At 44.3% G+C, this 115,482-nt stretch overlaps 3 protein-coding genes and 1 long non-coding RNA gene across 15 annotated transcripts; 1 reads left to right on the top strand and 3 right to left on the bottom strand.

Annotated features, from left to right (window-relative positions):
- Positions 1-1,918: 1,918 nt before the first annotated feature.
- Positions 1,919-32,962, bottom strand: RAB11FIP1 (RAB11 family interacting protein 1). 6 transcript variants are annotated; one of them, XM_025429180.3, is made up of 7 exons: positions 22,580-22,838; positions 22,323-22,397; positions 17,139-17,581; positions 15,171-15,972; positions 12,276-14,147; positions 11,398-11,506; positions 1,919-5,097 (listed from the first exon to the last, which is right to left on the bottom strand). In XM_025429180.3, the coding sequence occupies exons 3-7, from the start codon at positions 17,506-17,508 to the stop codon at positions 4,879-4,881; spliced, it is 3,372 nt and encodes a 1,123-aa protein (XP_025284965.1). In that variant the 5' UTR covers positions 17,509-17,581; positions 22,323-22,397; positions 22,580-22,838; the 3' UTR covers positions 1,919-4,878. The 6 variants fall into 6 exon arrangements, with proteins under 6 accessions (XP_025284965.1, XP_025284807.1, XP_048950686.1 ...); XM_025429092.3 differs by lacking the exons at positions 22,323-22,397; positions 22,580-22,838 and adding exons at positions 12,137-12,194; positions 32,513-32,962 and having other exon boundaries at positions 4,960-5,097; XM_025429022.3 differs by lacking the exons at positions 22,323-22,397; positions 22,580-22,838 and adding an exon at positions 32,513-32,962.
- Positions 32,963-33,065: 103 nt separating this feature from the next.
- On the top strand, positions 33,066-45,613 carry LOC112648117 (uncharacterized). Its single transcript, XR_003128798.3, has 3 exons — positions 33,066-33,341; positions 37,778-37,935; positions 43,993-45,613. It is a non-coding gene; the product is annotated as an uncharacterized LOC112648117 (long non-coding RNA).
- GOT1L1 (glutamic-oxaloacetic transaminase 1 like 1) lies at positions 40,958-81,515 on the bottom strand. Of its 7 annotated transcripts, XR_007402593.1 has the most exons (12): positions 73,192-73,434; positions 72,312-72,493; positions 71,606-71,717; positions 71,252-71,361; positions 70,944-71,036; positions 70,701-70,851; positions 69,413-69,578; positions 68,766-68,908; positions 53,128-53,221; positions 52,252-52,366; positions 42,575-42,781; positions 40,973-41,178 (listed from the first exon to the last, which is right to left on the bottom strand). XR_007402593.1 is itself a non-coding variant. In XM_025429398.3 (9 exons), the coding sequence occupies exons 1-9, from the start codon at positions 73,304-73,306 to the stop codon at positions 68,378-68,380; spliced, it is 1,221 nt and encodes a 406-aa protein (XP_025285183.1). In that variant the 5' UTR covers positions 73,307-73,433; the 3' UTR covers positions 68,320-68,377. The 7 variants fall into 7 exon arrangements, 4 of the variants coding, with proteins under 4 accessions (XP_025285183.1, XP_025285248.1, XP_035555819.2 ...); XR_007402592.1 differs by having other exon boundaries at positions 40,958-42,781; XR_003128754.3 differs by having other exon boundaries at positions 40,958-42,781; positions 52,252-52,356.
- A 5,887-nt stretch (positions 81,516-87,402) lies between these two features.
- On the bottom strand, positions 87,403-90,425 carry ADRB3 (adrenoceptor beta 3). Its single transcript, XM_035699927.2, has 2 exons — positions 88,809-90,425; positions 87,403-88,105 (listed from the first exon to the last, which is right to left on the bottom strand). The coding sequence occupies exons 1-2, from the start codon at positions 90,002-90,004 to the stop codon at positions 88,084-88,086; spliced, it is 1,218 nt and encodes a 405-aa protein (XP_035555820.1). The 5' UTR covers positions 90,005-90,425; the 3' UTR covers positions 87,403-88,083.
- Between the last annotated feature and the right edge of the window lie 25,057 nt (positions 90,426-115,482).

The following is a 115,482-nucleotide window of genomic DNA, read 5'->3' as shown; positions in this document are numbered from 1 at the left end:
GAAATGTTCAAAGCAACCCATACTGTATGGTATATTGCCTGTTCCCATCTGCATTTAAAAGCGTATCTAAATAAGACACAGGGATGCGACATACAGCACAGGGAGTATAGTGAACACCCTACGAGCTGTGTGTGGTGATAGGCGGGAGCTAGATTGGTCGTGATCACTTGCTAATGTATAAAAATGTCGAATCACTATCTTGTACACCTGAGACGGATATAGTATTGTATGTCGACTACACCTCAATTAAAAAAAAAAAACATCTAAATTAAAATTCTTTTTAAAAAAATTAAGTGTAGGGATGCCTGGGTGATTCCTCTGCCTTTGGCTCAGGGCATGATCCCAGAGTCCCGGGATTGAGTCCCACATTGGGCTCCCTGCATGGAGCCTGCTTCTCCCTCTGCCTGTGTCTCTGCCTCTGTGTGTGTGTGTGTCTCTCATGAATAAATAAATAAAATATTTTTTAAAAATTAAGTGTATCTATTTGTGAGGGGGCAAAATGCCAGGCAAAGAATCAAAATAACAGTGGTTAGTTACCTCTTGGGAGTGGGGAATTTAAGAATTCTTCTTTTCCGAGAAAAAAATCTATAGACCAAGTGAGTGGACAAGGGAGTGGAGGGGGCAGGAGTGGACACTACTCCTTCAGAGGCAGACCAGGAGAGGCCTTTCCACCAACTAAGAGGCCAAGACAAGAGCCTGAAGCCTCCTGGCAGATGCCCACCAAGCTCCCAAGGTTCAGGGGCTTGACTTCCTTTAGCTCAGAACCCTGGATTTGGTTAAGTCCACTCTTTATGCTGTCCATATGTCCTATGATCATTCACTTTATTTTCGTGTGTGTGTGTGTGTGTGTGTGTGTGTGTGTGTGTATGTGGTGTTTTCATTTTCTGTTACTAGCAGCTGGCCTGAGACTTCAAAGACAGGAGGGAGTTTGTTTCTTTTTGGGCTGGAGTTTGAAAGACATAGTAGCCTGCCCCTGAGGGACCAGACGGGGTGGGTAATCTCAGAGGGAAAAGTTAGGGTCATTTGCATAATGAAACTTTCCTTCCCCAGGGCTTTTTTTTTTTTTTTTTTCTTTTCTTTTTCTTGAATGGAACCTGGAGGGCTGTGTTTAAGAGAAGCTGCTCTCCTATCACTTTACGTGGTGGTCCCATCTTTGACAACCAGTTAGGGTAACCAGGGAGGCTTCAGGGGCGCTCCCTTCTCCCACCTGGGGGAGCTTCACAGGCACTGGCTGCCTATCCCTCTACAATGTGACTTTTATCACTGAGCAAGAAAAAGCATCTCCTCCCTTTCAAGAGGTCAGGGCCCTTGGAGCAAGAACTATGGGTGGGAGGCAGGCAGACCTCTCACCTCACCAGGAAAGGTTCAGAGTTCTGGGAAAGCTGAACTCAGGAGAAGATTCTCTGTGCTTCCCCAATACCTGCTACTCAGAAATGAATAAATTAAATTGACTGCACCAGGGATTTGGCTTCTAGATCTGGAGCAGTCTGAAGCCAATCTGAATTTAAATCATGTCCCCACAGTGAAGCTTTTACTCTCTAGGAAATTGGGGAGGGGGGAGGGGGTGTTGGGGTGGAGGGATTGGGGAAGGGACTTAATCAAATGCTCAGCCAAAATTGCTCAGGCCCTAGGAAAAGGTGGCAGCTCTTAGCAGTGGGGTCAGAGAATTCAAAGGATGTTCTCGTAAATGCCATGGTCTCTGCAGGCCAAGATAAAAGATGTGTCATAGGGAAGGTATCACAGATGTCCTATCCTCTGCAGGAGAAAGGACATTGGGACCTCTGGGCACCAGGCAAGGTGGCAGCCACAGGAATCCAGGTGAGAGATACTCATGGGGTGAGAAACACTGGTCACTCCCCAAGAGAGGTTTTCCAGAAGACATTTTTACTGCACCCACACCAAAGTACACACACAAATCTTTGAAAGGTAGTACCATTTTATTTAGTGTTGTAGAAATTTTAGGTTACTTCTTAAAAACAAAACCAAAGAGATTAAAAATTCCCAAAGTAACAAGGCAGGAAATAATTTTATAATTCAAAAATGCTGGGTGATGGGTGAAAGAGGTCAAGTTAGTAGCTCACATAATAGATATTGAGAAATGCAGAGTTGAGGTTGGTATGACTACTAGGAGGCTAAATTCTCCACCTAGGGCAATTAATCCGTCAGCCTTGAGGCATCATTAATTCGTAGTTCTCAAAAAGGAAATACAAAGGTCAGTTGGGAAGGAGGGAAGATCCTGCCTAATTTAACATTAAATTGCCTCTGGCCTTCAATATGGTATGTGACTGAGTGTCATGGGTCCTCCCTCCTCTCTGCCCTTTTGAGCTCCTGCTGTTAACAAAGCTGGAAACCACACACACACACACACACACACACACACGCACACACATGTAACCCATCCGTGTGCACACATACCTCCCACTCAAGGTCAACAGCTCTTCAGCATGCCAAAGGTCAGACTTTCTTGTTCCTCCATTCTGCCCCCTCCCCCATGAGAGCACACAGGAATAAAATAGAGGGCAGGAAATGTGTCAAAGTTCAAGGAATGAGATGATAGAAAATAGGCAAAGGACTGACATTTTCCTCAGGAGGCTGACCTCCCAACTGAAGTTCTGTATTTAATCTGATGCTTTCCTAAAGTACAAACTGCTCTTTCTGGAGGCAGCCAGGCAAGGCCAGGAAGAGAGATGCTCCTGCTTCTTTCTCCAGAACACAGCTTTCTCCCAGAGTCCTTCAATCAGGTTAGCATTTATAGTAGCTCAAGGCAAGTCCCAACTCTCCTCGTGTGGGTGGGTGAACGCCCTCAGACACATGCCAGTTGTAGGAGCTCCATTGCTCTGATTCACCAACCCTTGCTAAAGGTTCAGAGCAGACTTTGCCTAGATAAATCCTCCCCCAAAGTAGAGTCCTTGAGGACAGCCATTACCTAATGCCCTCCCAGGCTATCTACTTTGAGAGGTACAGGAATGCTATAAATTAGATTTTTTTTCCCAGCAGTGGTTGATGCCAGACACCCTTGAAGTAAATTGTCCTTCATTCTCCAGAGTTCCTAAGTGCATTTCAGAGCACAGGAATCCATTCCCCTACCCAGATGTCCCTCTCAAACACTGACCGAGTTACATACCTGAGGTCCTAGCAGCAGATAATATCTCCAGACCAAGCACCTCTTGTGAGCAATGCAGGTCCCCACACCAGCTCTTCTAAGGAGAAATCATTCAGAGCACACCTGACCCCAGTGCCCTTGGGTTATCACAGTCAAAATATGCTTTTAAGTAAAAAATATACTGCAGAATGAATATATACATGTACATTTTCAGAGCTGAGGTGAATATCTGGTTCTCTTTATAGGTATGTAAATAACTTTCATAGCACTACAAAAATACAAGTCCTCTGAGAAGTTTACAGTGGTCCCCACTTCTGTAAGAGAGTATTAAATAAAACAGCTATAGGTAATCAAAAGCTGATTAATCAAGTTATAGTATCATCCTTCGGATTAAAGTGCTCCGATACAACTAACATTGCAGCAAACGTGCTCCTGAAAGGGGTTCTGCTGACAACCGTCTTGCCTCCTCCGGTACATAGAACAAGAACAAGAACGTACAGAAGAGACCCCCAGCCTTATAACCATTGTTGCCTCGAGCCCTGCCCACCATGCTGGCCTGTGATCTCCTCTCCCCCACTCCATCCCCAAGGGAGCTCAAGGCTCTGAGATGATTCTGTGACAGCCACAAGCAACACAGAAACATTCTAATTCCAGTATTAGGTTCCGAACAATGAAACTACCTGAGGGACCCGAACCAGGGCTATTAGTTCAGAAGTGTCCTAGCTTTAAAAAAAAAAAGAAAAGAAAAAAAAAAGGTGTGTCTGTCTAGATTTAAAAATACCACCAACCAAAACTAAGTGTTATCTTCTTGCTCTTCATAATTTTATAACAAGGATGGTGGAGGAGTGCCAGGAAGTGTTGCTGAGGAAATCAGGGAGCCAAGCAAAGGCACTGAGGGAACAGGCCACAGGAGTCCTACTGAAATCATTCCATACCTGGTGGAACTGAGTTAATAAATGCTTGGGTCACCCAATCCCTTCTCAAGGCGCTGATGGGGCCACACCAGCCAGCAGGAACCTGGCCACCATGAGACTTTGATCAACCCTTATTAAGTGAGTGCAAAGTGACACATGCCCTCTTCTACTTCTCATGTCTCCACAGACAGGCCCTGTGGATCGATAAGGAACACGTTGTAAGGCTAAAGAGTAGTGGTAGCTGGTGTTTAGAAAAGGAAGCTTGTTCAGAATCTACAAGGCACACTCAAAGGCTTTCTTTAAACTCCCCTGCTTCGGGCAAATCAAGACCAAGCCCAAGAAGCCCAGAAGGTTTGCACAGGATCAAAATTTAGCACCTGCAGCCAAAAGCCACCCTAAGCTACTAAAAAACCAAGCAAGTAAGTGTAACGCAACACCAACTGCCCAGTCCTTCTCATTTCACCCCCTAATTTACTGACTGGGTGGGTTGGGGGTGGGAGTATGTATTTTTAAACATCAATATCGAAGAAAGAAAACCCCAATGTTAAATACCCGAATAACCCTGCACCATCTGAATCTCTGGACAGATCTTATGACCACATCTCTGGTCAGAGAATAAAGTACTTACAATATCGTTAAAGGCACAGTGGCATTTAAAAACAAACCCCTGGGAATGTACAGCAAGAGATTCATTGTAATAATTAACCTGGCTTTGGCTGGTGGAGCTGACTCTTGCCAGATAACACACAGGGAGGCAGATGGTGACTTGGAGCCTGAAGGCTGGTTATCAGGCATACGGAGTCCCTGACCTCAGGAGCAGGTAGAAACAAACTCACAGAACAGTCTCAGTGTCACATCGGTTCACATCTTTCCTGCCTTTTTGCCGACCTGAGCCGGAACTCGGAGGATGTTGGGGGTTTCTTCCATGACCCTGACTAGCAGATTGTCAATGTAGTCTTCCAGCTCTCGAACCTGAAACTCCTTCTTGCTTATTGTCTCCTTCTGTTTGAGAACCAACTGGATCAGCTCATCATGGGTTAGCTGTGCATAAGCAAAGGCAGGGTCCGAGGGGTTGTATTTCTTTAGAAGGGGGAGAAAGGGAAGAAAAAGCGTAAAGTCAGCAAAAAAGGCAAATATCTAAAAGAAATATAAAAGAGGAAAACGTTATTAGTGATCGGGGTCTCCTGGGAACGTATTTTCAATTCAGGTGGAAAACTGGTTAGGGACAAAGGACCGGAGAGTAAATATTTAAGGTTTTGCAGGCTACATATGGCCTTTGTTGCCTGTTCTTTGTTGTTTTATTTGTTTCTGTTTTATGACTTTTTAAAAACATAAAAACCATATTTGGCTCATAGGCTACAAACCCCTGGATTAGACTCTGGATTTGAGATTTTAGGAAATGGGATTTTGAGATTTGGAAGTCTGTGAACACTAGGAGCTGGCACAGTGAAATATCAATGCAAAGCTGAGAGCCCCAAGCTAAGGTGGCCAATGAAGAAACCCTAGTGACAGAAGATACGGGAGATGATGCTCACCTGCCATCACCCCAGGTAGTCACTCATCCCAGACTACCTGCTGCTTCCTCCACTACACTCAGCAGGACTCCATGGTTAGGTTGATGCACTGGCTACTCAGAGACCCCACTTTAAGTCATTTCACACTCAAGAAATATGCTAAGTGCCACCACAATGCATCACCTAGTTATCACCCTCAGACGTCATGGTGTACCCTCTGGGCACACTGCGGCCAGAGCCAGGGCTGAGCTGTACCAATCTTGGCAAGAGCAGGAGCCCTAAGGAGTTACTCCATCAGCGTTTATAATCTGGGATGACTGGAACCCAACTGCAAAGTGACCAGGCCCAAACCATGAGGAAACACAAGATAAGGACTGAATAAAAGGTACCATGTTGTATCAAGTCTCCACTTGGAGAAACTAAGTCAAGAGCAGAATCATCATTCACTCTTTTGACAACATAATCAAAGGCCCTGCTCAGTCCAGTGACGTAAGCTGCCTACCCACTAGCTAAAAATCAGAGGGAAATCCCATCCCTCTTATCCTGGCTCAGAAGGAAAGCAGAGTGCCTGTATTACTGGCTTAGAAGCACACCCTGACAGGGCACCCAGGTGGCTCAGTGGTTGAACATCTGCCTTTGGCTCAGGGCATGATCCCAGGGTCCTGGGGAGCTCCCAGTGGGGAGCCTGCCTCTCCCTCTACCTATGTCTCTGCCTTTCTGTGTGTCTCTCATGAATAAATAAATAAAATCTTAAGAAAAAAAAAAGAAGAAGAAGAAGTACACACTGACATTTCTATGCACAGAGCAGGTTTTCACCTAACACAGGCTGCCCAGAAATAGGTGAGATGTTGGACTACTTTTTTGAAAAACCACTTCTCCCTTAATCCTTTTGTTTTTCAACTTGTTGAAGGCACACATTCCTCTGGACCTCAATCATCCTATTTGTAATGCTAAAACAATCTTCAACCAAAAAGTTGAGTGTCTGGAAAAGAATTCTGGAGACTGGGTGTACAATGTGAATGTACTTAACACTACTTATCTGTACACTTAAAAATGCTTAAGATCTCTCATGCACTGTTGGTGGGAATGCAAGCTGGTGCAGCCACTGGGGAACAGTATGGAGGTTTCTTAAAAAATTAAAACTAGAATCGATCCAGTAATTCCACTTGTAGGTATTTATCCAAAGAATATAAAAACACTAATTGGAGAATATACATATGCATTCCTATGTTGGGTGCAGCATTATTTACAACAGCCAAACTATGGAAGCAGTCCAAGTGTCCCTCCACTGATGAATAAGGAAGATGTCACCTGGAGGCAGGAGCAGGCAGGTGCTCCTTGAGAGTAGAGACCAGGTCCCTACAGTGCCTTACACGGGGGCACAGGGGTTTGGGTTCCAGAGAGCTGGGCAACCAAGAGCCCACAGCTACATAGGAGACTGGGACAAACTTCAAAGATGGGGAGTGATATGTCAACTACACTTTGGAAATGAATTAAAATTAATTTCCCCAGGGGAACCTGGTTGGCACAGTTAGCTAACTGCCTTCGGCTCATGTCATGATCCCAGGGTCCTGGGATCTCAAGTAAATAAATAAAATCTTTTTTAAAAATTAATTTCCCCCCAAAATAACAGAATTCTGTTTTTCACTATAAAGGGAATGTTTTCTCATAATGGAAAATCTCAAAGACAGAAGAGAGAAAAAATTATCATGTAACTTCAACACGTAACAGTTGGGTTTCTTATTTCTTCCTTGGTTTCTTTATGGTATGTTTTACAACTTTAAGCATCATGCAGAATATGGCTTTCAAGTGTTTTAAAATTATTTTATGAGGGGATCCCTGGGTGGCTCAGCGGTTTCGCGCCTGCCTTTGGCCCAGGGCGCGATCCTGGAGTCCCGGGATCGAGTCCCACGTCGGGCTCCCGGCATGGAGCCTGCTTCTCCCTCTCCTCTGCCTGTGTCTCTGCCTCTCTCTTTCTCTACGTCTATCATAAATAAATAAAAATAAATTTAAAAAAATAATAATACTAAAATTATTTTATGAGCATTTTCCTATCATTAAATTTTAGCAAAGTCATTTCTAATGGATACTTAAAAACTTTTTAAAAAGATTTTATTTATTTATTTGACAGAGAAAGCAAGAACACAAGCAGGGGGAGGGGCAGAGGGAGAGGAAGAGACAGACTCCCCACTGAGGGAGCCTGATGAGGGGCTCAATCCCAGGACCCCAGGATCAGGACCTGAGCTATAGGTAAACACTTAACCCACTGAGCCACCCAGGCGCCCCAGGAGGCTTAAAATTTCATTATATTTTACTCATCTCTCTATTGCTAGATATTTAGGTTGGTTTTTTTGGGAGGGTTGTTTTTATTAAAATGCATGAGCATAAATCTTTGATCATATCTCTAAAATATTTCCTTATGATAAATGCATGGGGTTGAAAAGGCATGTACATTTCATGCCTTACAAACTATGAAACAGCTATGTAATCTGGATATCATAATCCAAAGGAAAAAGTACATAAGTCTTTGAAATCATTAGGCAATCCTAGATATGTGATGATTTAAAAAATTATAAAACAGTCCAGCATTCCAGAAAGTGAGCAACAGCCATGGCGAGGAAGAAGTACAAAGAAAATACCCATTAATTCAAGAAAAAACAGTGCCCATTGTCACAGATTTCCTTCCAGGATTTTCACATTGGATGTTCCCTCCTGTAGGTGTAATAATAATGACGTATATTCAAATTTGTATCCAACTTTTTCCATTATTAACAGGATAGATGATTTTTGGATCTAGTTGGCTCTATTATTTTTAAATGGAAGTGTTAAAGACACCTGGGTAAATAAATAACACTCCTAAGTTATAAATCATCTATAAGGGGTGGAGGCCCTAAAACAGTAACCAAAAGAAAAAAACAAAACAAAAAAACCACTATAGTAATGATTGGGCTAGCTTTTCATAACTTTAGCTATGCAATTTCTTTCCCTAACCTCTCTTTTACTTTGCGACATTCCAAGGAGTAGTTACTTTTATAAATATTATTTATGGCTTAGTACAAAGCATCTATTATATGGAGGGCCACGAGGAGTCTCTAGGAAACTTTCCATATATACTCAAAATATTAAAAAAAAAAAAAAAAGAATATTTACTAGGTATGGTCCAGAACTAAGCCCTTTGTTGCAGGCAGTCAGAGGGGCAGCGGTTGGGCTTACAAATCATGAGCAAAATAAGCAGCAGTTGCCTTTGTTTTAAGGCAAGTTATTCTCTCAGTCAGGGCCAGGAGATAAGCCCGTGACTAAATGAGCTTTGAAGAATAAATAAAATGGGAGCCAAGGGTCTTGGTCACTTCCCGAGAGCTAGGTGTTTGTTTCTCTTTGGAGCCCAGCTGCATTCCACAGTAAAAGGAAGAGGGGATGGGAGGCTGCTCCATGACCCTGGTTTTCATTACTGTCCCTTTTATGCTGTTCTTTTGCCTGGTTTCCTGATAAATATCATTAGCTCCAGGAAAGTACACGCAGCCTCTTCTCCACACCCACAGACACCAGCCAAGTTGAGCCGGGCGAGTCATGGTGCATTTTTAGGCTGGGGCTAAAACACAGCAGGTACACCATGCTGGCTACGGCAGATACGTCTGAGAATGAGGCTCACTTACCACCAGCCCCGGCAGCATGTGGCACAAGGGAAGAGAAGGCAAGGTGGCTGGAAGATGCTAACGTGTTCGCATTGACCATCTCTTACCACTACTCAGCCTCTTTACCTGAACCTCAGATCTCCAGCTTTCAGTGAGCCTTTCACTAGCTCCTGGTGGCAGACAGGCGATGGAGCCAGAGATAGTAACAACTAACTGGCACTTTAAAAATGCTTGCAGGAGTAAAGGAGACACAAGCAAGAAGTTTCTGTTCTAATAACTCAAAAACTACTTGGTATCTTACAGTACAGAGGACTGTAAAACCCCTGATTGAATGAAGCGTTTAGATGCCATGGACTAAAACAGAAATAAAGTTTATTTCTACTGATGGTGGTCCCCAGTAGTCAGGAAATTCCTCTCCACATATTTGAAATGCAACACATCCTTGCCCACCAGTCCCTCAGTAAATCATTCTCCTCCAGCCCACGTGACCAATGAGTCAAAGCCCTGAGGTTTGCAACAAGACAGTGCTCTAAATCCTTCTGATTTTAGAACCAGAAAGGGCAGGATAGAGACACTGCAAAGCAGAGACCATTCAGGTGTTGGTTTGGTTTGGTTGGTGGGCAGGAGTTCTTTTTTTAAAGTTAACCCAAGCTTTTTTTTTTTTTTTTTTTTGGGGGGGGGCGGGGGGAGTTTAAATTGGAGTTTGATATAAGCCCAAGCTTTTGAAAGAGAAGAGATCCTCTAGTCAAGCGATATTCTTCCTGGAAATTAAGCTTAAGGGGACAAGTTCTATGCAAGAAATTGTTGACTATAGTGTTATTCATACTGAAAAACAGAAAACCACCCAAATATCCAATAACAAGGGAACAGTTAAGTAAATATTGCTATAACCATTTTAAAGAAAAATTAAGTAGTAACATGCAAAAACGCTTATGATCTACTACTGAATGAAAAAGAACAGTGTTTCAAACACTACCATATTCACCAATGCATATGAAAGCCTGGGAACAAAAGGTCGGTAAGGAACAAGACACTTACATCATCTGAAATTAGTTCCCCAAGAATTTCATATTGATTGTAAATGGGGGAAAATAACAACTTTCCACTAGAGAACCTCACAGACACCTCCTAAAGTTGGTCATCAGAGTTAACATTCCTACTACCGCGACAGGCGGACATAATGTGCCTCCTTTTATGATGCACCGAGAGGGACCCGCGATTTTCGAGGTTAATTCCTGCCAGGATTGTGTGACCTCAACCAAACCATGAGGAGACAGCAGACAAATCCAAACCAAGGAAAATTCTACAAAACAACTGATAGAAAGCCTTAGAGAACGTCAAGATCTTGAGAGACTTTAAGAAGGTGGGGGAGCTATTCCAGGATAAAGGAGCCTAGAGAGAGAGACAGCAACGAAACAGCGAGAGATCCTGGATTGGATCCTGGACTGGAAAGAAAAAACAGGAAAACTAAGGAGCACACTTATGAGACAACAGGTGAAGTGCATGTATGGGCTACAGATGAGAAAAGAGGATGACACCAATTTTAAACACCTTGACCTTGATTCAATGTCCTTATTCTTAGGAATTCCACACTTCAGTATTTAGGGGTAAAAGGGGCATGAGGTAGGCAACTTACCCTCCAAGGGTTCAGACAAAAGAAAAAAAAAGATGTATATATAAAGAGAGAACAGACAGGGAGGGGGAGAGAGAGGGTGAAAATGATAAAGCAAATGTGGTAAAATGTCAACAACTGATGAATTGGGAAGAAGGTTTATAGGGGTTCTTTGTACTATTCTTTGCAACTTTTTTTAAGTTTGAAATGACTGCAGAATAAAGTTTCAAAAAAGTATATCTAGGCAATGATTAACAACCACAAGAATTTTACATTCTTGCCAAAAGATAAGAAAGGATATGTGGGAAAATGAAAAATCCCTGATTGGAACAGACCAGATGGTGGGTCATATCTTCTTCTTGCTAGAAAGAAGCACCCATATCAGTCACGTTGCTTGAGACACAAGCAATTCAACAATAATTAAGTAAATATGAGGAGAACAATAATAATCCCCTGGGAAGTGTAGGGACTTCCAAAGATTATCCAAAGACCCAGACATAGGGTCAAGTGGCTCCTGGTGTTACCTGCTGCCTTAAGGAGGTATATATAATGGTGACTCTAGAAACTTTTTTTTTTTTAAATTGGTCCTGAGTAGCACACCTACTTCTTGGAGAAGACATACCTTCATCATGGTTTCGTTGATCAAGTTCTCACTGATGATGGTGGCAGTGCCCAAGCTGGAGTTCGCAATCTTGGTGGCTGTTGTGTTCATTGGCTTCACGGGATGAAGTCTAAAGAGAAGAGGATAGGATCCTTAGACCTTTCTGCAATGGCCAAACCAAGAAACTATCCATCTCACGGATGGCAGCCAGTGAGACAGACAGGAGGGCAGAGTGGTGATACGTTCTGTGCACACCTGCAGTCTCACACACACCAGTGTTCCTGTGGTAACGAGGGCAGTCAGCACTAGGCCACCGCAAACAAACCAACCAAGCACACTCAACCAGGTGTCCCAATGTTCTCACAGACCCTTGTCTCATTATCAATGTCAGAAGAACACGAGACACAGCCTCTTATTTTTGAGGCAGCTACAGCCTAGGACTGTCCTGTGTGAGTCCCTACAGAGCCTTCTGTTCCTCCACAATAAAGAGTTGGGAACAAACAGGCCAGCTTTACCTTGGGCGGAGCTTAAAGCAAGCTTCCAACACAGCTACGTTCTATCACTCCATCTCAGTTGGTTTTTGATACTAGGAAGGTACTGGTCACAAGACATCTCTGTGATCTGAGAGCCCCAAATCTGACTGTCCAGCGTAATTCCTAAACTATCTCTAAAGACTAATATTGTATCCTCCCTGCAAATGCAGGAGTGTCTTGAGAAGGTGTTCCCACCACTGGACAGACCCTTTAAAAATGAGCCTTACCAGCAAAATGTGCAGGAGGTACCACCTGGATATCCATGCAGCTAGAAAGCCCTTATCTCTGCAGGCAAAAGGCAAAAAGGGCTGTGGGAAGGTGGGGGGGATCGCTCACATTGACAAAACAATCTTCCCCGACTCTCACCTGTGCTTGGCTGACCCCGTTCCAGCGCTTGGCTGAGCTGAGACTGGCTGTGTCTCTGAGGGTGAGACCCAGGCCTGAAGAAGCGGCTTCCTCTTGCCAGAATTTTCCACTTTATCAGCGGAGCCCTCTGCTGTTGCTTTTTTTTGAGATTCTGCTGTACTGGTGTGGTGAGTGTCAGCATGTGGGTGGCTGGGGAAAGAGTGTGTAATAGGAAAGGTCTCAGAAAAGGAGGGGCTGGGTACAGGGGAGTCGAGGGCTGTATCAGGAGGCTGGCTGGGCCTCCCATTTCCCATCAGCTTTTCCTTCTTGCCACAGCCAGGACCTGGCAGCTGTTTATCCAAGCGTGAGCTCTTGCCAAGCTCTGGTTTATGAATTCCTGAAGCTGTAGTTGGCTCTGAAGAGGCCATAACAGATACTTCGGGTGCTTTTGACCCGAGGTCAGGCAGGCTCTCTACAGGTGCCGCCCACCCATCTGCCTCGCCCCTCGGCCCCTTCTCCATCTCAGGATGGGCATGTGACATGCTCACGGAGGAAGGTCCTACTTGCAGGGCTGCCACCTGGGCTGTCTCTCTGTCATCTTCACCCTGATCCACCCTTTCATCATCTGACGCCACTTCAGGAATTGCAGGAAGGGTTAAGCCCAGATCAGCCATGACTGGAGAGTTAATACCTGGGATAGAGTGAAGGCCACTCAGGGGATCAGACAATAAACCTTCGTGATCACTGGCTTTGCTCTGATTTTGAGCCATAGGCGTATCGTCTCGCTCAATCTTTAAGAGTGGGATGTCTTTCCCTGAGCTTGCCTCACTCACAGGGCCTTCTGAGACACACTCCTTGGAAGAGGGGAAGTGAAGGGGGTCTGCCATGGAAGCTGGCACACCATGCTTCACTGGCCCGGGTGCAGACACAGCTTCCGTCTCTGTGACCTCTGCGTGGAAACACCCAGCAGGCTCTCCGTCTGACAGGTTTCCAGAGGTGGCTCCTTTGTGTGTCACCTCCTGGGGATTATCTCTGTGCTCTTCCACCAACCCAGTGGACTCCTCTAGCTCCTCTTCCATAAAGATCTCCTCTGAAAATGATACACGCTTCTTGATTTTCTTTTGGCTTTCGTCAACATTCTCTTTGTGTCTCTGCATCACAGAGCCAAGAGTGGGAGCTGATTCTCCAGACTGAAGAGGGGGTGCCGCTTCTTTAATTGCAGAAGTCATGCTGCCCCCCTTAACTCTGTTCTCCCCAAAAGACCCAAATGGATGCTCTGAGCCTGTGTGTTCCCCCATCAGAGGCCTCCATGCCGGGCTCTCGATCTGGCCACTTCTGAATGAAGGAGCAAGTGTTACTTCTTGGGTCTCTTGAGACGAAGGGGCATAGTCTTGTTCTGAGTGGGGAGCCCTCTGAACTTCTTCCCTTTCAGGTTGCTTTAGGAGAGACCTTTCTGAGTCATGACCGACGGTGCTCTCCAGGCCTATCTCACTGGTCTTCCCCATTGGATAATCTTCCATTCCCTTCCACGCTGGAGTGGGGAGCTGTTGGAAACGTGACCCCGAGGCACAAGAAACAGTCTTTGGATCCTGTGTTAAACTCTCTCTTAGCAATTCTGCCTTATGGAGCAAAGATGGTTCTTCAGGACTGGCCTGGCCCTGGTCTGTGGGGGGCCAGTTTTCAACTGGCGTGGATGTGGAAATGGGAGCCACAATGGGAGATGAGAAAGAGAAGACAGAAGGAGATTCAGAGGATGGTGTCTCTGCACAATGCCCCAATTTAGAAGGGACAGGTGTCTGGCCAGAACTGGACAGAAGAGCAGAAAAAAAGAGAGTAGAGTCAGGGGAAGAAGGAAGCCTGGCTGTGGCTGGAGCCTCTGGAGACACGTCCAGTCTGCAAAAAGGACAAAATAAAATCTGCAGGTCAGTTGCAGATTCATCGTGAGAGGCGATAAACACTTAAAAGATAAAGGTGTTCCAAAGGGGAGAGCACTTTAATATTTGGGGCAGTATTTTAAGAAGTTAGAGAAGGAACATTAATAACATATGAAAGGAACACTTTTATCACCAAGCACATCTGCCATGCGAAGGGCTGCTGCAACACAGAAAGCTCCAGGTAAAGCAACAGCCTACGGTCTCTTTTGGTGATAAACAAAATACATCGAAAAATTTCAAAGCAATAAAGGATGCACTCAGGGTAACAGGCACCAGTTTTAAGAGGAACAGTCTGCATGCATGTGTGTGTGTGTGTGTGTGTGTATGTGTGTGTGTGCATGTGTGTGAAATCAAAGTAAAGCAGAATCTCAAAAAAAGTCTCTACCACCCCAGACCACAGAAACATTGTCAGTGTGAATGTGAGTCATGCTGAAAGCAGAAGCCCCCCGACGCTCACTCAGGCTTTTGCAACAAGATGCACAACTGAACACTCAGAGAACCATCCCAGGCATCCTCGAGAGTGGACCAAAGGCCTCCCGTGCCAGCAAAGCAATGCCACGTTGCAAGGAGGAAAGATACTATCCTCCTGAAAGGGCAATATGTGATAAGAACTTTAAACAAAAAAAGAACTTTAAATAAAAACACATGTTCTGCTCATACCACAGCCAAAACCTGGCATTCCCATTTGCAATACTCATAGTCAGCTGCAAAGCATGGTTTTCCACGGGGTCTGATTATCTTACTGAGATGGACAGACCGCGCCTGCTGGCAGGGGCTTTGGGCTGGGATGCACCACTGCAGCCCGGGCAGGGTGGGCCAGGCAGGCAGTATAGGCTGATAAAAATAACTCAGATGATGAAATGCTTGCCATACACAGCTACGACCACGGACCAGCAAGCAAGATCTGCTCGGCCAGTAGACCTTGCTGACTACCCTGGACAGTGAGGTGTGGGCCCCCTGCCCGAGGAGGGCTAGGACTCACCGTGGCTTGACAGCTTTCGTTTGCGGTGCCCTCGTAGAGCCGACGGGGGGTGTGGGTTCAAACGTGAGCTGTCGGTCAGGTTCAGGTTCTGTGACCTGCACTTCTTCAAACGGGTTCAGGGAGCGGCCCTGTCCAAAGACAACGGCCACAGTATCCTTCTCAGATCGTTTCCCTAGGTCTTCGTCAGGCCCTGGCTGGTCCTCCCTCGGTTTGACTTCCATCGATGTGCCTTCTGTCTCCTTCCCTGGGGTGGCAGAAGGGCTTCCGCCTTCGCTGCCCTTGGCTGTGTCCTTCTTTCCCGTCACCAGGGACAGCAAAGAGGACTTCTTATTCTCCTGCTTCTTGCTCTCTTTGGTTTCCTTTGCAGCCTCCAAGCTCGCTGGTGCTGCGTTCTCCCGAATATCCCCACTGACCTGTGGCTGGTAGGACGGCAGAGACATGGATTTGAGAGAGTCCTTTGTGGAAGACTCAGACCACCGCCTGTCGGAAGACACTGCCCCTCCATCCCCAGGCTCCTTCCAAGACCGAGTCGCCAGGTTTTCGGTGGAAGAGAACAGATGCTTCTTCCGGAAGCCCTGGGGAGACGGGGAAGAGGAGGGAGTGCTCTCCTTCGTCTCGCCCTTGGTTTCCGGCGGCTCCAAGTAAACATGGTTCCCATTGATACAGACGTTAGAGCGAGAAAGGACATCATTCTTAGACCGAAGGCCACCAAAAAAGGAGGGTCCTTCCCTCTTGGGCAGGCTGAAATTGCTCTGGTTCAGTTGCTTAGGATCTGCACTCTCTGTTCTCTTGTGAGACATGACTGCAGGGAAGAAAAACAAAAACCAAAAAGTTAAACGACTGGTTCACAACTGGAAAGGGGTGACATCTCTCCGTGCCTGAATACGTTTTTGTTTACTGGCATGACGGTGTGTTACAGCATCTAACAGGTAGAAGCCAGGGATGCGGCTAAAGATCCTACAATGCATGGGGCAGCCCCTACAACAAGGAGTTATCTGGCCCAACCTGCCAAGAGTGCTGAGGTCCGGAAACCCTGCATTAAACCAATGAGAAGGGCCAAATCTGGCCAAAAGTAAGAATTTAGGCATTGAAATTGAAGTTCAAATTCACAGTTAAAGGAACTAGATTCCTCAACCTTAATTAAGGATAATTCCCATGAAGGTTAAACACATTAATAGGATCTCAATAAATACCTGATGAACCAATGAAATGTCAGAATTACTCTAAGGTTCCATGATTTTACCCTTAATTTAAAAAAAGAAAAACCTGGATGCATGCATTCTGTTAATTCCAAAAGCTTATTTTATATATACAGATTTTATTTATTTGAGATAGAGCACAAACAGGGGGAGAGCCAGAGGGAGAAGCAGGCTCCCTGCTGAGCAGGAAGACTAAGGTGGGGCTCGATCCCAGGATCCTGGGATCAGTGATCTGAGCCAAAGGCAAATGCTTAACTGACTGAGCCACCCAGGCGCCCCCTCAAAGCCTTTTTTAATGGACATCAGCAACAGAGCCAGACATTTTAGAAAAAGGAATTTATACGTTCTTAGAAACCAGAGCACTTAGAAATAGAGAAGACTTTGTAACCAAGATTATCCACCATAATGACCATCGTCACCATCATCATGGCCATCATCACCAGCTCCCTCATGACCATCATTTCAGTAACCAAGGAACCGAATCAAAATCTTTAAGATTTGTTTCTTCTCTCTCTCTCTTTTAAAAGATTTTATTTATTTATTCATGAGAGACACAGAATGGGGGGACAGAGACAGGCAGAGGGAGAAGGAGGCTCCATGCAGGGAGCCCGACATGGGACTCAATCCCGGGTCTCCAGGATCACACCCTGGGCTGAAGGCGGCGCTAAACTGCTGAGCCACCAGGGCTGCCCTGTTTCTTCTCTCTTAAAGCAAAGCAGGCTGAGAGAGAGAGAAAGAGCGCTCAAGCAAGGAGGAGGAGAAAACTCACCATCCGAGGCAGAAGACGACTCATCCTCATTGTCATCATCCTCCCACCGGGATTGAAAGTCTCCAGGACGAAGCAAGACCTTGTCTGACTTTGACGTAGGCAGGACAGACATGGACTGGGAAAGTGGTGTTTTCTGCAAATTAGACTTGGAAAACAAAGTCTTGATCTTCGATTTCTTTTTCTTGTCTTTTAAAGGAGACTCATCGTCACTATCAGCTGAGGGCGTCACGCTGGGAACGATGGCGGAGGCAGTGTCTGATGCATTGTCCTTAGGTTTCCCCTTGATCTTGTCCTTCAGCTTCCCAAATGGATTCCGAGACTTGTCTTTCATGGAGAGGTCAAACATGCTAGCAGTCATGTTGTTTCTCATAAACTGGATGTCAACCTCAATTTCTCCTCGCTCTTTATCCTTCTTTCCTGGTTTGGATTTCAAGGTGTACCACCTACAAGGAGAAAGGCTGAGAGGTTACATTGGGATCAAAAAGCCTAAAACAATGTTCACAGTCCCCATTGACTGGCCTCTCTTCTCTGCTACCACCAGCCTCTTATATAAACATATTCTTGGACTCTCTTCTTGGGAGTAGAGGGTGGGACAGGGACTCAGGTCAGGACTGGTAATTTTATTTTTGAGAAGACACCCACTAGGCAAAGCTATGATTGGATCTTATACTTCATGTATAGTCACTTAGAATCTTGATTCAATAGCTATTTCTGAAAATAAAATAAATAAAATATCCCATCAAATCATTTCCTATGACTGGTATTTTTCTTCAATAGAGTAAAAATGCAAAGATCTCCTACAAACAGTTAAGAAGACAAAATGCAGGGATCCCTGGGTGGCGCAGCGGTTTGGCGCCTGCCTTTGGCCCAGGGCGTGATCCTGGAGACCCGGGATCGAATCCCACATCGGGCTTCCGGTGCATGGAGCCTGCTTCTCCCTCTGCCTGTGTCTCTGCCTCTCTCTCTCTGTGACTATCATAAATAAATAAAAATTAAAAAAAAAAAAGAAGACAAAATGCAAATTTACATAAAAATCTCAGAAAAAAAAGCGAGTTTATAGGATGGTTCCTGGCAGGGAATAATAGAAAATATAAGACAGAGTAAATGCTTATGTGTTGTTCGTTTGTTTCAAAAAGAGTGAAACAAAACCCAGTCACAGAATGACAAATATTGTATGACTCTACATATATGAGGCACCCAGAGCAGTCTAATTCATAGAGTAGAATGGCTGTTGCCAGGGGCTGAGGGCAGAAGTGAATGAACAACTAGTATTTAATGGGTACAGTTTCAGTTGGGGAAATAAAAAAGTTCTGGACAGGGATGGTGGTGATGGTTGTACCAAAATGTGAATGTACTTAATGCCACAGAACTATACACTAAAAAATGGCTACAATGGCATATTTTGCTATATATATTTTAATAAACTAAAAAAAAAAGGAAATTGAAAGGAGGCATCGTTTCCTAGTTTAATAATCAGAAGAGGGGTATTCAAACATTATCCAAGTATTTCAACTGGTCATTTGCAAACGATTTTACGATGTGGCAAATATTCTTTTTTTTAAATATTTTATTTATTTATTCATGAGAGACACAGAGGGAGGCAGAGGCAGAGGCAGAGGGAGAAGCAGGTTCCCTGAGGGGAGCCTGATGTGGGATTCGATTCCAGGACCCGGGGATCATGCCCTGAGCCAAAGGCAGATGCTCAACCAGCGTCCTGATATGGCGAATATTCTATCTGCCCAACTCTACTGAAAGACAGACTTCAGAAAAAGGGAATCCCTCTGCATTTTCCATCGGTGAACTGCAAGAATGTGAGCCTGATTAGCAGCATGACTGCTACAGAGCACGGAAGTCTGAATACATGGTCCACTAACAGCCATCCCTGGGGTTTCCAGCACAGACTGAGAAACCACATGTGGATGTTCTTTGCAGTGACCTACTTAAGAGCTGAGGGCCATGGACGTTAAGGAAATGATAGGTTTGCTCAAATGAGCACAATTTCCTTTCTCACCCTCAGCAGGTCTTGCTCACAGGGCACATCACTGCCCCACTACCTTAGCTTACTATACACTGAAAAGAAAGGGGCACAGAGAAGCAGACACCTAACACTTATACAATGCCTATGGTATACCTGGTATACCTGGCACTGTGCACACTTAGGGACGTCCTCATCTAAGTCTCGCAAGAATGACACAGAGTGTACATTATACCCATTTTATGAAGACAGTGAGGCTCACAACTGAGGTCATTCATACAAGGTATTGTGACTGGTAAAGGGTATAAGCAGAATTCTGATTCAGTTCTGCATTTCTGCAAAGCTCCTAATTCTTTCTCTTACACCAAGATTCCTGCTTCGCACTGTCTCCGAACTCACCACCTTCCATTGGCCATCTTCGCAACACACGAGAGGAGGGCTCAGATTCAAATTCTTTCCGATGCAAGTTTAAGATGCTCACTTAAAAGTCCTCACATAAGAAAATACTAAGGAAAAAAAAAGTGTTCTCGGAAGAAAGGGGGAAAACCCACCATAGCCAGCCACCCATCATAAATCATAAGATTGTGTAAAAGTTCAGTATGCAAAGTCATCAAGAAGAATTTAAACTAGATTTAAAAAAATATAGCCAACATCGGAGAAAGTGATGTGAGCTATGATTCTGGACCTTTAGGGGGAAATCTTTTATGGTTTTTAAAACCACAGGCCACAGCTGGAGGCTGGGGGGAGATGGAAGGTGTTTATACACAACCTCACCCCGGCCAGACTGGTGTCTTTCCAATATATTTTCCAAGACCGAGCCTGGAATAGTTTGCATGTTTGTCATTTAGACGTCCAGAGGATTATTTGTATTTTTCTCTTCAGACAGTCATGTGGCTAAATGGTAGCCCTGGTGATGAAGGGTGGTTAGCTTTTGTAAATATCCATTGCAGGCACCTGGAAAGGAGAAGTTGCTGAAAGCTGACTGTGGAGCTCAGATGACCACAGAGGCCACAAGCAGTTTCATCTTTCCACCCTGGGGAGGTGAGTCAGTCAGGTCAGGTCGCCTCCCCAAGCTCGCCTCTCCCCTTGTCTTGCAGGGGATGCAGAGGTGACCTGCAGAGCTTGCTGTGGACAGTTTCTGGGACTAGCCCACCCTTCCAAAAGTATCAGCGCCAGTCTGTTTGTTTGGAGTGAAGCTACAACCAACTCTAGAGTCCTCCCTGGGGGACCTATTATTATCTGATGCACAGGTTCGGTCTCCGGGTACTAAAGTGGGATTTGTTTAGGGAACTTCTAAAACCACTAGGAGGTGTGAATAGATGCTTCAGCAACTGTTCCTATCATTTATTTTCATGGTCAAACCTAAAACCAAACACCAGGCAGCCAAGAAAGTCACAGGGCTATTTAAGGATGTGAAAAGCAGACTGAATCACAGGTAAGCAACCCCCATGCAAATGTTCAGAATTTTTAAAAATCTGTGCTTGGCTTTATTAAAGCTGGAAAGAAGACAGGAATTGTTTCTTTTAACAATATTACCCTCATTATTAAATTCAAACCATTTAAGCAAGGGTTCTTTTGGCACAAGCATAATTCAATAATAAATGAAAGCCATGATTCATAAATGTCTCACCCTAAAGAACCCAAACCAGACACGTTTGTGGGTTTCAACATTCAAGCATCAATTCGATTTTAAGTGTTTTTTTTTTTTTTAAGATTTTATTTATTTATTTGACACACAGAGAGAGCTCATCCACATGCAGGGGGAGTGGAAGGCAGAGGGAGAGGGAGAAGCAGGCTCCCCGCCAAGGGTGCTGGGGCTCCATCTCAGGACCCTGAGATCATGACCTCAGCCAAATGCAGACGCTTAACTGACTGAGCCACCTAGGTGCCCCAATTTTAAGTTTTCTACCCATCTGGTTTTTTTAGCTAACTTAATTCCATCACCTCACGGAAATAGTTTATAAATAATAAAGTCCCAGCATGGCCACACAGCCTGTGATGGCAGTATGGCTGTGTTCCAGCATTACCTTTCATGTAGGCCCAGAAAGCTTGAATTATCTCAGAAATCAGGGCTGGGTTCATTTTCCTAGTCCAAAGGGCAGAGTACAGAAAGAAAGCCATAATCCCAAGGTAGTGAGTTTGTTTTTAAGCCCATAATCTGGAAAAAATCCTGCAAACTATCAAGAAAATTAAGTGATCTCTTCTATAATCAAATAAATATTTTAAATTATTATTAAAAACTCAGTTCTTCAAAAATTAAAAGGATCTCTGAATACATAGAAAATGACGAAAACTTATATAAACTATATTTTAAAGGAATAACAGGTATGAGGTAAAAATTCAAATCATACTAAACGGTACAAAATGAAAACTTCAATCTTCGTACCCCTCCACACCCCTCAGCCAAGTGATGGTCCTGGGCATATATAAACAAAAATGCCTATTATCCAAATAGGCTGTCCTGCTTTTCAGAGGTTTTTGAGTTTGGGGTTTTGGGTTTTTTGGTCAAACCGAAAAAGGCAACACCTAAAAATATAGAAAAATTCATTTATGTCTTCTATTGCCCGAGTTCACACTGTCAAATCTCCTGGGCTTTTAAATAATCACTTTGAGAAGAGCTAAAATTATCCGACCTTGCCCAATTCTCAGGGCCGGTATGCTTCAGAGCACCTCTGTTTCTCACTACGTGGCTCAAATACATGGAAAGCTGATCACAGGGGCCCTTCCATCGGAATGTGGCAGGGTGAGGGCAGTGTGGTTCCTGCTCTGGGGAAATGAAAAGTCTCACAGCAATGCAGACTTTCGGGATTATACTTGTAAAGGACTGGCTGGTACGCCTCAAAAATAATCTTTCTGCAGCTGAAACAAACATGTTTTTCCTTTAAAACATTCTAAGGGCAGTCACGTACAGAGAAATGATGGCTTCAAAGATGCGATTCAAACATTTTTACATAGTAGGTACTGAAAATACCAAATGAAAAGGCCAGATTCTGCCCTAAAAAGCATACTCTCTGGGGATGCCTGGGTGGCTCAAAGGTTGAGCACCTGCCTTGGGCTCAGGGTGTGATCATGGGTCCAGGAATCCAGTCCCACATTGGGCTCCCTGCAAGGAGTCTGCTTCTCCCTCTATGTCTCTGCTTCTCTCTCTCTCATGAATAAATAAATAAATAAATAAATAAATCATTAAAAAAAAAAAAAAAAAGGCATACCTTCCAGTGGGAGAAAGAGGCCAGGCTCACCAAACATCAGAGTGTTACCTTAGGACCATTGCTGCCTTTTTCTTTCTGATTTTGAAGCATGAGAAAATAATTAGACATGGGAAGAAATGTCTGCTAAAGTACACAATTTCATCCCAAATAAGGACTCTCACACACAAACAAGGTCAGTCCTCAGCAAAATTGAATCCCAAGGAGCTATGCAAACCACCTACTTATGGGCTCCAGCAAAATAAATTAATACTGCATACTTGTATTAGACACAGGAGGCTCCAGGAAAGGGAGGGGAAGAAAGATTCCCAGCTCTACAGTTACTTCAGCACACTCATGTGTGTTAACTTCAAGGGATCCTTGTCTGTGGGTCCAGGTGGGACCCCAGGGGCAGTGGTAGACAGCCTATTTCTCTCCTCCTGAAAAATCTCCACTGTGACTTGTAGCATGAGTCACCTCCACGGTAACCAAGCATCATGACCCAGGGGATTATGGCCTCAGGTGAGGGAAGAAGCAGGAAGAACAGAACAGCACCTAATGGAGTGTGTGACACAGAGGGCACTCTCCATCTTCCTTAGATGAAGAAGTTTTTAATAGCAATTCATTAGCTGGCTTACTAATAGAAATAAGGCAAAAAATCACATGGGGTTGGCAGTCGAGAGCATCTAAAAGGTGTTCTGAAGAGGGGTGAGTCTATCTAGGTGAAATGTCTACACCCCTCACTTGGTAGCCTAGAAGCAATGCCATAGCAAGCAGGGACAGAGACATTTATGACCCATAAAATGTTTGTGGTGTGTACCCTACAGAGGCTAACTAGTTTAACAAGTTTGATTATTGCCCTCGGTAGTTGGTCATCATTACCTAACTCTGAATGCAGAAGGACCAATCGGCCAACCTCCCCTTCTTAGGTCGCCCTTCCTTTCTGCCCACAGTCAACAATTTAGAAGAATTTGTGGTAAGCCATGAGAGAAACAAATGGCTCACTTTTTTTTACCCCAGCCCCTAAGACAGCCACTCTAGCAGCACTGAAAGGCTACCTGTAGCCACCATACTCATTCCTAAAAGCTGGCAAGTGACACACTAAAGGAAAGAGAACAGAAAAGCAGGCTGAAAAATGCTTTGGGTCTTTTCCATATTATGTGCTCTATGGAAATTCTCTTAGAAAGTGAGCACAACAGGCTACAGAAAATTTTTTGTTAGTATTGCCCGGGTGGCTCAGTTGGTTAAGCACCTGACTCTTGATCTCAGCTCAGGTTTTGATCTCAGGGTTGTAAGTTCAAGCCCTGTGTCGAACTGGGCATGGAGGGAGGAAAGAAAGAGGAAGGAAGGAAGAAGGAAGGGAGGAAGGAAGGAGAAAGAGAAAAAAAAAAAGAAAAAAGAGAGAAAAAGAGATTTTAGTAATTTTTTTACATTGAGCTCACTTGCATGCTAATCTGACCATTATTATCTTTTTATGTATCTTCTCGAGGTTTTTTTCTTGTACATTTTAGCAGTCAAGAGCTGAGAGACTTTAGGTAAGTTACTTAACCTCTCTGTGGCTCAGACTTCTCCTCGGAAACAGGGCTAAAAAGCACCTACTTCATCAGGATGTTATGAAAATAAAATGACCTAATATCAAGTGCTTAGAACAGTGCCTGGCACTTAGCATTCGGTAAGTATTAGCTATAATCCTTACTCAGGTGTAACCAGAGCATACATGCAATTTTATTTATAGTGTGTTGTACATTATTGCCCCACAGACTTCATACCTGCCATTTCCAATGGCTGCATGACCTTCCGTGAAGTGCATGTATACCACGGTTTACCCATTCAGACAGTTCTCGGAAGGGAACATAAGATATCAACATATCTGACGGGCTATACTCTTAGTCACCCAACCTTGTCCATCAAATCCAAATAACAATGGTTTGCACGTGAAGGGAGGAGGAAAAGACTCAGTTACAAAATCAGTTTGTATTAACAATTTCCAAAATTAAAAAGGACAAAAGAGTTTTTAAAATACATTGATTGGTGTATATTTCCTGTAACTTACTGATTTAATGACCCTCAGATAAAACTCTTTAAGTGTTTCTCCAGAGCAGGAGCAAGAAGCAGAGGGCTTCCAAACCCTTGCGGAGACACACAACTGACTGCAATAGCAGGATCAAGACCTATGTTCTAAGTGGAAAGCAATTACTCCGTGCTAAACTCCTTGTAGGTGAGGACTGAAAGTGATAGCAAGCATCGGTTTTAAGATTCTCTAAAAATCAGAAAAATGGGGGCACGAGGGTGGCTTAGTTGGTTGAGCGCCTGCCTTGGGCTCAGGTCATGATCCCAGGGTCCCTGCTCGGTGAGGAGGCCGCTTCTCCCTTTCCCTCTGCCCCTCCCCGCCTTGTACTCGCAATCTCTCAAATAAATAAAATTAAAAAAAAAAATTTAACAATAGAGCAGCCCCGGTGGCTCAGAGGTTTAGCACCACCTTCAGCCCAGGGCCTGATCCTGGAGACCCGGGATGGAGTCCCATGTCAGGCTCCCTGCATGGAGCCTGCTTCTCCCTCTGCCTGTGTCTCTGCCTTTCTCTCTCTCTCAGTCTCGAATGAATGAATGAATAAAATTAAAAATAAAAATTAGAAAAATCAATGCATTCTTAAACATGGAAGACTACCTCTCCTATAATCGTTTACTTACTGACTTCTTTTTTACTTGATCGTATCTCAAAAAGCCACAAACATTAATATTCTACCATCAGATTGGGTCTCTCACCTCTTGCCCAGTTGGCCTGTCAAAGAACAACCTCATCGCCATCACAGAGTTTTCTATCACTCACGCCAAGAGACTTTAAGAATGGGACAAAAATGCAGCGGCCTGGTTCCCCATCTCTTGACCAGGACAAAAGAAAACACACAGTCCCCGCAGAAAGGGACCTAACAGCCCTCTCCCCACCACCCCCAGACAGATTTGCACTCTTTCAAGGAGAGTTCCCGGCAAGGAAGTAAAGTATCTATGATTTTTATCTCGCAATCAAGATAAGTCCCAAGAAGGAGAGGGGAAAAAAACCCCACATTTTAAAATCCTGATTTAACAACTGATGATTAGCAAAAATGAGAAGTGCCATTAGGTACAAGGAAAACCCCACCAGACCTGTGCTGGAGGAAGCAACACCCCCAAAGTCACATCCCAGGACCCAGTCGCCCTGGGGCCCTCCGCACAGGACACCCATTCTTCAAGATTACAAGGGGCCTTTTCAGACCAGGCTTTTTGGAAGCCTTAATTGTTCCACCTAGTTTAGCCACGTCCTTTCTCATAAAAGAGTATTTTAAAAGTGAAGTGTGCAGCAGCCGCGCCCCTAGAAACATTTTTCTGGGATTTCTTATAAATGCCTCCCCTCTCCTGCATTCAAAGGCCAGCATTCAGGAAAGGACACTTAATTACCACTGCCTTTTTTCTCTCCACAGGCACATTCCTCAATGTGTCCCTCGGGGACACCCTGGAGACTAAAATCCTTGCTTTTTTTCTAACAGATTATCTACAGACTTCTCCCTGCAGGAAAGGAATTTCTCATCTCATTAGGAGCTGAGAGCAGCTCTTTTGCCAAAGGCATCCCTAGCAGAAGGTAACCTGCTTCTTCGGTGTTAAGGCACTGGAAAACATGCCACGGCCCAAACTGAGAAATCTGAAAGAAGCAGAGCTCTGACTTCATACCCCAGACCCCCTTGTCTTTAATCTACCAGGCTGAATGTAAGATTAAATGCTTTTCCGCATCCACACTGGCAAACAACTGCCTGTCCTGTGCCCACGGGGACCTCAGCCATTCGTTCACTCACACATGTTATGAGGTGCTGCATCAGGTCACATAGCAAAAAACAAGACCAAAGTGGTCCCTGGCCAAGGGAGAGGCAGGCGAAGCTAGGCCTGGTCCCCTGAGCCAGCTGGGGCACCAGATCTGACTCAGGACACCTTAAGAGGAGTGGTTCTCAAACAAATGATCTTGGCGGTGAACTGATTTTCTTCAAAAGACCAATACAGGGTTGGCTGGGGTGTTGATTTTGTTGGAATTCAAAGGCCCCCCGAGGCTTAGAGATCTGCACAAGACTCAGAATCAAAGACCACCCAAGGGATGGCTCAGGGATGAAGATAAGGCCTCTTATCACTTTCTCCGTTAGGCTAGGGCTTCTTAATCCTTCTGGAACTAAGCCACAGTGAGTGAGTGTAGAGCACAGAGCATGGTTTTCTAGGATGTATGGCAACTAAAATAATAGTATTTTAATGGATATCTAAGATTACTGTTAAGGGGGAAAAGAATAAGTTTAGCAAATCGATTCTGGAGCGGACATTTTAATAGCACGTGTATTGCTTTTAACATAATTATAACATTTTTTAGTTAATCACTACAATTAAAATGACACATCAGATACGATTTACAAAAACTTCCCTCTGACGGTAGTTAGGTAGTTACAGAAACACAATAGAGGTCTTTGTAACCAAAAGGAAGTTTAAGCAAAATGAAAAAGGCACAAGACTCCTTTGTACACTTACCTTCCCTAATGTGAAAAACACGTAAAGGGTTGACTTACTTGCCTCCAGAGTTTTATATTTCACTTATGGGTTTATTTTTCCTAATGTTATATATGATTTTTCTTCCTTTTTTAAGTCCTGTACTCCTTGAAGCAGTGACTCCATCAGCTGTGTTAGAGCCACCATTTAGATTTCATCAGCTACATAAACGATTACAAAACAAAGACTTGGCCTGTATTAAAACTGTAAATACTTGGGGAGACACACACACACACACACACACACACACACACACACCCTGATTTCAGTAACGTTTCCTACTAATTCATTCCAATAGAAGATTTGACTCACAGGTGTCACTGCCCAAAGCTGTCTTTGTAATGGTGACCTCACTCTCGTATCACAGTGGCTGCTAGGGGAAAGAAAAGTGCCACCACTTCCTGGTTCATTTTCAACAGCAAGCTCTCCTTATTTTATTAGTTCATTTTCATCACTTCCTCTCTCTCACCCCCACCCACCAATCCATCAACAAACCAGGCCAACTGAACCTCCAAAATAATTCTGAAACCTACCACCTCTGTCTACCACCATGGCCATCACCCTAGTGCAAGCCGCCACCATCAGTAGCCTAGATTAGTGCAACGGCCTCTCATTTTGTCGGATTCCAGGCTAGGGCTGCTTCAAATCCATTCTCTACCCAACAGCCACAGTGATTTTTGACTATTCCAGATCACAACACCCCTCTGCTTTTAATACTCAGTGACTTCCCATTGCTCTTAAATGAAGCCCTGCCTTCCTCTTCAGCCACAATCTACACAGTCTCTGCAGCTTCCCAGGTATTCCCACCTCAGGGTCTTTGCACAGGCTTCTCCCTCTACCTCAAGTTCCCTTCCTCTACTTTTCACCAGAAAAATCTGTTCGTGCTTCAGGTTCCTGCCTCCAAGAAGTTATGTGCCATCTCCTTCTTCAAGTCATATCCTTCCAGATCTATCCTCTATGACACCTGTTCTCTTCCTCTACTTATCACAATATATGATTATTTATTTATGGGTTCATCCATTTAAGGTCTATCTTCCCTACAGGGCTCTGAGCTTCCTGAAAGCAAGGATCAAGTCTGTTTTGGTCACTATTGTTTACACCTTAGTGCTGGGCACATAGTAGGTATTAAAAAATATTTACTAAAAATATAAGAAGGAGAGCTTACCATTTGCAACAGCATGGGATGGGCCTAGTAGAGGCTAAGTCTAGTAAGACAGAGCAAGACAAATACCATACAATTTCACTTATATGTGGAACCTAAAGACCAAAACAAATAGCAGAAATGGATTCATCAAGACAGAGAACCAAGAGGACGGTTGTCAGGGAGAAGGAAGTGGAGGGATGGGCAAAATGGGCAAAAGGGAGTGGGAGGCTCAGGCTTCTAGTTATGGAATGAGTAAGACGCGGGGATGAAAGGCACAGCATAGGGAACAGTCAGTGGTACTGTAATAGCATTGTACGGTGACAGATGGCAGTTACACTGATGGTGAGCACAACATGACGTACAGCACCGTCATATCACTATGTTGTACACCTGAAACCAATGCGATATTGCGTGTCAACTATACTTCAATTTTTAAAACGTACTATATATATACTTTTAAAGACAAAAGAAAAGGCAGTTGAAACTTTCCCCAAGCTAACTGAATGTCCTACAGATGAAATCATAATCAAATAAGACCATGAGGGAACATCTTTCACATCACCGGAACAGTGACTCTAAAGCACCCTCCTTCGAAGTCACTGCATCCCGTGGCTATACACAGGTTAGGGTTACTTCTCCCAGAGCTGACCGAGAACTCAGGCTCCCAGCCTAAGCTATCATTTTCCTACACAGGAGTGGGAGGGGCCCCGGGAGAGGCAGGAGGATTTCTCCCCAGTGAGGCCCAATTTAATTTTAAGGAGAATCCCAAGAAAGGGAAAACCTAAGCGGTAACATTGTGCCAATTTTCCAATTTGTTACAAAAAAAAACAAAAAACAAAAACAACAACAACAAAAAAACCTAAATGCACTTCAGAAACTTGACAGTAGAAGCACCAAAACTGACTGCTTATTTATCTCTCGGCTCATCTAAATCGTTTCTCTGCATCCGACTCTTCCAGAAAAACAACTATTGAGTCCTTATTTCTTTTTTTTTTATTTCTTTTTAATAACCCAGATTTCCTTTTACAATTTAACTACAGCATCTTACTAACACAATTCTTCAAAATCTCTAACTTTATTAATAACCAGATCCTTTTATATGCAACCAAATTCCCTCTTGCATCTTTAAGAGATGTAAGAAAATGACTCTCCATCACTCACTCTCTCATCATGGCTGGAAGACTATTACAGCATTAAGTTTCATGATGTTAGTTACACAGTGGCCTTAGGGTCATCAGACTGAATGGATGTTTATTTTAATCAGTCCTGAACAGATGATTTCCCTATATTTTGTTGCTCTTCATATCCCAGAAAGTTTTTTTCCCCTTATGTCTAGGATCCCAAACTACATGAGACTAGAGAGCTGAGCAGAGAATCCTACATGGTTGGTCACCTTATGATTATAAGACTTTAACTGGTTCTCATTTAACCAAGACCCAACTATGACCTCAGATCTTTAAGAAGCAAGAATATGTGCAAAATTAATGCATTTCCATTTCCTCTTAATGATAAGGGTCATGTACTCTTCTCTATTTTTTAAAAAGATTTTATTTATTTATTCATGAGAGACACAGAGAGAGAGAGAGAGAGAGAGAGAGAGAGAGGCAGAGGCACAGGCAGAGGGAGAAGCAGACTCCATGCAGGGAGTCCGACGTGGGACTCGATTCCGGGACTCCAGGATCATGCCCTGGGCCGAAGGCAGGCACTAAACCACTGAGCCATTCAGGGATCCCCGTACTCTTCTCTATTAAAAGTATCCTACCTATATGTCAGCCTCTATTTGGTGTTTTGTTTTGTTTTGTTAAGATTTTTAATTTATTTATTCATGAGAAACAGAGAGACAGAGACAGAGACACAGGCAGAGAGAGAAGCAGGCTCCATGCAGGGAGCCCAACGCGGAACTTGATTCCGGGACTCCAGAATCATGCCCTAGGCTGAAGGCAGGTGCTAAACCACTGAGCCACCCAGGGATCCCGTTTGGTGTTTTAAAGATGTGTCATCACACTAAATTTGAGGTCTGCAAAATTTGAGTCACGAAAAGCATAGTTCTCTTGCCTTCAAATGTATGATAGATGAGGGCTTATCAAGAGAACAAAGGGAAATTCTAGCAGTTAGCTGTTAACGTCTTGAGTTTCTAGACTCTTCTTTGCTCAAGATTAACACACATGCATGCGTACACACAAATAAACCTAGAGACCAAAATTCAAGCTTTTGTTTGTTGCTGGTGTTTAATATCTAACATGGAGTCAAACCATTAATAACTAGTTCAAATGACTTTCCTAGCCTAACTAGTTTCTTTCTGGTAAACTTCTGCCTCTCAGTATATATCTCACTCTCCAAATCTCAGCTATCTTGAGCACCCAAGTGATGTACCAGGGCAGCAGAGAGGCTTGGTTTAACTAGGTTCCCTGGCACCTTGGAAAGTCCCAGGAAGCAGCAGATGGAAAGCTTGCAATTCCACGGGCTGCTAAGGGGGCCAAAGGAGACTTCCTTTGCAGTTATGGAAACACACATACCAACTAAGCATCACTTTCCTACAGGTTGATACTGTGACTAAGTAGTAATCAGCTCATACAATAGAGACGGGAGTAACAATGTAGGTTTAGGATTACATTGGAGAGGAAGACAAATGAAGATGCTGGAACCCTTCCTGAAATAGAGATCTTAAGGAGGCTGTCATTTCTCACAAAGCAGTAAAAGAACCTTTTGAGCTGTACACAGGCCCCAGTAATCCAGGAACCAGAAACATCTTATAAATATCAATTAAGCCTGGCAACAAGCTCCATGCATAAATAGGGAAATTTGGGTGTTTAGAGACCGAGCAGCCCGAAGCCTAACAATGAGTCAGGACCAGAGTGGGCACCAGAACCAGGAATCTGGAATCCTCATCTCTGGCTGGTACAGGAGATCTATCTTTCAAGGGAATAAAATGTTCACATGAGAAACAGCAGAAACAGATGATAATATCCGTGCATCTTGGGATGGAACAAGACAAAGGATGGCCAAATGGCACCCAGTTGAACTTGGAAAGGAAGCCAAGCCAAGGCCCCAAATGTTATTTAATCAAATGGAAAATTAGCATTGTTTCAGCGCCTCCTTAGCAAAGACTCTGCTCACCTTATGGCTTGTAAGTTAATGCCAAGAGATACCCTATCCATCCTCACCTCAAGGCGCTCTATTTTATCTGATTTGAATTCAGAAATGCCTATTCATCTTTGGCCAGATAAGTGAATCAGGTATTGCATTTGCAAGCATGCAAGCTGAAATTGGACCCACGATGCAGACAAGGGAGTCTGGTAACTTCCAACCCTCTGGCTTTTCCCATCCGCTTCACAAAGGAAGGTTAAAACCCCATTTATATCTAAAGCACCCAATGTGAATCCATGTGCTTCGCAAACAGTAGGAGATGTGGTAATATGACTGACTTGCATGTTTAAGGTCCAGCAAAGTAACCAATTAAGCTAAGGAGGCCAGCTTTTGGTACAGTACTCGAGCATAATCAAATGTTACATAATCAAACGTTCCATGGCAAACACCTGCACAAGAGAACAAATAAATGAGTAACACCTTGAAGTGAACTGGGTGAGGCCCAGCTTTCCCTGTGGGAGTGAGATACCCTAGCACACAACTCTAGACTGAGAAGCTACATGTGAGCAGCCATCCATTCAGAGCACGACCAGAGAGAACCTGACAAACTCCCAAAAAGAAACAATGCCTACATGGCATGGCTCAGATGCCTCCCACTTTTGCTCAGCCAAGGACTGACCCCGACTCCAACCAGCACTGGGAAGTCCCTACTGACTTGGGGCTCAAGGCAAACATGCCTAATAGTTTTCAGACTGGAAGTTAGGACCAAACCGTTCTAGCATCCTTTGGGGGGCGGGGATGGGGGTGGGAGGAGAAAAGGGGAAGAGAAAGAAGCAAATTCTCTTCACTAGCCATCTCTGGGCGGCCGGCACTCCCTAGTCCTCAGCCTCCACCCCGCAACGTCCGTGAGTGAGCCTCTAGGGCCAGAGTGTCTGCGGGTTCACCCTCCACCGGATCTTCTTCCCTGAGCCCGGGCCCACACGTTCGCAGCTCCAGGTCCAGGACAGTGAAATACCCAGGAAATGCCCAGGAGATCCGTATCCGACAACCACACCACCCACACTAGTAAGAAGAATTCGTCAGCCCACAAGTATCTTCCATTCATCAAAAATTCATTAAGTGCTTACTAAGTTCCGGGCGCTGAGCGACGTCGCGCAGATGCAAAGACACCCCAGGTGCTGGTGCTCCCCACCCCCGCCCCTCACGCGGGCCTCAAGGGAGCGCGCACCCGGGCAGGGCGGCGCGGGACGGCCTGGAGAAGCTGAAGCTAAGTGAGAAGGCCGCCGTCGCCCGGGAGAGCCCTGTCCCAAGGCCTCTCTCGGCCCGTGCCCCCGGGACACGGCGGCACGGTGACCGCCACGCCCGCTCTAGAAGGCTCTCGGCGCCCAGCCGCACGGCCCCCCGCCCCCCGCCCCCGGCGCGCGCTCACTGGGTCTTCCTGCGGCCCTGGTCCCGGTGCAGCTCCCGCAGATCCACCTCGGCCCGGCCCAGGAACTTGTCGAGGCCGAGCAGCGCGCGGTGCAGCACGGTGAGCTGCAAGGTGGCGGCGGCGGCGGGCGCGGCCCCGGCGGACAGCAGCGGCGGCAGCTCGAAGGTGGCCTCCTCTCGCCACACCGGCGCGCCCAGGCTGCGCTCCGACACCGAGGTGGCGTACTTCTCCTTGCCCACCTGGATCACCGCGTACGCGTCGCTCGTGCCCCCGGGGCCCTTGGCCCGCAGGCCCCGCGCCTGCAGCACCGTCACCTGCACGTGCGTCGGGGACCACACGGCCCCCGGGCCCCGGCCCGCCGAGGCCGCCAGAGACATGGTGACGGCGCCGCTGGGGATCGGAGAGGCCGGGAAGGTGGCGGCGCCCGGCCGGCTCTGCGGCCCGCCCCGCCGCCGCGGCCCCTTTAAGGCTTCCGGCCCCGCCCCCGCCCCGCCCCGCCCCGCCCTCCGGGCCCGGGCCGCCCCGCCCCGCCCCGCCCCCGCCGCCCCGCCTCACCTGCCGCTCCCCACCCGGCCTCTGCGGCTCAGGCCCGAGAGTCCCGGGCGGGGGCCGGGAGCGGGGGCTCGGGGGATGCTGGAGCGAGAGGTGCTGGTACGGGACCAGGTCGCACGAGCCCGACCTCACTTCCAGGCTGGCCCCGCCAACGGGCGGGCGTGTGACTCGGCATGCATTGCTTCTCATCTTTTGGTCTCAGTGTCCTCACCCATAAAGTGAGATAACCATCACCTCGTGCAACTGCTTTAAAAATGATAACGTAGCCCGGCACATGGTGAGTTCTGGATCAGGAGGTGCCATGAAGGTGACAGTGAGCGCGATCCCACAGTCGCTGCTCTTTTGATCTGGGCCAGCCCGTGGTTTGCTCCGGGGGACTGCGGGAGCTGGGAGGGTGCCGATGGGTGGCGGAAGGAGGAGGATCCTTTGAGGGCCTGAAAAGGGGAAGGTGAGAGGGAAGGGGGCCGGTGATGAGGTGCTGTGGGAGTGTCCTACTTTGCTCTGCTCTCACCAAATAAGGTGAGGCTGAAAGGGTAAATTAGGGAAGAGGAATAAAGGAGGAACTGAAGATAGGGTTGCCAAACCCGGACATCTGGAGACCAGAGGGCCACCCTTGCTCCAGTAGCCCAGAGTCTCTTCCCTGCCCTTTATCCCTGGGGGCTTCCAGTCATTCACTTCCTTCTTCCAGATGTCCCTTGGATGGGCAGTTTCCCTTCATTCCCAGGTCCTGCTGACTGCAGGACTTCACTCACATTTCCCCCCATGGTTTTGCTTCCAGGGGGACCAGGTGGTGACTTGGTTAAGGTGTCTCTTCCATAGCCCCCCGGCAGAAACCTGGGTACATGCACCCCAAGTGCTCAGGAAGTGCTGTGGAAGTGAAGAGAGAGTGTGCAGTTTATTCTGGCCAACCAGGAGCACACAGTGTTTCCTTTTACCCTGGAGGACATTACAAGATGCATTATGCCTCAGGTTTGCAACTGAGGGTGGCTACCATGCGGGAAAGACCTATTCCATACATTGTAAATATGCAATGGTGATAAAAAGGAGACACCAGACAGGTAAGTGATGGAAAAGCCTAGCAGAGCTCTGTTATTTTGTTGCCATTTCCGTATCTTGACCATCTGTTGATGTCATTCAACCTCATGGCCCCATTCATTACCATAAAAATATATTGAGAACTTACTTGGTACCCAGTATGTGCTAGGAGCTACAGAGGGCACAAAGCCCTAAAACAAGATCCAGTTCTGAGGCACATCATGACAAATGCTATAACGGAAATCCTACACTAACAAAATGCTTTGGGGGTTTTGAGGTTGGAGTGATTTCTCTAAGCAGGTGGATTTTTATGAAGACATTGAGCTGAGCCCTAAAGTAAAGCATATACCAGATTTGACAGGCAGAGAGGGGGTGGTGTGGGGGAAGAGCATTTCAAGGGAGAGAGAACAGAACAGTCTAAGCAGATATAGGAGCCGGAGAGTTCCCAGCATGTTCAGGGGTTAGGAGCACCCCATTGGGGGCCAGAATGTGGGATATCTTTGGAGGGCACTGTGGGTGGATGGTAGGGATAAGACAGCCAAGGTAGGTAGGCCTAGATCACGTAGCTCATGAACACCAGGCTAAGGGGTTTATGCCACAGCGTTAGGCCAGGGTGAGCCAGCCCTCAGAGGATTTTGAGCAGTGGTGTGATGAGGCTGTGCTTCATGCTGTAAGGCAGGTGTGAGCAAAAGTAGCCCAGCAGCCAGCATTGGGGTGGGGGGTCAGAGCTAGATGCCTTCATTTTCACCTGGGGACTATCTGCCTCTGGCCCCACTCTACCACTTATCCATCCTTGGAGTCTGTTCCAAGTTGGAACTGTAGTCAATAAGGCACTTATTCCCCTCCTGGTTTTCCTACCTGTGCACTGCTCCACTACCTCCCTGCTGGACAGAGTCCAAGATTTGGGGTCAAGACTGATCCCCTGTGAGTGAAGTTTTTCAGCTCTCATCTCCTGTCCTCCCCCACACTCACATTGTTCATGCTGCCCCACAGTGAAGATAGCAAGGATTGAAAGCCAGCTGGTCAGCCTCATAGGCTGAGTATGACCCAAAGCATCCCTTCCATTCATGGAAAGGATGAGAGGACAAAGGAAGGGAACAAGGGGGAAGGAAAAACTATAATACCTTGTGACCTCATGTGTTTGGGTTTCTGTCAAACACATATAGGCTCTAAGGTTAAAGCAGAGGTTGTAGATTGGGGGAGGGAAAGGCTGTTCCACCACCCACAGGAAATCAAGATCCTTCCAGACACTGGACACTTGCAGAGGTTAACTCAGAGGAGTGGGGCTCATGAGAGGCAGGAATTGGAAATACGTCAGGGTAGAGAGAAGCCAGGAGCTAGAGCACAGGATGTACTTGATGCTAAATGGCTTGGTGGCTGTTTTCTCCCTTCCTCCAGCCAGAGCTCTTTGTCCCTCAAAACTCATTTGCTGACCCCCCGGGAGTAAGTCTGTTGTCTTCCAATTTTATAGCCCTACAGTCCAGGATGGGAGGTGTGCAGGTGCAATGACAAGGACCACGAGAGGGCTGGTGCTCCACTGTGCCCTGTTCCCCACCTGCCCTCAGCAGAATCCACCTGGGCATCCCTTCCACCCTCTCCCACAGGCCAGGCCGTCCTGGGGCAGCTGACCCCTCGCAGGTTCACTGCATTCCAGGAGTGTTTATAAACACCTCCTACAGCCAGGGTGTGGTAAGTTGACTTCTCATTCCTCTCACTGGCCCGCCTCTAGCCCTGACTGAAAGAGGAGAAGAGTTTCTGTTGGCCCTGAGCACGTGGGCAAGGTGCCTGGCAGGTTGGACTGGACAGATTAGCCACCTCGCCTCCTCCCAAAGCAGTAGAGTGTGCCTGGACTCCCAGACACCAGCTGTGCAGTTAGATGACCAGTGCAGATTTGCTGTTAGGAGCAACCAAGAAGTCTCCCAGGAAAAGACATAGTATAGAGCCGTGCTGGGAGTGGGGAGGAAGGGCAAGCAGAATGAGAGATGTTTGCCACCCTACCACTGCCAATCACTCCTGCCCGCTGCTCCTCAGTACACCCCCAACTGCAAGAGATCTAACCAACAGACACCCCCACCCCGGGCAGAGGGGACACGTGGGTGGCTCATTCAGTTAAGCCTCTGACTCTTGGTTTCAGCTCAGGTCATGATCTCAGAGTCATGAGATCAAGCCCTGCATGAGGCTCCACACTCAGTGTGAGTCTGCTTATCCTTCTCCCCCTGCTCGTTCGTGCTCTCTCTCTCTCTCTCACTCTCTCTAAAAAAAAATCACCTCTGGGGACTCGGAATGGACTAGTGTGCTGTCCTAAGGGAGGAGAAGAAAGAGGCTGGTAATGGTTGCTTGTCTTTCTCCTTTGCCTTGCACTCTGGGGTGTGGTGACAAACGTCCACACACATGACTCATTCACTGGAGCCCTTGGTAAACAGCCTTCTGGCTTCCCCAGGTCCAGCTGCCTCAGACTCTCACCCACTTGGCTGACCAAGGAGACTACTTTCCAGATGTCGGCTCTGGGTGCTAGGGGGCTTCTGCCTCAGGGATCACGAGCCAGGGGAGCAAGCCCCCAACACCAGGCTCTCTTTCCATTGCCCCAGGGGGTGTGGCAATATGGAAGTTAAAACTATAGCCACACTGGGGTGTCTGGGTAGCTCAGTTGGTTAAGCATCCAATTCCTGGTTTCTGCTCAAGTCCTGATCTCATGGATTGGGGGATCAAGCCTGGTGATGGGCTCCACGATCAGTGGGGAGTCTGCTGCAGATTCTTTTCCCCTGCACCTCCTCCACCACACGTGCACATTCTCTCTCAGACTTTCAAATAAATCTAAAAACAAAAAACTAAACAAAACGAAACAACTATAGCCACACAGGACAAAGGATGGTCTCAAAAGCAAATGGCTACGTTTCCCCCTTTGCCCCTATTACTTTGTTTAACAAAATTTGCATCGTAGATAATACAAAATTTGCCAAGTTTCTTCACGGAAAGCCCTTGAGTCTTACAACTACAGTCTTATAGACTGTAGAGAGAGATTGTGGGTCCCTTACCTCCCCTTTCTTTACTAAGCCTTCCCCTGTGCCTCTCCCATTTAGAATTGCTTCTGATTTCTTTTTTTTTTTTTAAGATTTTATTTATTTGAGAGAGAGCAAGCACAGAGGGAGAGGGAGAAACAGCCCCCCCTCCCCCCACCAAGCAGGGAGCCTGATGTGGGGTTCAGTCCCAGGACCCTGAGATCATGACCTGAGCTGAAGGCAGGCGCCTAACGGAGCCACCCAGTTGCCCTGCTTTGAGTTTCCTAGCTTATTTCTTATACTCAGATTCAGCACTGGTTTTATTGGCCTGTAAGCATCCCAAAGGCAGGAAATGTGGTCCTCACTATTTCTGGCTCTCCCAAAGTCTTGCCAACAGAAGGCAGGTCAGATTAAGTAGAGAGGCATAGATGACTTTGAACCCTTCAGTCTCCCTCCAGTCACGGCCACTTTTAGCACTACCCGATATAACCATCTTTCAAAAATACAGATTTATTGTTTCTGATTATAAAAGAAATATGTGTTCATCATAGATGCAAGCCTTCACCTTTCCAGAATCGGTTTCATGACATACAAGAAGAAAGCAGAAGTTCTGAGGCATTTATTCCTTCTTGAATCGTCCCATTGGAGCTACCCCCTCAGGGTCTTGTTCTCCTTCCAGCCTCTTCCATGTAAGCCATGAGCCTCCACTGTCTCAACTGCTGGGGCCCCCGGACACAGACCTGCAGAGGCAGAGCTGGCCAAGAGGTATTTCAAGCAGCTCCACCACCCCCCTTCTCTTCCTTTTGGACGCCACAGCACATGGTACAAGGCTGATGGGTATGTTGACTTTTGAGCCTAAGGAATTATAATATAGCCCTGGAAGTCTCAAGGCAAGCCCAGTGTTTGACAATTCACCAATTCCAAGGCTGGGGTGCGGGTGGACTGACCACAGCCAGAATAAGACTCCTTACCTAGGGGTCCCCTCAAGGAGGCAACCCAGGTTCAAACTAGGCTCTACCTTTAAGTATCCTCTTCTTACCCACCCTTATCATCCCTCTGACGAATTACTGCCCGTCTTCAGGAAGTGCTATTTCTTACCTCTCCTAGGATCTATAACACTCTTCCTAATCCTAAGTCCTTTTCCTAAGTCTAATCATTCACCTCGGAGTAACACTTGCCATCCCAACCACCTGTACTCCCAAGTTTGGGAGACGCCTCAGCCAGGAAAGCTATTGATGCTAAGGGCTTATAGAGCAGTTTGGGAATGAATTACAAAACAGTACATTCTGTAGCACCACTGGGTCCCCCAATTTAAGTTTTTGTCAAAACTCATTAGACTAAAAGAATATATATGTGTCCCCAAAACAGACATTCCTGAGAGATGGTAGCACCTAACCCATAATGAGAAAGAAAATGTTGTTAATGATCATTCATAGTTTTTAATAAACACAGGTATTGAAATCTAATATGTACAGAAAATAGAAGAAAATGTGTGAAGAAGGTGAAGAGGAAAATTTCCTATAAACATTATCTGCAAAAAGGCACACGGAAGTGTTTGGTGTGGTGAGTCTTCACCACCCAGATCAGGAAATAGAGCAGTATTGGCACATGCAGAAACCATGCTTGCATCTCTCCTGGTCACTGGGCCCCCGTCTTTCCATAGGATAGCAACCACCATCCCAGCTTCTATCCTCTAGATTAGTCTTGCTGGTTTTTTAAAAAAGATTTTATCCATTTACTTAAGAGAGAGAGAGGGAGCAAGAGAGCAAGGATGAGCTGGGATGGGAGGAAGGGCAGAGGGAGAAGCAGACTCCCCCTTGGGCAGGGGGTCCAATGACGTGGAGGGCTTAATCTCAGGACCCTGGATACATGACGGAGCCAAAGGCAGATGCTTAATCAACTGACCCACCCAGGTGCCCCTAGTCTTGCTATTTTTGAGCATTATATGACTGAATATTACATCAGATATTTATCTGGGGTCTGGCTCCTTTCACTCAGTATTATAAGAATCACCAATGGTGTTTGTGTAGCAGTAATGTGTTCATCTTGATTGTTTCATAGTAATCTATCACTATTTTCATTCTACAGTTTATAGACATTTAGGTTGTTTCTAGTTTGAGGCTTGTAAAGGGCTGCATGATGCCCCCCACTCCCCCAAAATATATGCACATCCTAATCCCTGGAACCTGTGAATGCTACTTGTTTAGAAATCAAGTGTTTGCAGGGGGGCCTGGGTGACTCAGTCGATTAAGTGTCTGACTCTTGATTTTGGCTCACATTATGATCTCTGGGGCTGTGAGACTGAACCCCATACTGGGGCTCTGTGCTCAGCGAGAAGTCTGCTTGAAGATTCTTTCCCCTCTCTGTTCCTTCCGCCTTCTCTCAAATAAATAGATGTTTAAGAAAGAAAGAAAGAAAGAAAGAAAGAAAGAAAGAAAGAAGAAGAAGAAAGAAAGAAAGAAAGAAAGTGAGTTTTTGCAAATGTAACTAAGGATCTTGAGATGAGGAGAGCATCCTGGATCGTTCAAGTAGCCCTAGATCCAATCACAGGCATCCTTAAAGGAATGAGTCAGAGGGATTACACAGAAGAGGACAGGGCCATGAGAAGGAGGCAAGGGTTGAAGTAATGGATTCACAAACCACGAGAAGCTGGAAGAGACAAGGAGCAGAATCTCCCCTATAGCCTCTGCAAGGAGTGCAGCCCCAACGCCGTGATTTCAGACTTCTGACCTCCAGAACTGACACTGAAAGAACTAATTACTGTTTTAAGCCACTGAGTTTGTGGTTGACCAAAAACAAACAAAAAAAAAAAAAACCCACAGAGCTATTTTAAAAATTGCTGTACATTCTCATGTCTTTTTGTGCATATACATATACACAAACCTACGCACACACACCTAAGAATGAAATTGCTGGATCATAGGGTTGGGCATATGTTTAGCACTAAGAGATATTACCAAATAATTTTTCAAAGCAGTTATACCAATTTATACTCCCACCAGGTGTGTTGGAGAGATCCAGTTTCTCCACATTTTTGTCAACATTGGCATTGTCAATCTTTTGTATTTTGCCCTTCTGGTAGATGTGCAGTGGTTTTAATTTGTATTTCCCTGATGACTAATGAGGTTGGGCACTTGTTTATTGGCCATTTGGATATGGTCTTTTGTAATGTGTTATTCGGGTCTTTTGTACATTTTTATTTTCTGTTGTCTAGCTTCTTACTGATTTGTAATACTTATATATTTGTATTATATATGATATAGTTTGTATAATATATATAATTTCTATATATATATTAAATAGCTTTGTCCAAAAAATGCATTGCAAATATCTTCTCCCACTCTGTGGCTTGCCTTTTCATTCTCAGTGGCATTCCTGGGTGAAAAGTACTTAGTTTTTTTAAGATTTTATTTATTTATTCATGAGAGACATAGGGAGAGAGAGAGAGAGAGGCAGACACACAGGCAGAGGGAGAAGCAGGCTCCACGCAGGGAGCCCGACCTGGGACTCGATTCCCGGTCTCCAGGATCAGGCCCCGGGCTGAAGGCAGCGCTAAACCGCTGGGCCACCCAGGCTGCCCAAAAAGTACTGTTTAAATGAAATTTGAGTTATTCATCTTTTCTTTTATGAGTAGTGCTTTTGTGTCCTATTTAAGAAATCTTTGCTGCCCCAAAGTAATGAATATATTCTCCTTTATAATCTTCTGGGAGCTTGATTGTTTTACCTTTCACATTTAGGTTAGCAATCCATCTGAAATTAATTTGTACGTATTATTGAAAGATAATTCATTTAAAAGATAAAATCACGACTCTCATACAGATATAAAAATGAACACATGTTAAAATTTTATTTCACTTATTAGGAAGTAAAACTGGCAAGGTGATTCAACCTGTTCAAAAGGAAGTCCAGGGCAGCCCGGGTGGCTCAGAGGTTTAGCGCCACCTTCGGGCCGGGGCGTGATCCTGGAGACCAGGGATCGAGTCCCACGTCGGGCTCCCTGCGTGGAGCCTGCTTCTCCCTCTGCCTGTGTCTCTGCCTCTCTCTCTCTCTATCTCTGTCTCTCATGAATAAATAAACAATCTTAAAAAAAGAGTCCAAAGAACAGACACTATTTATAATTCAAGAATATTGAAATGAATATGCAATTTAAGGCAGAATAAGTTTTTCACAGGAGTGGAGGGGATGTTGTCCCTCAACCAGACAGAATTTATTTTCATGAATTTTTCTGTGCTATCTACAACTTATAGAGTTATAAAATAGTGGCCATAAAATCACCATCAGATAACCCAGAGGCTCTGCTACAAAAATGCAGTTTTCCATGGAAGCATAAATTTTTCCAACCATATAGTATCAGATAGGAATCAAGATTCTTTTGGTGTTTCACAAATATATCCCATAGACCCAGCGCCATTTATTGAAAAAAACTTAGCTTTCCCCCACCAGCTCTCTATTGCCACGGTTATTTGTGGGTTTGTTTCTGACCTCTATTCTGGCCCTTTGGTCAACTGGTCTGTTTTTGAGCCAAAGCCACACTGTCTTAATTATTATAGCTTTCTAATACTTCTCGATATCTTCTAATGTAAAGCTTTCAGCTTTGTCCTTCATCCACTGAGATTTCTTGGTTATTCTCAGTCCTTTGCATTTTCATATTCATTTTAGAATCAACTTGTTCATTTCTAAAACACAACAAGACACAACAAAGCAACAACAAAAACTTGCTCAAATTTTGATTGAGATTGCATTGAATTCACAGGTCAATTTGGGGAAATTTCACATCTTTACACTATTGAATATTCCAGAGAGTGAGCAAGATAGATCCTTTTTAAATGTAATTTCTCTCAGTGTTTGTAGTTTTCTACGCAGGTCTTGTACATCTTTTGTCAGATTTATTCCTAGGTATTTGGTATTCTTGATGCTACTATAAACAGGTTCACTTTACATTTTCATTTTTTAAATAGCCATTCATAATTTGTAAAACCTCTCTGATCCTGAGGTGCCTGGCTGGCTCAGTCAGCAGAGCATGTGACTCTTTATCTCAGGGTTGTAAATTCAAGCCCCACTTTGGGTGTAGAGATTACTTAAAAATAAAATCTTAAAGACACAGAGCCATGACTGGTCCTTCTAGTTCATTCTCCCTCTCTTCTTCTCTGACATCCACACCAGCCAGTGAGGTCCCTGAGGCCCTAGAAAAAGAGGGCTCCCTTGAGAATGCAAAGAGATGACCCTTTGAAAATGGACTCTTAAATTCTTAACCTAAATCTTTCAGTTTTACTTTTTTAAATACCAAGCTTTTGTTTGTTTGTTTGTTTATTTGAGATATTATTCACATAACCAAAAATTCACCATCTTAAAGTGTGTAGTGCAGTGGTTTTTAGGATCTCCACCATGTTGTGCAACCATCACCATCATTTAATTCCAAAACATTTCCATCACCCAAGAATGAAGCTCCATGCCTGTGAGGAATCAGTGCCCGTACCTCCTGCCCAGCCTCTGGCCATCACGAATCTGCTTTCTGCCTTTACAGATTTGCCTTTTCTGGAGATTTCATATAAATGGAATCATACTATCTGTGGCCTCTTGTGTCTGGCTTCTTTCACTCAGGTTCAGGTTTTTCAAGGTTCAACCAAGTTATAGTATGTGTCAATACTGGATTTGTTTTTTATGGCATTGCCTCTGTTTCCACCTAGGAAAGAAGCAAGGATTGGTTCCTGGGAAATCCAGAAAACAAAGACAAGTAGAAAAAAAAAAAAACACTTATCTTCTACCTTGGAAAAATAATGACAGGAAAACATGTTTTTTCTATGCACGCTTGTCTTTACATGCAGTTGAGATTAGACTGTATACACACTTCTATTATGCTATTTTTCCCCACTGTTTCTTATTTTATTGGAAAATTTCATATACTTAATTTCCAAAGGTTATCTAATTTCATGTCAGTGTCCACTAGTTTTTTAATGATCTCCCTATTATTAAATATGATGCTATAAATAATACTTCCATAAAAATCCTTGTGCATAAAGCACTGCCCATATTTAGATTTATTTCCTCAACACATTTCCTGATGATATATTCTGAGAAGTAAGTCAAAAGCTGTGAACACTTGTAATATTTGTTATACATAATGACATCACTCCCCCCGGCAATGTATTGGAAAAGTGATTTCCCCTATACTTCTCTAATAGTGTGTACTATGTACTTTTTATTTCTGTTAATTTGATAGAATAAAACAGTGATTTTTGCATTTATGCAATTGCAAAACGTGTAATTTGCATTTCTTTGATTTCTGGTAAGGTTGAATATTTTTTCATGTGTCAATCATATTTTACACATGAAATGTCTGTTCTTATCTTTGTCCAATTTCTTCACTGGGGTCTTGGCACTAGTTTACTAATTTATAAACCTCCTGATGTACTATAAACATTGACCCTTTGTATAGTTTCTGATAATCTATTGTTTCTCCACTTTGTTGTTTACCTTTTAATTTGGTCATTTTTCATTTTTATGTGGTCAAACATTTTCCTTTGAGGAGGTAAGAACAATGTTTTCCTTTGCCCTTAAGCTGAGAATGTCTTCCTCCCCCTGGATATGAGGTATATATTCACTTAGGTTTTCATATAGCCTTTTTTGGCTTGAGTTTTTACCATTTTGCATGTTTATCTTTCTGAAACTTATACTGGTATGTGACATGGTTCAAAGATAAATTTTACTTTTTCTCACAAGCCGCTAATTAAGTATTAAAAAATAAGTTGTTGAATAAACTGACCCTTCCCTAATTGGATTTATAATGCTTCCTTATCATATATAAGTTCCTATATTTACAGGATCTGTTGGAGACATCTGGTGTGTCTGAGTGATTCTAACCATCTTAAGACCCTATCAACTTACTGATTTCAGGAACTTTCAAGAAAAGAAAAGATATACATTGGAGAAGATAACCTGGATAAGCCCTTCTTCGTTTGATTTTATTAAATCCTGATATCACAGGCAAAGGCAATATCTTCTAAAAGTCCATACCCTGTCTCCAGGGCTTTCATGAACTAAAGAGGACCTCACTGAGAGGATAACATCCCAAGATATTTTTATCAAACACTAGTAATCTTCTGAGGATTTGTATCTGATAGAAAAAAAAAAGAATACAGGTACATATATTTAATGGTGCTTTGCAAAAACACATGAAGAACGAAATGACTTATATTTTAATGGTCCTTGACTAGATCCTTGACTTCACATAGGAAGACAGACAAAAACTTCTTACAAGTTGTGGAAAGTTTCATACAGAAAATAATTATACAAACAAATGTAAAAATTGAACAATGACAAGTGCTATGGAGCTATCTCTTTTCAGTATTTTTCAAGTTATTTTGACTATGACTTTTCTGCCAAATACATTTGACATCATGACCTACACGAACTAGTTCTCTAAGCTCTGAGAGTGACATCAGGAGGATGAGCAGAAATTAAGTGGATGAAGAGGAGAAGAATGGAGAAGAATGGTCCCAGTAGAGAAAGCAATAAGTGCAAAGACCCTGTGGCTAGACAGAGCAAGTGATGATAGGCACTGTAAAAAAAAAAAAAAAAAAAAAAAAAAGGCTGAATGTCTAAGAGGCCAGTCTGGCTGGATCTAAAAAGCCAAGATGATCATGATATGAGATGAGGCTATAAGAGCCATAGATACATACCACGTATGACCTCAGAGGCCACAGCAAGAGCGCCTGTCTCAGATTCAGATTTGTTTTTGAAAAGATCACTGGCTACACTGGAAGATATATAGAAATAAAGCTGAGCATGAAAGCAGAGAGGTTAGTCAAGAGGCTATTGCTATAGTGCCAATGAGAGGTTATGGCAGCCTGGACTGAACAGTAATGGTGGAGATGGGGGAAAACGAATGCAATCCAGAGATTGCAAACAGTAATTCCACAGGACATAATCAGTACTCAGTGTGTGCCATGGACTGTTCTAGGTCATGAAGACACAGCAGAAAACAAGACAGGCCGGATCCCTGCCCTTAGGGAGATTATGTTCTCGCTCCAGGTTTCTGGCTTTCATACCTAAGTGGACAATGATGCCATTCACTGAGATAGGGAATCCTGGAAGAAGAATCAGGTGTTATTTTGGACATGTGGAGCTTTGGGTACTTTTGAGACACCCAACAGGATGAACAGAGTGTTGGAAATATAAGTTGGGAGCTCAGAGGAGAGGTCTGGCCTGGAAATATAAGTGTATTTTCTTTATTGGACTTAGAGGCAAAGCAAGAGATAAGAGACACACCATGAAGTATCATTGTGCACATAAAGCCAAACAGAACTTGTACAGGAATTCACCCCAAATGACAGCATCATTGCTTACTGGATACTTACAATACACTGAAAAAATGACACATATGTGAATAGACAGTTGCTTCATATCTGCACACATGTAATTTGCTTGTACTTATAAGTTTCCTTGTTTGTGTTACTAGTTTTTTCATCTATAGTGATCCTTAGCTCCTTATTAAATTGTGACAGTGATGATCAAAGTCGGCTTTATATTAAAATTATTTGAGCCTATGTCTATCCTTCATGAACCTCTAGAGAGTAAGACCTTGCCTAAATTCCATCATTTGCCCTAGAGTTCTGCATTCAATGGATAAAATTAAATTTTTTCCCTCAGACTCATTCATTCATTCATTCATTAGGTGTCCAGATTTACATCTGTGCATACCTTAAGACACTCCTCACAAACAGCTAAAATTGTCCACATAGCATAATCATGCCTCTATTACTTTAATTCCTTTTTTAAAAAGATTTTATTTATTCATGAGAGGCACACAAAGACAGACATAGGCAGAGGGAGAAGCAGGCTCCCCAGTGGGAGCCTGATGCGGGACTCTATCCTAGGACCCCAGGATCACAACCTGAGCTGAAGGCAGACTCTCAATCACTGAGCCACCCAGGTACCCCTAATTCCTAAATCTATTACTTGCATGTGTCTATGTGTGAATGTATTTGCATCTATGTATATCTACTTCTGTAAAGAAAGTCCCCGTCACAATTACATTTCTACATAGATGTGCAGAGGCCAATCTGGGTAGCGCAGTGAGAAAAAGAGTGGTCTGGGTATCAATAGGCAGAAATCTTTTTTTAGACTTTTTAGCTCTGGGACCATCAGCAAGTCATTTATCACTTCCACCCATTTCTCTGTACGAATGGCAATAAATGGTCTCTATGGTCTCTTACATCTCCAAGATCCTTTGAAATGCAATTTGATGGTAAAAAATGGCTTTTCAACACTTAGATCCCTCTGACCACAAACCTTAGATTGAAATACCTCAGAGAAGACAGGAAATATTTCTAAGTATTTGGTATGGCTACATTGATCTTCTAAGATTGCAGGGGGGCAGGGGGAATGTGTGAGTTAAAACGAAAGCCGAGGTTGGTGCTGGAAGTTTTGAGGCATTTGATTTGAAAGTTGCTCTAGAAAGGGGTGCTAGAAGGACCACCCTGTTAAGGGGAACATGAGGTCCTGCAGTTTGAGAACTATTTAGGTTTGTAGCTTGTATAAGAATATGACCACTGGGTCAATTAGCTCTCAGATGAATGCTGAAGTCACCATGCAGTGTATCATGGAAAATAAAGTATCATGAGCTGTCGCTTAGATGACCTAGTTTCATGTTATTTTCTGCTTACGTTTTGCTCATCTAATAGTCTTTTTAGAAGTCATTTCAAATGCTCTGCTCTTATGAGTTTAGAGCTCTGCAGGGAGTAAGGGAAAGGTCATGAGTCCACAGTAGCAAATGGTTGAAGGGGCACAGCGTCCCCAGCCCTCACCCCACCCTAAAGCTTGGCCACAACAGCAGCAACCCTAGCAAGATGCCCAGGGGGGAGGCACTGGGAATGCCAGGAGTCAAAAGTCAAGTCTGCGGTCCTGTCCCCTTTTTCCATGAGGAGATAGATCCTTCCGCTATTGTGAGTTGTGGAAGATTCTGGATGTTATGGTCACTAAGGGGTATAGTCATTTTTCCTACATTAGCACAAGGTTTAGCCAATATCAAAACATCTGACCTTTCAGAGTGGTGTTTTTCTTCCTATTTATTTGTACCCTGACCTGTCTCAAGATTTAAAGCTGTTTACAAAGTCACGTAAGTGAAGTACAACAGCATAAATTAGAACACCAAGAGAAAGGTGAGGCAGAGGAAAAACAAGGACAGGGACACAAAAGTGTGTCAAGAGTGAGACAGGCAAGCCGTGGAGTTCCAGAGGCACACTGGGCTTTGGTGTGTTGGGCTTTTTAAAACTTGCTGAAGCTGTCAAACCAGTGTTGTGTTTGCATTCCCTAGGATCCTATCATTGTTGGGGACAAAGCCCAGCAACACAATCAAATCCAGATTCACTGGACAGAAGGAGGACTCCTACCTAATCCAATGCCCTAATCCAGTGCAAAGCACCCAGTTCACCAGCTATGGAGGCTTTCTAGAACTTGAGCTCGCTAGATAAAAGCCCCAAATTTAAAACTACAATTAAGGAGAGGTTCCCAAGTGTTTGGTCTGTTTTACTGTGGAGTAAGACTAGACTTCTCAGAGTAGTCTGAGCTTTCTAAGGAGAGAGGGGGACGTGAGGGGGCGGGGGGTGCTCCTGGGAGCAGGAGGTGCAGGCAAAGCCATGGAAGCTACCCTGAGCTGGGCCTGGCCAGGGAGGGGTGTGTAAGGATGCCTCTGAATCTCTTTTACCCCTCCCAGACAACTGCTGGTGGGGCCACCACCCAGGATTTCACCTGAGCTACATTCCAAAGACGTTTGGGATACCAGAGCATGTGAGAAACACTAAGAGAACAGGTCCCAGCCCTCCCTCCTCCCAGGGCCAGCTGAGGAGCAATCCAGAGCACAAGGAGGAAGACGTTTCCCATCTACCACACCCTCCTCTGCTCCAGCAGTGGGAAGGGAGAGTTGCCAGGGCAGAGATGCCCAACTTCTCAAGTTCAAAGTTTGGGTTTCTTCTTCTAGGCTCTCAGATTTACTCAACAGCACCACCTGCTGTCTCCAAAGTCAGGAAACCGGAGAGAGCCTAGTAGACTCACCTTTGGAGTGGATCACATTGCCCCCTCACTGGGCCTGCAGAGTCTGGGAAAAAGCAGCAGGAGGGCAGGACACCCCTGCAGGCCAGCTTTATGCCCTTTCCTCCATGGCCCCTGCCTCCTTCCTCCATGCCAGCCCTCCCCTGTCAAAACCCACCAATTCCTCATAGCTTGATGCTAATCCCACCACCACCCCTTCAACAACCTTACCTTTTTTTTTTAATTTTTAAAAATTTTTTTGTTTAACCCGCTTACCATTGATAAAGTAGGTCCTAGACCCGAATTCTATTCCTAGCTTCTGCACTTCCTGGTAGGAAGGGTGGCTCACTAGGGTCTGGTAGAGTGATGGACCCCTCAACATTCTCATGGATGACATGCTGCCCAATAACTTAAAAAAAAATTGTGGTGAAACACACATAACCCAAAATTTACATTTTCAAGTGCATAGTTCAGTAGGGGTAAGTAATCCACAGTGTCCAGAAGTCTTTTCCTCTTAACCCTGGTAACATTTTCAACACTGTTCCCATCCCCCAGCTCCCACCCCTCCTGTCTCTTATCATATCTCAAGTTCTTCATTGTCATATATTTTTAAAAAGATTTTATTTACTTATTCATGAGAGACACACAGAGAAGCAGAGACACAGGCAGAGGGAGAAGCAGGCCCCATGCAAGGAGCCCTATGAGGACCGATCCTGGACTCCGGGATCACGCCCGAGCTGAAGGCAGACGCTCAAGCGCTGAGCCACCCAGGCGTCCTGTCCTGTGTCACATATTTTTTTAACTGACCTCATGAACCCTCATGGAGCTCATAAAATAGAATCCATTAGCTTAGTCATCTCTCAATTTCCCACAGTCTCTCTTTAGTACTGGTTTATTTCGTTTTTCTTTCTCCTCTCCTTAAAGCAGTTTTAGGGATGCCTGGGTGGTTTAGTCGCTTAACCATCTGCCTTTGGCTTGGGTCATGATTTCAGGGTCCTGGGATCAAGCCCTGCATCAAGGTCCCGGCTCAGTGGGGAGTCTGTTTCTCTCCCTCCCCCGTCCCTCCTCTTCCCCTGGTGCGCTCTCTCTTATCCTCTCTCTCAATAAATAAAATCTTTTGTTTTTTAAAGCAGTTTTGTTCCTTGTTTTTTTTCACCTCCTGACAAAGACAAGGCAGAAAAAGAGAAAATAGTTAAGGTTTTCTCATTTTTCTGCAGCTGCAGCTCTGTGAAAGTCAGCCCAGGAAGGAGCTAAATAGCTGACTCCTTAGCGGGTGCTGGACAGACTTCCCTGAGTCCAAGAGCCCTGGAATCGTATGCAAGTTGTATTTGCATGTGGAAATATAAATATATTTGGGAGACATTGTCTGCCTTTCTCCAGACTCTCAAAGGGGTCCCTGGCCCAGAAAAAGCTGAGAGCCACTGACAGCCACCCTTGGAGGTTTCATTTACCCAGCTCCCTCCTTGAACAATCAAAGGCTGTGACATGCATGATGCCCAACAGCATCCTTGCCTTGTAGTGACCACAGTTGTGGACTGAATGAGCAAGGGCATCGGAGAGTGGCAAGAACATCACAGAAAGAAAATTGGAGCAAAGAGTTTGGCAGAAGGATTGAAGTGGAATCATGAGGGGAGGGTTATCTGTAGACATTCCCAGGAATCCAGAGAGATCATGAGGCTAAACAGAGGCCTTTTGTATCTCACCTTAGCCTTGGGTGGCTCCTTGAGTTCTCACCTAGTGACTTTAGTGACCACAGAAATGTCTGGAAGATTTTGGCTAATAATAACTCTTACTGAGCACTTGTAATGCTCTTTACAGACAGCACCTTACTCATTCCCACCACAACCCATAAAAGTGGGTATTTTAAGCCTCATTTTAAAGGGGAGAAAACAGGGCCTTAGGGATAATAGGTAATTTTTCCCAAAGTCAAACCACAGATTTGAACCCAATTTGTCTCACTTCAAAGCACATCCTCCTGACCACTAGGCTATTCCTTGTTTTATTTTATTGATATAAAATGGAGAAAAGCTTATTTTTCCTAAGTAAAGAATATACCTTACCTCCTCCACACTCCCTCCAGGGAAATCCATTTTCATTGGGGAAATACTAAATAAGTTGCTCAGCTGTGTGTAAAGGGTGATGATACCCCAGGTATACCCCTGGGTGCTCTAGTAATAAGAGGTGCTTTTTTTTTATTATTTATTTTTATTTTTATTTTTTTTAAGAGGTGCTTTTTAAACTGCCTTCTAAAGGATGTAATTCGAAAACTCTAAAATGCCCTGATGAGAGAAATTGAGGAAGACACAAAGAAATGGAAAGACAGGGATCCCTGGGTGGCGCAGCAGTTTAGCGCCTGCCTTTGGCCCAGGGCGCGATCCTGGAGACCCGGGATCGAATCCCACATTGGGCTCTGGTGCATGGAGCCTGCTTCTCCCTCTGCCTGTGTCTCTGCCTCTCTCTCTCTGTGACTATCATAAATAAATAAAAATTTAAAAATGTTTAAAAAAAAAGAAATGGAAAGACAGTCCATGTTCCTGGATTAGAAGAATAAACATTGAAATGTCTATACTACCCAAAATAACCTACAGATTTAATGCAATCCCTATCAAAATATCAACAGTATTTTTCACAGAACTAGAACATATAATCCTAAAGCTTGTGTGGAACCACAAAAGACCACTAATGGTCAAAGCAATCTTGAAAAAGAAAGACAAAGCTGGAGGCCTCACATTTCCAGACTTCAAGTTATATTTTGTAATATACAAAGCTGTAGTGATCAAAACAGTAATGGTACTGGCACAAAAACAGACACATAGATCATGGAACAGAATAGAAACCCAGAAATAAACCCACAATTATATAGTCAATTAATCTTCAACAAAGTATGAAAGAATATGTATTAGGAAAAAGTCTCTTCAATGGTGCTGGGAAAATAGGACAGCTACATACAAAAGAATTAAACTGGACCACTTTCTTTCACCACATACAAAAATAAACTCAAAATGGATTAGAGACCTAAATGTGAGACCTGAAACTATGATTTTTATAAATCCTAGAAGAGAGCACAGGCAGTAATGTCTCTGACACTGGCTATAGCAACATTTTTCTAGATATATCTCCTGGGGCAAGGAAATAAAAGCAAAAATAAATTATTGGAACTACATCAAAATAAAAAGTTTCTGCACAACAAGGAAACCATCAACAAAACTAAAAGGCAACCTACTGAATGGGAGAAGATATTTGCAAATGATATATTTGATAAAGGGCTAATACCCAAAATATATAAAGAACTTATACAACTCAATACTCTAAAAACAAATAATCCACCTAAAATATGAGCAGAAGACATGAACAGACGTTTCTCCAAAGGCATCCAGATGGCCAACAGATATATGAAAAGATGCTCAACATCACTGATCATCAGGGCAATGCAAATCAAAACTAAAATGAGATATCACCTCACACTTGTCAGAAGAGCTAAAATCAAAAACACAAGCAACAACAAGGGTTGGTGAGGATGTGGAGAAAAAGGAACTCTCTTTGCACTGTTGGTGGATGTCAGAAAAGGGGACTCTTTTTGCACTGTTGGTGGGAATGAAAACTGGTACAGCTGCTGTGGAAAACAGTATGGAGGTTCCCCAAAATTTAAAAATAAAACTACCCTATGATCTAGTAATTGCATTACTGAGTATTTGCCCATAAAATACAAAAACACTATTTCAAAGGGATGGGTACATGCACTTCTATGTTTATGGCAGCATAATCGACAATAGCCAAACTAAGGACACAGCCCAGGTGTCCATCAATACATGAATGGATAAAGAAGAAGTGGAGTATATTGGAATATTACTCAACCATAAAAGGAATAAGATGTTGCCATTTGCAACAACCTGGATGGTTGCTAATGAGTGTAATACTAAGTGAAATAAGTCAGAGAACCAAAAATACCATTTGATTTCACTCACTTGTGGAATTTAAGAAACAAAACAAATGAGCAAAGGGAAGATAAAAGAGAGAGGGGACCAAGAAACAGACTCTGAACTACAGAGAACACCCTTCTGGAGACCAGAGGGCAGGTGGGGGGGGGTAGGTGAAATAGGTGATAGGGATTAAGAATACACTTACCATGGGACACCTGGGTGGCTGAGCGGTTGAGCATCTGCCTTCAACTCAGGGTGTGATCCTGGGATCCCTGTGAGGAGCCTGCTTCTCCTTTATCTCTGCCTCTCTCTGTGTGTTTCTCATGACCAAAATAAAGCATTTTTAAAAGAATACAGTTATCATGATGGGCACTGAGTAATGGATAGAATTGTTGAATCATCCTATTTATTGTACACCTGAAACTAATAGAACACTGTTAACTATACTGGAATTAAGATATTAAACTTAATAAAAAGAAGATATAAAGGTTTGCAAATTTAAACACAAAAAGACAAAATGGAGGGGCCCCTGGGTGGCTCAGTGGTTGAGTGTCTGTCTTTGGCTCAGGGCATGATCCCAGGGTTTGGGGATCGAGTCCCGCATCAGGCTCCCTGTGAGGAACCTGCTTCTCCCTCTGCCTATGTCTCTGCCTCTCTCTGTGTCTCTCATGAATGAATAAATAAAATCTTTTTAAAAAGACAAAAAGGATTTTAGGTAATTTGATGACCTTTTGTGTTCTAAAAAAAATGCCACTCAGTTACATCTTGGCGTTTTAAGACCAAAAAAAAATTCCATATGGGGTAAATTGACTTCCCTGTCTCCATGACAGCTTCAGTTTTGCTATGTGAGATCAGTTTTGAAGAAATGTACTGTGTTGAATCTGCCTCAAAGGGAGAATGGTGAAAAGCCAAGGCTGGGGGCAGGGACAGCCACCCACATTCACTGCCCCATATTTACTGAGCCCCAAGTGCCAGACCCTGAATGAGGGCCCAAAAATACTGCCCTACAAAAGTAGCTGACTTAGGTCTCTAATAAGGGAAAATTCGGAGAATGAAGCCTACACCTAGGTGCAAAACTTACATTTACCAGATTGGAGTTGCTTGCAGAAAGCACAGGTTTCTGCAGAACCGGGTAGGCTGCCTCTCCGAGGGGGCATTTTTCTGGTTCCAATGTTCTATAGAACAAGGAGTCAATTAACAAAAGTGCTATCACAAAAATTGGAGAACCCGTTATTGCTGGGCACAGGCTTGATAAGGCAAAAATGTTCCCTGCTTTGGGTTACGTTAAATTGTCAAAGTCGGAGAATAAAATAAACACAAAGAGGCATAAAGGAAACAAGAAAGAGGAAAAAATATGTTTGTGGGGGGCAGAGACCTTACTTTATAGGACAGTCGGATAACAGTTTTTCTGAGGGGGAAGCATTTAAGCCAAGAGGCGAGACTCACACGATGAGAAAGAGCTGCCGTTGCAATAAGCAGAGAAAGTGTTCCTGGCCTAAGAGACAGTGTGTGCAAAGGCCCTGGGACAGGAAGACCTGTTTATGTTCCAAGAACTGAAAGATCGGGGTGGCTGCAGTGTGGTGAACAAGCGAGAGATGGCGCTTCAATATTGTATCACAGCGGGCAGCCCGGGGGTGCTCAGCGGTTTAGCGCCGCCGCGGTCAGCCCAGGGCGTGATCCTGGAGACCTGGGATCGAGTCCCACGTCGGGCTCCCTGCATGGAGCCTGCTTCTCCCTCTGCCTGTGTCTCTGCCTCTCTCACTGGGTCTCTCATGAATAAATAAGTAAAATATTAAAAAAATATATTGTATCACAGCGTGAGGGTCCCTGTTACAGGTCCCCGGGGAGGAGTAGGAGGAACACAGATTTGGCTGCGCGGGAAGACCCTGGAGCCGGAACACCCACCCCCGCCCCTAACGCCCAGCCCTCCACCGCCCAGCTGTGCGGCTTCCTCCGCGGTTCGCCGCGCCGCGGGCCAGTCCTGTTCGGGAGACGGGAGCCCCAGCCCTGGCTGGCCCGGGGCCCCAGGCCGAAGCCTAGGTAGCGGACGCCTCCCTCCACCACCCCCCCGGGGCTCCCAGCTGCCCCCCACCCAGCGCCCGAGGCCCACACCCTCAGTCCCGGCGGGCCGCGCAGTCCTCCAGGCCGTGTCCTTGCTCCGCCACAGGACCCCAGCCTCGGCTTTTCTCAGCCGAAGCTAGGGGTCACCCCAGGCAACACACACACACACACACACACACACACACGCCTTGGGCCGCCTCTGCCTGCGGAGAACCGGGTCCAGCCTGGAAGAAGCGCCCAGTGCCGGGTGCGGGCTCTCCTCCGGCTGCACGCGCAGCCGTCTGTTGACCAGCGCAGGCCTGCGTGCTCCCACCTCCTTTTCCTTCATCACAGGTCTTGCTGGCACCCACGGCCGACGGAAAAGGGGACAAGGCAGCCCAAGAAATGCTGGGTAAAGCGCAGCGCGCGCGCTCACACACGGCTGGGCTCGGGCGCCTGCACCTGTGAGTTGCCACGGGAAGGGGGGCAAGTCCTTGGGATGCGATGGAACCCTCTGGGCGAACCTCGGAGTTGCGGCGCACCTTCAGAGGCGGATTCACGTAAAGATCCAGCTCCCCGACTGCAGGTCACAGCAGGTGGCCGCGAGTCGAGTACTGCACCTTGGAATCCTTTCTCCTGGCCGCTGTCCTACCCAAAGCACGTACACACCGGATAGTGAAGAAGCCTGAGCTAGCTTGGCCCTCGGTGGCCGCCAGCAATCCCGAGGAGGAGCTCGACTGCCAGCAGAAAAGGCGGAGCCGCAGGGTCGGTGCAGAAGCCCCCTGGAGCCTGGCGCGCAGAACCTGGCCTTTCCGCAGCCACGCGCGCCGGCCTCTGCTCCTGAGCAGCTAGTGGCGCCGCACGCACTTTCACCGGGCTTTCCCCGTCAGAAGAAAGGCTGTTGACCAGTCCATCCCTCCTACCTGTTCCTTTAGCTCCTTGTCCCTACGAGCCCCTCTGTGCGGCAGGTTTGCGTCCCGCGCAGAGAACAGTATGTGCTCGGAAGGGGACGCACTTGGGCAGCTCTTCATTCTCCGCAGGGCGCGGGAGGTTTCGGTTGGTTCCCTTGGTTCCGGGCGCGCGCAACCCTGGAGGCTCCCCTTGGCGCGAGCAGTCTCCCTCCGGGCCCTGTTCTGCACGCTCACTACTTCCTCAGGGTTAGACGCAAGAGCCCTTGGGAGCCAGAGTGAAGGAGTGAGGGGAGCCGCCTGGATGAGGAGAGGCAACACCCTTAGCAAAGGTCAAGGCACCCTGCACATGGAGCCCCACGCCCCTTACTAGCCTAGCCGTGTGACCGGTGTGGGGCAGGTTACTGATGCTCACTCACCAAGACATGAGACGCTGGACATGCTTAGAACAGTACAGCTTGAGATGAGCATTCAACATCTGTTAGCTATGATAGTCACGGTCATTATTACAGTCTGGACTCATTGCAAGAACTAGATGCATTTGCAGACAATTTACTCAGCCTAAGTACCCATATTTCCAGTGTCTGAGGCTGAGTTGCAAAGGTAAACAGAACAAAAAGTGAAAATGTACTCGTCCCATGTCAACTCCACCTGGAAATGCACCATTATCGAAATCCTGTCTAATCTTTCACCTGCAGACCATCACCTTCTACATTTCTCTGATTCCAAGACTTCTAATTCACTGGCTCCCATGACTTTTTCACTTTTTATCACTCCTCTCATATCTTTTTTTCAAGTGGACTATAATTGACATAATCTGCACATATTTGAAGTATACAATGTGATAAGCTTTGACATATTACACGCCCATGAAATCACCACTGTGATCAAGATAATGCTCATATCTCCACCTCCAAAAATTTTCTTGTGTCTGTTGGTAATCCCTCTGGCTCAGGCAACCACTGATCTTTTTGTTACTACAGCCTAGTTTGCATTTTCTAGAATATTATACAAAGGGAATCACACAGTATGTCCTTTTTCATCTAGCTTTTTTTACTCAGCATAATTATTTTGCAATTCATTTGTGTTTGTGTTATCAATATGGACATTCGATTTCATTGCAAGTCGTGTTCCATTGTACAGCTATACCACAATTTGTAAATCTATTCAAATCCATTCACCTGTTCATGGGCTTTTCAGTTGTTTCTAGTTATTGGCTATTACAAATAAAACTGTCTTGAACATTCATGTACAAGATTCTGTATGGATATATACTTCTTTTCCTCTTGGGTGAATACCTAATAGTGGAATAACTGAATCATATGGTAAGTAGTGTTTAATTCTTTAAAACGCTGCCAAATGTTTTCCAGAGTGGTTGTGTCATCTCACGTTCCCAGCAGCATTGTATGAGAGTTTCCATTTCTCCACATTCTCACCAATACTTAGTATGCTCAATCTTTTTATTTGTATTTCCTTATTGATTCCTTATTAACTATTGATGTTGAACATCTTTTCCTATGCTTTATTTGCCACTCATATATTTTTTTTCTTGAAGTATCTGTTCAAATCTTCTCCCATTTAAAAAATTCTGGTGTTTTATTACTCAGTTTATAGTTATTTAAATATTCTAGACACAAATCCTTTATCGGATACATGATTTGCAAACCTTTTTTCCCAGTCTGTGACTTGTCTTCTCTCTCTTTTTTTTTTTTAAGATTTCTTTCATTTATTTCTGACAGAAAGTGCACACATGTGCAAGCAGGGGAGGGGCAGAGGAGAAAGAGAGAGAGAAAATCCTGAAACAGACTCCTCCATGGGTGCAGAGCCTCACATGGGGCTTGAACCCAGGACCCTGAGATCAGGACCTAACCGGAAATCAAGAGTCAGCTGCTTAACCAACTAAGCCACCCAGTGCCCCTTATCTTTGCATTCTTTTAACAATGACTTCAGGGATGCCTGGGTGGCTCAGTGGTTGAGCGTCTGCCTTTGACTCAAGGTGTGATCCTGGGGTCCCAGAATAGAGTCCCACATTGAGCTCCCTGCATGGAGCCTGTTTCTCCCTCTTCCTATGTCTCTGCCTCTCTCTGTCTCTCTGTGTCCCTCATGAATAAAGTCTTTTTTTAAAAAAACAATGACTTCAAATGGCAGAAATGTTTAATTTAAAAAAAAAAAAGAAATGTTTAATTTCAATAAATTCAAATTTGTCTGTTCTTTCTTTTATGGATCATGCTTTGATGTCATATCTAAGAAATCTTTGCCTAACCAAAAGTCACAAAGATTTTCTCCTGTTCTTTCTTCTACAAGTTTTATATTTTGGGGTTTTACATTTTACACTTAGGCTTATGATCTATTTTGAGTTAAATTTTATATATGGTGAAAGGTATGGATTGAAATTCTTCTGTTTCTCTTTTTTTTTCCTTCTTCCCCCCCCCCTTTTTTTTTGCATGTGGATATCCAACATTTATAGTCCCTTCTGTCACATTCCTTTGCATCTCATCAAAAACAAATTGTCCAGGGGCCCCCGGGTGGCTCAGTCAGTTAAGTATCTGACTTTTGATTTTGGCTCAGGTCGTGATCTCTGGACCATGGGATCCAGCCCTGCACTGGGATACCATGGGATCTGCTTGGGATTCTCTCCCTCTCCCTTTCCCTTTGCCCTTCCCCCTGCTTGTGTTCTTTAAATACATTAATACATAAATAAATAAAATCTTTAAAGAAAAAAATCAGTTATCCATATACATATGTGTGCTTATTTCTAAAACTCTATTATGGTCTACCTTTACACCAAAACCACACCATCTTGATTTCTATGGCTTCATAAGACTTGAACTCAGTAGTGTTAGTTCTCTTTGCTGTTTCTCAAAGTTGTTTTGGCTATTCTAGGTCCTTTGCATTTCCACACGATTTTTATTTACTTAGTTGTTTGCTTGTTTATTATTGGTTTTATTTTATTCATTCCCCTTGCACACCTCCCCTCTGGCAACCCTAGGTGTGTTCTCCATATTTAAGAATCTGTTTATTTTGCTTGTTTGTTCATTTGCTTTGTTGGGGTTTTTTGTTTTGTTTTGTTTTTTAGATTACACATAAGTGAAATAAAATGGTATTTGTTTTTCTCTATCTGACATTTCACTTAGCATTATATCCTCCAGGTTCATTCATGTTGTAGCAAATGGCAAGATCTCATTCTTTTTTGTGACTAACAGTCCATTGTATATATATATATATATATATATATATATATATATATATATATATACCACATCTTCTTTATTCATTTACCTATCAATGGACACCTGGGTTGCTTCTATATCCTGGCTATTGTAAATAATGCTGCAAAAAATGTGGGGTGCATATACATTTTCATATTTTAGAATTCATGGTTTTATTTTCTTTGGGTAAATAGCCAGTAATGGAATTACTGGATCATATGATATTTCCATTTTTTAAAGATTTTATTAATTTGAGGGGAGAAGGGAAGGGCAGAGGGAGAGGATCCTGAGCAGACTCTTCACTGAGCATAAAGCCTAATGAGATCATGACCAGAAATGGAAACCAAGAGTTGGAGCCGTGCCAACTGAGCCACTCAGGTGCCCCAGGATATCTTTATTTTCAATTTTCTGAGGAACCTCCATGCTGCTTTCTACAGCGGTTGCACCAATTTTCATTTCTACCAACAGAGCACAAGTTTCCTTTTCTCCACATCCTCACCAACACCTGTTAATTCTTACCTTTTGATTCTAGCCATTCTGACTGGTGTGAGGTGATATCTCATGGTGGTTTTAATTCCATATGAGGTTTTTTTGGAGATTTTATTTATTTGACACAGAGAGAGAATACAAGCAGGAGGAGCTGCAGGCAGAGGGAGAGGGAGAAGCAGGCTTCCAACTGAATAGGGAGCCGGACTTGAGGCTTAATCCCAGGATCCTGAGATCATGACCTGAGCCGAAGGCAGACACCTGACTGAGCCACCCAGGTGCCCTTCCACTTGAGTTTTAAAATTAGCTCCTGGGATCCCTGGGTGGCACAGCGGTTTAGCCCCTGCCTTTGGCCCAGGGCGCGATCCTGGAGACCTGGGATCGAATCCCACGTCGGGCTCCCGGTGCATGGAGCCTGCTTCTCCCTCTGCCTATGTCTCTGACTCTCTCTCTCTCTCTCTCTCTCTGTGTGACTATCATAAATAAATTTTAAAAAATTAAAATTAGCTCCTCAATATCTATAGAAAAAAAAGGCTAGTGGAACAGCAGTTCTGCTATAATGCTTGTTTTGAAAACTTGAATTTCTTTAAATATATATTAGGGAATAATTTGAACATAACTTAGGTGCAATTTTGTCTGCAACAAGCACTAGGGGAATGCTGATAGCTGCACACCAGCTGGGAATAAGGCTTTGAAGGAGCTCCAACTTGTTTTGCCTCCTCTGGTGGCTGCCAGGATGCTGGAGTTAAATCATGTTTTTCACTGTTGGCTTTTAAGACTATGCAGAGCTAGAGAAAGGGGATGGGAACATGGCAAGTTAAAACCCCACAAAGCTCACTGCTTTTATCTAGAGTCAGCTGTTTTTCTTGAGTAAACACTCTCTGGATTGCTGCAAACCTTAGATTAATTTCCAGAGTTATGAAAAAGTTCTTCTGATAATCTATTCTGGCTTCTCATTTCTCTTATGGCTGAGAGAATTTTCAGAGGTCCTTACACCACTATTTTCACTGACTTCACTTCCTCCTCTCATGTCAACTTTCCTTCACAGCCAGCCCTGTTACCATGGTCCAAACAGCAGCTGCTGCCTACAAGTTCTCAGGTCCTTCTTGCCTTTTTCTCATCTTTACTGCAGGATCCCCATCATGATCACACCTGCTTAATCTCTTCCTCCAATTCTGCATGTAAGTAACTGAATTTTTCTGGAGAAAACCCTATAACCTTACTCAAATGGGCACTCCATGAAAGCAGTCTTACTACAATTAATCCTTTCCCACTGTCAAAGAGGCACAGAGAAATGAGTATTGATTCTTGATTTTTCTGTTCCCATGCAGTACCACAGACTATATGTCATTTCCTGCTCTCAAATCCTGATGAGTTTAACGATTTGATCCTTGTTGTCCATTGAACCTTTCTCTACATTGTTGCTAGTTATTTTAGTTTGCATTCTTTAAATTAATGATGAATAATAATTTTTTTCAGATTGAAAGTTTCTTTTTTAGTAAATTGCTTATGTCCTAAATCCTTTAATAAATTGCCTGTTTATGTCCATTTTCCATCAAGGTTTTTTTTTTCAAGATTTTTTTTAAGTGGGGTGCTTGGGTGGCTTAGTGGCTTAAGTGTTTGACTCTTGGTTCAGCTCATGATCTCATGGGTCATGATCTCATGGGTCATGGGATCCAGCCCCACAATGCACTTAGCAGGGAGTCTGCTTGAAGATTCTCTCTCTCTCTGCCCCTCCCCTACTAGTACACGCAAGCACTCTCTCTCTGTATCTCTAAATTTAAAAGTCTGTTTTTAAAAAAAGATTTTTAAGTAAGCTCTACACCCAACATGGGGCTCAAACTCACAACCATGAGAAGAGTCACATGCTCTACCAACTGAGCCAGCCAGGCACCCAAGGTATGTATATATGCTGCAAATCAACAAGTATGTGTGTGTGTGTGTGTGTGTGTGTGTTTTACCAATAGTTGATAGCAAATACTATTAGTCAAAATTGATGTCTCTTTTTTTAAAAAAGATTTTATTTATTTATTCATGAGAGATGCAGAAAGAGAAAGGCAGAGACATAGGCAGAGGGAGAAGCAGGCTCCATGCAGGGAGCCCAATGTGGGACTTGATCCTTGGACCCCAGGAAGAGGCCCTGGGCCAAAGGCAGGTGTTAAACCGCTGAGCCACCCAGATGTCCCAAAATTGATGTTTCTTAATCACATTAAGACAACTCATCTCAGAATGTCCTATACCTCTTTGTATCCCTATGAGCTAAAAATGTTTCTCATACAAAACACAAAGGAGGCTCAAATTTTACTGTGGATAATGACTGAAATGATACAAGAACATCTTGGAGCCAAAGTTTCCTAATTCCCAAAGGCTGCTTTCTAGAGAAGCCAGCCTAGCAAATGCTTGACATAGTCTTGTAGAATTTAAGAACCAGAAGAAAATTTAGGTGATGATATATTTCATTCTGGATAATTTAAGAACCTTTAAGATAATTAAAGAAAATTTAAGGGATGCTTTGGGTGGCTTAGTCACTTAAGCATCTGACTCTTGATTTTGGCTCGGGTCATGATCCCAGAGCTTAAGATTTTCTCTCTCCCTACTTCTACCCTCCTCCCACCACTCACATGCACTCTTTCTCTCTCTCAAAAAAAAAAAAAAAAAAAAAAAGATAATTTTTAAAAGTAAATTAAGAAATTTAAGAGAAGCATGACCTAGCTAAAGAAAGTCTGGGGAGGGGCGCCTGGGTTGGTTGGGCATCTGCCTTTGGCTTCGGTCATAATCTCATGGTCCTGGGATCAAGTCCCACATTGGGCTCCCTGCTCAGTGGAGAGCATGCTTCTCTCTCTGCCCCTTGTTCATGCTCTCTCGCTCTCTCTCTCACACACAAATAAGTAAATATATATATATTATATATATATATATATATGAAAATCTGGGAAATAATAATTTCAGGTAAAAAAAGATCTTGAGAAAATTTTATTCCAACCTATCATTTATTAAATGAGCCCCAGAAAAAGGAAATGACTAGTCAAAGATACACATCCAGTTAGAATCTCATTGGTCACTCATGAAATTAATGGACTTCAAACTACAGAGTTAGACTCCAATCTGGACAGATGAAAGCCAAATGAATATAGGATATGGATAGGGTGAATATAGACACTTCTTGAGGCTGAAGCATTTAAATTTGAGATCAACCAATAAAATACTACTTATATATTTACTTAGGAATGAAAAAGTTAGGAATACTTACACACGCACGCACACACACACACACACAGATATTTGATTACATTTTAAACAAAATGGAAGAATAAACCATAAAACTCTGACAAAAGTTACCTATGAGGGAGAAGGTAATAGCATGGAGAGTACAGTAAAAAACAGACTTCTTTTAATATACCTAGTTTTGTAGATATGACTTTGGAATCATGTAAGTATTTTACATAACCATAAAAGAAAATAAAAATAAAAATTATTCTCTAAAAATAACAGTGAAATAAAACAAATGAATTCAACTGTAGATTGAATTGGTGGTATAACCACATAGAGGAACTATTCCAAGTCTTTAAAACAAGTAATTCAGGTATATATCCCCAGTGGGATATAGCCCTAAAGACAAAACCTCCGCAAAAAATATTTTTAACTGTTTTTAGTAATTATTTTAGTACTGGTATTGGTATTATTTTTCAGAAGGTATTATTTTCACATGGTAGTGTGGGTAGTGTCAGTTAAAGCAAGTAAGTAATCATACTGGTGTCAAAAGCTGGGATTTGGGGCATGAGAGAAAGAAGTTTGTAAGGATGTATAAAATTAATGGGGTCAGTAAAAACACTGAAGTTCTGAATTGTGTTTGGAATATTAATATGTGGGACGCCTGGGTGGCTCAGCGATTGGGCAGCTGCCTTCCGCTCAGGTCGAATCCGCGATTGAGTCCTGCATTGGGCTCCTACGAGGAGCCTGCTTCTCCCTCTGCCTATGTCTCTGCCTCTGTGTGTGTGTGTGTGTCTCTCTCATGAACAAGTAAATAAATCTCTCTTTAAAAAAAGAAATATTAGTATGCACTCAATGTGTTTTCTGTTACTGAAAAGACTTGGAAATGATAAGCAATCCAGCAGCAATGAACACTTTAAGAGCCCAGACTCTGGAGTTATAAATACTTTTATCTGCTAAAAGTGATTACAGTGCCTTTGAGAAATGACTGATTCCAAGTCTGGGGCAGAAGATGTTCCTGGATGGTCCTGAAATTTTCCTGGAACATCTTGTCTTGCCAGAGAGCAGAGAAGCTATCAAAGAGTGCTAGGGTTGTATCAAAAGATCTCAGAAACTAATGTGAATTGGCTCCTTCAGATCAAAGATGTGACATTTTTAAGGTTTGCAGTAGAATAAAACACATAATAAATTTATAACACTTTTTAAAAATATCTTACCAATCACCCTTAGATAATGCTAGTATAGCAACTCACTGATTTAAAAACTAGTAAATGAGGGGCACCTGGGTGGCTCAGCGGTTTAGCGTTTGCCTTTGGCCCAGGACATGATCTTGGAGACCCAGGATCGAGTCCCACATTGGGCTCCCCTGCAAGAAGCCTGCTTCTCCCTCTGTCTGTGTCTCTGTCTTTCTCTTTGTCTCTCACGAATAAATAAACAAAATCTTTTAAATAAATAAATAAATAAATAAATAAATAAATAAATAAATAAATAAATAAAAAACTGGTAAATGGTAGGACAATCAAGTATTAATTCTGCCTTTCCTTTTTATTTTTTAAAAAGATTTTATTTATTTATTTGACACAGAGAATGAGAAAGCACAAGCAGGGGGAGCAGCAGAGGTAGAGGGAGAAGCAGGCTCCCCACTGAGCAGGGAGCCCAATGTGGGGCTCAATCTCAGGACCCCGAGATCATGATCTGAGCCGAAGGCAAACACTTAACCAACCAAGTCACCCAGGTGCCCCAATTCTGTCTTTCCTATGTAAAATGCAGATCACATTCATCAAACCATGGTGAGAGGAAATTCCTATTCATAAAAGTATTCTAGCTAAAAATGAATAAATAATGTTAGTCTTAGGACATCACCATTCTGCAATACTAATGGATGAATGGAGCTAGGCATAATCAATAACTGCTAACATCTCAGAAAAACAACTAGTATCATGTGCTTCCTGATGAAACACACCACCACCGTCTATGATGTGATCTTACAGAGACAAGGAATAATAACAATAAACCTGAATCTGATCAAGCCTCTAATCTTAAATTCTTATTTTCAAGAAATACAGGGGGGTAGAGGAACAGTTAAATAATAGTATGGGGGTGGAATCAGCAAAACTCAGTCTGGAAACCCTACAGGACAAAAGACCCAACTCTTCAATTTTAAAAAATTTTGAGATTTAAAAAAAAAACATGGAAAAAAAACTATACAGACCTAAAAGACAAAATAATTTTTCCACATATCTATATACTTGTGTAACAAATCACTCCAAAACATAGTGTCTTAGCAATAACTACATTTCATTTGCTTATAAATTGGGAATTAGGGAAGGAACTAGCAGGACAGTTTATCTCTGCTTCGCTCAGTCAGTGGGATGGCTTGAAGGTTGGAGGCTGGAATCACCACATGTCTAGAGGTTGATACTAGCTGTCAGTGGGACCTCCACTAGGGCCAGGGCCAGCATACCTACACAGGACTCTCTGCGAGCCTGCTTGGATTGTCTACAGTTTGGTGGGTTTGATTCCGAAAGCAAGAGTCAAGAGAACTAGAGATCAAGAAAGAGAGAGATTGAGAGAGACAAAGGCTGACAGCGAGCTAGTAAAAGCTGAACAACCAACCATGACAGCCACAGACGTCACAAAGCATCATTTCTGCTGAACTCTCTTTGTTAGAAATTCTCCCAAGGCAAGGAAAATTAAGCTCTGCTTTTCAATGGGAGGAATGTCAAGGAATGCTCACCAAAAAAATAAAATCCACCAAAATAATCAACTACAATATATGATTAACTATAAAACACTATTTGGGACACCTGGGAGCCTTGATCAGTTGAGTGTCTTACTCTTGATTTCAGCTCAGGTCATGATCTCAGGGTGGTAGGATAGAGCCCCACATGGGGCTCTGAGCTGAGTGTGGTGTCTGCTTAAGCTTCCTTCTCTCCCTCTGCCCTTCCCTCACCTCTCCCTCCCTTAAAAAAAAAAGGCAACTATTTTTAAGAATACCAAATGTAGGACAATATGAAATAATTATTGATTTGGAGGTGTGTGATGTTAGTATTATGTGTATTTTATTTTACTTTATTTTCCATATTTTTTTAATTGGAGTTCAATTTGACAACATATAGCATAACACCCAGTGCTCATCCCATCAAGTCCCCCCTCAGTGTCCATCACCCAGTCACCCCCATCACCCCACCCACCTCCCTTTTCACCACCCCTTGTTTGATTCTATTATGGGTATTTTAAAAAGGGGAGCCCTTGTCTTCTAGGAGTACATACTAAATTTAAAAATGAAAGTGGATTAATGGTTTGTTTCAAAATAATTTGGAAGTGCACATGGAGATATAGAAGAAAGAAGATTGGCTGTGATTTGATCATTGAAGCAGGATAATGGGTGCAAGGGGGTTCATTATATAGTTTTTCCTACTGTATTTGAAAATATAATAAAAAGTTTCAATTCATTACTACTTTAAACAAAGGGTAGTAATCAGGCATCTGAAACTAACTTAAGAGGTGATCAAGACAGAAATTAGTTTCAAAGAAGACTTAAACGTACGAAAGAAGCACATGATAAGATGAGCACTGGGTGTTTTATGTTGGCAAATTGAATTTAAATAAAATATATATAAAAAAGGAAGGCTTAAGTGTATATTGAGTAAGAAATTTTAAAATGGGGTCTTGAAGTTAACTAGGAACAAAATGTGAGAGGAAAACCATTCTCTCCCTCAAATCCTGCCAGAATCCTGGGCTGAGAGCCTTAGAAGCCCTTGTATCTCATGTAAGCCACTAGTAGAAAAGGTCACAGGCAGTAGTTTTGCTCTGTTAGCTCAATGCTGTCGAAACTATATAACCTAAAAGTCACTAGAATCATTTTCTTAGGCTCAGAAGTTTGGGAGAACCTGGTTGAATAAATGTTATCTTTATGCTAACGCACCTTTGAAAATAGTTAAAACATGTCACCCATAGGCACTGAGGGTTCCTCTAGAGTTCTTCTGACATTTAGGCTAGACGCTCCTAGAAGCTAAGGACAAAAGGAGTCTTCAGAAGACCTAAGAGAAGAATTTGCATCTGTGGGGAAACACAGGGACTCAAGATAAATCCATCTACAGATAGGTAGACAAATGTGTGATCGAAGCCCTGATTTACATGCCTTAGTACACCCCGGTTGTTTAAGATAGTACTCCAGAAGAGTTCATAAAAACCTCTAGACTTAGAAACTCCAGTGGCAATCCTCTTGGGTCCCCTCCCTCCAGGAACTTTGTACTATTGCTCATTCTTTATCCAGTCTATCTATTCCTTCTTCCAAACAGCATGACCAAGACCTGCAGCACTAAAGGAAAAGAAATCCTGAAACAAATATATACATGTGAATAAATTACCACTTAAATATATTAAAAATCTTCTCTAGTCACTACAAAAAAAAAAAAAAAAAAAAAAAAAACAGGATCTGGCCCACCTGCTCCATTAATTTGCTTGTAATCCTCTTCACTTATGAGACCTGTAGGCAGAGGCTCCACCTCCTATCTAAAGAATTACAATCTATGGGAAAGGTACTATTTATTTTCCAGGCAGGAACCCAGTAGTCTTGGCAAACAGGCTTTGAGATCTAAAGCCCGATCCCACAAGGCTGATCACTTGCCTGTAAGTCCTGTAAGAACAGTCTTCACAGAACGCAAAGAAACTTGCATTGCATTTGCCCAAATCCTTGTGCTATACCCAGTTCTGCATCTAAGTTAATGTGTCAGGAGTCTCCAAGCCTCTGATTTATTAGGATTTGCAAGACCCAGAAAAGCTGCTGTACCCGATGTTACAGTTTATTACAGTGAAAGGATGCAGACTAAAATGAGCAAAGGAAAAAAATCACCTTGGATGGAGCCCAGGAGAAATCAAGCCAAGCTTCCAGGTGTCCTCTCCCATTGAACTTGCACAGACAGAGCTCAATTCAATACCAATGGGTAAAAATATGTATAAAGTGTTGCCAATCAGGGATATCAAAACTTTGGTATTCAAAGTTTTATTGATGGTTAGTCACAAAGGTGTGCAGTGCCCATGTAACTGAGCTTAATCACTCAATTTCCGGCCCCCAGAGCTCAAACATGTCTCAAGATCTTGGGCATACAAAGCCACTTTGATTAAGCAGGATACTCCAAGCTCAGAGTTCATTTCCCAGGAGCCAGTCAAGGGCCAATCCCAAAGACCTTTGAGACAAAGTTTGAACAAGCAAGTCTTGCTAAGTTAACCATTTATGGACACTCATCTAGCACATATTACATGCCATCTTTTATTCTTAACTACATTTTTACCATGTAAGTTGTATCTCCCCAGCTAGGGTGGAGGTCACCATAAGAGAAGCGACTGTCATACCTTTTAGTATCTTGGGAGCTTGCAGAGTTCCATACATTAGCAGACACCCAACAAATAATTATATTTTGGGATCCCTGGGTGGCTCAGCGGTTTAGCACCTGCCTTTGGCCCAGGGCGTGATGCTGGAGTCCCAGGATCGAGTCCCACATCAGGCTCCCTGCATGGAGCCTGCTTCTCCCTCTGCCTGTGTCTCTGCCTCTCTCTCTCTCTCTCTCTCTCTCTCTCGAATAAATAAAAATCTTTAAAAAATTATATTTTATGATTATGCCAATGACCATTGCTCTGGTTGCTCTCTGCCTGGCATATCCTTCTAGCTCCCTTCTACCTAGTATCACTACTCCTAGAAATCCATCAATTTCCAAACCAATTTGTAGTTCCTTTTGAGATCTTCCCCAACAGTTCTGGGCCACATTAAGGTTTTTCTTCTCTAAACTCTTGACATATTTGCTGTCCGTATAATCTATGTGACTTTTTATTACATTCAACCTTGAAATGTTACTTAACATTTCAACAGTCAACAGGACTAAGGCTTGTCTCCCAACTAGACTATAAGCTTCTGGAAAAAAAGGACTGGATCATACCTAATTTTTTTGCCTTCCTTTTGATGCCCAGATGCTATGATCTGAATGTTAGCGCCCCTTCAAAATTCATATGTTGACACCTAATCTCCAATGAGATGGTTTGGATGTAGTTAGGTCATAGAGGCAGAGCCCTGAGGAATGGGATTAGTGCCTTTATAAAGGAAGCTCTAGGGAGAGCTTTTCCACCATGTGATGTTACAGCTAGAAGATGCTGTTTATGAACCAGGAAGTGGACCTTCACCAGACACTGAATTTGTTGGTATTTTTGGAGAACAGCCTAAACAAACTAAGGCATCAGATCAGGGCCTTAATATAGTAGGTGTTCAATAAATATGAGATGGTCATTGAAGATAGACATTCCCTTCTTCTCTGGGCCTTTTTAACCTCTCTTTGCTGAGTCCAGACCAATGCTTCATCAACAGGTGGAAAGAGAGAGCACTTTACAGAGAAATAAATTGTAGCAATGAGTATCAGTACAGAATTTTTGCAAAGACCAAAGCTTTTTATTCAAACTAGGAGTCATTGATTTTCTGAAGACATTACTCTGAGCCCTCGGGGGAGAGGACAGCCTCGTTGATGCTCTGAGTGATATAATCTATGTTCCAGGCATTGATACAGGTGAAGTTGATCCGACCGTTCTTAGGGATGTAGATATGCTTTTTCTTGACCAGGTATTCCACCTTTTGGGCTGGTGATAATCACAGGGTCTGAGATACTAACTCCCCTCTAGTCAGGGTGTATTACAGGGGATAGGAAGTGTCAGCATTTCTGGGGATCCAGAAGGGTCTTTAATACAGCTCTACTTCTCTCAGGAAAGAATCAAACTCTGAGGCAATGCTGGGGACTGGTCACCTGGTCCGTGAAGTTTAATACTCAAATACAATTCAATGGTCATAAAGGGGAAGCTATATCCTCCTAGACACTTACAGTTGAGTCCAAGATAGCTCTGGGGCCCGTTCTGGTCTGTGATGTGATCCCAAGAGCCAGGGGTTCCCAGGAGCCGGAGCTTCTCCTTCACCTTTTCCTTGATCAGCATGATGTTCTCTACAAGCTCTTTCAGACTCTGCTTCCTGCCAAAGGAAAGAGAGCAAGAAATTAAAGAGCTTTCCCCTGCTCTCAACCTCCTCATTTCCATTCCTCTCTTCTTGCCTTCAGAAGCCCCAACCACAGTGCCTGAGGGCACGCTAGTGGAGCCCAGGGCCCAGGGCCCAGGGTTGGTTGGTTACAAATGGGAGGAGAGTTTCAGCTCATATTAATTTAAGTAAGCCAAGTAGGCTTGTAGGCAGATTTTGCAGAATAGCAAGTCCTTGATGCTGCCTAACCTCCTGCAATCTGAAAGGGTTCAAATAATTCATTGGACTATATCCCAAAGAATGTCCTATCACCCACTCCCCCAAAGTAAAGCAATCTTTGACATAGCCCCTGCTATTGGTATACAATGAGTCCTCAGCAAATGTTGATGAATGAATGGAGTCAAAGAGGCAACTGGGTCAGGAGAATTCTGTGAACCAGCAAGTCTATACGTAGGTCTAGAGACTCTGCCATCCCTTCCTGCCCCCACCCTTTCCCCTTACCATTCCCCCTGAAGAGCAGGGTTACAGAGGATGGAGGTGATAATGCGAGCACCTCTAGTAGGAGGGTTTAGCCACAGGGCCTGGGTGAGATTCATCAGCTGGGAGAGGACGCATAGCAGGAGCTGGTTGTTGAGTGCCACCACGACCAGGACCCCCACTCCTTCATCTGCAGCATTGGGACAGACAGCCCCTAAGTCTCCTCTATGACCAGGGTTTTCCCTTATGACTCTACCTTCAACCTGCAGAAGAGAGGGTTGGGCTACCTGGCCCTCCTCCCGGCACAGCCAAGCAGATATCCAGACCCCAGGAAGTTGTCAGAGGCTCTTCTTCCAGAAAAGATAGCTATAAGTAAGAGTCTCAAAGATCACTAAGCCCTCCCCCTCATCTTATAGCTGAGGAAACAGAGGCCCAAAGGGGAAATGATTTAACTGGAGTCAGTCTTGGGGCACCTGCGTGGCTCAGTCAGTTAAGCACCCAACTCTTACTTTTGGCTCAAGTCATGATCTCAGGGTCATGAAATCAAGCTCCTTGAGTTTCACTCTCCCTCTCTCCCTCTGCCTTTCCTCCCTCTCTCCCTCTATAAAAGTTAAATAAATTTTTAAAAATAACTGGAGTCAGGGACACCTGGGTGGCTCAGCGGTTGAGCATCTGCCTTCAGCTCAGGGCGTGATCCCGGAGTTCCAGGTTCAAGTTCCACATCGGGCTCCCTGCGAGAAGCCTGCTTCTCCCTCTGCCTGTGTCTCTGCCTCTCTCTCTCTCTCTGTGTCTCTCATAAATAAATAAATAAATAAAATCTTTTAAAAAAATAACTGGAGTCAATTTTATTTTATTTTATTTTATTTTATTTTATTTTATTTTATAACTGGAGTCAGTTTTATTTTATTTTTTTAAAGATTTTATTTATTTATTCATGAGAGACACAGAGAGAGAGAGAGAGAGGCAGAGACACAGGCAAAGGGAGAAGCAGGCTCCACAGAGGGAGCCTGATGTGGGACTCTATCCTGGGTTTCCAGGATCACGCCCTGGGCCCAAGGCAGGTGCTAAACCGCTGAGCCACCCAGGGATCCCTGGAGTCAGTTTTAGTAGCTAGTTTTAGGAGCTGAGCTGAGAGGGTATCACAGAACCTGACTTGTAGCTCAGTGCTCTTTCCTTCTGCCTCCATGGGTGCTCTCTCTGGAGGCCTTGGCTCTCTCCAGAGGGCGGGAGATGTCAAACACATCATTTGTGCCTTGGCTATTGGCACCACTTCAGCACTAGGACTTCCCTTCCCCTCCTGCCCATAGCATACCATAGATGCCAAAAATCTTGGACAGAGACTGGCTGCAGAAGAACTCAAAGTCCTGAGACACAAAGTATTGTAAGAATCCAGTATCTTCCTCCAAGTTCCCGGTGGACAAACCTTGATAAGGAATGTCAAAAAATGGGAATATCTGCTTGCTCTGTAGAGAAAGAAAAATGGAAAAAGAATGAGGTCAGTGGAGGAGATGGTAGATGGAGAGAGGGAGGAAAGTCGGCCAGATGTTGGGCTCACCTTCATGCTGGCTATCAACCTTGCCCACTGACTCTGTGTCAACTTGCAGTCACCAATGTTCCCAATCACAAAGATACAGCCATGCGGGGCCTGCTGCAGGTAGACACTGTCTCATCAGGTACTTCCCCTACCAGGTGGGAGTGGCACTAGGACACATGGAGAAGTGATCCTCCATGTTGGTTCCTACTAAAGGGCCAGGCAAATCCAAGCCTAGTAAAGGCCTTCCATGACAACAAGGGAGGAGGGGATGAAAGGAAAATAAAATCGTAATCAGGTCTGGGGAGAAGGTTCTGAGCAGGGCCCCCTACCTCCGCCACATCGAGAAGCACATTGGGGTCCATGCACAGCTGCTTGGAATCCCACAAGGAGTATTCACAAACTGTAAAGCCCATGTCCTGGAAGACGAGTCCATGTGATTCTGTAGGAACACAGCCCCCCTTCAGCTGGTACAGAGGAAATGGAGGCAGACATGTAAGAGAATGGGTCTGAGGGTCACTGGCTGAAGGTGAGGCAATAACAGGAAAGGGATGAGCATGCTTGGCTTGTCCACCATCTTGCTCATGACAGAGAGTGAGAAAGGCAACGTGAAGATTGTGAATGGGGTGGAAATCAAGAACAGGAGAGAGGGGTCTTCTGTCACCCTCATTTTGCATAATACTCACCTTTTTTAGAAGAAATGATGTAAACTATTCGAGAATCTTTACGCCAGATTTTGAGGAACTGGGCCCCAAGTTGGAAGGCACCATTGTCACCAACAGTGTGCACGCCCCCTACCTGCCAGCAGAAAATAAGCAGACATAATTCCTTTTTTTTTTTTTTTTTTTTTTTTTGAGCAGACATAATTCTTTAAGAGTAATCATAGGGATCCCTGGGTGGCTCAGTGGCTTAAAGTCTGCCTTCGGCCCAAGGCGGTTTAGCCCCGCCTGCAGCCCAGTGGGTGATGCTGGAGACCCTGGATCAAGTCCCACGTTGGGCTCTCTGCATGGAGCCTGCTTCTCCCTCTGCCTGTGTCTCTGCCTCTCTCTCTTTCTCTGTGTCTCTATGAATAAATAAATAAAATCTTTAAAAAAATAATAAAAATAAAAATAAAAAAAGAGTAATAATGTTAGTACTGCCTCAGATTCAGATTATTCCTTTTTTGAAAGAGCTTCCAGACTGTTCCTTTCTTGAAAGAGCTTGTACATCCACAGTGTAGGCTGGTGCAGAGAACAGGGGCTCCAAGTTCTGATCCTGGCTTTGCCCTCCACTGACTAAGTCTCTGGACTCTGAATCTCAGGGGTGTCCTCTGTCAATGCCAAGGAGAGCTCCAGGGCCCCAGAGCTCCACTTCCTGTGTCTGGGTGGATAAGCAAAGGGCCCTTCACCTCACCCTGTTCTCCACAATGACTTGGTTGTACTTTCCAAAGAGGAGTTTCAAGGAGGCCTCCATGAATGATTTCATACCCATCATTGGCATATACTCGTAGTTCAGAGACGGGTCCTGCGATATCTGAAGCCGGATCTTGGGCACCACGGAAGAAACCCAGGGTTGGCCTTCAGTGGTCATGCAGACTGTGAGGGAAACCATAAAGGGAGCTCTGGATGCCCGGCCTCAGGGCCTCCAAGTCAGGGCTCTGTAGACAGCCCACAAACAATGCATTGGTCCTGGCTTTCTTGGGGCTTTGAAAAGTTGCCTAGGAAAAGACATCTTTCTTTTTTTTTTCACTTCCCCTTTAAAAAACAATGTACTATTAGTGAATATGTATAATTTTTGTCTTTTTAAAGATAGCTGAAGCCTAGGCCATTTTTTTAAATTTATGCCGCTTTAAAGGGCAAACATGACATACCACATGGAAGTTATAGACACACGAGGATAAGCAAAGGCAACCCTGACTTTCACATTGGGGAAGGTTGGCTGTATTTCAGAAGAGTCATTTGGGGGAACCACCCTTAGTTCAGAGGAGGGGAGAAGGAAGAGCCTGAAGAAGTGTAGTGCCCATGCAGGCTCCCAAGCATCAAGCTGAAGAGAAGAAGCCATAGCACACACCAAATCCCTGGAAGACCCCAGTGAAGGACAAAAGGCACAGAATGACCTGGGAATCTTTTGCGCTTTTCCCCACTGGGCAATTCTGTTAACAAGAACAGAGTTCTCTGCTTGAAGAGGTGTGGGTTATATCTCCCAAGTCCTCTTTGGCAGTGCAATACTGTCCTCTGGGGGTGATCATGATATGAGTACTAAGTCTTACACACCAAAACCACAAGGTATCTACCTCTATAGGCCAAGAAAATCTTCTTAGGACAATCGTCTTGCTTGTAGGTCTTTAACAAGCTGCCTTCTAGCTTCTGGGCCAAGGGCACATCCAGGAACACAGAAAGGGTGGGCATCACTGAGATAAAAAGTACAGCCAAGACTAGGCTGTTCCCTGCTCCTGCCCCAAAGCCTTCCTCTAAGCCTGGCCCAGCCAGGCCTGCCTCTTCCCGGAACCCCGGCAGATCCAATGCAGAGGCTCTGGACAACTGGTTACCAGAGCAACAGAACCCTACCAGTCCCAGTCTCTTTGGTGGCGATCCCCCAAGGCTATCTATGTATGGGAATATTCTGTGGCAGTTGAGGAGGATTCCCTGAACAAGTGGGCAGAGATGGTGGGGGGAGGGACAGAGGACCTGGAATTCCCAGGCACCTTCTTTCTCTGGCTCCCAGTTGCCCAATTCAAAGTAACAAGGCAGCCCCTTAGAAGACAGGGCAAGGCAGGCAGCCCATGGGCCACCAGAGGGCTTCTCCTGCAGAAGTGAAAACCTCAGACCTAGCAATAATGCAAGTGGAAGGATATATTTAAAAAGCTCCTACTTTCATTTTGCTAAGGGCCCCAGATTTTAAAAGTAATAGAAGGAAAACACTGTTTTCTTCCATAGTTTTTTTTAAGATTTTATTTATTCATGAGAGACACAAAGAGAGAGGCAGAGACACACAGGCAGAGGGAGAGGCAGGCTCCATGCAGGGAGTCCAATGTGGAACTTGATCCCGGGACTCCAGGGTCACGCCCTGGGCCAAAGGGAGGCGCTAAACCACTGAGTCATCCAGGCATCCCTTCCATAGTTTTTTTTTTTTTTTTTTTTTAATTTATTCATGAGAAACAGTGAGAGAGAGAGAGAGAGAGAGAGGCAGAGACACAGGCAGAGGGAGAAGCAGGCTCCATGCAGGGAGCCTGATGTGGGACTCGATCCCAGGTCTCCAGGATCACACCCTGGGCCGAAGGTGGCAATAAACCACTGAGCCACCGGGGCTGCCCCCATAGTTACTTTAAATAAAGAATCCTATGTTTAGAAACAGTGTAATCTTCAATTCAGGAAGCCAATCCTATTTTCTCTCAATTCTAGAGTCAAGACTTCACATTGGTTAACTGTGTCAGTGGTGGCCGAGCAGCAAGTGTAGATGGCAGAAATCAAGGGTAGACAGAGAAGGCCTCTGGAAGATCAGTCTTGCATTTTGCTTTCTTCTTTTATTTTTTAAAAATAACTTTGTAAGTGATTATTGTAGACACTGCTGGTGTCTCCCGAAGATACCCTTTACAGCCCTACTGGTAGATAAGGCTTCTCTTCCAGATCCACCTTCTCTGGAAAATAGTCGTTGGCTAACAGGGGGTCAGCTCACCTGGAAACCACCTGGCAGTTTATACCCCCACCAACCGGGGAGCGGGGACAGCCAATGACTATCTCAGCCAGGCCAAGCCTCTTGTCTTGGGATGTCTCTTGGCTCGATTTGCACTTCATGGCCCACCTCCAAATCAAGTGAAGGCTAGACTTAACCTAGGACCACATCCTTGTGAGACCTCCTGTCCCCCTCATGATTCCACTTCTTTATAGCTTCCTCCTACAGTGTACTCCCTCTGCAGATCATGACCTCCAAATTCTTTCCTCAGGCTGTGTTTTGGGAACCTGCTTTGCAACAAATGATTATGAAAATCACCCCTATTATTGTAGAAAACCTTAAAACCTCAAAAACCTCAAAACTTCATCGGTAATGAAAAACACTGATTTGCTACAAACAATCTACAACCACAGTTAACATTTTGGTGTACCCCCTTCCCAGTTTCTCTTTTATGATGTTTATATTTTAAGATAATTATTATCAAAATTTACATGTAATTGTCATCACACATTTCTCACTTCACATTTCAGTTGTGAGAATTTCAACATGTGCACCATCAGCACTGTTTCTGTTGCAAGTAATAAAAAACCCAACCCAAACTAGCTTAAGCAAGAGAGATCATTTATTTTGTCTATAACTGGGCAGGCCAAGGCACATCTGACTTCAATCACAGTTCAGTCCAGAGTGTCAAAGTGTCACCAAGGCTCCAGCTTAATTCCCTGTGATTTCCTTGGTTCTGCTCTTCTGGACGCTTCAGCTTTGTTCTTCAGCTGACTCTGGGCACAGAGGAGCAAGAGTGAATGTAGCCAGTGTAAAATGATATGCATTTGAAAGAAATTTATATCACAGCTCTATTTGCAAATAAATGAAATGCCAACTACCAAATGGATACTTAAATTAATAATGGGACATCCATATAACAGAATTCCCTGCGGCTGTTAAAGGTAGCCCTCTGCACTGAGGGGGGCACTTGACGGGATGAGCACTGGGTGTTATTCTGTATGTTGGTAAATTGAACACCAATAAAAAATTAATTTATTTTAAAAAAAGGTAGCCCTCTGTGTACAGATGTGGAAAAATCTCCGAGATACCCCCCTTAGGTAAAAACAAGGGAGGTACAGAATAGAGAGCAAAGTGCAGGAACATTTGGGAAGGTGCGGGAGGTGGAAGATAAAAGACACATTTGCATGTGCATATGCATGGAAAAGCTCTGGAAGGATACACCAGTAGCAGGTAACTGTGAATGCCTCTGGAAAGTAGAACTGAGTGGCTGATGGACAAGGACAGGGAAGAAGGCTGACTTGCTTTTCACTGTACACTTGGGAAATGCTGAACAAAATGCATAGATTTCCCATTCAAAACCTGTTTATGTTTTTAAAAATGGATGCAGCCTTTCCAGGCATTACACCTTTACTATCCAGAGGAAGGGAGAACAACTCTTCTCTTAGGTCCCTGGAAGAATGAGGACGTTTCCTTCCCAGAAGCTCCCAGGCCCCTTTTTCCTTTCTCTTGGCTGCAGTGAGTCACTGGCCCATCTCTGATCTTATCATGGTCAAGGATGGGATACTCTAGTGAGTTTAAATAAATCACCTAGAGCTGACAGTGGGGTGGATCTCTCCCAGACCACACAACTAAGAAGGACAGAAGGTTTCCCTAAAAGAGATCTCAAGTGTTCTTAAAAATGGGAGAGGGGAGAAGGGATGCTAGGAAGGTGGTGAGCAAGTGTTCACTGCATTATCCATTCCAAAGTCTTTATGTTTGTGCTTCCAAATCCATTAAACATCCAGGGTCCTCATTGCTGTCTCAGCAGCAATAGGATGCAGGGTAGTTGTTTTGTTTTGTTTTAAGATTTTATTTCATTATTTGAGTGAGAGAGAGAGAAAGCAAGAACGAGGTGAGGGGCAGAGGAAGAAGCAGACCTCCCCGGCCCCCACCTCCCGCCCCCAGCTGAGCAGGGAGCCTGATGCAGGGGCTCTATCCCATGACTGGGATTATGACCTGAGACAAAGGCAGTTGCTTAATCGACTGAGCCACCCAGGTGCCCCAGGGAAGTTTTTCTTTGGACTACCCCAGACCATGTAGTGTGACAGGAGGTGGGAAGTCATCACAGAGGAGTTAACTGGCTTATGCCAGAGGCTCTGCCTGGGAGCTGATTAGCCCATAACTGGGAATGGAGTGTACATAGCCCCAAGTTCCCCTCTCTCAGTAGCCCAGGTACAAACATGGTTAAAATAACTAGAATAACCTGCCTTTTCCTACACAGTATGGATCACTAGCTGGTCATAGTCTTTCTCAGTTGTTCCTGACCATTCTTAGGGTGTTCTTGTGTGACTGGGTTGGGGGGGCGGAATACCTTCACATTCATGCAGTCCTAACCCGCCTCAACCACATCTGTCTCTTAAGACATCACTTGGATTCAGCATTTCCCCACTGCCACAGATATTGGTGGTCACTCTGACAACTACAAAACATCAGTGTGGATGCTGAGGATCCGTTCTCTAAAGCCTCCAAAGCAATAAACTCTCACTTACCAGAGTGGTAAATTACATGTTTGGAGAAAAAAAATATGAGCTGATGAGCTTCCAAAAGTGGAAGTTGGTGATTTTTCACTAAGTCTACCTGGAAACCCTTTTCCTAGTCTTTCTGGTAGCAGCCCCCACCCCATTCCCCAGCTTTGGTCTGTGATTCCCCAGTGCCAGCGCTTGCTGGGAGAAGACGCATGTGGTTCAAGCCTGGGATCTTGGAGTCTTGTTGGAACTGGTGGAGAAGAGCCTTTCATTACTCTCTAGTCATAGAGCTATAAGGAAACAATCCAAAAGCTCTCAGAAGCTACTGGCCCTGCCATGTAGGAAATCCCACCAAATGACACCAACAGCATGGGATGAGAAATTGGGAAAAACACATTTGTTAGTTGGCTCAAGTCTCTGATTCCTGTCAGTATCCCTTTAGATTCTTGGTTGCAAGCAACAGAAAGGAACTCTAGCTGATTTATGATTAAGAAGGATTTATTGAAAAGATCTATGGTAGTTCACATACTGGATAGGGATGCTGGAGATTTGGAGCAGGAAGCATGGCCACCATCAGACCACAAAGGGAAACAGATGGGGATCCTACTGCTGAACATCAGATGATGCAGTGACTAGCCCCAACCTCACAGTCCTCTGCTTTCTATATCTCACTCTGAAGTCCTTCGAGTATTAAAGGGCACCACTTCACTTCTGACTCTAATATCTTGGGCAAGTTTCTCCTCTTTTGGTCAACTTTAACCTGAAATCTAATAAGAATTCTGGGAAACAGGATGCCCAGATTAACTAAGATGACAATGAGATCATCAACCCACCACATCTCTGATCCCCTTCAGAACAGTAGCTATGGAAAGAATGTTTTATACTTTCTGTCTCCATTTCTTCAGATCTTCCAATTTCTGTTGAGCGCCCCCCTGCATCACTTCACCACCAAAGCTCCTCTTATCAAGGTCACAAATGGCTGCGTTATCAAATCCAATGGTGTGTTCTCAGTCCTCTTCTTATTTGGTGTGTCAGCAGTGTATGACACAACTGGCCACTTCCTTCTTAAAATACTTCCTTCCCACGGCATCCCTTCCCTACTTACTGTTGCTTCTTCTTTCACCCTACTGCTGCTGCTTCTCAGTTGGCTTTGCGGGTTCCTTCTATTTCTGACCTCTGAATGTTGTAATACTCCAGGGCTTGGTACTCGGAATTCTTTTCTTTTTTCATGCCCGGAGTTGTTTTATTTTTTCCCAGCTTTATTGAGATCCAACTGACATATAATAAACACTGCGTAAGTTTAAGGTGTACAGTGTGTTGATCTGATACACTCTGAATTTTTCTCTCCTCTGTCTATGGGCACCATGCAGGTGAGCTTATCCACCTCCATGAGCTTAAATATCCATCTGTCAAATTTATATATCCAGTTCCAACTTTTCTCCTAACTTACAGATTTGGAAATCCAAATGCCTATCCATATTCCAACAAATAATTAATAATTTTTCAAATTTATTGTGTTTATGAAACTAACTCATAGTTTCATATCCCACCTCCCTTGTCCCCTTCTTTCCCATTTTGGTAAATGGCAAGTCCATTCAACCAGGCGGTCAGGCCAAAAATCCTGGTCTCATCCTTAACTCCTTTTTTTCTTTTACACCCTACATTCTAGTCCTTGGAAAACTGTATCAGTTTTATCTCGTAATGTATGTAGACTCTATTCTCTCTGTTACTGCTGAGATGGATGAAGATAGTGTACAATCTGTGTTTAAATGGATGACAGAGGGTACAGTCTGTGTGAAGATACAAAGACAAGAAGAAATGAGTTCTTTAGTAATGTTAGTATGGTTGGAATAATAGCGTATGGGGGAGGAGAGTGATGGGAAGTCGGGTAAGGAAGGTAGGCACTGTCCATTTAATGTCACACCTCTATGTTGAGGGGTCTGAATCTTACCACAAAATGCTTTAGAAAGCCATTGAATGATTTTAAGAAAGGGAATGACATTGTCAGATTTATATTTTAGAAGAATCTCTCTGGGGGCTTGTGGAGGATGAATTGGAGGGTAGCCAGAACTCAGCAGGCCAAGTGGAGACTATTTTAGTTAATTTGGTTAAGAAGTGATGAGGGCCTGAGCTATGGCAGTGGCTAATGGGTAAACTTGCCAGTTGTCCTCCCTAAAAATACCAGGCACCAGACCAAGCATTGAGGGAGGTATTGGCAAGCAGGGATAGTCCTGAAAAATATCTGCTTAACTTAAACAATATCTTAAGTGTCAATAATAATTTGCATTTATTTTTGTACAATTTTTCTATCTCCTGTTTTTTTTAAGAATTTTTCATTACATCAACTTGCAAGAAATGTTAAAGGACAACAAAGGCAAAGTTTAAATATTTTTTCATTTTATGAGGTCAGAAGTCTAATGCCAGACCACCCAAGTCAATACCAGCTATCCACCAACCCTACCAAGGGGATGACATAAGAGCAGGCTAGGGATAAGAACTAGTTTGTTCTTAGGACTAGTCCTTCCCAGGACACCTGGCTGGCTCAGTCAGTTAAACCTGCGACTCTTGGTTTCAGCTTAGGTCATGATTTCAGGGTCCTGGGATGGAACCCTGCATCATATCCATCTGTTCATCCATCCAGCTCCATGCACAGTGGGGATTCTGCTTGAGATTCTCTCTCCTTCTCCCTCTGCCCCTCCCCCGCTGGAGTGCGTGTGGAGTGCTCACGTGCGCACACACTTTCTCTCTCTCTCTTTTTCAAATAAATAAATCTTTAAAAAAAAAAAACTAGTTCTTTCCTGAAAATTAGAGGAATCCATCACTCAGCTAGACTCTGGATCTTGAGGTTGTTGGAGCAGTAAAGTTCACCATCAGCTCCATATGTTTCTCCTTCCCCAAAAATGGTAGGAATTTCTCCATTGGAAAAGCAGCTGCCTACGCTTCCCTTAGTTCCCCAGTCTCCCTCCCTGTGGTTCTGGCACAATGTTCCAACATCAATTAAGTTCAGACTTGGACCCAGGGGGAGGCCTGGGAGGAAGGGCTCACTCACATGACCCAGCAACTGGAGAGAAACTAGAGACACTGAGGGTGGTGTTGAGCTGATGTAAAGCTCTCCTGTTTCCACTTCTCTCTTCCCTGGGAAGAAGTGACCCATCCCTACCCCCTTCTGGGAATACCAACAGCAGAAGCAACGATAGTTCAACTTGGTTCTTGCTAAAGAGACTTTGGGAACTATGTTTGCTGTGTCTTTGTGGGATGAAGGGTGGCTCCTCACTAGCAACTCAGAAGTAAATTGCTTTTGAACTTTTAGCTCCTAATTTTCTTTAAAAGATGTGTATAGGCCAAGAAATCATAGAATGACTGGCCCTAAGGCCACTGTGAATGACAAAGACTGAAAGACCCAGTTCCTCAGACACCCAAGCATGAGTCTCCAATAGTTCTCTGGAAGAATAGTAACCCGTGGCAGGTCATGAGATCTTCCTGAGCTTGTGGTCCATTGTATTTTGGGTTTTGATGAGAAATCTTTACAAACACCACCAGAGAGAGGCACCTGGTTGGCTCTGTCAGTGGAGTGTGCAACTCCTGATCCGGGGTCATGAGATCCAACACCACGTTAGGTGTAGAGATTGCTTAAGCAAATAAACTTAAAAATAACAACAACAACAACAAAACACTACCAGAGAAGGACTGTTAGAAAAGAAGCCTTGGGCAGAATTGTGCAGTGAATCTGCATTTGTTTTCTATTTTTATATAACAAATTACTACAAATTTAACAGCTTAGAATAACACACATTTATTACCTCATAGTTTCCATGTCTCAAGAGTCTTCTGCTTAGGGTCTCACCAGGGTACAGTGAAGATGTCAGCTGGGGCTGCAGTCTCATCTGAGGCTGAGTGTCTTCTTCCAACTCATGTGGCTGTTGGCAGGATCCATTTCTTTGCAGTTGTGGAACTCATGGTGGTTAGCTTCTTCAAGATCAGCAACAGTATCTTTCTGACTTCTTCTATCTCTGACTTATGACCTTCTTTTAAAGGGCTAGCCTAATTAGGTCAGGCCCACCCAGGATAATCTGCCTTTTTATTAACTTAAGTCAATTGATTAGACCTTAAACCTTGAAGTCCTTTCATCTCTGCCATATAATATAATCACAGAAGTGATATTCCATCACTTTGTCATATTATATTTCTTAGAGGCAAATTACAGGTCCCACCCATATTCAAGGGGAGGGAATTATATAAGGACATGAGTCCTTGGGTATTCTCAGAATCCTGCCTTACCGCAGAGTCTAAGTGCTTCTGGAGCAAACAGCTCTTTCCTGAAGGGTGACTGAAGTGGATTATAATCTTCAGAACCAGAACTCCCAGTTAAAGGATTTACAAGTGTCTCTAATGGTAGTTCCCAAATATATGTCAACCTGCAGTCTCAGAATGTGACCTTATTTGGATTTTTTATTTTTTATTATTTTTTTATTTTTTTCTTATTTGGATTTCAAAAAAGATTTTATTTATTTATTCATGAGAAACATAGAGAGAGAGAGGCAGAGACATAGGCAGAGAGAGAAGCAGACTCCATGCAGGGAGCCTGATGTGGGACTTGATCCTAGGACTCCAGGACCATGCCCTGGGCCGAAGGCATGTGCTTAACCACTAAGCAACCCAGGCATCCCCATATTTGGATTAAGGGTCTTTGCAAATATAATTAAGTTAAGGATCTTGAGATGAGATTATCCTGGATTAGGATAGGCTCCAAATCCAATGACATGTGTCCCTAAAAGGACAGAAAAGAGACACACATGTGTGTCAGAGGTAGAGATTGGAATATTGTATGTCTACAAGCCAAGGAATGCTAAAAATTTCAGAACCACCAGAAGCTAGGAAAGAGGAATGGGATTCCTCCTCAGAGCCTCCAGAAGGTGCCAGTCCTCTTGACACCTTGCTTTCAGACTTCTGGCCTCCAGAATCATGAGAGAATAAATTTCTGTTGTTCTAAGCCACCAAGGTCATGGCAACTTGTTGCAGCAGTCTTGGAAAACTAATACACTCACTGATCATTGTCCCCATGGGAATCAAGGTCAAAGAGACAGACATGGTGGTCTCCGGTGCCACATAAACTCCAACTCTATAGAGATGCCAATCCCCAGAGATCAGGGGTACCCTATGAGGTACCAAAGCAAGACAGATTTGTAACCCAATGTATATTCATCACAGAATGTCAGCAGTTGCACATTCATTTATACCTTCTTTTATTATCCCTTCACTGATGAATTTGTTTGATGTGGCTGTGATTTAAAAAAAAAGTCCAAAATAATTCTGACTTAAACAAGATAGGAGTTTATTTTTCTTTCATTTAAGTGTCTTAATTAAACATAAGCAGTCCATGGTGGAGAAGGTGACTCCACACTGTTGAATACCCAGGTTCCTCCTATCTGGTTTTTCTGTCACCTATAACACATGGCTGCCATCTCATGACCTAAGGTAGCTGCTTCAGTTCCTATCATCACATCTGCCTTCCAACCAGTGGGAAGGGAAGAAGTGAATGTGGAGGATATGCCCTTTCCCTTTAATGGCAGACCTGGAAGCCGTACACCTCAGTCAGCTAGAACTTAGGCACATAGTCACACCTAGCTGCCAGAAGGCTGCAATATGTCTTTAGCAAGGCCTTGTGCCCAGCTAAAACTTAGGCGTTCTATCACTAAAGGAAGAAGGGAAGAATGGACAACTGAGAGCTGTCCACAAGAGACAACAAACACAAGATCTGACTTACTTAGTGGCTTCTCAAATCTGGGGCAGGGAGAAGGGAAGAAAGATCCAGAAATGGAAATCCACAAATAGATAGCACCCCTACCACCCTTCTCATTACAAGATGACATGGATCCTTGAAAAGGAATAAGATGAACACAGAAATGCTAGGAATATAGTATTCCTCCTTTTCCATCATATCTTCTGTTGTAGGTTGAACCATGTCTTCTTTAAAGATGCATTGAAGTCCTAACCCCTAGAACCTGTGAATGTGACCTTATTTGGAAATAGGGTCTTTGCAGATGTAATCAAGTTAAAATGAGCTCATACTGAATTAAGTTAGGCTCTACTCCAATGACTGATGTCCTTATAAGAAGAGGGAAACTGTGGACACAGACACAAAGTGGAAGAAGGCCATGTGAAGACAGAGGCAGAAGTTGTAATGACACAGCTACAAGCCAAGCAATGCCAAGGATCACCAGCAAGGATCACTGTGAGAAGCTGCAAGATGCAACCAAGGATCCCTTCAGAGAGGGCATGATCCTGCCAACACCTTGTTATTTTACTTCTAGCCTCTAGAACTATGAGAAAAGTAATTTGTTATGCCAGTTCTAGCAAACTAATAGACCATCTTCTTTTCTGGTTCTTTAGGGCCCCATTCTAATGAACCTTTACTATAATGTACCATAAAGTGCCCTCTGTCCTAAACTTCTATCCAACCTTAAAAATTGGCTCATTACACATGCTGCATGGGAAAAGGTAGGGTGAGTCAAACCAGGACCAAAATGTCAGGCACAGGCCAGACCAGAGTTTGAATGTGAAAAAAAAACCAGAAGGGGAGGTGTTTTGTGACATGGATATGAAACCAGAGGTACCAGTCTGAGGCAGGGATGAACCTGCAGAAGAAAGACCAGGAGGGACATGCCCATCCTGGCCAAAGACAAGTACAAGGTCTAGGCTGTCTGTGGAAGCAGGACTATCCACAGATCAAAATCAGGAGGCCTGAGACTAGTCTTTGCTCCCTACTTCAATTAACACTGGAGGAGCCCTATCATTTTCCAAACTGTTTTTGGAGAGACAGAGAGAGGAGCAGAGACACAGGCAGAGGGAGAACCAGGCTCCCTGGGGAAAGCCTAGTGCGGGACTAGATCCCAGGGCCCCAGGATGACAGCCTGAGCTGAAGGCAGATGCTCAACCACTGGGCCACCCATTTGGTCTTCAAAACTAGACTGCATGAGCTGGGTAGAACAATAATAGAATCTCCATTTGATTCACAGTCAAATAAAATGTCAGAGATGCCAAGTAACCTGCTCAGTGTCACATAACTGATTATCAGTGAGTGTGGAAGGGGAATAAAATGAAATTTTTAGTCTAGTAGATTGGGTTATAAGCTATTTGATTTCTATGAGGCTCTACTATTTGCTATCACTTCAACATAACATTGTAGATCCACCTCTGACAGTACTGGTATATTGACTGGTGCTCAATTCATGGCCATTTCCTTCTTTCTCCCTTTCTTGTTTTTCCAGGTTCAAATTTGGCACTCTTTACACTACCAGTGTTGCCTGTCTCTGACTAAAGTAATATTGGCTACTCACAGTTCACCTCTCTAGAAGTCCGTTTCTTCATCCACGTTATCAAAGAGTTGAACTAAATCATTTCTATGCCCTCTTCCAGCTCTGATACTTTCTGGCCTTAGGAAAATTGCATTCCTGCTCCCTGGCTAGTCAACAGATGGACACTTCCAAGCCCATGCCTGTTGTACCTCCCAACACCATCAGGGGGCGCCCAGCACCGTTTATGCTTGAGGTGGGGCAAAGACTGCAGTTGAAGCTCTCTGCCTTGGACTCCACGGAGCTTTAGGTACCCTCAAACCCCTTCTAAAGGCAAGAGAGGAGAGAAAGTCAACCTTTGTCTCTTTACTTTATAGATGAGGACACTGAGGAAAGCGTTCTGAATTTCCTTAATGTCATAATAGCTAAGAAAATTAGATGGCCTTCTGGAGTTTCTGCTAATTTAACTGTTTCATATTATGCTTCAACTAATTGGCCTATGGTGAGCTACCTCCAGGGCTTCTTGCATGGGGTTGGCTGGGGCGGGGGGGTGGGGTAGGGTGTTGGGCATCAGCTGTACTCCCCATTGCAGTTCTCACTTCTCTGGAGAGACAGGCAAACACAGACATAGATCTGCAACCAGGAAGCCGTAGAGGGAGCCTAGATGATTGGCTTTCAGGATCAAAACATAAAGGAAGACTATTCCCATGGCCTTCACCAGTGCCCCCAAAATTAAAGGGAGAAGCTGCACCAACCATGGTCCCCCAGAAGAATCTTACCATGGGGAGAGTCCTAGGAAAGCCTGTTTTCAGCCTCCTCCTTACCCTAATTCTGCTTGCCCCTTAGTGGTTCCACCTGATGCAGAAGGTAAGTCACCTCTGGAAAACCCAGTCACTCTTCATCCCCTCTCTGCTGAGCTCACCCCCTTTGCCCTGTCATTTCTGCCCATGCCCAGCTCCTGCTAACAGATTCTGGCAAGGCCAGGGTTCCACAGGTGTTTTTGTTCTCACTGGTCTGTAAGTCTTCACCTCTCTAGGTTCAGAAGATGGGTGTTTGTCTTCCACAGTTCAAGTGCTTAGGCCCCGTGCTAGCAAAAGCAGCCTGCTCAGCATCCAGGATGTAAATCTCCTTCAGCCTGACACCTAGCCACAAGTTGCTGGAGGGATGACCAGAATGGCTGACTCTCCATCTGTCAAATGCACTGGTAACAATTTGCAGATGGAGTCCACAGACCAGTGCAAACCTAAACACTCTAAAGGAGCCTGACAGCTGGCACATGGGTGTGTGTCAAGCAAGATTCACGCAGTATGAGCTCTTGGATAACATTCAAGGACATTTCTACAAACCAGAGCCCCACTCCACTCCCCTCCTACAAAATCATCCTTCTTCCCTGCCTAGGACTGACTGGACAACTTTCCTCAGCGATGTTGGAAGAATATCCAGAGATGGCGAGAGGAGGCCCTCTTACTTATTTCCAGGCCAAAGCAAGACTTCCTTCTCCACTAAGCATTCAAAAGTTGAGTCCTTGATAAGAAACCTCCCATACCTCAGACCCAAGAGATCTCACACTGCTCTGGACTGAAAAAGAGAAGGTCATCTTTGGTATGCAAACATCCTAAGAAATGAAACCTAGGCTCCTGGAGAAAAGGGAGCAGCAGAGGCCAGGTCCAATTCACAGGGTCCGGCCATATGTGGAAATCCACTGAGTTTATCCTCAGGGTAGATCGAAGTTTTATAACTCTGGAGCTCCTGAATCTAGCAAGTTCATTCTACCCTGCTGTCACAGAGCATGTTAAACATTTGATGATTTAGTAGCCATCCTGTAAATCAGCCTGGATGATGGTCTCTGCTTATGGTTTTTTTTTTTTTTTTTTTTTTTTTTTTGCTTATGGTTTTTAAATAAGAACTCACAAAATGATTCAGTGACTTCCATAGAAATTTTCTTTCCAAAGGAAATGGCCTGATAAGGTCCTTAAGAATTGGAATAAGGGGGGGATCCCTGGGTGGCTCAGTGGTTTAGTGCCTGCCTTCCGCCCAGGGCATGATCCTGGAGTCCCAGGATCAAGTCCCGGGATCAAATCCCACATCGGGCTCCCTGCATGGAGCTTGCTTCTCCCTCTGCCTGTGTCTCTGCCTCTCTCTCTCGCTCATGAATAAATAAATAAAATTCTAAAAAAGAATTGGAATAAGGGGGAAAAATTATCAACTAACTCAAACTTGTGATTCCAGTTTTTTTTTCCAGTTTTATTTCAAAAGAATAACATTGATTTCTGCAGCCCAGGAAAGGGAGAGGTTGTGGAAAGGATGGGAAGCATCAGAATTTATTATTTATTTATTTATTTATTTATTTATTTATTTATTATAATTTTTAAAAAGATTTTATTTATTTATTCATAGAGACAGAGAGAGAGAGAGAGGCAGAGACACAGGCAGAGGGAGAAGCAGGCATCATACAATCATACAGAGAGCCTGACGTGGGACTCGATCCAGGGTCTCCAGGATCATGCCCTGGGCTGCTGGTGGCGCTAAACCGCTGCGCCAAGGGGGCTGCCCCAGAATATATTTATAACCAGACATTTGCCCAACACAAACAATGATCTGTGCCTCCAAACACACACACACACACACACACACACGTAAATACTAGACAAAACTGGTTCCTGATGGCAATGGATTTTATGAAGGCACCACTGGTTTATAGCCTGGGAGTTGACACACACTCCATATGCCCTGATCCTGAGCATAGCAAACTGTGTCCTCCTATGAGCACTGCACTCAAATCCTTTGGGCAGCATGGCTTTGCTACCCACTTGCAACTGGATTCCGTGAATTTTGGAAAGATGGAGATGCAGGAGTGGCAACGGCTTAAGCTCCCTCCCCTTCATCCAGACAGACTTTTCATCTTTTGTTTCATAATGAGTAGGAAGAAAGGGGCAAGGATTAATCTTAATTTATTGCATCTTTCAAAAGCCAGCTCTAAGAAGGGAGTAAGCGGATCATAGGGGAAAGAAATGGAGAAAAGCAGGCAGTAGATGAACTGCATTCACTAATATTTATTAATTTGATGCTAAAAGGAAAAGAAGGAATCCACTCTAATGGAATTCACCCTCCACCCTCCTCAAACCCTGAAGAAGTCCTCCTGACACTGCTGTGAGGTAGATCAGAGCTGTCCTGTATCCAAAGGGGGGAAGGCTGGTGCTTAGGAATCTGTAGTGATGGAGTCAGGGACAGAACCCCAAACCCGGACCTTTTATAGCTTTCTGCTCCCAGCCTTGCCCACCGAGCCTGAAGGACACTCAGTGGTCCATCAGGTCCACAGGCAGCAGAAAGAATAGAAGGAGGAGAGACCTCTTTGCCCTAAGCACGCAGCACAGAAGTGAGCAAGGTGACAGGTGGGCCACCAAAGCTAATGGGGACTCCGAGGGCAGCTGAGAGCAGGCTGCTGGGTACTTCAGCTGCTGAGGTAGTGGTAAAATTCAGGGGTGGGGTTTAGAAAACTCTTCTCAGGAAGAGAGAGACAAGAGGATGGTGAAAACTCACTTGGTAAGGGTTGCCCCTCCCAACCTCCGCCTCCCCACCCCAAGGCCAAGTCATCAGTTTCTGGAGGTCAGAGATTTCCAGCTGGGAAGTTCCACAGGGCCCATTCTAAACAGAGGCCAGGAGAGGCTTTCCAAAAGTTCTGGATTGACAGAGTTGTTTCTTGTCGTTCAGGACCTAAGAGATTCCCCAGGAAGCCCTGAAAAATGGAGATAACATATCTTGGGGTGAGGGGCACAGGGTGGAGACAGGGCCAGTAGAGGGAAGGAGCAAAGGTCAGGGACGCTGGGAAGCATTTGTCCACAATCTCGCAGAAGCATCCGGGCTCCACCCAGCCACAAAATACCCACCCCCCACCTCCAACGGGGCCTGCTCCTACCCAGGAGAAGAATTGACACTCACAGTCCTCACCCCCTCCCCAACTCCCGCTTATCCTTCAGACCTCGAGTGGATTCTCACCATCACTCCGTAGCTATCACACCTTTCAAAGAAACCAGAGCTCAGGCCTTGAGTCTGAGAAGGCCTCTCGTCTTCCCTGCAAGTCAAAGCCGGCCCAAGGGGTGGCAAGAGATCTGGGAGGCCAAAGAACTCAGCTAGAAAATGCGGAGCTGACCGAGCCGGCTCAGGATACAGCCGCATTCCCCGGACCGCACTAGGTCCTGGGGTGAACAACAATCTGCTGCCCTCTTTGCTTCCGTCCTGGGGCAGGTGCTCGGCCGCGGGAGACGGAAGGGTCCGGGCTTCCATGTTGGTTCCCTACTCCAGGTCCCCCCTTCTTTCGCCGCAGAGACGTCTCCAACCCCACCTTATCCTACCGAACCCCAAACTCCGAGAAATGGCCCAAAGAGACTCCGAATGCCTTCTGACCCTGAACCGCCGGCCTCCTCGCCTCAGTTACCCACCCGTCGAGCGCTGGGCACCGGCTGGACTCCGCGGGGCTGGTCAGGGCCGCAGGGGCGGCCGAGGGGTCGCCCGGCGGGGAGGCGGCGGCGCGGTGCTCCTCCCGCCGGCAGCGGCACAGTAGGCGGCGGAAAGCGCTGCGGAAGTCGGGGCTGCGGCAGTAGATGAGCGGGTTGAAGGCAGAGTTGGCGTAGCCCAGCCAGTTAAGGGCCAGGAGGGCCGGGCTGGGAACCAGAGAGGGCCCCCCGAGAGCGCGCATCACGTTGGCCACGAAGAAGGGCAACCAGCAGAGAGTGAAGGTGCCCACGATGAGGCCCAGGGTGCGCAGGGCCCGGTGCTCCCGCAGAGGCAGGAGGCGCGCGGGCCGCAGGCGGTCGGAGGGCACCGCGGCGGGCGAAGCGCACCGCCGGGCCGGGCCGGGGGACCGGGAGCGAGACGCGGCCGGCGGAGACTCCGCGGGCGGGAAGCGGCCCAGCTCCCGGCGCAGCAGGCGCAGTTGGCGCGTAGCCACGAGGAAAACGCGCGCGTAGACGAAGAGCATCACCAGAAGCGGAAGGTAGAAGGAGACGGAGGAGGAGAGCAGCGCGTAGGGTATGTTGGAGGCGAAGGCGCAGCAGTGCGGGTTGGAGTGGCAGCGCTGCGCCTCGGCGTCGGCTCCCACGCGCCACCACTTGCTCATGATGGGCGCGAACGACACCGCGGCGGACACGACCCACACCAGGACCACTGCCGCCCGGGCGCGCCGTTTGGTGACCAGGGCGCCGTAGCGCAGCGGGTTGGTCACGGCCAGGTAGCGGTCCACCGCCAGGGCGCACAGGGTTTCGATGCTGGCTGTCACACACAGCACGTCCACTGAGGTCCACAGCTCGCAACCGGTGGCGCCCAGAGGCCAGCGGCCCGTCAGCGCCAAGGTGGCCCCCGGCGGCACTACCAGGAGCCCCACCACCAGGTCCGCGGTGGCCAGCGACGTCACGAACACGTTGGTCATGGTCTGCAGTCTTGGCGTCCGAGCGATGGCCACGATGACCAGCAGGTTGCCTCCCACGGTGGCCAGCACCTCCAGCGCCAACAGCGCCCCCGCCAAGGCCACCGCCCAGGGCGCCCCTGGCAGCCCACTCGTGTTGGCGGCATCGGGCGTCGGGGTGGGGGCAGCCGGCCACGAGGCCACAGAGCCGTTCCCGTGAGGCCACGGAGCCATCCCCGCGGCGCGAGTGGGGCGGGAGGGGAAGGGAGGAGGGGTCTCCCTTCTGGACGGGTCCCTTCCCCCAGCTCAGGGAAGGGGCCAGCGGGGCGTGGGAGCGCTTTCCCGGGCCTGAGCCATCTTCCCGAGGAGACCCGGCCAGAAGGCTCAGCCTGCCCCCCTCCCACCCGCGTGGTGCCACCGCTGCGGGGGGGGGGGGGTAGGGGCGGAGGGGTGGAGGCCCTTAAAGGGGCAGCGGCCAATAGTCTCACCGAGCCGGGCGTCAGGAAGGGAATCCGAGGGAAGGGGGGGAGGAGAGATGGACGCCTGCGTTTTCCTTTAACCATATCTGGAGTAGCGACGCCCGGACTTGTCAGCCGCGCTGCGCCCACTCCGGCCGGAGCCACCGCACTCGCTCCGCGCAGCGCTGCGTCCGCCGGTTTCCTGGAACTCCGCACCGCGTCCCGGGAAGGTCCAGCCCAACGCCAGCAGAAGGGCGGTCTTCACCCCGCACACGCCACCACCGCTTTGCCCTGTTACCAGGAAAAGGTAACCTTCCCAGGGCAAACCAAATTTTCCGCAGTAGCACCTCATTTACTTGAGTGAGTGTCCTTCTCTAAAATATTCTAAGTAGGGGCGCCTGGGTGACTCCCTCGGTTAAGCGTCTCCCTTGACCTGGGGTCATGGTCCCTGGGTCCTGGGATGGAGCATCACCTGGAGCCCCAAGCTCCTCACTCCCTGCTCTGTGGAGAGTCTGGTTCTCCCTCTGCCCCTTCCTCCGTGCTCATGCTCGCTCTCTTGCTCTCTCTCTCTCTCTCCCCGTTCGAAATACAATAAAATAAAATCTTTAAAAAGAAAATAAAATATTGTAAGTAAAAGAGGGCAGCCAGTGTCTTCTCTCTTCTCCCAAGACCTCATTCCGATGGGATTTGTGCCCTCTTCCTTCTTCTATTTCACTGTACCCTCCCTGTTCCTCAGGTTCTCTGTTGTCTTTTTGTTGTTCTTGTTCTTTTCAGTCACTGGAGAAATTCCATGTTTTCCAGGAGTCTTTCGCATTGCCTGCTCATTTAAAAATTTTGATCTGGCTCCTTGTAGACTGAGATGCTCAGGGTTTCAATGTCTCCATCTTCCCCACTGCTCATTGCCCCCTTCACACACCTTTCCACCTAGAAAATGTCTAGATGGGTCCTTTCTTTTAAAATTCTCTAAAATTTTGGGCACCTGGGTGGCTCAGTGGGTTGAGTGTCTGCCCTTGGCTCAGGTCATGATCCTGGGGTCCTGGGATATAGTCCCGCATCAGGCTCCCCCCTCAGGGAGCCTGCTTCTCCCCCTGCCTATGTCTCTGCCTCTCTTTGTGTGTCTCTCATGAATAAATAAATAAAATATTTTTAAAAATATAAATAAAAAATAAAATTCTCGATAATTTCACATTTTAAAATTCTTTGAGGACATGTTGAAACTGAATAAACGGGTTTGAGGTTGAGGCTTGAGGCCTAGCCACCATCACCCCCCAGCCCTCCACAAATCTCCATCACTCCTCTTCCAATGGTAAGATGTTCACTCTACTTTCTTAAAGATTTTATTCATAAACTTTTAAAAGTCAGAAGACATGCAGCTGAGGAAGTCACACGAAGTCACACATTGCATCGTCTATTGCAGGAAAAGATAGGCCTGCTATTTTAAGGCCTCTTAAGTTTCTCCTGCAGCTCCCCATCAGAGGCTCCCTCACCTGACAAGCCCAAAGCTCCTTCTCTCCCTCAGACTTCAGGCTGATTCTGCCAGCCACGCTCTCCCAATCTCTAAGCCAGTTCCTGTCAAGCAAGGTATGGAGAGGTGAGGCTGGAAAATAAGCCTCTGGGTTCAAGTTGAGAGCAGGAAGACATAATACCTATATTAAGTCCTATCAGCACCTGATCCTGGAGCTGTCTTCCTTCCTCCCCTATAACAATGGGACAAAAGGGATAAAGTAATCATGGAAATTGCCTCTAGGGCCATACCCTCACATGTCTCTTTTGAACAGCTCGGTATTTCAAAAGAACCCTGTATAGTCACTGGTCTAAGCAATCCCTCTGGGAGGCTGAGCCAGGGGTTGGGAGTTAGAAAGATGGGAGGGGACGTGAGGACCTAAAATTATCCCTGAGGAGAAAGAACCAGTTTTGTCTCCCAGGGTCCTAGCAGCTCACTCACAAGCAGGATTTGTCAGTGGCCCCCAAACCAGTGCCTTCCATACCCATGCAGTACCCCAAGCACAGGGATGCCCAATGGGTGGAGGTGGAGAGCCTTGCCTCGGCACCCCCTACCCCCGGTCCTGCCTGAGTGGAGCAGGCCACACTTGGCTTTGAGTCTTGGCAGCAACCTCTTGCCGGTCATCAGGGCGATCACTCTCAAGTTGGGTTTGGCAACACCCTAGAGTGTTGCCAGTTATCTCAAAGGAGCGTCATAAGATTCTTAAAGAGTAATCTCTAAAACATATATGTGTCATTTAGCAATTTTTTTTCCAGGACATCAGAGTTGGGGGGCCATGGTAAGATAAGTGGGCAAGGAAGTCAAGCAACTTCAAAGGCTGTCGTGCTTTAGGGGGTGACCTCATTATTCCAGTAAAGTGTATACAAATGTTTACATTTTCAAAAAAGACAAGATTCCCAAGCCACATGAGTGTGCTGGAGTATAGGGACTGATTAGGCCAATAACCAAAGGAGAGCATGAGCAGAGGAATCCCAGGCCCCTGTTAGTGAAAGCTTTTATGAGCAAGCAGAGCAATAGCTGAAGCTGGAACACTTGGCATGCTTCCCTCTGAATGCCCAGTCCTGCTCCCATTCCTAGTCCGGCCTCCTCCTGCCCAAGAGGCTGGCAGGGAGAAAGGCTCCCTCTTTTGCCACTTTGTTCTCTTTCTTGTGCTTGTGTGTTTTTTCACTTACTCTTTTGAATGGGTGATGCATTCACATTATTCAATCATCAAAACATTCAAAATACATATATTAGAAAGTTCCCTTCATCCGGATTTTCAACTTCTTTAGGAGTAACCACCGCTAGTCTCTTGTTTATCCTTCCAGCAATATCTTATATGCAAACAAGTCAATATGAATACATGTGCTTTTGTCCTCTCCTTTCTACACAGATGATCATAAAATACAACCACTGTTCTGCACCTTGCTTATTTTTGCTTCACAATATTTATCTGTAATCCTTCCATACTAATACACAATAGCATCCCATTTTTAATACTCCACTGTATGGCTATACCATAATCTATGGAATCAATTGGCTGCTAGTAGACATCTAATTTACTTCTAATCTTTACTAGTGTTGCAGTGAATAACTTGAAACACATCATTTCACGTGTGTATAAGTATATTTGTAGAATACATTCTTAAAGATAGAACTGCTGTAGCATGAGGCATATATATTTGCAATTTAAAATTTATTGCCAAATTACTCTCCCCAGGCAATGTACCCATGTATACTCTTGCCATCATTTTTGATGATCAGATGAGGTTGGAGGCAAGTGACCTGCTCTGGAAAGCTGTCCTAATTCCCCCCAGGGGAATTAGTGCTGCCTGGCCTATAAAGGTCATCCAACTCTGGGCAGAAGCATACATTGCCCAGAGAGAGCTTTACCCTGGTCCTAGGTGCCCAGATGACCTCTCTTCTGTGCCCTTGGAAGCAGACCGTGAATATGGGCCTCTGAATCTGCTGAATTCAGGCCCCCCAGACTGTTGTTGTGTTGGGGGCTCCAAGGATGCAAGTAATTCTGTTGTGTAAGAGGGCAGTTGTGTGATAGTCTGTGATTTAGAATATGTGGTCAGTAGAACAGAAAGGGCAGAAGTTGTTGTCCATCCCTTGTTTTAATAGCTTATGGTTGGTCTTACACACACCACAACTGAGTATGTATATGTGTGTGCCTGTATGACAGGGTATAAAGAGGCCCAGGGGAGCTCAGGTGACTGAGCCTTATACCTCATCCAAGACTACATATGTTAGAGGTGTTATAGTCTATGATTCATAATCTCTCCATCTTGCTTTAAAATGCTTGAAAGGGACCACGAATGAGGTGGAAGTTTCTTCCTTTTCTTTACCCTGCTTGTCTTCCACAGCTAATCTGGGGGAATAAGATGGTAGTGACAGAATCAGAGGTAATGTTGTATCTTAAAATCCAATACGATATTTTACAGAATTAAGAGGGCAAGGCCCAGAGGGGAAATTGAGTCTTGGCCACAATCACACAGTACAGGTTCATTCCTATCAGATGCACAGGCATCCAAGGAGCTGAATCCTTTTCCAGAGCACCTTCCTCCACTCCCAGTGGGGCCCTGCCTCTAGAACTGAAAAGAAGCTAAGATTTTCCTTGTGTTCTATAATGTAGCATGGCCAACTTTACACACATCTGAAGTTTCCCAAGGAAAGGAGCCTGAAGGGAGGAGAGAGGGGGCCTCCATTCCTGGGAAACAAAGGTCCTCTGGGGCCTAAGTGCTAGCTTGGGACAAGGCCTTATACAGGCAGAGAAAGAGTGGATGTTTAGGATTTTCCAGCAATGCCTTTTCTCTTTGCTTCTGGCCATCAACAGAAGAAGGGACCAGGAAATATTACTTTCACTCTTGAAGTAAAAAAAGAAATCCTTGTTTTAGTTTCTTTGAGTCATCATTAAGGTTCTTGACTCTTGCCGAAGCTGCTCCTCAGGGGCTGGGAAAGGTCACATATCTCACCTGCAGCCCAGACAAGACTTCCTTGGGGTTCAGGGAGATATCATCTCCCAGGAAGGTAGGGGAGAGATAAACCCAGTATGGGATGGAGAGAACAAGAGAGGGTCTCCCCCAGCTCACAGGTAAGTTTCTCTCCTGGCCTTCCAAGGGTACTGCTTTGGCTGACTTCTTTGTAGCTGTTTTTTTTTTTTTTTTTTTTTTTTTTTTTTGAGCAGGAGAAGGAGTCATATATCTGGAATTAAAGAAACAAAACAGAGGGTCATAGGAGAAGGGAGGGAAAAATAAAATAAGATGAAATTGGAGAAGGAGATAAACGATGAGAGACTCTTAACTCTAGGAAACAAACTGAGGGTTGCTGGAAGGGAGGGGATGGAGGGACAGGGTTACTGGGTGATGGCCAATAAGGAGCGTACATGATATGACGAGCACTGGGTGTTATATGCAGCTGACAAATCACTGGACTCTACATATGAAACTGATGATACACTATATGTTAAATAATTAAATTTAAAAAATAAATTAAATTAATTTATTTTATAAAGGAGAAGGAGTCAATTTGGAAGAGGGCAGATCCACCACACCTCTTAGATGTGTGATCTCTTTTCGTACTCTTTCCTGGGAAGGAAAGCTCAAACAAGGCTGGAGCTTGTCTGGCTCAGGCTGAACAAGCTCCAGCCCCTTCTCTCACATAATCCCATGCTTTCCAGAGGAAGTAGGTCCTGAAGAAAGAGTGGCTGGTGCTTGGAAGGAAAGGGAGCGAAACAACCAGGATGGTTTTGTTGGTTTCTCCTCCAACAAAGAAGCCAATGCCTCACATGATCCTACTCTCCAACCGAACTGGGAACAAGGAGTTATCCTGGCTAGAAAGAGGAAGGAAGCCAAGCCCCAGAAACCCTTTTGGATGGCCAAAAGCCCATCAGAGAAGAATCAAATCTGGGGGTAGTCAAGATCCAGATGTCAAGGGAGAGGCTGTGGCAGAAGGAAGAGGAAAGTGTTTCCTGTTTTTGAAGAAGTCAGGGATGGGGAAAATGCCACTTTTTTTTTTTAATCCCAAGAGAAGGCAAAACATTTTGCTTCTAGGCAGGAGGGCACTGTCTTCCCCTCTCATGATAAATGGATAACAGGAGGAGGAGGAAATATCCTGAGGCTCACCATGCAGCTGTAGTCATCAGATTGGACCTTGCTGATGGAGGCGTGGCAGCCTGGAATTTCCAGCCTGGCTGTCACAGCGCCGCACAGTTTGTCTTGCGCCCATCCCCAGTGACAGGTGACTAGGATCCATCCCCTACCTGCTGAGTAGAAAGCTCCAAGCCCCAAAGAGAGTTGTGTTTCACTTTGTCCCCACAAAGCGGTCAGTCTGGTCAGTACTGTGGTAGGCAGCTTTGGGCAAAGACATCAAATAGGATGGCTTTTTCTCAAGATAGAGAAAAAAACAAAAGCAAGGAGGGCATGTCTTGGGGACCTCAAGGTGACATCTTAGAGGAGAACCTGCTGTACCTTCTACCCAGTCCCCCAGTGAGCAGACAGGCCCTTTCCTACTACTGGTAGGAAACTATTATACTGATAGTCATAATTTAACCCTCCATCCTCAATTCTGGGTCACACTTGCTCTCACATGCCTGAGCTTGTCCCCAGCAGTTCTGGACTCCTGTGAAAATGCTGCTTCATGGACACTACACAAGATACAAGCAGTGGGAGGAGGCTAGGATGATCATGTATCTTTTACAAATGATGCTATTCAGATGAAGGAAGGACACTGTTCAGGGTCACAAAGGAAATGGCATGATGAAGCTGGGAAAAGAAGTCAGTTGTCCTGCATCTCCAGCCTCTGGCCTTGGCTGGCAGCTTGTTCTACCTTCTCTACTGGAGAGCAGACTGGGTTTAGGGTAGGGGAGTGGAGGTGCAGGGAGGGCTAGAGACTGGAAGCAAGGTCATTAACATTGACCTCCTCTGCTTCCTGGAATCTGAATTGCCTCCCCGCCCCCGCTCCCCTCCCCACCCCCCAACCCCCCCACCCCCCCCCACTCCCCCCCACCCCCCCACTCCCCCCCACCCCACCCCGCCGATCCCCTGAAGGAGATGAAGGAGTTAATGCAGTGGTGAAGGAGGGGGTAAAAGAAGAATCGGTGAAGGAAGGGTGGGATTCTGAGCTGTGGCAGTCAGGGTGGGGCTGGGCTCCTCTGGAGCCGAAGGAGGGCTTTGTTTATAGGGGCACAGTTTATCTGCAAGCCCAAAGTGAGGCCATCCTGGAAGGGGTGGGGAACAGAGAGGCAAGGAGGAAAAGAATGTAAGAATGTAACCAGAGCTAAGAATGTCCACTCTCCCAGGAGGTGGGGGCAGTGGAAGACAGCCCTGGACTTCTATAAGGGGTCTTCCCTTTTTGGTATCTGGACCCCATTAAAATATTCCAAATGATGCCATGGACACTCAAAACCCACAGCTCCTGTGGGTCCCAGTTCCCGATCAGAACCACAGAGTACCAAGAAGAAATGGCATTATGAAGGAAAGGAGTCCTTGCTAGGGGCAGGGTAGGCTGCCTCCATTGTTTCATTCCTCTCTTAGGAAGAAGGAAGAGCCAGTAGACCAATTGGAATCCATTTCATGTGGTACCATGGTTAGGGTCTGAGGACAAAAAGGAGCCATTTTTCTTGAAAACCAGTTGGAAAGCTGCTTACATTCACTTTGGATGGGTACAAGTGTAACATGCACACAACACACACGCATACATGCAGATAAGTACACCCCACCTTCAAAAGCACACACACCAAGATATGTACGCACAATCTGCAGAAACTCAGATATGGAGATGTACCCCCAAAGAGAGTCATCACATTTGTATACATACTCATGTACACCCAACCAAAGTCCACCCACTCATAGATGCAAGCCCACACCCCTACACCAAAGCCCAGAGTTTGTAATCCACATGGGCATGCTCCATCTGTTGAGCTGGGAATGAAACCACAAACCCACATGGCTGCAAAAAGCTCCAACCCCAGCGCAGAAGCGGAACCAGGTCAGAGGCCGGCACACTTGGCTGCATCTCTCACCACTCATCTCTCAGTAGTGGTGCTAATGGCACAGAACTGCAGGTCCCGAGTCTGTCGTGGGAAAATCCTTTTAAAGCATGAAGGACAGAGCAGTCTAAATTAAACCCAGCACCAGCCCTGCTTGCTCAAAGGGAATAAGTCACTGGCTAGCCAGCTCTCCACGTTTCATTGTCATCTGTCCCAGGGAAATTCCACAGGCAAGTCCTTTTTTTGGAAGAAAACAGCTGAGAAAGAATGCCTGCCCCATTGCATTGATTATCCATTCATCAGTCAGCTCTTACTGCACACAACCATGCTCTGGGCACCAGGCTAGCTTCTGAGAGATACCAAGAGGTATGAGACATGAGAGTTCCCTTCAAACAGATTCCATTCTAGAAGGTGAGACTTACACACGAGAGAATAACTGCAACATGGCAAGGGCAGAAAGAGGGAAGTGGGCATCAGTGATAGCCAGATTCTGAGGAAGTAGGAATTACTTCCAGATGGGGGTGATCAGGAAAAAACTTCACGAAGATGGGAATTGGATTTGAGTGTTTAGCAAATGATTAAGATGGAGAAAGGCATAAAAAAGGAAAAATGGCATCCCGGATGGTAGGACTGGTATAAGCAAAAGTGTAGAAGCTCCTGATTGTCATCGCTTCTTTAAGCTGCCTTGCCTACCTTGTTTAATATGTCAGGCACATTGGAAGGGGACTTGCTGACATTTATTCATCATTCTGAGCCTCTATCCTAGATGACTTAACTTTATCCATTCATTCCTAGTTACATTCAAACTTACAGATATGATACACACTGGTTTTGGTTCTCCCTTCTCAACTTTGAATCTGGCAAAAGGTAATACCTTCCTACTGAAAGATTTCCTCACTCCCAAGGCTAGATATCCCACCACAGGTTTTCTTGAACACTCTTTCCCTGATTGACCTGCCCCTAGGGCCCTCATCCACTATCATCTCCTCCAAGTGTAGCTTTCTTGCCTGATTTACTGGCTTAAAAGGATGGTGAGGAACCTCCTCTGGAGATGTTCCCAAGGGGGATCTTTCCTGGGCACAGCTTCCGAGATACAGTAGCACACCGGGAAGAACAATAGATCAAGAAATGTTGTTAGATGGGGTGTTTGTCTGGCTCAGTCAGAGGAGTCTGTGGCTCTTGATCTTAAGGTCGTGAGTTCTAGCTCCATGTTGGGTATAGGGATTACTTAAATAAATAAACTTTAAAAGTTTTTAATTTTTAAAAAAGAAATGTTGTTAGACCGATCGTCAGACCTGCTCTTTTAAGGATGACATAGCATGTGATTTCAGGGAGATAGAAAGTTGCCTTCCTCCAAGGAAAAAAAAAAAATTCTTCTTAAAATTCCATCATTATAAACGCATGCTTCTTTTTTTTTTTTTTAATTATTCATGATAGTCACAGAGAGAGAGAGAGAGAGAGAGAGAGAGAGAGGCAGGCAGAGGGAAAAGCAGGCTCCATGCACCAGGAGCCCGACATGGGATTTGATCTCAGGTCTCCAGGATCGTGCCCTGGGCCAAAGGCAGGCGCCAAACTGCGCCACCCAGGGATCCCTATAAATGCATGCTTCTTACTGAAGTTTGTATTAAAATGAAAAGACCTCTGAAAGGGAAAGTCTCTTAGTCACTTATACCTTGGGGTGAATGACTTTACAAAATACTCTTCTGACAAGAGTTTGCCCAAGGGGTAGAAGATGTGAAGACATCTGACATTCTTGGGAAGAATGGGAGAAATTTTCTGCATGGCCCAAGTTTGGGCTGCATGGGCTAAGTCTGGGGGAATTGGGTACTTTGATAAAGGGATGGGATGGTCTTTCCCATTTGAGCAGCTTGTGTAGGGTGATGTCTCATGTGATAAGCATAACCATGGAAGTACAATAGATTGAACCATAATCGTAAATGAAACTTTGTTTTTGTTTTTTTATTTTTTTTGTAAATGAAATTTTGAAACAAGAAACATTCTTGGAGGGACACCTGGTTGCCTCACTCAGCAGAGCATGCCACTCTTGAACTCAGGGTGGTGAGTTCAAGCCTCATGTTGGACGTGGAGACTACTTCATTTTTTTTTTTAAGATTTTATTTATTCATTCATGAGAGACACACACAGAGAGAGAGGGAGGCAGAGACACAGGCAGAGAGAGAAGCAAGCTCCATGCAGGGAGACCGATGTGAGACTTGATCCTGGGACCCAAACAGCACACCCTGGGAGGAAGGCAGACTCTCAACTGCTGAGCCACTCGGGCGTTCCTGGAGCCTACTTTAAAATATATATATATATATATATATAATATATATATATATATATATATATGTGTGTGTGTGTGTGTGTGTGTGTGTGTGTAAAATGAGGGGGAGGAACTAAGGGCTTAGTGTCCTGAACATTAGGCTAACGGGTCATAACTGTGATTACATGTAAAATTAAAATAATAGACCTCTGGAGAGTCAAAGTTGTGAGATGCTTTAACAGGTCGTCTTGTTCAGTGCCCTAGTTTTGCTGATAGAAGCTTAAAGAGGCAAGTGATTTATCTAAGATCTTACAGCATGTTGCTGGTCCCCAGATTCTTCTTTCTTGGATGACTTTCCTTTCTACCGTACTGATTTTCAGAACCAGAAAGCTGGACTTTGAAAATACATTTCATCTTGTTTTGGCATATTTGAACTCAATAAAATGTTCTTCTTTAAAACAGCATTCCCCAATGAAATAATGGATGTAGGCAACAATTGTCAAAAACTGATACAATGGGGATCCCTGGGTGGCTCAGCGGTTTAGTGCCTGCCTTTGGCCCAGGGCGTGATCCTGGAGTCCCAGGATCGAGTCTGCGTCGGGCTTCCGGCATGGAACCTGCTTCTCCCTCTGCCTGTGTCTCTGCCTCTCTCTCTGTGTGTCTATCATAAATAAATAAATCTTAAAAAAAAAAAAACTGATACGATCATTAGGTGAGAACTGAAAGAGAGTTTTATAATGAGCCAATCAGGTTGACAATATGCAATCCTAACTAATAGATTTTAATTACCAAAAGAAAGCCAGATTTTACATTCTTCCCAATGTAATGCAATAAAAGTGCATGGCACCTTGACTAAGGAAAAAAATGTAGAAGATTTATGTTACTAAAATCAGAAATAAAAGAAGGGACATTACTATCAACTTTACAAAAATAAAAAGGGTTATAAACAAATAATATGAACAACTGTATGCCAACAAAATGGACAATCTAGATGAAACACAAATCTCTACAAAAACTGACTCAAGAAGAAATAGAAAATTCAGATAAATCTATAACAAAGAGACTGAAATAGTAATCAAAACTTCCCAACAGGGTGGAGGGATGGGTTAAATAGGCGATGGGGATTAAGGAGGGCACTTGTGACGAACACTGGGTGTTGTATGGAAGCAATTAATCACTAAATTCTACACCCAAAAAGTTCTACACCTGAAACTAATACTACACTGTATATTAACAAACTAGAATTTAAATAAAAACTTAATGAAAGAGGGGATCCCTGGGTGGCTCCGTGGTTTAGCGTCTGCCTTTGGCCCAGGGTGCGATCCTGGGGTCCCAGGATCGAGTCCCACATCAGGCTCCCGGCATGGGCCTGCTTCTCCCTCCTCCTGTGTCTCTGCCTCTCTCTCTATGTCTATCATAAATAAATAAATCTTTAAAAAAACAACTTCATGAAAGAAAAAAACCTCCCCAAGAAAGAAAAAGAATCTTCACTAGTGAATTCTATCAAACATTTAAAGTGGAATTAATCCTAATGCTTCTCAAATTCTTCTAAAAATTTGTAGTGGAGGGAAAACTTCCTAACTCATCTTATGAGGCCAGCACTACCCTGATACCAAAGCCAGACTAAGATACTACAAGAAATGAAATCTGTAGAACAATGTCCCTTATGAATATGGATGCAAAAATCCCTAACAAAATACCAATAAAACCAAATTTAGTAGCATATTAAAAGGATTATACACCATAACCAAGTAAGATTTATCCCAGGAATGCAACATGTGAAATCAATGTAATATGTGATATTAATAGAATGAAGGAAAAAAAAACACATGGTCATCTCAACTGATGCAGAAAAAGTTTGATGTTGGCAAAACCCAACACTTTTTCATAATACAAATACTCAATAAATTAAAGATAGAAGAGAATTTCTTCAACATGATAAAAGATTGAAAGCTTTTCCCCTAAGATCAGAAACAGGATAAGGATACCCACGTTGCCATTTCTATTCAGCATATTCCTAAAAGTTCTAGCTAGATCAATTAGGCAAGAGAAAGAAATAAAAAACATCCAGAGTGAAAAGGTAAACTATCTCTATTCACAAATAGCATGATCTTATATGTAGAAAATACTAAAGAACCCACACCAAAAAAAAATTAGTGCTAATATGTAAATTCAACAAGTTGTAGAAGACTAAATCAGCACACAAAAATTAGTTGTATTTCTATACACAATCACTGAATAATTCAAAAGGAAAATCAAGAAAATAATTCCATTTACAATACCATCAGAAAGAATGAAATATGTAGGAATAAAATTAACCAAGGAAACAAAACACTTGTACACTGAAAACTATAAAACATTGCTGACATTAAGAAAGCCTTAAATAAATGGAAAAAAATCCCATGTTCTTGGATTAGAAGACTTACTATTGCTAAAATGACAATTATATCCAAAGTAATCTAAAGATTCAGTGCATTCCATATCAAAATCCCAATGCAGAGGTGCCTGGCTAGTTCAGTGGAAGAGCATGTAACTCTTGATCTTAGGGCCATGAGTTTGAGCCCCACGTTGGGTGTAGAGATTACTAAATAAATAAACCTAAAAAAAAATCCCAATGATGCTTTTTTCAGAGACCCATCTTAAAATTCATGTGAGGGAAACCAGGGTGGCTTAGTCAGTTGTGTATCTGACTCTTGATTTCAGCTCACGTCATGATCTTGGAGTTGTAAGATGAAGCCCTGTGTCAGGCTCTGCACTGAGCAAGGACCCTGCTTGAGATTCTCTCCCTCTCCCTTTGCCCTCCTCCCCATAAAAATTTAAATAAAAATTTATGGGCAGCCTGGGTGGCTCAGCAGTTTAGCGCTGCCTGAAGCCCAAGGTGTGATTCTGGAGACCTGGGATCGAGTCCTGGGATTGAGTCCTACATCGGGCTCCCTGCATGGAGCCTACTCCTCCCTCTGCCTGTGTCTCTGCCTCTCTCTCGCTCTCTCTGTGTCTCTCGTGAATAAATAAATAAATAATAAAATCTTTTTAAAAATAAATAAAAATAAACATTTTAAATAAAATTCATATGAAATCTCAAGAAACCACAAATAGCCAAAACAAACTTGAAAAAGAAGAACAAAGTGGAGGATTCATACTTCTTGATTTCAAAACTTACTATGAAGCAACAGTAATCAAAACAGTGTGGTACTGGCATAAAGATAAATATGCAGATCAATGGAATAGAATTGAGAGCCCAGAAATGGACCCTTACATGGTCAACTGATGGTTAAGAAGGGAGCACAACCATTCAATAAAGAAAGAACAGTCTCTTCAACAAATATCACATGAATTTGGAACTTTACAACAGTTAGAATCAAATACAAATAAAGGCCAGACTTGAAAATTCCCTGAGCAGACAAAACCAGTTAAGTCATACAAGCAAAGCTTAATTTAGCTTATTTTGCAAGAGAAGAGAGACTAACTTGACCTGGGTCACTTCTTGCTTCTGCCTCTGAAAATCATAAGCAAAACTTAAAGTTCTTCCCCAGAATTGCTAATTCCCTATCACTTAAAAACTTTCTAACATTATAACCAATCACTGCAAAGAATAAGCAGTCACCACCTCGTCACTATATAAACTACTTTATAACAATATACCTCTGAACCTCAAAGCATGTTTGGTTTGGATGCTCCCCATTCACGATCTACCCTTTTAGTGTGTGCACAATAAACTTCTACTAATTACTACTTTGGTGATTCGTTGGTTTTACTTCTACTGTTCCTAAACTTTTGACATGCCACATACAAAAATTAACTAAAAATGAATCAAAGACATAAATTTAAGAAGTAAAACTACAAAACTCTAAAGGAACACTAGGGGCAAATCTTCGTGACTTTAGATTTGACAATAGTTTCTTAAATATAACACCAAGAGCACAAGCATCAACAGGAAAAATAGATAAATCGCACTTCATTAGAATTCGATTCTTTTGTGCATCAAAGAACACTATCAAGAGAGTGAAATAACAATCTTCAGTGTAGGAGAAAATATTTGTAAATCATATATCTCATAAAGGTTTAATATCCAGAATATATAAAGAGCTCCTGCAACTCAACAACAAAAAGACAAACAATCCAGTTTTTTAAAAAAGATTTATTTATTTATTCATGAAGGACACACAGAGAGAGAGGCAGAGACACAGGCAGAGAAAGAAGCAGGTTCCTGGAACACCTGCACCCCAATGTTTATAGCAGCAATGTCCACAATAGCCAAACTGTGGAAGGAGCCTCAGTGTCCATCAAAAGATGACTGGATAAAGAAGCTGTGGTATATGTATACAATGGAATATTACTCAGCCATTAGAAATGACAAATACCCACCATTTGCTTCGATGTGGATGGAACTGGAGGGTACTATGCTGAGTGAAATAAGTCAATCAGAGAAGGACAAACATTATATGGTCTCATTCATTTGGGGGATATAAAAAATAGTGAAAGGGAATAAAGGGGAAAGGAGTGAAAATATCAGTGAGGATGACAGTGAGAGACTCCTAACTCTGGCAATGAATAAGGGGTAGTGGAAAGGGAGGTGGGTGGTGGGTTGGGGTGACTGGATGATGGGCACTGAGGGGGGCACTTGATGGGATGAGCACTGGGCGATATGCTATATGTTGGCAAATTGAACTCCAATAAAAAAATTAAAAAATTTTTAAAAAAGTAGAAGCAGGCTCATGGTAGGAAACCTGATGTGGGACCTGATCCCAGATTCTGGATTCCAGGATCACACCCTGAGCCGAAGGCAGATGCTCAACTGCTGAGCCACCCAGGTGTCCCACAAATAATCCAATTTAAAATGGGCAAAGGACTTGAATAGATAAGACTTCTTTGTCCAAAGAAGACATATAAATAGTCAATAAGCACATGAAAAGATGCTCAATATCATAAGTCATTGGGGAAATGCATATCAAAAACCACAATGAGACAGAATTTTATACCCACTAAAATAGCTGTAATTTTTGAAAATGGAAAATAACAAGTGTTAAAGAGGATGTGGAGAAATTGGAACACTCTGTCTTGCTGGTAGGAATGTAAAATGGTATAGCCACTGTTAAAAACACTGGCCATTTCTCAAAAAGTTAAACACAAAGTTATCACATGACCTAGCAATTCCACTCCTAGGTGTGAACCCAAAAGGATTGAAGGCATGGACTCAAACAAGTACTTGTACACCAATGTTCATAGCAGCATTATTCACAATAGCCAAAAGGTGTATGTAAACAACCCAAGTGTCCATCTACAGATGAATGGATAACAAAATGCAGTATATACATATATACATGCAATAGAATATTATTCAGCCTTAAAAAGGAATACAGTTGGGGATCCCTGGGTGGCCCAGTGGTTTAGCACCTGCCTTCAGCCTGGGGCATGATTCTAGAGTCCTGGGATCGAGTCCTGCATTGGGCTCCCTGCGTGGAGCCTGCTTCTCTCCCTCTGCCTGTCTCTGCCTCTCTCCCTCTCTCTCTCTCTCTCTCTCTGTGTGTGTGTTTTCTCATGAATAAATAAAATCTTTTTAAAAAAAAGGAATAAAGTTCTGACACATACTGAGACACATGGATGAAACTTGAAAACATTGTACTAAGCAAAATAAACCAGACACAAAAGAGCCAGACACAAAAGGATAAACATGCCACGATTGCACTTATATTAAACATCTAGAATAGGTAAAGTCATAGAGACAAAAAGTAGATTAGAAATTACTAGGGGCTCAGGGTACAGGGAGAGGGAAGTTAGTGTGTAATAGGTACAGAATTTGTTTGGGGTTACGAAAAAATTAAAAATAGTGGTAATGATTACACAACACTGTGAATGTAACCCACGCCACTGAGCTGTATATCTAACAGTGGTTAAAATGTCAAATTTTATGTCAAATATGCTTTACTACAATTTTAAACATCTAAAAAATTTTAATAAAAATATGAGAGAATCCAAGAAGTTTGAACCCTGAAAGGGTTGTTTGATGATATTAAGAGTTACTGATTTTTTTAGGTGTGATGATGTTACTGTGGTTATATTTCTTTAATAAAAAGCCCTTCTCTTTTATCAATACTATATAATTATAAATGAAATGATAGGATCACTGAGCTTCCCTTCAAAATGATCCAGTGAGTATACAGATGAAACAAGTCTGACATGTATTGACCATTCTGGAAGCTGGGTGATGGGTATATGGGAGGGGAAATACTATCCTCTGTACTTTTGTGTGTATTTGAAATATTCCATAATAAAAAGTGATAAAACCCCTAGTCATTATGTGGTTACATAAAACAGAAAAGATTTTTATTTATGGCTCAAAAACTTTATATAGGAATGCTAAGATGCAGGTGTTGCAGGAGAAATGCCAAGCTCATCCAGCCTGGGCAGATAGCATAATCCCTGGAGAAACATAAAAAGGGGCAGGACTCAGAAGCATGGGTGGAAATGCCAGCTTCGTGCCAGGGGGTCGCTGTGTGACAGAAAGCACACGCACCTAGCTCCTCTTCCTCTTCCCACACAGATGGATTACACAAGTCTGCTTGTTTTACTCTTTTTCACTTCTAAAGATGTCCTCTGTTTATTGTGACCTACATTCACCTTCCATAAAAACTTTCAAGGTGGGTTTACCCACAGGTGGGGAGCTCAGATAACTTTCAGCTTAGTATGTTTTCAAAGTCTTCTATACGGCAGACGCTTTGCTATATACTTAGGAAAATTAAAAAGTAGTTCAGATGTCCTTGCTGCCCTTCCAAGAGTTTACAGTACAGAACATAAAAAGTGGGTTTCTAAAAAAGATTTTATTTTTAACTGTAGGGCTCAAACTCAGAACCCCCCCCCCAAGATCAAGAGCTGCATGCTATACCGACTAAGCCAACCAGTTGCCCCCAAAAATGTTTTTAATGTCCATTCCTCAGTTAAAAAAAAAAAGTTGTCTATGGATCCTCTGTGTGTGTGTGTGTGTGTGTGTGTGTGTGTGTGTGTGTGTGTAAAAAATGAATTTAGGGATCCCTGGGTGCCGCAGTGGTTTAGCGCCTGCCTTTGGCCCAGGGCGTGATCCTGGAGACCCGGGATCGAATCCCACGTCGGGCTCCCGGTGCATGGAGCCTGCTTCTCCCTCTGCCTGTGTCTCTGCCTCTCTCTTTGTGTGTGTGACTATCATAAATAAATAAAAAAATTTAAAAAAATTTTTTAAAATGAATTTAATGTATGTGTATTTTAAGACTGCTAACTTATTTTTGACAGCATTTATCGACTGCTTATAATATGCTATGCATTGTTCTAAGTGCTCTACATGTATTACTACATTAAACAAAGGCACAAAAACTGATATCTTATAAAAATGAGATAGATAGGGACACCTGAGTAGCTCAGTTGGTTAAACAACTGCCTTTGACTCAGGTTATGATCCTGGGGTTCTGAGATAGAGCCCCCCACATCGCGCTCCCCGCTCAGCAGGGAGTCTGCTTCTCCCTTTCCCCCTGCCTGTCCTCCCTGCTTATTCTCTCTCTCTCTCTCTCAAATAAAATCTTTTTTAAATGAGATAAATATAAATATTTTAAGATTTTATTTATCTGTCAGCAATTCAAAAGTTATTTTTGTATCTGCTAACAAGATGTTATAACTAAAATGTTCCAGAAGCTAAGGTTTCAAACGCCAAACTAACCACTGTGGCCTCAAACTATTTGTACTTACTTTTTTAAGTTCTGCTGTACACCTACAGAGAAGTTCATCATTAAGTTTAAAGGGTGTGAAACCTATTTCAAGTACTCTTCTTAATTATTGTTGCTTTTTTTTTTTTTTTTTTTTTTGGCCCAGATTCAAGTCAGAGTATGGTGGGGTTTTTTACCTTGTAATGTAGCTGATGAAGGGCTTGTGCAGAAATGTGCAAATTCAGATATGTAAAGGAAACAAAGGGGAAGGACATTTAGCTCTGGTGTGAGGGGAGGCAAGAGTAAGGGAAGACTTTCTTTGCGAAGAGATGCTGTTAGCCAGATAAAAGGAAGTAGGGCATTCTAGGCAGAGGGAATAGTCTGGAAGAGCATGAGCTGAGATCCAGAGGCATAAAGCAGTTAGTGGATTCAGAGAGCTATTTGTTCAGTATTGCTGAATATAGAGACGGTGAAGAGAGTCTTAAGAGTTTGGGGTCTTGGGGTGCCTGGGTGGCTCAGCTGGTTGAGCGTCTGCTTTCTGCTCAGGTCATGATTCCAGAGTCCTGGGATCTAGCCCCACATCGGGCTCCCTACTCGGCAGAGAGCCTGCTTCTCCCTCTCCCACTGCTGCTGCTCCCTCTGCTCGTGTGTGTGCGCGCTCTCTCTCTCTCTTTCTGTCAAATAAATAAATAAAATCTTTAAAAAAAAAAGTTTGGGGTCTTTTTTTTTTTTTTTTTAGGTTTTTGTTTGTGGTTTTTTGTTTTGTTTTGTTTGGAGGATGGGTGGCTGTGTTATAGCCCTTCTGGGCTTGCCTGGAAAACTCTTAAGGAAACAAACTGAACTGAGATGTGAAGTTCCTCCCCAGAAGAATACCTGTCCTTCAACATTGAAGAACATCCAAGAGGGTTGCCGGGAGTTCCAGCCCCTGACACTCACCGACTTAATCCCACCTTACTACCAGTGAGGATTCTCTTCATGGGCCCATCAGTAGAGACTTCTACTAATATCCTTAATATGGAGCTGAATCTAGGAATGCAAATCTGCTCAAGGCACTGACCAGTTTAGTTGGTCTATTTTGAGGATTCCAGCCCTCTGAAACCAGGGAGAAATGAAGAGCCATTGGATCATGGTAGAAAAGATAAACAGAGATTTCCATTTCAGATCTGCTTCTCTGATAGCCACACATGCATTGATCTCCTTGAAGAAAAAAGAAAAGGAATCAAGAGACTGAAGTCAGGAAACACGTGTACCAAAAAGGAGCTCAAGGTTCATGGTGCCATGTTGGAAACCACCAGTGTCTGCAGGTGGTAGATGTGATGGGATTGAATATACAAGAGTACTCTTCCAATTCTGTTACTTCCTAAGGCCTGGCAGAGGCATGGAGACCAAGATGCACATCCTCTTTCTGAATGAGGACTCATCTGCCTGCCTCAGTGAGCACCATGACAGATTGAAAAATCTCATTCAGCAAAGTAGGAGGACCTCAACCTTATCCTTGAACACTTCCAAGGCTATGGGTTCCATGGCTCCTGTTTTGGTGCTGCTCTGCCTATAATAAAATTGCTGGTACCCTTATACTGTTTTCTTATACAAAACAAGTGAAACTCCATTGACTCTTTAAATGTGAAACTAAAAAAAATTGAGGTTTATTGACAGAGAGAGAAGAAACAGAAATGATTAGGGATTCTTCTCTAGTGGCCTTCAGGTTCACAAAACACAGATTTTGCTGTCCTAGCTTTTTGGTAACTAATGCTGAAACAGAATCTTCGAAGTTGGCTGCTTTTGCCCATGTTTTCTAGACCAGAGGCTGGCAAACTTCAGCTCATGAACCAATTCTGGCCCACCATCCATTTTTGTATGACCTGAGGGCTAAGGCAGTTTTCAAATTTTTTAAGAGTTGAAAAGGATTCAAAAGATCTATAGTCAAAAAAAAAAAAAAAAAAAAAAAAGACCTATAGTCAACAACAATATATTACACACTCAAAATTTGTTAAAAGGGTAGATTTCATGTTAAGTGTTCTTAACACAATAAAAAAGTCAAAAGTATATTTTTGTGATACATGAAAATTATATGAAATCCAATTTAAGTGTCCCTACATAAAGTCTGGTTGAAACACAACCATACTCGTGCTCTGGGGTTTATGCCACAGCACTGGAGGCCAAGGGAAAGCTTGCCACCAAACAGCCTTCTAAGGCTTGGAGGTTCCCAAGACTGATCTGAGTTACCAGAATAACTTGCTAATTCACGGGTGTCTACAGAATACTGCACCTTTTATAGCTATATTGGTGTTTATAAACCAAACTCATTGTAGACCAGTGGGGCACCTGTTTGGAGTTGACCAGCCCTCCCAGGAAATCTAAGTCAAGTGGAGGTTTCTTGGGAAGTTTCTGGGTTTGTGTAATGAGGCAGTTTGCCCAAGTTCCTTGGGGGCCACTGCAACTAGAGCCTCTGGGAGTCCCAGGTCTGAACAGTCCATCTGTAATCTTTGAAGCAGCCAGCAATGCCCTGCACGTGTCATTTGCTATTGAGAGCAGACTAGAATGAATCTAGCCTTAGGAATCCAGTAAGTCAGATGGATAGTTGCTGGGTTTTGGTTTGCTTCCAAAACCCCTCCTTCCTGTCTGCACCCTACCCCCACATTTCTCCCCATGCCCTAAGTACATTTAAAAAGAAAGTGGCAAGAACCAGAAACTTCCCTCCTGAAGCCCTACTGCCTTTCTCCACTGCTTCCCAAATTTCATGCTGGCAGACAACTGTCTCTAACCTCTGCCCTACTGGGGAGGTCTGCTCCAGGGACCATCCTTCCTCTGTCCCCTCAGCTTCCTTGAAGCTGTGAAGGAGGAGTCCTGAGAGTGGAAAGGGGGTGGCATGGGGTGTGAGCTGGCCCCACCCTTTTCTGGAGCGAGCTAGGAGAAAACTGACAAGTCCAAGGGGAAGGACAGTGGCTTCCAACGCCAACTATTGCTCTGGACATTGATTAGGAGCCTTCTCTGGGTGAAACGGGGAGCAGGAGTCATGAAAAACACAGGCTGAGGGAAGCACCTGATGAGGTGGTGTGCTCAGCCCCGTGTTGCACCTGGTGATAGCAGCACCCAAATCTGCCCAGGTCTTGCTTGACCAATTAAGTATCATTTAGGGCTCATTTCTTACTCGGGCTTCTTTGCTTGGATTGGTTTACCTTATGTTCCACTCACATTCCTGAGCTCACATCTGCCCCAGATTAGAAAGTGATGGCAGTGTTGTAATGCCATTTGGGACTAGAGGCAGCAGCCCCAGGAGAGAGAAAGGCATTCCAGGACAGTGTGGTGGGAGTCCTGAATTCCTGGGCTTGCAGGGAGCAGGAAGGGCACTTAGACACCCTCTGTAATCACCAGGGAAACACAGTGGGGCCCATGGAAGGGGAACCCCATACTCCATGGGCTAGGGAATTATCTTATTAGCCACTTCTATTGTCAGAATCCTCTCTATAGGCTGCAGAAAGGAGGTCCCTCCAGTGCAATCCTGCATGACCTCTTCCACATCCACAATATAAAAATGAAATGCTGCCAGAGACCAAAGGGTCACTGGCCACTGTTCCCATTTCTCCTGGCTCCCACCCAATCTCATCACCCCTTAATGAGCCATTGAGTACCAGAAGAGGAAATTCCAGCAGAATGGGGGGCCTGGTCACCTCACTGGCTCCAAAGTAGAGCTTGGCTGGGGAAAGACAGCTGTCATGATATCATTGTTATACAAGAGGTTCTTTCTGCCCAGTTTTGGCTAATGGGCTCAGCAGCTGGCACAGGGAAGAGATGAAGCCTCTGAGGCCTCAAGCTGAGACCTTGGGTTGCCGGTGCCTTCTGGGGAGAGGATGCTGAACCAAGAGGCCCTGAGAAGAGTAGGGTGAGAGTATTCATCTCAGACTATTCTGTCATTAAATAACCAAATACTCACTGGGTACAGAACACCTTCCTGGGCCTGGTGACATATGCAAATAAGTAGAAGATGCCATAATGCCCTCACCAAGTCCAATGTTATTGTAGATGATTGAATACACATCTAAAAAGTAGGGATACGCACTGACCCTCATATTAACAAAGGCGAAATCATTTGATGCAATTCAAGTAGAGTATAAGCAGGGACAAATTAAGGAGTATAGGAGCTAATGAAGGAGATTTGGGGAGGTAGGTGAGTTTTGAATTTTGAATTGTTTCCTCTTGGATGAGAGGGCAAAGGTGTATATATATATATGAAGTTGATTATTAGAAGTAATATGCTAAAAAAAAGAAGAAATATGCTATATTCCTGCAGAGAGAAAGGGTTTTACCTAGAGAAAGAAGAACACAAGTGAAAAATCTTAAAACCAGAGATACCCTTTTTGCAGCAAGAAACATCAAGGTTGAGGTGATGGAAAACTGACTATAATTTTTTTTGCATATTTTTTATTGGAATTCGATTTGCCAACATATAGTATAACACCCAGTGCTCATTCCGTCAAGTGCCCCCCTCAGTGCCCGTCACCCAGTCACCCCAACCCCCCGCCCACCTCCCTTCCACTACCGTTTGTTCATTTCCCAGAGTTAGGAGTCTCTCATGTTCTGTCACCCTCTCTGATTTTTCCCATTCAGTTCCCCTCCTTCCCTTATAATCCCTTTCACTATTTCTTATATTCCCCGTATGAGTGAAATCATATGATGATTGTCCTTCTCCGATTGACTTACTTCACTCAGCATAATACCCTCCAGTTCCATCCACATCGGAGCAAGTGGTGAGTATTCATCATTCCTAATGGCTGAGGAATATTCCATTGTATACATAGACCACATCTTCTTTATCCATTCATCTGTCGATGGACACCAAGGCTCCTTCCACCGTGTGGCTATTGTGGACATTGCTGCTATAAGCATCGGGGTGCAGGTGTCCTGGCCTTTCACTGCATCTGTACCTTTGGGGTAAGTCCCCAGCAGTGCAATTTCTGGGTCCTAGGGTAGTTCTATTTTTAACTCTTTGAGGAACTTCCGCACTTTCCAGAGTGACTGCACCAGTTCACATTCCCACCAACAGTGCAAGAGGGTTTCCCCTTCTCCACATCCTCTCCACCATTTGTTTCTTGTCTTGTTAATTTTCAGCATTCTCATTGGTGTGAGGTGGTATCTCATCGTGGTTTTGAAAGACTGACCATAATTAATCAGCGTGTTGGTGGAATAGAATGTTCTAGTTAATCAAAAGTCTTTTCTTTTATAACAATGCATGTTTAAAAATTCTTTATTACTCTACTAAGTATAATATGCTTATTAAGAATTCTGAGATGATTTTACATTTACACGAAGATATATTGTGGATGCCCTGGAAGTTATTTTGTTAAATAAATTCCTCAGAAGAGGGGAAGTTCCTATAACATGTAGGAGTGGGTTAAGGAAACAGGTCCCCTGACCCAACAAATATGTAAACAATATAAATGTGCTGGATAAACCATAACACACACACACACACACACAGAAACATGCGCATGTGCACACACCCATGCACACACAATATATATAACCAAGGTCCAAAAAAGGAAAGGAAATCCCCACGTTCCAAAACTCACAGCTAAAGAGAGCTGTCACATGAGCCTGGGGCTGGGCTGGCTGCCGGCTGAAACTGAGACCTTTGTGTAAAGCTGCCCACGGGAATCCCTGGGTGGCTCAGTGGCTTAGCGCCTGCCTTTGGCCCAGGTTATGATCCTGGAGTCCCGGGGTCGAGTCCACATCAGGCTTCCTGCGTGCAGCCTGCTTCTCCCTCTGCTTCTCCCTCTGCCTCTCTCTCTCTGTCTCTCATGAATAAATAAATAAAATCTTAAAAAAAAAAGCTGCCCAATGAGACTTGAAGATTTCTTCACACCACGCCAAAGAAGCAGAAAGCAAGACTGCTGTGTCTTAGAGCTCAAGATAAAGGGGGCTGCGGGGTGGTGGTGGTGGTGGTAGAATGCTCCTAGAAGAAATGAGCAACCCAAATCTATGTCCTGTGGATCTAGATTTGCACTACTTGACTGGTGATGAGAATTCAAGCCCAAGAAATTAACATAAAAGTTCATCCAGGCTGTTTAACTCCAGGGTCCCAGGAAAAGGAAATGCAAAACAGCTCAGTTCTAGAACATTCTCACTGAAAGTAAAATAGTTCTGGCTGAAGAGAGGAGTACATGATAACAACTTAGAAACCACAAGAAGTAAACCACCTGAGGATTAAGTAGACACAGGTAATAAGAGAAGCAGCATCCCAAGAACTAGAAATAATAGAATAATCTAAAAGTCACTATAAAACAAGAGAGTTTAAAGTTATTAAGGAGATAACAGAACATAGCCCATAATGATGAAAATAGGACATTTTAAGAAAAGACAGACAGAGGCACCTGGGTGATTCAGTGGTTGAGTGTCTGCCTTTGGCTCAGGTCGTGATCCCAGGGTCCTGGGATTGAATCCTGCATCAGGCTTCCCACGGGGAGCCTGCTTCTCCCTCTGCCTATGTCTCTGCCTATCTCTCTGAGTCTCTTATGAATAAATAAATGAAATATGAAATAAAAAGAAAGGAAGAAAGAAAGAAAGAGAAAGAAAGAAAGAAAGAAAGAAAGAAAGAAAGAAAGAAAGAAAGAAAGAAAGAAAGAAAGAAGGAAGGAAGGAAGGAAGGAAGAAATAGAGATTTGGAAAATAATCAAACAGAAAACTAGAATTAACAATCACAATCACTGAAACTCCTGATTTCACCTTTGTGTGTGACTTGTTTTAAGTAGCCCCAATTTCCATCCTGTCTCTTAACCTAAATTTTAAATGGACTCTACACCTCTCCTGTTAGAGTTCATCGAAGGCAAAGAGCAAATGATCTATTCAGAATCATGTTTAGCACACAATTATTAACCAGGAACAAAAAGATACCAGTCTACCTTCAGATTATGGGTGTACAGGGGCTCCTGGGTAGCTCACTTTTTGGGTGGCTCCCAGTGTCCTGGGATCGAGTTCTGCATCAGGTTCCCTGCAAGGAGCTTGCTTCCCCCTCTGCCTATGTCTCTGCCTCTGTGTGTGTGTGTGTGTGTGTGTGTGTGTGTGTGTGTGTGTCTTATGAAAAAATAAATAAAATCTTTAAAATATATATATTATGGGTGTACCTGGGGGATAAAGGAGAACATATGATACCCCCATGAGACACCCTCAAGGAACAGCAGCATTCATTCATGAAGGAGCTCCAAAAGGATGCGGATTTTCTCTGGGAAATGGGACTTTCTTTGTCCCCTGAGGCCTCCAGGGCCCCTGTGATCATCGATACCTAGCCTTCAGAGATTCCAATCTCTGCTCTTCCAGGGAAGGGCTGGCCAGGGTTTGATCCTCCTTCCCTTTCATTTCCAGCCTCTACAGTATGTTTTATCTTTCATGGCATAGAGAAGTGCCTCTCTGTTTATTCCTTTTTTTTTTTCAAGGTTGTTTTGGTTATTCTACAGCCTATGCTTTACTATCTAAATGTTAAAACAAGCTTATCTATGTCTACAAAATACCTTGCTAGGATTTTTTTAATTCCAGTATAATTAACATACAATATTATATTAGGTTCATGTGTACAATATAGTGATTCAACAACTCTGTGCATTACTCAGTGCCCATCAGGATAAGTGTCCTCTTAATTCCCTTCACCTATTTCACTCATCCCTCACCTTCCCTCTGGTAACCATCAATGTGTTCTTTATAGTTAAGAGTCTGGGTTGGGAGGGGTCTTTTTTGTCTCTTTTTCTTTAATTGTTTTGTTTCTTAAATTCTACATATGAGTGAAATCATATGGTAATTGTCTTTCTCTGATTGATTTCACTTCCTTGCTAGGATTTTGATAGGAGTTACATTA

The sequence above is a fragment of the Canis lupus genome, chromosome 16 (genome assembly GCF_003254725.2).
Source record: "Canis lupus dingo isolate Sandy chromosome 16, ASM325472v2, whole genome shotgun sequence".
NCBI lineage: Eukaryota > Metazoa > Chordata > Mammalia > Carnivora > Canidae > Canis > Canis lupus.
The sequence above is the reverse complement of the archived record's forward strand: the minus strand, read 5'-3'. Positions and strand labels throughout refer to the sequence as shown.

Coding starts and splice junctions, on each gene's coding strand:
- RAB11FIP1 (XM_025429022.3), bottom strand. CDS start 32,889: ATGTCTCTGGCGGCCTCGGCGGGCCGGGGCCCGGGGGCCGTGTGGTCC. Junction 17,582..32,512: donor CAGGGCCGCAGGAAGACCCA/GTGAGCGCGCGC, acceptor TTCTCCTTGTAG/GTGGTACACCTTGAAATCCA. Junction 14,148..15,170: donor ACGAAAGCTGTCAAGCCACG/GTGAGTCCTAGC, acceptor TCCTTTTTGCAG/ACTGGACGTGTCTCCAGAGG.
- GOT1L1 (XM_025429398.3), bottom strand. CDS start 73,306: ATGCCCACCCTTTCTGTGTTCCTGGATGTGCCCTTGGCCCAGAAGCTA. Junction 70,852..70,943: donor GGTTGATAGCCAGCATGAAG/GTGAGCCCAACA, acceptor CTTTCTCTACAG/AGCAAGCAGATATTCCCATT. Junction 69,579..70,700: donor CAAGATTTTTGGCATCTATG/GTATGCTATGGG, acceptor CCAATGCTGCAG/ATGAAGGAGTGGGGGTCCTG.
- ADRB3 (XM_035699927.2), bottom strand. CDS start 90,004: ATGGCTCCGTGGCCTCACGGGAACGGCTCTGTGGCCTCGTGGCCGGCT. Junction 88,106..88,808: donor CGGTGCCCAGCGCTCGACGG/GTGGGTAACTGA, acceptor TCCATTTTTCAG/GGCTTCCTGGGGAATCTCTT.